At 36.9% G+C, this 144,179-nt stretch overlaps 1 protein-coding gene, 3 non-coding genes and 1 pseudogene across 4 annotated transcripts; 3 read left to right on the forward strand and 2 right to left on the reverse strand.

Annotated features, from left to right (window-relative positions):
* Positions 1–7,340: 7,340 nt before the first annotated feature.
* LOC136236089 (uncharacterized) lies at positions 7,341–116,605 on the reverse strand (annotated as a pseudogene).
* On the forward strand, positions 18,820–18,926 carry LOC136201673 (small nucleolar RNA R71). Its single transcript, XR_010674017.1, has one exon. It is a non-coding gene; the product is annotated as a small nucleolar RNA R71 (small nucleolar RNA).
* On the forward strand, positions 39,007–39,113 carry LOC136201690 (small nucleolar RNA R71). Its single transcript, XR_010674033.1, has one exon. It is a non-coding gene; the product is annotated as a small nucleolar RNA R71 (small nucleolar RNA).
* Positions 83,064–83,170, forward strand: LOC136201642 (small nucleolar RNA R71). The gene has a single exon (XR_010673988.1). It is a non-coding gene; the product is annotated as a small nucleolar RNA R71 (small nucleolar RNA).
* LOC136235627 (U-box domain-containing protein 31-like) lies at positions 95,598–99,311 on the reverse strand. The gene is made up of 2 exons (XM_066025440.1): positions 97,740–99,311; positions 95,598–96,551 (listed from the first exon to the last, which is right to left on the reverse strand). Exon 1 carries the CDS (start codon positions 99,158–99,160, stop codon positions 97,841–97,843), a length of 1,320 nt encoding a protein of 439 aa, XP_065881512.1. The 5' UTR covers positions 99,161–99,311; the 3' UTR covers positions 95,598–96,551; positions 97,740–97,840.
* Positions 116,606–144,179: the final 27,574 nt, after the last annotated feature.

The following is a 144,179-nucleotide window of genomic DNA, read 5'->3' on the forward strand; positions in this document are numbered from 1 at the left end:
GCTTTGGTCAGCTTGGGTGAACTTAGCGTAAGACAACTTTAGTCAGATGCTAACTAAGAATGTTTTACTTGAGAGATGAGAATTGACTCTCTTGTAGTCAGTTTCCAACCTAGCACTTCGATTTACTCCGTGTTTGTTTCAAACAGTTTATATGCTGAGCAAATGCAACAATCAACACAAGCACAGATATATATATATTTGAGAGAGTTAGAAATTACTCAGTATCACTTATCCTGGTTCGGCCTCTCTACCTACGTCCAGTCCCCAGAATCCTCCGGGCTTTTAGAATCCAATACCGAGCTCTTTAAAGGTAGAGCACAAACCGATTACAGGCAGTTGAATATGCAAGAGTACCGTCCTCTATTCTTCTACTCAACTCCTACTAAGCACCATAGCCCGATACTTAGATTCCTCTACCAATGAATGTTTACAACCAAACACTCAGCACAACACTCTCAATATTACAATTGATACAATTTGTTCTCTTTCAGAGGAAGAACACTTTAGATGATTACAAAGAATCACACTAGCATTTACACAGGAATAGAAGATGAGTGTAAGTGTAATATCCCGAATTTTAGGGATGTGTTTGAAAAGAAATCTAATTATTATATATATATATATATATATATATATTTTATATTAGAACTTTTAGTATATGTTTACTACCCTGTTTTCGAAAAAAAAAGAGAATTAAATCAGTACAAGTCTTGGTTTATTAATTATTTAATTAATAATACATTTTCATATAAAATAGAATCCAATAACTTTTACCCTTCTCCTAAATTTAAGCTTTTCCATTTTACTTTAACTACTCTACCTTCTAACAAATTATAAATAAAACAAAATCAACCTTCTCTACGCCAAACCATTGATACTCCTGAACATCAAATTTGAATCAAATTGGAAAAAGGAATTTCTCTAACTCTTCCAAAAGAAAAAGGTAATTTAGCTTTTTTTCTTATAGTTGTTGTTCTTTTATAAAACATATTTTCATATTTTTATATATAGTATTTTTTTTTTTTGAAGGATGTTAGAAAATTATATTTTTTCTTTACGTATCATAGTCTTCACTAAACTCGTATTTTAATATCGTTTGTTATATTAATTCACTTACTTCGATTTTTTCCTAATAGTTTAGTTTGACTCAATTTTATTTGGGTTGTAGATTTTATTAAGTATGATAGAAAATTTTGGAGTAATTTTAGTTGAATATGTTGATAAAATAGGAAATTTGACGGTGTTCGGATGGATTAGGAAGATTGATAGCTAAGATTTGGATTTGGCTATTATTTGGAGTTCGAGGTGAGTGGTAATTATGGTTCATGACACTATTTGTTTGATTTTGAAATCTCTAGCATGAAATCTGTTTGATAAAAATATTTTGTTCAGTCCTTTGGTAATTAATATTAAAAGGTTTGATAAATACAATTCTATCCGATTTTTAAATTTACCTCCTATTTTCGTTCCTTTGAACTTTTCTAAAAATGTTATTTGTTCAAAATAGCCCTTATTCTAGTTAGATGATAAAACATTTTCTTGAGCTTAAACTTATTTGTCAAATATTCTCTGCATTAGAGCGTAGGCTTCTGGGAACAGGCCTTTTATACATTTTTTTATATCATTTATTTTATTTGGAAATGGAAAACTCTTTTGAGGTTATATTTAATTATGATAATCGATTGATTTATCTGTTACTGTTTGGATTGAAAATCTGAAATTTTATTCGAATTCTGCCGTCTGGATATTTAAGTTATTCGAAAAATATTATGAGATATGAATTATACACTTTGAAACCGGTACATGTGCTCAGTATTATCTGTATCTGTTTTCATGTCTCACTGACCTTCATATTAGGCTTGCATTATTTGTCATTGTTTTATCTGTGTATGTGTTTGTCTTTGTGTCAGTTGTATTAGAATCATGCATAAGGTCGGTGAAGACATTCTGTATCTGAATCTGGTAGCGCTACCATCTGTGTTTGTTATCTGGCCTTTGGTGATGTGGAATATCATCACTCTGAATGTTACTGTACCGTGGTTTTTAGAATTTCTGTAATTTATTATTATTATTCAATATTATTTTATTTCTTTACACCATCATGTTTGATAAATTCTGAAAACAAATTTGAAACTTATCTGCATATCTGTCTGTTCCCCGTCTGTTGTGCTATGATTATCACTCACTGAGATTTTCGCTCGCATAGACGGAAATCTCATACCACGTTGATTTTATATTTTTCAGATTAAGATCTCTATAGCTGCGCAGACATTTGGGTTCGATATTGAAGGACGATATTGTTAGCTAGATATTGTTATTGTACTGATTGGAGACTTTTGGATATTTTGTGGTATATATTTCTTTACGGTTTAAGTTGTATCATTATGTTAGAAGACTTTATTAGTTAAATCAGTATTATTTGAAATTAAATTCGAGGCTAGCATAGGTTGAGGAAATCTTAATTTATGTGCCGGTCATGGCCAGGTTCGGGTCGTGATAAAGGTGGTATCAGAGCCAGGTTATAGAATTTTTAGGCCAGTGGTGTAGCTTAAGTTATTATTTGGAGTTTTGTTCAACGATTTTAAATATCATTATTTAGGCTTGCTGTTTATACGGATTGGACAGCTGCATTTAATTAAGGATAAGTTGGAACTATAGGTCTATAAGAGTGTAATTAATGGTTAGGAAAAATTCTAGTTGGTTATAGGGCTTACCTTAATTTTAAGTTTCTTGAATCCAAGTTTTAGTTATTATAAGGTATTTGGTGGTTATAGGTTCTACATGCCTTTACTGTTGATATTATAATTTGGAGTTGGTTGGGTTGTTAAAGCTTTAAGTCAATACCTTATGAATTTTTTTTTTTTTTGATCTTGTTATACGATTTGGAGAAGTAAGAAGTTGATTTTTGAGGTTTAATGCTCTATTGATTCAATAGGTAAGATTGAATAGTAATAGATAAATAGGTTTTGAGAATGGAGTTATTGTTTTGAGTTTGTCTTATTAAGGTTTGAGTTATTGATTTGTTTTAGGTCTTCAACATCGGTCAAGGTAATTAGGAGCTGAAAAAAAAATCAAGTTTAAATATTTGGAACATTGGATAGTCTACCCATGAATTTGAGATGTGAATTTCAAATATATTTAGTGGTTAGTTAATCTATATTTTGGAGAGAATAAATGAGTTTGGTATCGATGGTTTATGATTCTTATATGCCCTTGGATATATTGGGTGTTGGTGGTTAAGTTATTTACTTGGGGTTTGTTTGATAAAAAAAAACATTACGAATTCTAAGAATAAAGTTACAACTTTATTTATGTTGTAGAGACCCAATTAAAAGATTTAAATGGTTATTGAAATTTTTAGCGTGGGTTTAGTGATAATTTGGAGTTGGTCTGATTAGAACTTTAGTTAGCCATTATCATAACAATGGAATTTTTGTGTATCATGGTCTAGAAAATTAAAGTGAATTGATGTTTATATGGAGTTTTAGTGTTTTATAGAGCCTTCATTACCAGGTTATAAATTATTAAGATATTAGTAAGGTTTAAGTTACTTTTATTTGAAGATTATTTGATCAAGTTCATATTTGCTTAAGGCTTATAACGAAAGTGGCTTATAGATATTTGGAGGATCGAATTGAAAGTTTTTTTATTTAGTTAATTTATTTTAAGGCTTTAATGATTGAGGATATATGTATACACTATATAATTGATATATGGTTTTTGATGGTGAAATTATGGTGAATATAGGGCTATATTGATATTTGAAACACTTAGAGTTAAGCAGGCAAGAAGAGTTAGCGAATGTAGTTTGAGCAGTGCCTTGAAGGGGTAGATGCAATAATTAATTTGAATGCGAAATCAGAATGTAAATATTATTCATTCATTATATTGAAAGTAAATAGTATGGGTAAAATCTTATGGTAAATAGTTATTATATCTAGAATTTGATATTAGCAAAAATGTGTTTAACTCATTTTACCGGAAAAAAAAACCTCTTGTTGGTTTTCTAGGTTGATTGGGATAATCAAGAGGATATATGTTTTAAGAACATGTGGAGTTAGTTTAGATGTAACTATTGAAAGATCGTAGGGTACCAATATTGACAGTCTATAGGATTAAGATCAACAGACGTGCAGTGTAGTGCTGATTTAAAATAAGGTAGTATCCAATCTTTTGTTAGACGTTTGTATTGGAAATTTCGAGGACGAAATTTTTTTAAGGGGAAGATAATGTAATATCCCGAATTTTAGGGATGTGTTTGAAAAGAAATCTAATTATCATATATATATTTTATATTAGAACTTTTAGTATATGTTTACTACCCTGTTTTCGAAAAAAAAAAGAGAATTAAATCAGTACAAGTCTTGGTTTATTAATTATTTAATTAATAATACATTTTCATATAAAATAGAATCCAATAACTTTTACCCTTCTCCTAAATTTAAGCTTTTCCATTTTACTTTAACTACTCTACCTTCTAACAAATTATAAATAAAACAAAATCAACCTTCTCTACGCCAAACCATTGATACTCCTGAACATCAAATTTGAATCAAATTGGAAAAAGGAATTTCTCTAACTCTTCCAAAAGAAAAAGGTAATTTAGCTTTTTTTCTTATAGTTGTTGTTCTTTTATAAAACATATTTTCATATTTTTATATATAGTATTTTTTTTTTGAAGGATGTTAGAAAATTATATTTTTTCTTTACGTATCATAGTCTTCACTAAACTCGTATTTTAATATCGTTTGTTATATTAATTCACTTACTTCGATTTTTCCCTAATAGTTTAGTTTGACTCAATTTTATTTGGGTTGTAGATTTTATTAAGTATGATAGAAAATTTTGGAGTAATTTTAGTTGAATATGTTGATCAAATAGGAAATTTGACGGTGTTCGGATGGATTAGGAAGATTGATAGCTAAGATTTGGATTTGGCTATTATTTGGAGTTCGAGGTGAGTGGTAATTATGGTTCATGACACTATTTGTTTGATTTTGAAATCTCTAGCATGAAATCTGTTTGATAAAAATATTTTGTTCGGTCCTTTGGTAATTAATATTAAAAGGTTTGATAAATACAATTCTATCCGATTTTTAAATTTACCTCCTATTTTCGTTCCTTTGAGATAGTTGTGATGAACTTTTCTAAAAATGTTATTTGTTCAAAATAGCCCTTATTCTAGTTAGATGATAAAACATTTTCTTGAGTTTAAACTTATTTGTCAAATATTCTCTGCATTAGAGCGTAGGCTTCTGGGAACATGCCTTTTATACATTTTTTTATATCATTTATTTTATTTGGAAATGGAAAACTCTTTTGAGGTTATATTTAATTATGATAATCGATTGATTTATCTGTTACTGTTTGGATTGAAAATCTGAAATTTTATTCGAATTCTGTCGTCTGGATATTTAAGTTATTCGAAAAATATTATGAGATATGAATTATACACTTTGAAACCGGTACATGTGCTCAGTATTATCTGTATCTGTTTTCATGTCTCACTGACCTTCATATTAGGCTTGCATTATTTGTCATTGTTTTATCTGTGTATGTGTTTGTCTTTGTGTCAGTTGTATTAGAATCATGCATAAGGTCGGTGAAGACATTCTGTATCTGAATCTGGTAGCGCTACCATCTGTGTTTGTTATCTGGCCTTTGGTGATGTGGAATATCATCACTCTGAATGTTACTGTACCGTGGTTTTTAGAATTTCTGTAATTTATTATTATTATTCAATATTATTTTATTTCTTTATACCATCATGTTTGATAAATTCTGAAAACAAATTTGAAACTTATCTGCATATCTGTCTGTTCCCCGTCTATTGTGCTATGATTATCACTCACTGAGATTTTTGCTCGCATAGACGGAAATCTCATACCACGTTGATTTTATATTTTTCAGATTAAGATCTCTATAGCTGCGCAGACATTTGGGTTTGATATTGAAGGACGATATTGTTAGCTAGATATTGTTATTGTACTGATTGGAGACTTTTGGATATTTTGTGGTATATATTTCTTTACGGTTTAAGTTGTATCATTATGTTAGAAGACTTTATTAGTTAAATCAGTATTATTTGAAATTAAATTCGAGGCTAGCATAGGTTGAGGAAATCTTAATTTATGCGCCGGTCATGGCCAGATTCGGGTCGTGACAGTAAGATCTTTTTCTTGTTTTGAAGTGCTTTGTACTTGTATTTTTCTCTCTTGTGTTTTTTTTTTGGCAAATGATCCAAGAGGTTTGATTGTCTTTATATAGATGAAGACCTGTAGGAGGATCATATGAATTTGATTTAGCCGTTGATTCCAAAACGGCTCTTTTAGGAGACAGATTATGGTCAGCTTCAGATGTTGCAGGCTAATCCTATCCTCTGAAATCTTCAGACGTCAGGTTTGTCTTGTTCCTGCAGTCTTCGTCTTTTTGTGGCAGTTGTCTTTTAGCAATAATCCATTGACCCATACATCTCGGAATGTGTCTATTACGTATTTCCGAGGATTCAATTATTGGTTCAGACGGTTCGCAACATTTGTCTTCTAGTGAACGGATCTCTCATGCTGTCCTGAGGATTTACTTGTCCTCTACTTTATACATTGTCTTCGTTTATTGTTAACTCTTATGCTGAGTTCCCTTTTTGGTCAGTTTTGTTTTGCACGACAACTAGTAAGAGAGCTTTTGAAGCTGAGTTCCATTCCACTTAGCTTTGTTGAACTTCAGGCTTCTATTCTTTGGTACTGAGTTCAATTCTACACGCCTTGTCCTTTGATCTCATGCTGACTTTGTCCTGTCTTTCTTTTTATATCTTTTTGTTTTTAAGTTTATACTCAACATTGAACAAACAGATTAGTACAATTAAAACCAAAGCACTTAAATTTAATTGTTCTTTAATCATGGATGATTTTGTCAAATCAAAATCTTATGGAACGGTGTTTCAACAGCTATCACCTCAAATAATAAAACAAAGCTATCACCTCAAATTTGCAATCACAAAAGCACAATCAATTGCGAAAAGGAACAGAAAGTGAAATGACTACATAAACACATTATGCGATTTGCTTAACGAGGACGTCAAAATTTTATCAGAGGGAAATTTTCTTAAACTCATCATACTACATCAACAACATGCTTCATCTTTTTATCATGTTAAGCTCAAGTAGTTTTGTAGTAGTTTAAACGCATGTAATCCACCCCCAAATAAAAATTAACATTGTCCTCAATGTTACTCTAACAACAGGATAAAAGAATCATAACATGATAACATGGGAGTGTAACAATAAAAACAAAGAAGGGTTATAAGTGTTACCGGATGCTTGGATAGCGACAAGTTTGAGGTTTTAGACAAGTGGGGAACGAGAGGAATCAACCTCTCGATCCTTAGCAGGAGCAGCACCATCCCCTTTCGAGGAGGTAGCGTCATTTGTTTCAGGGACAGCAGATTTCGCTCTTACCGGACTTTTAATCGAGGCACTCGAAGGACTTTCCCGCCCATGCTCTTCTACACAGAGGTGCTTCAGCATATCTACCTCACTTCGTAGAATAGCAATTTTATGCTCCAGGGCATGGATTTGGTCGCAGTTAGCCACATTCTGTGCAAACAGGGCATCGAACTTACAAATAATATCATCATTGGTGAGCTTTGCACATTTCTTGTAAAAAGCGAGGTCTTTTTCGGGCGCAATCTGCTCGGACTCAGAGGAAACAGACACAGTAGGCTCACTCTTTCTCTTACGGCTTTCAACTCTCCTTGATTCAACAAAGCCTTCCATCCAGACCCACTTCCCATTCACCATTTTCCCAAAACACATGCTCTGTAAACTCCTTAAATCAATCTGGTCAGGGTGGTTTACAACAGTGAGCCGGGTGCGGTCCTCTGGCTTAACGACCCCAATTTCTGCTGCAATCTGAGTCACGATGCTCCCACAGCAGATGACTGAGGAATTCTTCTTCCCGAAGTTGGCAATGTACTCCCCAAACCAATAGCCTAGATTCATTTTGGGCCCAGTTGTCATACTCCACAAAGCCGTAAGGTCGGCATGGGGAATAGTGGCCTGGTTTTCGCGGGCAAAGATGGTGCCAGAGACCAGTTTATGGAGGTACCGGACGGCGTAGTCATCAATATTTGAAGCCTTGGAAACACTACCATCATACTGTTGAGCGATTTCCGCAAGTGCACGGTATACGCTTGTAGTAATAAAAGATATCGATCCCACAGGGAACGTTTTTTAAACAAAACTTATTTAGAATCGGTTAAATTTACTTTTAAGGTTTATAATATGGAAAATCATTTAATCGGTTTTGGTTTTGAAATTGCTAGAATGAGAATCAGATTAGAGTATGAAGATGTTAGAAAATACTCTGATTTAAGAATGAATTTGCAAGATAGGAACGTTTAGTACTTTTTAGAAAAGTAAACAAATGTATTTGTTTGCATTAAGCAAAGAAAACAACTTTAAACTTTGTATGAATTATAAAGATGAAATAAATGACGGAACCTCTAATTATTTGGCTTTGAACATGACAAAACCCTATCCGGGATAATTGCCCTTAATCAAATTAAAACTCTTTCGAGATAATAATTTGCCTAAGTGTTCAACAAAGTTTCCTTGTAAAGATTTTGAATTAAATACGTTTTAATGAAAACACCAGCATCCACTTCGGATCCTTCACCAAAGTGCTGCATAAAAATCTATCGAATAGAACAGACTTTATTAGATGAAATATAAATTGATACAAGTTTACAGAGAACATGGAGCATGGAAACATTCGACGACTTGCATGTGAATGGGTTGTCAATCCTTTCCTTGGGTTTCGTTAGAGTTTGTCAGGCTCAGGGGCGGATCCTCTACTCAATCTTCTCATTGAATCTTCGTAATAGAGACTGGGTCGGTCTACTACCAAAATGAAAACTAAATTGGAACAATGTCTAAACGCTACTGAACTTGTTATTATTGAATAAACAATGTGTGTACATCATATTGCTTTTTACAGAATCGAAATCTAACTTCTGAATCACTTGACTCGGAATTTCTGCATAAATTCTATACTAATCTCTTTCTTCTACATATCTTCAACTCTCCATCAACTCTTTATTTATAGATGTTGAAGAGCCTTGATTGAAGTGTCGTGTCCGTTGTGAAGAATCGTATCCGTTGTGAAAGGACGTCTTTATCCACCCGAACGATCGTATTTCGTCGAAAACGAAAGTGTGCAACTAGGCTTTTACAGACTCCTGCTCGTACCGAGAATATTAAATTCTCTACCGAGAATGGGGGAGCATCAATTGGTCTTCGAACGAAGGGAATGAGAAGCTGAAGAACGCGTGTCGCGACCGAGAATTTGGGGGCCGCGGCCGCGGCACGGAACGTTTTTCACTTCTTCAGCTTTTGTTCTCGTCCTCGATTTGGCGTTATTAATTTCTGTCGTCTTCGACTCCTTTTGTAGGGTTTTTCTTCTGTTTTTGAGCTCTTTTCGTTCCTATTTAGATTTTACCAAATATTTATGTACCTTACAAGAAAGAAACATATTCGAGAGTAAAAGCTTTCTAAACAGTTATAAATAGCATAAATTTGTAGCAATATTGATGTAATTATTGATGATATTTTAGGTATATTTTGGGCTTAACAAATCTCCACACTTAATCTTTTGCTAGTCCCGAGCAAAATTTCTCTGAATTTATTCTTTAACTAATCTCTTTATAAAAATAAAACATATATCTCTGTATCACATCCTAAATTAGTTAAGCCGAAAAGACTAACTTCGCATGGCAAATTTATACGCAAAACATCAAACTAACTTAATATAATATACGATATATCACTCGTCTTGTATTTCCAATTTGGAATTGAAGCATTCGGGACGATATAAGCAAGCATGTTTTTGAGTCTTTCGTCTCAAGGCATTTCAAAGCACAAAATTTCCTTTCCCAAACCTAAACTAATATATGAGATATATTAAATTAAAATAAGTACTTAGGTTAATTATTGCTTAGTTATGCCCGAGATAAGGGTGGTCTTGATCGTAACTTTATACGTATTTTATTGCTTGGTGTTCGCTTAAGAGGTACCGACCATGCCATAGGTGGACGCAATCGTTACTTTAAACTTAAACACGCTTATATTTTTTTAACGTTCCTTCCATACCTCGATTGTGATAAGGGTGGTCGCAATCGTGGCCAAAAGTAAACGGTACTTAATTTTCTTCCCTTTCATACCTCGATTGTGATAAGGTTGGTCTCAATCGTGGCCAAAAGTTAAGAATTCAACTAATTGATTAATTAATATGAATTATAAAATTAAAATTGTAACTTGGAAAAAAGAAAGATAGCACATTCATCCTATATTGACTTAAAATTCAACATGTATTATGGCTAAAGTTTCCTTAAAAACTTCAATTGGTGTTAATGTAAGACGAAATCAAACCGAGCTAAAATTGTTTAGTTCAATTTAATGCCTATAAACCTAATTGAAAATTTAAAATAAGATTTATTGTATCATGAATTGCATGATATAAAATAGAGATTGAAAATAAAAAATTTATTTAATTAAAATACATTCACTCGAGACAATTTTACTTAAAATCGTATCGGAGATTTTGTAAAAAAAAATTGAAAAATATTACCCGTATACGTATAGAAATATTTTTTCTAACGATAATGATAACCTAAACAAATAATCATATTAACTTATGGTTAATTTATGAACATATGAAAAAAAAATGTGTTGCAATATATTAGTGTTGCATTTGCATAAAAAAATTATTCGTTGCATTTTTTTTTTCGTTTTGCAAAATAATATTTTCGTGTTGCATTTATTCGTATATGTGTAAATGATATATGTATATCTCCTCCCACACTTAAATTGGACCATGTCCTCATTGGTGCAAAAAGTGAGAAAACATAAAAAGTAAATACGAAATAAGGCATACGATAATAAAGATAGAAATTGTAGCAAATGAAATATTCAACATAAAAAAAATGGAAAATTGTACCAAACATAGGAAAATTAAAAGTGTACCAAATTATAACAAGATAAAAATAAAATTAAAAGAAAACAACCTATGCTTGAGGCGGGGAATCCGGAGGTGTAGGTGAAGTCTCCACATTTCGGCGTCGGAAAAAGGAAAGCATCTGATGCCGAGTCGATCTATGCTCACGCCTCAAAAGGTTGAGGTTGTCATTCATCACCATGTTGTTTTCTACCAAATCATCAATTCTTAAGTTCATTTGACGATTGTTGGAATTGATTTGGTTCAAAATCATCCGCAAATCCACCGGATCATCCGCCTGAGGTGCTTGGGGTTGTGGTTGAGCTTGTGGTTCATCCTCCTCGCCGTCCGCCTCTCCGCCGCCTTCGGTACCTAATGGAAGTCTAGGAAGTGCATATCTACAAATTGGCGGTCGGTTTGTGAAAAATGTTTGAAACGAGCGGCTTCCTCCTCCGAAGCGATGTCGAAATAAGCTCCACATTGAACCCGAAGGCGATTAGCTTCCATAATAACGGGATTGTTACCAACACGTTTAGTCTTTACCATGGTAATGGTGTGTAGGGTTTGAGAAGAAGAAGAAGAAGAAAAAGGAATTGAGAGAAAGAGCAAAGCTTGAAGATGAGTTTGGGAGTTGTAATTGGAAGTGATTGAATGGAAAAGAGGATAGAAATTGGAGTGAATAAATTGGGAAGAGTAAAAGTAGGTTTTTGGGGAAGAGTTTGGAGTAAGGTATTGGGTAAAAATAGAGGTGATGTGAGGTTTGTGTTAGAGGTAGGGTTATATAGGGTGATTAGGTAGATGTATAGGTAGAATAGGAATAGGAATAGGCAAAAATTGTGTCAAAATCGGAATCAAAAGGGCATATAACACGCGTGTCGCGACCGCGAATAGCAAAGCCACGGCCGTGGCATGTGACTTTCAGGGAATTTTTGCCCTGAAATCCGTCCGTTTTTGCTGCTCATACCGAGAATTATTAATTCTCGGTAGAGAATTAGTCAAAACTGGCTATTTGGATGCCTAATAACTTGGTTTGTGCAATTTTGTTGATGGATTGGTTCCTGAATGTAATATAAAGTGTCCCCGCACTTAAAAACTAAAATAAATGACATTAATGGCAAGGAAAACCAAAGGTTTAACCTTAATAATTTGAATTAAAGTGTAATAAATTGGTTATGAAGAATTAATGAAACTTAAATGTTCATTTATGCATATAAGTTAAAAGAATCATATTAAGTGCATAATAAGTGCATATAAATATATATTAATTATATGAATTTAAGTAAGTGAATAAATTAATGTTTTAAACTCAATGAATGAAATTTGTGAAATTGGATTAAGTGTGAATATATGTGTTAATTAAGAAAACCATGATTGTTCAATATTATAGATTATATATAGATTTAACCATGATTATATAAGAAATAGAACAAACATATATCTAACCATTGTAAAATTAATAAATGAACTGAAATGAAATAAAAAATTTATTGAATAAAACAAAACAAAGAAAACAAAGAATGAAACTAAATAACATAAAATACACAAATATTTACAAAAATAAAACATATAAACCTAAACTATTCTATATACTCATCCCTATCAAGCGGGATATTTCTAGCCTTAATACGATCAATTTGAAACTGCACGAAAGTTTCACGTTCCGGTGCAGACAGAAAGTGAGGCCCTGCGCGAAAGACACATTTCACAAGTCCTTCGTGCTCGAGAAATTCATAGTCTATCGTCGGGAAGAATTCATCATCACTCCAGGGAACATCAATGGTACCCTTGGTACCAAGAATTATTCCACAGATTATATTGCCGAACCCAATCTTCTAATCCTTGGATCGAGAAGCGGCGACAAGACCCTCCATTAGAATTTTTGAAGAATCTACTACATTTCCCTGGAATATATCTCCAAAAACATAAAGATCTGTGTCACGGACCACACTACTGAATGTGCGACCGAATAAACTGTGACACAGGAATTTGTGCAAATACAACATGGAGTTGGAGCGAAACGAGTGATTATAGGCGAGTTTTGAATTGAATCGCCAGAATCCAGTGAGCATTCTCCAAATATCCGTGGATGTCATGTCTTTTCCTAGATGACATTTGATTGTATCCCTCGGGGGAAAACCAAACCAAGCATGCAACTCGGGATAGCCGAAAGTGAAGATTTCGCCATCTCGACGAAAACTGAGACGTACCCGTCGTTTGTTAGTGAAATGAACGGTACAAAAGAATTCGAGTATCCAGTCGCCTATTATTGGAAATCGCATTTTGGCGAATTTTGTCCACCCTAGGCGTTCCATATAGCGGCTTATGTCATCACTAATGCCAAGTTGGGTGTTAAGAAATTCATCCATATACAACATTCCAGTGAAGAATTTGTAACGGAGATTCCAGTAACGCCTACCTTCATCGTGATTGAAGATATGAAAAGGCGCCCCATATTGCTTGGATAAGTCTGGGCGTTTGTTGCTTGAGGCAGCATTGTGCCTTGAAGGTTTGTATTTGGTAGGCATGGTGTAGAATGTAAAGAAACAAGGTTTCTGTTACTTAATGAAAAATGGTGTTTTGAAGAAATCGGAAATCTGACAAAGATAAAAAAAAAAATTTGTAACAGAACTTGAATCCTCTAGGACTAATTTATAAGATTGTAGGATGAAGAGAGGTGTTGTTTTAATCATGAAAAGGTATAAAATTACACCTTTCGGAAATGAAAAAACTTAAGGTTTCGTTTGTCAAAGGGTTCGTCTAAAGGTTTAGGATGATTCAGACCTGATTGTGCAGGAAAAACGCGTGTTGCGACCGAGAATTCCAAATTCTCGGTCGCGACACGCTGATTTCCTTGCGGAAATCAGGCATCGTAACCCATTTCCTGATTCACGGTAGAGAATTTATTATTCTCGGTAAGTTCAGAGAAAACCTAACCTATTTGGACAAATCTGAAAAATAGAATTCTCGGTAGAGAATTCCAAATTCTCGGCAGAGAATTGCCTGAAACTTCAATTTCATTCTAATTTCCTAAAATTAAATCTAAAATCATGAAATAAACATATTTTATGCATTTAAATCATAACATAAAGTCATCTAATCACAAAAATGGCATTTGGAAAAAAAAATGAGCAAAAATATATAAAAAGAAACAAAACAAAATAAACTGCGATCGAAAAACTGAGTGATTTATACGTCAGATAATCTCGTTACGAACGGAATTCCTATTTGTGAAATATTTTCGTAATAGATTTTACATCGATTACCATTAACTTTGAAACGAATTCCATTAGGACCTTCCAGTTCTAAAGAACCATAGTCGAATGTTTTGATGACTAAATATGGTCCTATCCATCTGGACTTAAGTTTTCCTGGAAATAAACGAAGTCGTGAATTAAATAACAGCACTTTATCCCCAACATTAAAGTGTTTGACTTTAATTTTGGCATCGTGCCATTTTTTCACTTTTTCTTTATAAATCTTTGCATTTTCGTAAGATAGATGGCGTAACTCATCTAACTCATTTAAATCGAGCAAACGTTTCTTACCTGCTTGTCGTAAATCAAAGTTAAGTTCCCTAATAGCCCAATAGGCTTTATGTTCTAATTCGACTGGCAAATGACATGCCTTCCCATACACTAAGCGGTATGGAGTCATTCCTATTGGTGTTTTAAATGCAGTACGGTATGCCCATAACGCATTATTTAGTTTACAAGACCAATCTTTTCTTGAGGATGAAACTGTTTTTTCTAGAATCCATTTGAGTTCTCTATTTGATATCTCTGCCTGACCATTTGACTGAGGATGGTATGGCGTAGACACGCGGTGGCGTACTCTGTATTTTTTCATAAGCGTTTCAAAACTTCGGTTTATAAAATGAGTACCGCCATCACTAACGATGACTCTTGGACAACCAAATCTACAAAATATATCGTCAAGAAAATTAACGACAACTTTAGAATCGTTCGTCGGGGTTGCAATTGCTTCAACCCACTTTGAAACATAATCAACGGCAACTAATATGTAAGTTTTACCAAAAGAAGGGGGAAAAGGTCCAATGAAATCTATTCCCCACATATCGAAGACTTCAACTTCTAATATGGTTGTGAGGGGCATCTCATCTTTCCTTCCTAGATTTCATGTTCTTTGGCACTTATCACATCGAGTAATAAATGAACGGACGTCTTTAAACATCGTAGGCCAAAAGAAACCACATTCAAATATTCTAGCTGCTGTCTTGTTAGCTCCATTATGTCCTCCATAAGAGCTAGAATGGTATTCCGACATTATGGATTCATAATCATTTTCACCAACACATCTCCTAATTATCCCGTCACCACAAGTCTTGAACAAAAAAGGATCTTCCCAAAAATACTGTTTAATGTCGAAGAAAAATTTCTCCTTTTGTTGGAAATTTAATCCTTCCGGAACAATATTGGCTGCAAGATAATTAGCAATATCTGCATACCATGGTGACATGACGCTTTTCATTTGATAGAGATGTTCATCAGGGAAATCATCTCGTATACCGTTAGTTTCACCTATGGGACCGTTCTCATCTTCAAGTCTCGATAGATGATCGGCGACAAGGTTTTCTACTCCCTTTTTGTCTTTTATTTCTATATCAAATTCTTGTAACAATAAAACCCATCTAATTAGATGCGGTTTTGCATCCTTTTTAGCAATTAAATATCTTAATGTTGCATGATCAGTATAAATAATAACTTTCGAACCTAACAAGTATGACCTAAACTTATCACATGCAAAAACTACAGCTAACATTTCTTTCTCAGTTGTGGTGTAGTTTAATTGTGCACCGGACAGTGTGTGACTTGCATAATAAATGACATGAAGTTTCTTATCCTTCCTTTGACCTAAAACACATCCGACAGCTAAATCACTTGCATCACACATAATTTCGAATGGTAAATCCCAATCGGGTTTAGCAATAATAGGTGCACTGACTAAAGCTGTTTTTAATGTTTCGAAAGCTTTAACGCAATCTTCATTAAAATCAAAGGTGGAATCTTTCATGAGTAGATTAGTGAGTGGTTTGGAAATTACAGAAAAATTCTTAATAAATCTTCTGTAAAAACCGGCATGTCCTAAAAATGATCTTACTCCCTTAACAGTAGTTGGAGGGGGGTAATTTTTCTATTACTGAAGTTTTTGCTCTATCCACTTCTAATCCTTTTTCAGATATTTTGTGACCTAAAACAATTCCTTCGTCAACCATGAAATGACATTTTTCCCAGTTTAATACCAAATTTGTTTCTTCACACCTAGACAAAACTTTATCCAAGTTTTTTAGGCACGAATCAAAAGAATCTCCATAAACTGAAAAATCGTCCATAAAAACTTCCATGATATCTTCAATGAAATCATTAAAAATCGCAGTCATACAACGTTGAAATGTTGCAGGTGCGTTACATAGACCAAAAGGCATTCTCCTATATGCAAATGTTCCGTAAGGACATGTGAAGGTTGTTTTATCTTGGTCATCCGGGTAAATGTATATTTGAAAGAATCCGGAGTAACCATCTAGAAAACAGTAGAAAGCATGACCAGCTATCCTTTCGATCATTTGATCAATGAAAGGAAGAGGAAAATGATCTTTCCTAGTTGCTTTATTTAGATTTCTATAATCTATACAAACCCTCCAACCAGTGGTGGTTCGTGTAGGTATTAATTCACCTTCTTCATTCCTTACAACTGTTATGCCTCCCTTTTTAGGTACACAATGGATTGGACTAACCCATTCACTATCCGAGATAGGATAAATGATTCCATTGTCTAAAAGTTTAGTAATCTCATTTTTTACTACTTCCTTCATATTGGGATTTAGGCGTCTTTGCCTATCCGCTTTAGGTGGCTTATCTTCTTCTAAGTGAATTCTGTGCATTACAATACTCGGATTAATACCTTTTAAGTCTGAAATTTGCCAACCCATACTTCCTATCCTATTTCTAACAACTTCTTTCAATTTCTCTTCTTGAACTTGTGTTAATTTGTTAGAGATAATTATAGGTAGAGAATCGCCTTCACCTAAGAAAGCGTACCTCAAATGACTTGGTAATTCTTTAAGTTCTAATTTAGGTGGAACTATAATTGAAGGTGGAACTGGTCCATCTTCTCGAATCAAAGGTTCTGGGTCCTTATCTTCTAGTTCCTCACTCATTATAGGTTCTATTATTTCTTCTTTTTGAACAATGTCATTTACACATTCTTCAATTAAATCAAGTTTCATACAAGTGAAATCCTCCATAGGATATTTCATTGCTTGATTCATATCAAACTCAATCTTATCATCTCCTATTCTTAAAAACTACTTTCCCTTCCGACACATCAACTAGAGCACGTCCCGTGTTCATGAACGGTCTACCAAAGATTAGCGGACAATTTACGTCATAAGCAAAATCTAAAATAACGAAATCGGTAGGAAAAATAAATTTGTCAACTTTAACTAAAACATCCTCAATTATACCGTATGGTCTTTTAGTGGTTTGATCCGCTAATTGCAAAACCATATTGGTACATTTGATGTCTTCTTCTAAGCCTAACTTATTAAAAATAGATAATGGCATCAAGTTAATGCTTGCTCCTAAATCACAGAGACAACTGGGAAATTCAATATCTCCCAATTTACACGGAATGGTAAAACATCCGGGATCTTTGAGTTTAGTAGGCAAATTGCTTGACACAATCGAACTGCAATCTTTAGTTAGTGAAATGGATGAAATTCCTTCCCAACTTATTTTCTTTGAAATTAAATCTTTGAGGAATTTACCATAATTGGGAATTTGCGTAATCGCATCCATAAACGTCAAATTGATATGCAAATTTTTAAGTTTGTCTAAAAATGTTAAAAGTTGTTTGTCATAGTCCTTATTGCGGACTTTGTGTGGAAAATGTGGTTTGGGTACAAAAGTTTTTGTACTAGAGTCAATTGCTGCATCTTTTTGTTTTAATGTATCTTCTTTGGGCTTTGGTAAATCAGTTCCAGGTAAAGTCGAATTTCCGGGCATTTCCGGGCCTAAGTAATTTTTCCGTGAACGAAGAGTGATAGCCTTAACATGCTCTTTCGGATTTTCTTCCGTATGGCTTGGAAGACTTCCCTCTTTGCGGGATGGAATTGATTTAGCGAGTTGTCCAATTTGAATCTCCAAATTATGGATGCTAGATGATTGGTTTTTAATAAGCTGATCGAATTTATTCTCGATCCGTTTAAAACCATCGTCATGATTACTTATTTTTCCGCTCATAGCATCAATGAATTTGTCGATTTTAGAAGATAAAGTGCTAATCGTATCTCTTGATTGATTTTGATAATTAGCAGTACGATTTTGATTAGCATTAGTATTATTATTATTATCTCTCCAGTTAAAGTTAGGATGATTTCTCCATCCAGGATTATATGTATTGGAATAAGGGTTATTATTTTGGTTTTGCCCTTGGACAAAATTTACCTGTTCAATTTCACTCATACCTTTGTAGTCCACATCCGTTTGGATTGGGTTACCATTAGGATCACACAGTGCCATAAACCTATCAATTTTGTGCGATAAGGCAGAAAATTGGACTTGCAACATCGCTACTGGATCAAGATTCACTATACCTTTAACTGATGAAGTTGCTGAGGGTGATGGTTTCACTATTGGTACGTGTCCACGTTCCGCGGGCCACATACAGCTGTTGATTGCCATTTCCTCCAAAAGTTCTCTTGCTTGGGCAGATGTTTTCTTCATGAATAACCCTCCAGACATAGCGTCCAATGAACCTCTAGTTGTAGGATTTAGTCCATTATAAAATGTTTGCATTAAAAGTTCAGCGGGCAATTGGTGGTGTGGGCATAAACGTTGAAGTTCTTTAAAACGTTCCCAAGCCTCATAAAGAGTTTCATTATCATTTTGAGAAAAAGATGTTAAGTCTTTAATGACTCTTGCGGTTTTTGCTAAAGGAAATTTTTTTGATAAAAACGCTTGGGCTAATTGTTCCCAAGTGGCAAAATTTGCGGCTGGCATAGAAGTTAACCATTCTTTAGCCCTATCCTTCAAAGTGAAAGGAAAAAGGCGAAGTTTGATTGCTTCTGCAGTCACATCTGGGATTTTAAAAGTGTCACAAATTTCAAGGAAATTTGTTAAATGGGTGTTAGAATTTTCGTTAGTTAACCCATAAAATGTTACATTATTTTGCAACATATTAAGCAACGCAGGCTAAATTTCAAATTGGTTTGCGGTGATTCTGGGTCTAACGATACTATTGGTTACACCGGCCACACCTGGCCTAGCGTAATCCATAAGTGTTGGTGGGTCTGCCATTATACTAGACTCAGTCTTTGTCTTTACTGGGGTTTTGTTTTTGTTTTTGGTTTTGTTTTTGTTTTTGGTGTTGTTTTTGTTCTTCTTAAGTGTCCTTTCAATTTCTGGGTCTAGTGGTTTTGGTGGTATGCCTGAACTTCGAGAACTGCGCATGAACTTGAAATCTTGCACGAACGGAAACTACCTACAAAACAGAATTTGAAGAATAAATATATTAGTTATTGAAAATTATAAAATAAAAAAGTTAAAATAAGTATGAATAAACCTAGATTCGTAATAAAACACGAAAAATTTAAAATTTTGTCAAAAATTTTGGCGTTCCCCGGCAACGGCGCCAAAAACTTGTTGAGCGATTTCCGCAAGTGCACGGTATACGCTTGTAGTAATAAAAGATATCGATCCCACAGGGAACGTTTTTTAAACAAAACTTATTTAGAATCGGTTAAATTTACTTTTAAGGTTTATAATATGGAAAACCGTTTAATCGGTTTTGGTTTTGAAATTGCTAGAATAAGAATCAGATTAGAGTATGAAGATGTTAGAAAATACTCTGATTTAAGAATGAATTTGCAAGATAGGAACGTTTAGTGCTTTTTAGAAAAGTAAACAAATGTATTTGTTTGCATTAAGCAAAGAAAACAACTTTAAACTTTGTATGAATTATAAAGATGAAATAAATGACGGAACCTCTAATTATTTGGCTTTGAACATGACAAAACCCTATCCGGGATAATTGCCCTTAATCAAATTAAAACTCTTTCGAGATAATAATTTGCCTAAGTGTTCAACAAAGTTTCCTTGTAAAGATTTTGAATTAAATACGTTTTAATGAAAACACCAGCATCCACTTCGGATCCTTCACCAAAGTGCTGCATAAAAATCTATCGAATAAAACAGACTTTATTAGATGAAATATAAATTGATACAAGTTTACAGAGAACATGGAGCATGGAAACATTCGACGACTTGCAAGTGAACGGGTTGTCAATCCTTTCCTTGGGTTTCGTTAGAGTTTGTCAGGCTCAGGGGCGGATCCTCTACTCAATCTTCTTGTTGAATCTTCGTAATAGAGACTGGGTCGGTCTACTACCAAAATGAAAACTAAATTGGAACAATGTCTAAACGCTACTGAACTTGTTATTATTGAATAAACAATGTGTGTACATCATATTGCTTTTTACAGAATCGAAATCTAACTTCTGAATCACTTGACTCGGAATTTCTGCATAAATTCTATACTAATCTCTTTCTTCTACATATCTTCAACTCTCCATCAACTCTTTATTTATAGATGTTGAAGAGCCTTGATTGAAGTGTCGTGTCCGTTGTGAAGAATCGTATCCGTTGTGAAAGGACGTCTTTATCCACCCGAACGATCGTATTTCGTCGAAAACGAAAGTGTGCAACTAGGCTTTTACAGACTCCTGCTCGTACCGAGAATATTAAATTCTCTACCGAGAATGGGGGAGCATCAATTGGTCTTCGAACGAAGGGAAGGAGAAGCTGAAGAACGCGTGTCGCGATCGAGAATTTGGGGGCCGCGGTTGCGGCACGGAACATTTTTCACTTCTTCGGCTTTTGTTCTCGTCCTCGATTTGGCGTTATTAATTTCTGTCGTCTTCGACTCCTTTTGTAGGGGTTTTCTTCTGTTTTTGAGCTCTTTTCGTTCCTATTTGGATTTTACCAAATATTTATGTACCTTACAAGAAAGAAACATATTCGAGAGTAAAAGCTTTCTAAACAGTTATAAATAGCATAAATTCGTAGCAATATTGATGTAATTATTGATGATATTTTAGCTATATTTTGGGCTTAACACATACCTCGGCTGGTTCGAAATAGATTGCCAGAAGGCATGTGGGTCAAATACATCTGGGGTTTGCGTGAACGCCTCCTTGTAACTTTCCGACTCAATGTCATCATCATCCGTGGCACCCAATAGACTGTTGAACATGTTCAATGAAGGCCACTGGGTGTGAGTCATTAGCCTGAAACTAAACTTGCCTTCTTCGTCCGGGTCAATAATCTCAGAATGGTGCTTAAATGTAGCCAGGAATTCCAGCGTGAGTTCTTTGTAGGCCAGCTCAGTCATTTCAAAGAAGCATCCGAAATGGCCTACCTCCATGAGGTTCCGCACCCGTTGATCAAGTTTGATCCTTTTTAAGGTGTCCCAGCAAACTGTCCTCACAGGCCCGAATTCTAGTTGCGCAAGTTCCTCGTAGTATTTCTGCGTGGCCGCATCCTTGAACTGAGTAAGCTTTTTCACCAATTTTTCGTCCGGAATGAAAGCAACTGAGCCTTCCCCCGTCATTTTTCCCTTAGCTTTTTCTTTCTTCGATGAGCCCTCGATTTTGACCTTCTTACCAGAGCCACGAGTTCTCATGATGTGCTCAAGTTTAAATAGGGTTTCCCAATGGTAAAGAGCACAACACATGTGGTGACTAGTGAAAAGAAATATATGAAAAAGAAAACAAATCGAGCAAGGGACCGTAATGAGGTAGGTCTCCTTAAGTAGGGTGAGATGGAACGGTCTGTTGCCAACCCGTCTTTATGAGGGCGGTCCAAAGGATGCCACCTGGACAAATTGGCAAAAGGCGTGTACCTTGGAATAGACCTCTGGGTGACGAACGGTCACGTTTCAAATTTTGAATTTACTACTCCCCTATCCGTTCGATTGCATCGAGAAAAAGAGAGCAAACGAAATAAGAGCCTAGTGACATAGGATTAGACGTTTTTACTTTTCAGGCTTTTATTTCGCCGCCCATCTTCCAATGATAGCCCTGTTTGATGGGTAAATCAACTCCCTATTTGAACAAGTACAATCGTAAAACGTGACCCTTATGAAAAGGTGTAAGTTTTACAATTGTGCTTATTCCAGAGATACGCATTACGGACCACTGCTCGACACAAAATGGATCTAAACTACTTTTGACACTACTTAACAAAATTTGAAATTGAAACTAATTTAAATGCAATGTTACTTGTGCTATAATTGGTGTTTGTAGAGAACACCCTGTTTGTGTTTCTACTGGCTTGGGGGATCCTGGAAGTGAACTGTATCGATCTTCCTTGTGTGATCGTTTTCTAAATAGGGTTTCAATCTTTGCCCATTCACCTTAAAAGGTTCCTGACCCTCCTTGCCAATTTCAACTGCACCATGACCAAACACCTTGTGTACCAGATAAGGTCCTATCCATCTTGATTTCAGCTTCCCAGGAAACAACCTGAGTCTCGAATTGTACAAGAGAACTCTTTGACCTTCGTGGAACATCTTTGTCTGGATTTTTCTATCGTGCCACACCTTTGTTTTATCTTTGTAATTCACGGCATTTTCATACGAGAACAACTTGAACTCTTCCATGTCACAAAGTTGAAGTTTTCACTGATCTCCAACAACCTGTTGCTCAAAATTTAAAAATGTTAATGCCCAGAAGGCCCTGTGTTCCATTTCAACCGGCAGGTGACAAGACTTTCCATATAACAATCTAAACGGAGACATTTCGATTGGTGTTTTATAGGCCGTCCTATATGCCCAAAGAGCATCATCAAGCTTGTTTGCCCAGTCTCTCCTAGAACTGCCAACAGTTTTTTCTAAAATTCTTTTGATTTCACGATTGGAAATCTCCACCTGTCCACTTGTTTGTGGATGGTAAGGTGTGGCAATTCTGTGAGAGACTCCAAGCTTGCCCATCAGCTTCTCAAATTTGGCATTGCAAAAGTGGGTTCCTTGATCACTAATGATTGCTCGTGGGACACCGAATCGGGCAAACAGCCTTTTCAGGAATTTTACAACCACACGGGCGTCATTGGTGGGACTAGCCATTACTTCAACCCACTTGCTCACATAATCTACAGCCACTAAGATATATTTATGCCCAAAATATGTAGGGAATGGACCCATAAAATCTATTCCCCATATATCAAAAATTTCACAAACAACTATGTTGTTGAGGGGCATGACATTTCTAGCTGAGATATTGCATGTTCGTTGGCACTCATTGCAAGTGCGAACGAACAGATTGGCATCTTTAAAAAGTGTTGGCCAGAAAAAAAAACTTGATTGAAGAACCTTGGCTGCAGTTCTGCTAGCGCTATGTGTTGATCCCGTGTGATTAGTTCCAAGGGGGGGGGTTAGGAACTAATGTAACTTTTTTGATTTTAATTAAGTTGACTTAATATATTTTCTTTGAGTTGAATAACTCAGCTTTGGTCAGCACGGCCGATTGTAGCGTAAGATAGCTTTAGCCAGATATTGACTAGAGCTATTTAGCATATGAGTTGGAAATTAACACTTTTGTGGTCAGCTTTCAACTCAGCACTCTTATTTACTCAATATCAATTTAGACAATTTGTATGCTGAGTAAATATAACAAGCAACACATACAGATATATATATATATATATTGAGAGAGGTAGAGATTACTCAACACGACTTATCCTGGTTCGGCCTCTCCGCCTACGTCCAGTCCCCAGAGTCCCTCCGGGCTTTTGAAATCCAATACTGAGCTCCTTAAAGGTAGAGCACAAACCGTTTACAAGGCAGTTGAATATGCAAGAGTACATTCCTCTATTCGTCTACTCAACTCCTACTAAGTGTTATAACCGAACACTTAGGTTTCTCTACCATTGAGTATTTACAACCAAACACTCAGCACAACACTCTCAATTTACAATTGATACAAATTGTTCTTTTCGAATGAAGAACACTTTAGATGATTACAAGATCACTCTAGCTTTTACACAGAATAGAAAAGTTGGTGTAAGATCTCTTTTGTTTTGATGTGCTTTGTGCTTGTATTTTTCTCACTTGTATTTTCTGTAAATCGGCTATGTTCCAAGAGGTTTACTTGTCTCTTTATAGTTGCAATCTGAAGATCAAATCATTTGAATTTGATTTGCCCGTTGAATCCAAAACGGCTCTTTTGGGAGACAAGGCTCTGGTCAGCTTCATGTTTGCAGGCCAATCCTGTCGTCTGATTTCCTCAGGTGTCAGGCTTGTCCTTTTCTAGCAGTTCTGTCTTCTTATACATGTTTCGTCTTTTAGCTAACGGACGTTTGACACATGCATCTCGAAATCATTTTTGTGCGTAATTCCGAGGTTCCTATTATTGGTTCAGACAGTTGTCGAACTTGTCTTTTAGCTAACGGATGTTTGGTGCTGTCCTGAAGATCACTCGGCATGGCTTTGTTATTCGTTGGCTTCTGATTGTTGTTAATCCAGATACTGAGCTTTCTTTTACTCATCTTCCATGGTCAGCTTCATTCTGCAAGAACTTAGTTCGAAGACTCTTCTATTCTTGATACTGAGTTTCACTCCACTCAGCTTCTTGATCTCTAAGCTTCTGTTCCGAAGATGACTTGTCTTCTATTATGCTGAGTTCCACTCTACTCAGCTTGTGTTGTGATCATATGCCAGCTTTGTCCTGTCTTACTTTTTATTTCTATTTATATTTATACTCAACATTGAATAAACATATTAGTATAATTAAATCAAAGCACTTAAATTTAATTGTCCCTTAATCATGGATTAACTTAAATGATTTTGTCAAATCAAAATCGTGTGGAAAGGTGTTTCAACAAACTCCCCCATTTTGATGTTGGCAAAATATTTAATTGATGGAACTCAGCATTAAGATTCCCCATGATTGACATTCTTTTTATTACTTCTGAAATTACTCCCCCGTAAGGGTTGCATCTATTGACTTAACTTAACTCTAAACCTTCTAAGATTCAATTGAGTAAAATTAAGGCATGCTTATACTGACTTAGTTCAATTCTAGACCTTACAAGATCTAATTCAGATGAGCCTAGGTCATCTTTTCAGAAGAGGTCAATGTGTTCTAACTCAGTTTTGATACATGGTTAGTTTTATGAGAAAATCTTTTTCATAGTAGATGTATCAAGTCTAATGTGGATTGAGTTTATTTCTTTTTCTTTTGTTTGTTTGTTCAATTAAGATTAATTAAGACGGATCAACATAAAGCACAAAACGTAAGTGATCATCGCATATAATTAATCAGTTTGGAATAAAAAGATGCATAATATATAGATAGTCAGTAAGACAAAATTCACAATACAAGTCAAGAATAAAAGTTAGCAACCTAGCTAAACTACTTCTTCCTATTGACTTGGACATGGGCAGTATTGATTTTGCCTTTTCCTTTTTGTTGCTGACTACCGGACGCTTCCCCTGCATGCTAAGTTCTATCAGTTTGTTCTTTCTCCCCCGTTTTTCCACCATCCGGCGGAGGAGGAACAAAGGTGTCATTGAGAGCAGCACGAGTTAATCTGACTGAATAAGCCTTAAGCCTCTTCGTGCTTTCCCTTAACCCATCAAAAATAGGTATACCATCGTCTAAGGTATCGCGAGGAATGCGGATGGACGCACTGAACATACTTAGTATATACTCCTGGGATTTTCCAAGCCATGTGATTGTGTCAGTCAGCTGGGCATAGGCTTGATAGTACATTTTAAGCAGACCCGAATCATAAAACTAACATTGAGCGTTTGTGTGATGCACATGTTTGTAAGTTGCCCGAGAGTATTGCAATAGTTCATTGGTCTTGAGTTGATCAGTTTCCATTTCCTCTTTACTCAAGTTGAGTAGACGGACAGCTTCGCTTATTTGTTCGACCGAACATTGAGAAGTTGAGGAGATTAGCTCGTGAGTGCTGGTCAGCTCAGAATTCAACTTGGTAAAATGTTGATTCAACTCAGCAGAGGTAGCATAGCACGTGTTGACCGCAGAAAGAGTATTAATTTGGCCTTGAAGGGAATTCAAGTGATTCACCATCATTAACTGCAGTTCGGCCAGTTTGACGATGGATTCTTGCTTGGGTTGCTGTGTTTGGACCGTTGCCATTACACTTACCAAATCTTTGAGACCCTTGATCTCATTGAGGAGCTGAGTGATAGATGAGATTTGGGGTGACTCAATATTAGCAGACCCAGCAGCATCGGCATGAGAGGTATTCAAATCTTGAAGAATAGTTTGAGCAGAGTCAATAATGCGACGTCCGGACTCAGTAGCGTGAAGATAGGCATATGTTGTTTCAGGAAGTGACTCAGTTGCCGAAAATCTGGTGGAAGCAGAGGGGCCAGCTTGGGTAACAACTGGACTTTGATTGGCAGCAGGAACTGACTGCTCAACATTCTGCGATATTGGATGGGAAGGAGGTGGATCATCACAGATGTTGACCTGCTCATTGTTGGTTTGAGTTGGTGAGGGAGGAGTTAACTCAGGCTGAGCATGGTTTTCCTTAGCATGCTTTGTGCTTGGAGCAGCTTGGACTTCGAGCTCTTGCTCGGCAGGAATTGGATTTTCCGGAGACTTAGCTTGTTCCTCAAGATGAGTAACAAAGGCTTGATTTTTCTGAAGTTCCATTGGAGAAGGCTCAGTGGGATTCGAGAAGAACTGGAACTGCATATCCGATATGTCAATAATAGGATCTCGCAGAGGAGAATCACCCAAAAGGTCAATGATTGGCGACTTCTGAGCCTTTTTCTTAAGCCTTCTCAATTTCTTAGCTTTAGGAGGAGAGGGGTCATCTTGAATGGAATCAATAGAGCCAGAAAGTGAATGTACCCCTAGGTCAGCATGTTCTTGTGATGTGGGCTCAACTTGATCTTCAACCAGCTCAGTATTGACTATCTGTTCATGCTCAGCACCTATTGTTGGCTCAACATCCACTTCCTCATGTTGCTCAACATTTGCTGTCTCAGTTTGCTCAACATGTTCTTGTTCCTCAGTTTGCTCAACATTTTCTTGCTCCTCAGTATCAACCTGTCCCCCGAGATTTTCAAATTCTTCTTCCTCTTGGTCAGTTGGTGGTCTTTCGAGATCAATGCCTTGACTTCTCACAAAATGGGAGTCAGGAGTTACTATCAGGTTAAGAGGAGCTTCAATAGGTTGCAAGCCAGAATTCTTCTTTTTCTTGTGCAGAGGTTGATCTGGAGTCTCTTCACTTTCTTCTTTAGGCTCATCTTGCCTTTTTCTTTTCTCAGCTGACTTAGGTGCTTTCTGACTTCGCTCAGCTTCAGCCTTCTTTCCCATTGACACAATTTTCAGTTTCTTTGGAACTGTGGTAATGTCTTTAGCTGCCTGGTCAGCTTTCCTTTTTTTATCATGCCGAGTGCGGTTAGCAGGTTTCTTTTCTTTTTGCGGATCTTAACCTTCAATTGCGGCTCCTTTTCCTTTCTTAGGCCCTATTGGTTGATCGAAGGCAAGACCAAACAATACAGCAGCTGTGATCTCTGTGCCCCAGACGTTAATTTCCTCCACTAAGCTTACTTGGTGGTCTTTGAGAATTCTGGTGATTAGAGAGCCTAATCTAAGGGTACCCGTACTTTGCTGGAAACCACCGATGAGAAAGATCGGCATGCTGATCGGCTGATAGGTCAGCATGTGCCATATAAAGCATTGCTCGAAGTTGGATGCTAAGGATGCAGCATTGATTTTTTGGAAGAGGAAGTTGGTCAGTATATAGTGGGCCATCTTCTGATTCTGACCCATGGATGTGCTAGAGATTTCCCCGATATGGCCGGCAGGTTTGCAAAAACTAGCGGGATAATCAATTTTGTCATGGTCACCTGATTTTCTAAGTTTGGCTCCTTCGTTTTTTAATTTTAGCAGTGAGGCAAGGTAAGAAGGATTGATGAAGATATATTTTCCTTGAACCTTGGTGGCCATGTAGTCCCGGTTGTCGTCAGCGACTCTTAGATTAGTGTAGAACTCCTTTACTAACTCAGGGTAGGTGGCTTCTCGAATCGAGAACAGCTCGGTCCAGCCATTCTTTGAGATCCATTCACAGAAGGGTTGCCTGGCTTCCACAAATCCCTTCGAGAACAAGCGGGAGTGGTCAACTTTGTATCCCCTTACACTGCTGTAAACCAGGGAGTAGGTACGTTCCATTGGTTTCTTTCCCTTATCCTGCTTTTGTTTCCTTTTCGATGAAGCAACTAAGTCAGCATGGGAGCTTTTGTTCGGAGTTTGGTCATGCTGACCAGGTTCTTGAGAGTTAGGATTTTCATCGGGGTGGTTTTTATCGGGACCAGCACCGGACAGGTTTTGTGAGTTCTTAGACATGATTCTTAGAAATCTTTGAGAGGTTTGGGATTTTGAGAGAGAAAGAGATTGATTTCAAGAAATTCCAAGCGTAAAGAGAGATAAGTGAGAATTTTTCCACTATTTATAGAAGTTCGAATTGATCCTATTCGTTGAACTAGCCGTTTTACCTCGAGATGATCAATCGACAAAGATTCTGGCATTTATGACAGATTCGGCACATGTGTTTTCTCATTATTTCTTACGTCATCCTAGGTGGCTATTTAATTCGCGTGCTAGCATTTAATGTTGCAAGTGGGCTTTACTCAGTTTGTCAGAATACTAAACGTTTGTGGCACTGAGTGCACAGTTTGTTTACATAGAGAGTTTTCATACTGCTTTAGTAACTCAGCCTAACTTAATCACTCAGCATGTATGTCTTACTTAGCATAGGGTGATTTTCTATAACGCATATTAAGCTTAGTATGTAGAAGTTACTAATTTAGCACATATCACTCAGCATGGTAATCACTCAACATTCAAATAAGCACATAGTTCTATTGAAGAGGATTAGTCATACCGATAGCTTCCCTTAGTATGTTGAATTGCTCACGAGCCAAAGGCTTGATAAAGATATCCACAAGCTGTTCATCTGTTGGAATGTAGGTCAGCTTGATCTCACCCTTGAGTACATGATCTCTAATGAAGTGATGCCTTATGCTGACATGCTTCATTCTGCTGTGTTGGATTGGATTTTTAGATAGGTCAATGGCGCTTTTGTTTTCGCATTTGACTTTAATTGTTTCTGTTTTAACTCCATAATCCTCAAGCTGTTGCTTAATCATAGGACTTGTGCAACACAGCTTCCGGCAGCTACGTACTCAGCTTCAGTTGTAGACAGGGCAATTGATGACTGCTTCTTGCTGAACCAAGATACCACACAGCTTCCAAGGAAGTGACATCCTCCCGAAGTACTTTTACGTTCAAGCTTATCTCGTCCATAGTCAGCATCAGTGTATCCAATGAGTGTGAAGTCATTTGAGGTTGGATACCATAAACCTGCATTAACTGAGCTCTGCAAATATCTAAAGATTCTTTTTACATCTACAAGGTGAGATTCCCTAGGGTCAGCTTGATATCTTGCACAATAACATACTGAGTACTGAATGTCAGGTCTACTAGCGGTAAGGTAAAGTAGAGAGCCAATCATACCTCGATACATCTTGCTATCTACAGATTTACCTTTCTCATCTTTGCATAGGACAGTATCAGTACCCATTGGGGTTGATATGGGTTTACAATCTTCCATATCGAATTTCTTTAGCATTTCTTTGGCATACTTGGACTGACTAATGAAAATTTCGTTCTTACCTTGCTTGATTTGAAGTCCAAGGAAGAAGTTGAGTTCACCCATCATGGACATCTCGAACTCAGTTTGCATCTGTTTACTAAACTCTTTGCACAAAGATTCGTCAGTAGCACCAAAGATTATATCGTCTACATAAATTTGTGCTAGCAGGGTATGTTTACCCTTTTTCTTAATGAACAAGGTTGTGTCAGCTTTGCCTCTGACATAATTCCTGGCCAGCAGGAAGTTGGTTAACCTCTCATACCAAGCACGTGGTGCTTGCTTTAGGCCATATAAAGGCCTTCTTGAGTTTATGAACGTGGTTTGGACATTTTGGATCTTCAAACCCTGGAGGCTGACTAACATATACCTCTTCGTTTATAAAGCCATTAAGAAAAGCACTTTTAACATCCATTTGATATAACTTAAAATTCATATAGCTAGCATATGCACACAGTATACGTATAGCCTCTAACCTAGCAACTGGTGCAAAAGTTTCTCCGTAGTCTATGCCCTCATGCTGACTATAGCCTTGGGCTACAAGTTGGGCTTTATTTCTAACTACGTTGCCTTTCTCATCTAGTTTATTTCTAAAGACCCACTTAGTTCCTATGGTCTTTTGATTCCTAGGTTTTGGTACTAAATCCCATACCTCATTTCTTGTGAATTGATCAAGCTCTTCCTGCATAGCATTGATCCAATATTCATCGTGCTCAGCATCGACAAAGTTCTTTGGCTCATGTACAGAGACGAATGCGACATTGCTGAGATATTTTCTAAGCTGATCTCTCGTCATCAGCTTGTTGTCAGCAGCATCAAGAATGGACTTCTCTGAATGTCCTTTTGGGATTTTTATTTCTTTGGGTAATGTTGAGTTGTCTGGAATAGGTGTTTCTACAACGTCTGCAGGAATAGATTGGTCAGCAAAGGTGATTTCGGGTTCGTGTTTACCTTTGGTCAGCCCTTGTACTGGTGACTCAGTAGCTCCTGTTTGGTCAGCGGAAGCTGAGCTTGGTTCATCTTCGGCAGACTGAGTTGTCTTTCCTGCAGGGTTAGTTTCATCGAACTCTATATGGACAGATTCTTCAACAATTTGAGTTCGTTTATTATATACTCTATATGCTTTGCTGTTAGTTGAGTACCCTAAAAAGATCGCTTCGTCGGCTTTAACATCAAATTTTGCGAGGTTATCTTTTGTATTGAGTATAAAACATTTACACCCAAAGGCATGAAAGTAGCCAATGTTAGGCTTTCGTCCTTTCCAAAGTTCGTATGGGGTTTTCTTAAGAATAGGTCTAACTAAAGCCCTATTGAGTATGTAGCATGCTGTGTGGACAGCTTCACCCCAGAAATACTTTGGAAGCCTATTTTCACTCAGCATAGTCCTAGCAATTTCGACAATTGTTCTGTTCTTCCTTTTAACGACCCCATTTTGTTGAGGCGTTCTAGGAGCAGAGAAATTGTGGTCAATACCCCCAGTTTCACAAAATTCGTCAAACTGTTGGTTTTTGAATTCTCCACCATTGTCGCTTCTAATATGAGCTACTTTTAGGTCTTTGTCATTTTCAAGCTTTTTAATCAATGTGGTGAACATCTCAAATGTTTCATCCTTGCTACTCAGCAAGATGATCCAAGTATACCGAGAGAAATCATCTACAATGACTAAGGAGAATTTTTTACCGCCCAAGCTGAGTGGCTGAACAGGTCCGAAAAGGTCCAAGTGTAGTAATTCCAATGGTCTCTTGGTTGAGATAATGTTTTTACTTTGAAAAGACTTTTTCGTTTGTTTCCCTTGCTGACAAGCATTACATAATTGATCTTTTTCAAATTTCAATTTGGGCAATCCCTCAACTAGTTGCTTTCTAGCTAATTTGGCTAGGAGGTCCATGCTTACATGACCAAGTCTCCTATGCCATAGCCAGGAGTTATCCTCTTTAGACATTAAGCATATATTTTTGGAAAATTATTTTTCTAAACTCAACATATACACATTGTCAACACGAGGGGCAATTAAAATCAATTTTTTTGTTTTCCCCTCGAGTATCTGACACTGAGTAGCATCAAATATAACATGTCTACCGCTATCACAAAGCTGAGCTACGCTCAATAGGTTATCTTTGAGACCCTTAACTAAGGAGACTGACTCAATGGTGGGATTACCTCTGATAGTACCTGATCCTACTATCTTACCCTTCTTATTATCTCCAAAGCTGACATTTCCACCTTGTTTAAGCTCAAGGGTGATGAACTGAGTTTCATCACCAGTCATATGCCTCGAGCATGCACTATCAATATACCATAGTTTTGACTTCTCCACGCACCTCAGGCTCACCTACATTTTGAATCATTCATCTTTAGGTACCCAATTCTTTTTGGGTACTCGTTTGTTAGGATAAATAGGTGCAAAGTCATATTTTAACTTGTGACGACATACTTTTATTGTGTGGCCAGCTTTACCACAGAAGTCACAGAATGTTACCCTCTTGGGGTGACTTTGTTTTTGGTCAGAACCATTGTGCTGAGCATGCCAACATACCTTAGTGGTATGTCCTTTCTTTCCGCAGAAGTCACATTGGACAATCCGCTTGTTATACCAACACACATCTCTTGTGTGTCCCCTTTTTCCACAACAGTCACATTGAGTGAACTGTTTATGCTGACTAGTACGTGGGTACTCAGCATGGGATTTATTTTTGTTTGAGCCTTTAGTTTGGCTCTGAAGATTTGTGACATCCTTTCTCAGTTTCTTTGAATCTGATTGGATCCCCGAGATATACTTATGCATAATTTCCATGTTGCTATGCAAGGTTGAGTTGTCTTGGAGAAGATATCGGAGGTCACTAAGTTTGACCTCTTCAATCTCGTCACACCGCCTGTTGAGTGCCTTTATTTTCTTGTTACACTTTTTAGTTAGTGCATATAAATCACTCAGGGTGTTAATCATTTCTTTTCTAAGCAAATGTAAGTATGTTACCTCATTTGAGTATTCCTCATGCTGAGATTCTTCAGAGAGGTCAACATGCTCAGATTGAGTGTGGTCAGCAGCGCCATCGGCCATGAAGCATATGTTTGCCGACTCAGTGGCTTCAGCTTCTGACGATGTTGAGTCGTTGCTGTCACTCCATGTGGCCACCATTGCCTTTTTGCTTCCCTTCTTGTCTTTCTTTAGGTTAGGGCAGCTTGACTTAATGTGCCCAGTTTGATGGAACTCAAAGCATGTGACAGATTTGGAGCTATCCTTTTTGTATTTGTCACTGGACTCAGCTTTGTACCTGTCGCTTCTTCTGAATGGCCTCTTGCTTTTCTTTTCATTTTTTCTGAACAGCTTCTTCATCTTCCTTGTGAACATGGCCATTTCCTCATCGTCCGATGAGTCAGCTTCGGTTGAGTCAGCTTTCATGACAAGTGATTTTTGTTTCTTGTCTTCTGACTTTTCTTTTACTTCGAAATTTTTCATAGAGATCTCATGAGTCAGCAGAGATCTGATCGGCTCGTCATATTTATATGTGGTCAAGTCTTGAGCCTCTTCTACGGCAGTTTTCTTAGCTTGCCAGCTCTTAGGTAAGCTTCTCAGAATTTTCTTCACCTGCTCTTCTTTAGTGAAGTTCTTGCCGAGCCTCTTTAGCTCATTTATGATGTTGGTGAACCTGGCGTTCATTCCTGAGATGTCCTCATCGTCATTCATCTCGAACAGCTCGTATAACCTCATATGTTGGTTCACCTTTGACTCCTTGACCTTGCTTGTACCTTCGTAGGTTACTTCAACCTTCTTCCAAATCTCCTGTGCTGACTCGCAACCTGAAATCTTATTGTATTCTGCAACATCTAACGCACAGTGAAGCATATTGATAGCGGAAGCATTGTTTTGTAATTTTTTAAGGTCATCTTCTGACCACTCAGTTTCACTCTTAACAACTTTCTCATTGTTAACAGTTTTATATGGCACATATGGGCCTTGAACTATTGCAAGCCATGCACTCATGTTTGTGGCTTGAACAAAGTTCTTCATCCTATTCTTCCAGAATGTATAATTGGATCCAAAGAATAGGGGAGGCCGACTAATTGATAATCCCTCTAGGAGTATCTGTGTTGTTTGGTTCCCGGGAAGAAAACGAGTGCTGTTCTCGGCCATTTATCGAGATCAGCTCAAGATTGTTAAATCTTTGAATAGTGAGCTATTTAGCTCCGATACCACTTGTTGGTCCCGTGTGATTAGTTCCAAGGGGGGGGGTTAGGAACTAATGTAACTTTTTCGATTTTAATTAAGCTGACTTAATATATTTTCTTTGAGTTGAATAACTCAGCTTTGGTCAGCACGGACGATTGTAGCGTAAGATAGCTTTAGCCAGATATTGACTAGAGCTATTTAGCATATGAGTTGGGAATTGACACTTTTGTGGTCAGCTTTCAACTCAGTACTCTTATTTACTTAATATCAATTTAGACAATTTGTATGCTGAGTAAATATAACAAGCAACACATACAGATATATATATATATATATTGAGAGAGTTAGAAATTACTCAGCACGACTTATCCTGGTTCGGCCTCTCCGCCTACGTCCAGTCCCCAGAGTCCCTCCGGGCTTTTGAAATCCAATACTGAGCTCTTTAAAGGTAGAGCACAAACCGTTTACAAGGCAGTTGAATATGCAAGAGTACCTTCCTCTATTCGTCTACTCAACTCCTACTAAGTGCTATAACCGAACACTTAGGTTTCTCTACCACTGAGTATTTACAACCAAACACTCAGCACAACACTCTCAATTTACAATTGATACAAATTGTTCTTTTCGAATGAAGAACACTTTAGATGATTACAAGATCACTCTAGCTTTTACACAGAATAGAAAAGTTGGTGTAAGATCTCTTTTGTTTTGATGTGCTTTTTGCTTGTATTTTTCTCACTTGTATTTTCTGTAAAATCGGCTATGTTCCAAGAGGTTTACTTGTCTCTTTATAGTTGCAATCTGAAGATCAAATCATTTGAATTTGATTTGCCCGTTGAATCCAAAACGGCTCTTTTAGGAGACAAGGCTCTAGTCAGCTTCAGGTTTGCAGGCCAATCCTGTCGTCTGATTTCCTCAGGTGTCAGGCTTGTCCTTTTCTCGCAATTCTGTCTTCTTGTACAGGTTTCGTCTTTTATCTAACAGACGTTTGACCCATGCATCTCGAAATCATTTTTGTGCGTAATTCCGAGGTTCCTATTATTGGTTCAGACAGTTGTCGGACTTGTCTTTTAGCTAACGGATGTTTGGTGCTGTCCTGAAGATCACTCGGCATGACTTTGTTATTCGTTGGCTTCTGATTGTTGTTAATCCAGATACTGAGCTATCTTTTACTCATCTTCCATGGTCATCTTCGTTCTGCAAGAACTTAGTTCGAAGACTCTTCTATTCTTGATACTGAGTTTCGCTCCACTCAGCTTCTTGATCTCTAAGCTTCTGTTCCGAAGATGACTTGTCTTCTGTTATGCTGAGTTCCACTCTACTCAGCTTGTGCTGTGATCTTATGCCGGCTTTGTCATGTCTTACATTTTATTTCTATTTATATTTATGCTCAACATTGAACAAACATATTAGTACACTTAAATTTAATTGTCCCTTAATCATGGATTAACTTAAATGATTTTGTCAAATCAAAATCGTATGGAAAGGTGTTTCAACACTATGGTGTCCTCCAGCTTCTCGGTCATGACAATGGCTTTGAACAGCCTGTCCCTCCTCTTGAGATATACATCTTCGAATAATTTGGTCGGCGCATAACCTGAAAAGATAGGGGTCCTCCCAGAAATAATATTTAACTTCAGCATAGAACTTCCTCCTTTGATTAGTGGACAGGTTGTGAGGCTTAAGTGAACTGGCGAGATAATTAGCAATGTCGGTAAACCATGGCGCAGGTTGTGCAGCGTATAGACGCTCGTCTAGAAATCTTTCCAAAATCTCTGGTTGTTCCTGGCTGCTTTGGTGAGAAATTCTTGACAAATGATCAGCCGCGACATTTTCCGTTCCCTTTTTATCCCTAATTTCGAGATCAAACTCTTGAAGCAATAATAACCAGCGGATCAACCTAGGCTTAGCATCCTTTTTCGTGAACAAGTAGCGTAGCGTAGCATGGTCTGTGTGCACAACAACTTTGGACAGCACCAAGTAGGGTCGAAATTTGTCGAAGGCATACACAACTGCAAGAAGCTCCTTCTCTGTAGTGGTGTAGTTCTGCTGGGCCTCGTTTAATGTTTTGCTTGCATAATAGATAGGACGAAATTTCTTCTCAACCCTCTGCCCCAGAACAGCTCCCACACAAGTATTACTTGCGTCACACATTATCTCAAACGGCTGTTCCCAGTCGGGTCCTGCCAGTATAGGCGAGTTGATCAGCTTGCTCTTTAATAGTTCGAACGCCTTTAAACAGCTTGCATTAAAAGAAAATTCCACTTCCTTATGAAGTAATGCTGACAAGGGTAGCGCAATCTTTGAAAAATCTTTGATAAACCTGCGGTAAAACCCTGTATGCCCCAGAAAATTCGCACATCTTTTACATTGGCCGGAACAGCCAGCTTTTCTATCACTTCCACCTTCGCTTTGTCCACTTCCATCCCTTTTTCTGAAATTTTATGCCCGAGAACAACTCCACCCATAACCATGAAGTGGCATTTCTCCCAATTCAAAACCAAGTGGGTCTCCTTGCATCGCACAAGCACGGCTTCGAGGTTGTTTAAACAGCTCTCAAAAGAGTTTCCATAAACAGAGAAGTCATCGATGAATATTTCTACGGTCCGCTCCACCATGTCATGAAAAATGGACATCATACATCTTTGGAAAGTGGCTGGAGCGTTGCACAGTCCGAACGACATTCGTCTGTAGGCATAGGTCCCATAAGGACATGTGAACGTTGTCTTCTCTTGATCCTCACTGTGAATTATGATCTGGTTGTATCCTGAATAACCATCAAGAAAACAATAGAAGGTATATCCCGCTAACCGCTCCAACATCTGATCAATGAAGGGCAAAGGGAAGTGATCCTTCCTTGTGGCTTCGTTGAGCTTTCTGTAATCCACACAAACCCGCCATCTTGTTATTGTTCTCGTGGGCACCAACTCGTCTTTCTCGTTGAGGACTACGGTTGTTCCTCCCTTCTTTGGTACAACGTGAACAGGGCTGGTCCACACACTATCAGAGATTGGGTAAATAATGCCGGCATCAAGAAGCTAGATCACCTCTTTTCGCACAACCTCCTTCATGTGGGGATTCAGTCTGTGTTGCGACTGGACAGATGGCTTGTGCTCCTTCTCCATCAAGATTCTGTGGACACAGACTGCCGGACTGATACCTTTGATATCATCAATTTTCCATGCGATTGCATCCTTGTTTCTTCGCAAAACTTCCATGAGTTGCGCTTTCTGATCAGGAGTTAACTTTGAGGATATAATAACTGGACTCCCGCTGGGTGGTTCCAGGAAGGCATACTCGAGGTGTGCAGGTAACGGTTTCAATTCTGGTTTAGATACTGGCACAGTTGGTATCTCCGGTGGTTCTTGATGAGCAGGAACAGTAGGATCGAAAGGAGGTGTCGGTAAGTTGGATTCAATGGACCAGCCTGTTCCTTCACATAAGTTCACCTCTTCTCCCAATAGAGTTTCCAGAGTGTCCTGTTCCTGCAAAGTAGAGAGACTTTGGAATTCATCCAAAAAACAGCATGTGTCATCATTATTGTTAGCTCGTCTCATTGCTTCGTTCATTTTGAAAATGACTTCCTCCCTATTAATTCTTAAGAACAGTCGTCATTCTCCTACATCTATCAATGCTTTACCCATGGCTAAAAATGGTCTACCTAGGATAATAGGAACATGCAAGTCTTCATCAATGTCCATTATAATGAAATCAACAGGCAATATGAATTTTCCTACTTTGACCAGCACATCTTCCACAACTCCCCTAGGATAGCATACTGAACGATCGGCCAACTGAATTGACATACGAGTAGGTTGGGGTTCTCCTAATCCAAGTTTAGCATATACAGAATAAGGCATTAAGTTTATGCTAGCTCCTAGGTCACATAGTGCATTTTCAATGTTTAGCTTTCCAATTGAGCAAGGAATAGAAAAACTCCCTAGATCTTTTAGCTTTTTAGGTAGCTGCTGTTTGTTTTGGAGTATTGAAGAACAATCTCCGTTGAGTTGGATCATGGATATGTTTTCCAGCTTTTTCTTGTTCGATAGGAGGTCTTTTAAGAATTTTGCATATGACGGAATCTGTGCAAGTGCTTCGACGAACGGAATGTTGATGTGAAACTTCCTTAAGGTGTCTAACACCTTAGAATTTTGTTCTTCCAGCTTTTTGTTAATCAACCGCGTTGGATATGGTACAGGTGGAACATACGACGGAGGTGGCTTATACATTCTTTCGCTTTCCCCCTGATCCTGCTTACTGGTAATGGTTGTCTTCCTGGTTTCTTTTTCACTAGGAACAGCTTGTTCCTGCTCCCCTTCAGCTCCTTTGGATGTTCCTGCGCATTCAGCATTTTCATCAGCAGAAATAATGGGTTGGGTTTGCTTACCAGATCTCAGAGTTATCGCCATGACATCGCCCTTTGGATTCGGCTCTGTGTTGCTTGGCATTATTCCCTTCCCTTTTGACGTAGATGCAGCTAGCTGATGGACTTGTGTTTCCAGCTTTTTAATCGAAGCTTGTGTCTGTTTCATGAACTACATCATCATCGTCTTCATATCTGGCTCCACGTCCTCCTTGGGTGGAACAGGTTGTTTGTAATGCTTCTGAGGTTGTCTCTAGTAATGTCCTCCTTGCTGTTGTTGATACCTCGGTTGTTCCTGCTAGTTCGGCTGGCCTGTCCATCCAAAATTCAGATGGTTTCTTGTGGCAGGGTTATATGTGTTAGAGTATGGGTTAGGTGGGTTCCTTTAGTTTTACCCTGCATAGTCGCATTCTACCTGTGCACCCTTCCCTTGCTTGACTCCTGGGCAGTTTATGTTGAAATGCAGCCCTCCACAAAAATCACAAATGTCATTGAATGGTGGTTCGTTGTGAATTGAAGATACATTTATCTTGCCGAGCTGTCTAGCAAGTTGTTCTACTTGACTTGTCAATTTTGACACAACATCTTCATTTCCCGCTCTTTTTCCCTCACTTCTGACAGAGTGCTAGTTATAACTCGTGCTCACTACTCTCTCAATAAGGTCGTACAAGGCCTGAGGTTCCAGATCTTCGGGATTTCCATTGGCAATAGATTCGATCTGGATCTTATAGATGTTGGTTACCCCATTGTAAAAGTTATGCATCTGCATCCACATAGGAATGCCATGATTGGGTACTCTCCTTAGTAGTTCCTTGTACCTTTCCCATGCTTCGGCTAGTGATTCATCTTCTTCTTGCATGAAATGGGAAACCTCGTTTCTGAGCTTAATGGCTTGTCGTGGTGGGAAATATTTCATTAAGAACGCACCAACCATTTCTTCCAAAGTGGTGATCGTTCCTGGTTGCAAGCAGTTCAGCCAAGATAAAACTATCTTGAGCTGATCCCTGTAATGGCTGAGAACAGCACTCGTTTCCTACTAGGAAATCAAACAACACAGATACTCCCTGATGGATTATCTATTAGTCGGCCTCCACTGTTCTTCAGGTCAAATTATACATTCTGGAAGAACAGGATGAAAAACTTTATCCAGGCAACAAACATGAGTGCATGGCTAGCTATAGTCCAAGGCCCGTTTGTTCAATATGAAACTATTGATGGTGTAAAGTCCATCAAAAGTGAGGATAAATGGTCAGATGATGACCTTAAGAAATTACAAAATAATGCTTCGGCTATCAATATGCTTCACTGTGCGTTAGATGCTGCAGAGTACAACAAAATTTTAGGTTGTGAGTCAGCACAAGAAATCTGAAAGAAGCTGGAGGTTACCTATGAAGGAACTAGTAAGGTCAAAGAGTCCAAAGTGAATCAACACATGCGGCTATATGAGCTATTCGAGATGAATGAAAATGAAAAGATCTCTGAAATGAACTCAAGATTCACCAAAATGATAAATGAGCTTAAGAGACTTGGCAAGAACTTCACAAAAGAAGAGCAGGTGAAGAAAATCTTGAGAAGTCTCCCCAAGAGCTGGCAAGCTAAGAAGACAGCTGTTGTAGAAGCTCAGGACCTGACCATATACAAATACGATGAGCTCATTGGATCTCTGCTGACCCATGAGATCTCCATGAAAAACTTTGAGGCTAAAGAGAAAACTGAGGACAAGAAGCAAAAATCTCTTGTCATGAAAGCCGACTCAACCGAAGCTGACTCATCAGATGATGAGGAGATGGCCATGTTTACCAAGAAGATGAAGAAGCTGTTTAGGAAAAGCGACAAGAACAGCAAAAGGCCATTTAAAAGAAGTGATAAATACAAAGTTGAGTCTAGCGACAGCAGACATAAGAAGGACAGCTCCAAGCCTGTTACTTGTTTCGAATGCCATCAAACTTGGCACATCAAGTCAAGTTGTCCTACTCTGAAGAAAGAAAAGAAGGGTAGTAGAAAGGCAATGGTGGCCACATGGAGTGATAGTGATGAGTCAACCTCATCAGAAGCTGATGCCACTGAGTCAGCAAACATCTATTTTATGGCTAACGAAGCTGTTGACGACTGCCGATCTGAGCAAGCTGACCTCTCCGATGAGTCTGATCATAAAGAACACTCCAATGAGGTAACATCTATATCCTTGCTCAGAAATGAAATGGTTAATGCCCTAAGTGATCTCTATACACTGATAAAAAGTGTAACAAGAAAATAAGAGCACTCAGCAGGCGGTGTGATGAGATTGAAGAGGTCAAACTCAGTGACCTCCGACATCTGCTCCAGGACAACACCAGGAAAGATGAAAATCTAAAAATCATGCATCGGTTTGTCTCGGAAGTCCAATCAGATTCTAAGCAACTGAGAAAGGACATCACTTCAATACAGAACCAGCTGAGTTCATCGGCTAAGAAAAGGTTCTATCCAAATGCTGAGTATTCAGGTACTAGTCAGCAAAGATGGTACACTCAGCAGAACAGTTAGTGTGACTGTTGTGGAAAGAGAGGACACACTGTAAGTGTGTGTTGGTATGCTCAGCACCATTATGCTGACCAAAAATGGAAACACCCTCAAAGGGTGGTTTATTGTGACTATTGTGGGAAAGATGGCCACACTATAAATGTATGTCATCACAAAATCAAGTATGATGCATCACCTGTTAAGTCTAACAAACGAGGACCCAAAAAGAATTGGGTACCTAAAGATAACTAGTTCAATTGCAGGTGAGCCTGAGGTGCACAGAGAAGTCAAAGCTATGGTACATTGACAGCGCATACTCAAGGCATATGACTGGTGATGAAACTTAGTTCATCACACTTGTGCATAAACAATGTGGAAATGTAAGTTTTGGAGACAAAAAAAAGGGTAAGATAGTGGGATCAGCTACTATTGGAGGAAATCCTACTATTGAGTCAGTCTCCCTAGTCAGGGGTCTTAAATATAACCTATTGAGCGTAGCTCAGCTGTGTGACAGCGGTAGAAAGGTTGTATTTGATGCCACTGAGTGTCGGATACTCGAGGGTAAAACAAATGATTTGATTTTAACTGCCCCTCGTGTTGACAATGTTTTCATGCTGAGTTTAGAAAAGAAATTTTCAAAAATGCAACAATCTATCATATTTCAAGCAGGTTTCTTCTGGCCCACCATATACAAGGATGCCCAACTGTTCGTTCAACGATGCAACAACTGCCAACGTACGGCAACATTTCTGTCTGAAACGCCATGCCTCTAAACAACATTGTTATTTGTGAAGTTTTTGATGTATGGGGCATCGACTTCATGGGACCATTCCCCATCTCCTTTGGGAATCAGTATATCCTGGTCGCAGTGGATTATGTGAGTAAATGGGTGGAAGCATGTGCGTATCCTTCAAATGACGCAAAGGTAGTGATTAAATTTTTAAAACAGTTGTTTACCATATTTGAAGTACCAAGGGCAATTATAAGTGATCAAGGTACTCATTTCTCTAACCAATTATTTGAAAAACTACTCCAGAAATATGGTGTCACACATCGTATAGCCACACCATACCACCCCCAAACAAGTGGGTAGGTTGAATTATCCAACAGGGCGCTGAATCGAATTTTAGAGAAAACAGTCAATTCTTCACGAAAGGACTGGTCTCTGAAACTCGATAATGCACTGTGGGCTTACCGAACAACCTATAAAACACCCATAGGGATGTCCCCTTTCCGGCTCCTGTTCGGAAAAGCTTGCCACCTCCCTGTTGAGTTAGAATATAAGGCATACTGGGCACTAACATTTCTAAATTTTGATGATCAAGATATTAAGCAGAACATGTGTGCTCAATTGAACGAGATGGATGAATTCAGACTGTTCGCCTATGAAAACGCACTCAAATACAAGGAACAGACAAAAAAGTGGCATGATCAGCGTATTCAAGCAAAGCACTTTCAAGAAGGCGAACGAGTCCTCCTCTACAATCCATGCCTGCACCTGTTCCCTGGTAAACTTCGCTCGCGATGGTCTGGCCCATTCACGATTCATCGCATATTCTCCCATGGGGCGATCGAAATCTAGAACACCAATGGAGAAATATTCAAAGTTAATGGACATCGCCTGAAGCCTTACTTGGCTTATGAACCTCTCGAAATAGTGGGCGTCACCCATCGCTTGACCAACCCATGACAAATCAAAAGTTGGGAGTAAATAAAATTTTGATTTAATTTTTTAATATAGTTTAATTTTACTTCTTGCAACATAGTTAATTTTCAATTTCTTTTTCTTTATGCTAACCTTTCCTATTTTAGTTCCCTTTTGAATAAACATGTGTCTAAGTACATAGGGAAGTACGAATAATCATTCCTCTCACCAACCCGCACCACACGCGAGACAACCACCGCCCAAGCCGTCTTGTCCTTTAATGCAGATTTATCAGACGGCAGACCCTCAGCCTCAACGGTCACAAGCATTGATGTGGCTACCCCTCTTCCCAAACATGGCTATTTGATTCCCTATTCTCACGGTGGAATAAGAAAAGTGATTGATCCAAACGGTTGCAACCATCCTAGAAGGTTCACTTCTCTTCTCCATTTTGTATAAAGGTCTTCCCTTTTTACTAAACCCACACTTTTCCTAACCTTGAAACCCAGTAACCGCCTGTTGAAAATCCGCCATGGCTCGAAAGAACATAAGGTCCGCCACTGCCACCAAGGGTAAAGAAAAGAAGCCGGATGTAAGCTCTAGTACCCAAACCTCTCTTGTCCTTTCCAAGCAGCTCCTTACTTTCTCCGATGAGGTTGAGCAAACTAATTACGAAACTTTCCAAAACACGGAGCTGTGCGCCACCAGACAAATCTGCTCGGAAAGTTTGCACGAGGTAGGTCTTGACGCAGAGGTCAAGCAAATGATAGAAGGTGCTAATCTGGCTAAATTTCTGGCCATCGAAGAGTTCACATACCACGAACTCACAATGGAGTTCATTTCCACCTTCCAACCCGATGTCAAGTACACAAACCCCAATCATCACAAGCGCTACCAATTTTGGCTCATGGGAAACCACATGAACTGCTCTATCAACAAAATGAACATCTTCCTTGGCCTGGTCGACCAAACCAAACTTGAAGAAGAGCCCTACCTATCGGCGCACAGAGAGATCCCCTAGGAATTCGACGCTAATGCTTTTTGGCATGCAATCACTGGTCACACCGATTATAACCCCAGTTCATCCAAGGCCTCAGGTATCGAGAACTATTCACTGAAATATTTGCATCGTTTACTCGTTGGTTCACTTTTTGGCAGGGTCCATCAAGCAACAATGCCATCCGCTGACCTGTTTGCACTAGCCTGTTTGCGAGACCGGAAGCCGCTGAATGTGGGGTATTATTTTGCTGAGTATATTGCCTCACTCCAACAGAAGAAGAATGTCGATGTCCTGTTCTGTGGACCATTCATCACCACCATTGCTCAGAACTTGGGATTTTTCAATCCTAAAATCACTACACTAACCCTTGGTCCAGTTATGGAACCATTGAACTTGCAGGTGATGAAGCGGATTGAAATTTGTTGCGATATCAAAGGAGTTTGGTACCTATGGCAAGAAGCGGAGCAACTCAAGAAAAAGGACAAAGACGTGCCTGGTCCATCAAAAAGACGAAGGTCTGAAGATTCCATACCAGAACCTATTCATGTCACCCCAATACGCTCCGTCCCAAAACAACCACCAACCGATGATGATGACAAAATTTACCGCATTGCCGCTCGGATGAGCATGGAGACCATCCTTATCAACATGCGTGTGATGGAACAGCGAATCAACTCTTACGAGCAAGAAGTGGAGATATTACGAGCCAGAATAGCCATTCTAGAAGGCAACAACCATTCCGCACTAAAGCCCCATGTCTCGGATGAATCACAGAAGAGCCCCATCAAAAATGAACCAAATGAAGAAGTACCCACACCTTCTGCTACAAAACCAAATGATGATGGGGAGGTCGAGTCCTCCCAGTCCCCAACAGTGTAAATGTCTCACTCTTTTTCTCTTTATCCTTTGTTCGGTTGGCTGCTGCTGTTGTTTTCGCGTGATGTTGTTGGCGTCTTTCTCTTACCCAATTGTCTTACATTGAGGACAATGTTTTTGTTAAGTTGGGGGTAGGTGAACAGCGTCTTAGCAACTGTTTGGCTGTTCAATTTTGCTATGCTATTTTGTCATGCTCTGTTATTTTATTCCCACTTTTAATTTTTGCTTGGTCCTCGTTTCACATCAGCACCACCCCACAAAAAGAAAAACAAAGCACAAACACCATAATCACCATGTGCGCTTCACCCGCCACTCACCATTCATATTCACTTTGGGTTGAATTTACCAAACTTAGAATAGTTAAGTTACCATGCAATTTTTGTTTTCTTTGTGATGATGTGATGATTCGACAATGAGTAGTTTTGGTTGGTTGATTAATTTGTGAAGTCCCTGATCAGGCCAATTGTTGGCTAAGTACAAACAACCAGTGAGGCTTGTGCCTAAATCTTGCATAGTGTTGCAAATAACTTTTAAAGAGTGGGCTTTGCGTATTTTAGGTAAGTTAGATTTTGCCTTGTTTGCCTTTCGGTAGAAAGAAATGAATCTTGGCATAATAGGATGAACATCCAATCATCCAACCATCCACCATCAAACACCCATACGAACATCTATAGCTGGACGCTGGTTAGTAAAAGAAAGAGGCCCTGTTTCCCAAAACATATCAAAGGGGACACAGTCACTAAAGAAGAAAAACAAACAGCGAAACACTTTCCCCCCTTTAAAGCATTGAAAAGGAAAATGAAACATGAAAGCCTAGAAACAAAAACAGACCAGCTCTCCAAGCTAAACTTATCCACTCACCATAAAACACCTGCTCCAATCATAATTTCCAACCAATCCACCATTCAAACCACCCTCCACCCATGTAAGGATTCTGAGGTGCCAAGAGAAATTTTCAGTATCTGTTAGATAAGAAGGCAGATCAAAACTTATTCTTTTTATGCATAGCTGTCGAGTGACTTAAATACCCTACAAACAGAGAGCAAACATTGTGAAAGATGAGCGAATTCCCAGAAGTACTAGGAAAATAATTGATTTTTGATCAGGGGATTCACTAACTAGTTGTGTCAGCTTAATTACTCATCATATGAATATCACAATCATTAGAGAAACTTTAACTGCATTTACTTAGCTGTTCCTTTGTTTGTGATAATTTCTTCATGTTCCTCCATTTAATATTGATGTGTTGCTTGAGGATAGGCAAAAGCTTAAGTTGGGGGTAATTTGATGCAAGTAAAAAGAGCAAATATTTGAGGGAGATCACTCATGGAAAAAAGCTTCAAAGTCTTAGTTTTCAACCAGAAATGGAAAAAACAGGCAGAAATTACTTTCAAGCAGGAATCCTCACGAACAGCCTTTCAGTAGAACAAAACAGCTTAAACAACGGCATTAACGGGTCATTTGGAAGGAAACGGACAAACGTGTGGGTCGAGCACGCTACAGGAGAGAGAAAGAGAGATAAACGTGGAAAGCAAGACAGCTTTCCATCTTGCGCCAAGTGTAGGAGGATTGTTTACTTGTCCTTGTTTTTACCTTTTTGTGACTTTTTACCCTTGTAATTAGGGTTGATGTAAGGGGAGTATAAATAGGAGGAATATTATTGTAATAGGTACCTCGACATTATCACCACCACTAGTTTTCTTCTCTTTTTTTATTTTCTGTTTTGAAGAATGTTTTTGGAAAGAACATGCTGTTCACTCATGACAATGAGTGAGTAGTTCTTCTACAGGCCTAGCCAGCCATTTAGACGGTGACTGTAAGTATCTTTTATCAATGAATGAAGTATTTTTATCCATGATTGAGTGTTATTAGCATGCTTAAAGAATATATTAAGATCGAGTCTATTTTATGGTTACCGAGGATGACACGACGGTGCTCCGACGTAACGGAAACAGTTAATCGACATATGTTGTAGTGGACGGACACGAAAACTGCCACATATTGGGGTTTCTTTATGAATTCTCCCTGTTACTTAATGCTTGTTTGTATGTTAGCACAAGGACACTTGGTTAATATTACTTACTTAGTATCTTTGGAAATGGGACATCGGACCTTAGTGACTGATGAGGGAGAGACCCAACTCAGGAATATAGATCTACTTCACTTAATGATAAAAGGTAGGCACAATTGTTCGTTAGACGTATGGCTAGATCTGTGCTTGTTCATCTTGGATTCATTTATCTTGTTATTCGTTTGTTTTTGTTTATATTAAAAGCTCACACTATTCACCAACTCATTGCATCTAACACTTAAGGTAACTTATTCTTCTCACTAAAGTCCAATCCTTATGTAATACGACACTTGGTCTTACTAAATACTACACACGACCTAGTACACTTACTAGCGTCCACATTTAACACACCAGCCACTAACATTACCAATGAATCAGCAAGTGTAGGTGAAGAATCACCAAGTTTATGTGCTTCAAGGCTCATTAGCTCCATATCCTTGGCGTTTCTCTCGGTAACAACCTTCACCATTGAAGGAAATTAAGACTAAGGTATAGCAGCGGAAATATAAAATTTTAGCCTACTTCCTTTTAACCATAGGATCCGTTAATCGTTATTTCATATAAAGAGGGATAAAAAGAAATACCTTTTGAAGAACAATCTACCGTTGTTAAAGAAGCGCCCACAATTCTTCTCCGAGTTCCCAAGCACGAAGTATAACACGGTGAGGTTAAGTTAGAATCAACCGTATGAGATGCAACCAAAATAGATTGCCTCTAATTAACCAACACAAGATCAAAGAGAAAGAAAGATAGATGAAATTAATCGATCGATGGAAGCCGTATGAATTCTTGTCCACGAACTAGGGGATGCGAATTCACTTTCTCTCTCTAATTGTATGTTTCAAAAATCACAATGAGGGGAGGGGTTAGGCTTAGTCGAAATTCATGTAGTAGGGGGTATATATAATAACTTGTATCTAAACCCTAATTAGATAGGAATATGTTACTTAATAGGAATTCAATTCGGAATAGGATTCCCAATTATTACCTTATAATACATCTAATATATCTAGGATAATAATAAATAACCTAATTGGATAATAATAGGAGTATATTAATCTAATTAAAACTCCTAACTTAATTATCTCTTAATTAATTTAATTCATAAACCTAATCAAATTAGGATTAATGGAATTAAAATAATTCCTTATTTATTATATATAAATTTCGGCCCCCTCTATTTAAATGAGCCTTACTGGGCTCAATTGGGCTTCCATCTATTAATGACATCCATCTCTCTTTTGGTTCCAAGTCTTATGTGTGATCCATTAGGTTCTTACTACTTCTGGCCGTATGGAACTATTAAATTAATTTCTTCAAGAATTATATTTAATCCTTGCATAACGGAATGATGTACTGAGTATGTTATTGGCAAGTCTGTAATCATTCCCCCAGAGTCCGTTAAGAAGACAGGTTGATTCTGTCGTTAACCCTTCCGTATTAGTTACAGTATAATTCGATCCTTTATCAACTACATCCTTGAACTGAATCTTATGACTATGGGTGATGTCAAGTCACATATAGCGGGACGTTCATTTTACTTGTATAGGCCGAGTCAACTCAAATAGATAGGTTAAGTGAAATCTGTATTTCTTACTCTTAAGCTATCACCTTGCAAGGATTTAGAGTCGAGTCTTCCACAAGCGATCCTTGGATGTATCTCCCATTAATCGGGAGTGATAAATGCTCAATCCAATGTATAACTACCCTGACATTACCTCCTGTGACACCCAACCTTTGCAGTTCACACCCCAGAGTCATCTCTGTTAAGGATCGTGGGACCGCAGGATCAAAGTCTCACATTCAGTAATTCAGGATGACCAATTAACATTCCTTTGAGTCTGAGGATTAGTTATACCTATTAATACCAATGAGATGAACAGGTGACAAGGATGAATCTACCCATCCTGTTATCTCAAATCGGATCCCCAATCCTAATGAACGGCGTTTCATCGGATCTATGTAACTGTCCAGATATCTATATATATGAAGCTTGTGAGATCAGCTTTCTGTCGGACAGAAGACATTGTTACATACAAGTCTCAACAGTGATATATCAATCCTAAACATATCACTTGACTTGGGGTGGTTTTAAGTTTATTAGTTTATTATAAAGTTTTGTCTCACTTCATACTTGTATGAACACTTTATAATCACTTTAAACAAACTTACAGATTTCCTTTTATTAGACTTTATTTAGTGCTTAAAAGGGATTGCCTTTATATATAGTTATAAAACATATATCTCATTAAAACAAATGATATAAAGAACAATTCATTTACATTAAGTTTGTATCCTGTAACAATTGTCTATAAGACACTAAACCCCAACATACTCCCACTTGGACTAAAGCCAATTGTTTCTAAAACTTATCCCAGTAGAAGTTAAATGACGATCATGTACTTTCTGGGTTAAAGGCTTTGTCAGATCTGCAATGTTGTCCTCTGTAGGTACTCTTTCTATTCTCACATCTCCTCTAGCCACAATCTCTCTTATGATGTGGTATCGCTTTAGGTAGTGCTTGGATGCATTATGAGACCGTGGTTCCTTTGCTTGCGCAATGGCTCCATTGTTATCACAGTATAGAGTAATGGGATTGACAATGTCAGGCACCACACCTAGTTCTGTAATGAACTTTCTAATCCAAACTGCTTCCGCAGCAGCGATGTACTCTGACTCGGTCGTAGAGAAAGCTACGCTTCCCTGCTTGGAACTTTTCCAACTGACCGCGCCCCCATTCAAGATAAACAGGTATCCTGATTGGGATTTAAAATCATTCTCATCTGTGAGATGACTAGCGTCTGAAAATCCTTCAATTTTCAGATCTCCTTCTCTGTACACTAGGAACATATCTTTAGTCCTTCTCAAGTACTTAAGAATGTTCTTGACGGCAATCCAATGTTCGTCTCCCGGATTCCCTTGGTAACAACTCGTTACAGATAACGCGAACGCTACGTCAGGTCTAGTGCATAGCATAGCATACATAATCGAACCGATCGCGTTGGCGTACGGGACTACAGCCATGCGTCGTTTTTCATCATCAGTTTTAGGACATTGATGATTGTTTAACTTTACTCCATGTAGCATGGGTAAGTTACCTCGTTTCGATTCAAGCATGCTAAACCGATTTAGCACCTTTTCAATGTATGTAGCCTGTGAAAGACCAAGCAGTCTTCTCGATCTATCTCTATAGATCTTTATACCAAGTATATAAGCTGCTTCACCAAGGTCTTTCATTGAGAAGTTACCGGATAACCATACTTTTACCGACTGTAATAGAGCAATGTCATTTTCCATCAACAGTATATCGTCCACATATAGTATGAGAAATGCTATAGATCTCCCACTTGCTTTCTTGTAAATGCAAGCTTCTTCGCAATTTTGTTCGAAACCAAATTGTTTTATGGTTTCGTCAAAATGCTTGTTCCAGCTTCTAGATGCTTGCTTGAGTCCATAAATGGATCTCTGAAGTTTGCAAACTTTATTTGCATCCTTTGATATGAAACCTTCAGGCTGCATCATGTATACATCCTCAAGCAGGTTTCCATTTAGGAAAGCTGTTTTCACATCCATTTGCCAAATCTCATAATCGTAGTGAGCGGCAATAGCAAGCATGATTCTGATTGATTTGGACATAGCAACAGGAGAGAAGGTTTCGTCATAATCAACACCTTGTTTCTGACGATATCCTTTCGCTACCAGCCTAGCCTTGTAGGTGCTAACCTTTCCATCCATGTCAGTCTTCTTTTTGAAGATCCACCTGCACCCAATGGGAATTATCCCTTCGGGTGGATCAACCAAAGTCCACACTTGGTTAGTATACATGGAATCCATTTCAGAATCCATGGCCTCAAGCCATGCTTTAGAATCTGGACTAGTAAGAGCCTCTTCGTAGTTTTCGGGTTCGTCGTCCAACACGAGAACCTCGTTATCATCTCCCACTAGAAAACCATATCTAACTGGGAGTTCACGAACTCTTCGTGATCTACGAATAGGTGCCACTGGAGTCTCATCTAATGGGACTTCTTCGGGTACCTCAACCGCTTCTGTTGTTTCAGTCGGTGTTTCTTCCTCTTGAACTTCGTCGAGTTCAATCATGCTTCCCTTTTGTGTTTCTTCGAGAAACTCTTTCTCTAAGAAGGTTGTGTGCTTAGATACTATTACTTTCTGATCATCTGGATGATAAAAGTAATACCCTACGGTTTCCCTGGGATATCCAATGAAGAAACATTTATCAGATTTAGAATCTAGTTTATCGGACGCTATGCGTTTGACATACGCTGAACAACCCCATACTCTCATAAATGAGAACACGGGTTTCCTACCAACGAACAATTCATATGGTGTGGAACTAGCGGATTTAGTTGGTACTCGGTTCAGGGTGAAGAGGGCAGTTTCTAAGGCATAGCCCCAGAACGTCTTTGGAAGTAAGGCCATGCTCATCATGGATCGTACCATATCTAATAGGGTACGGTTTCTCCTCTCGGATACACCATTGTGTTGTGGTGTATAGGGAGGTGTCCATTGTGAGCATATCCCATATTCAGTTAGATAATTCAGAAAATCATCAGAAAGATATTCGCCACCTCGATCGGATCGAAGCGTCTTTATTTTCTTTCCTAATTGATTTTCTACTTCATTCTTGAAGCATTTGAACTTGTCAAAAGCTTCTGATTTGTGCCTCATCAAGTAGATGTAACCATATCGAGTATGGTCATCTATGAAGCTTATGAAGTATCTGAATCCTCCTCTTGCTTGGACCGACATAGGACCACATACATCTGAATGAATGAGTCCTAGAGTGTCTGATACACGCTCACCTTTATTGCTAAAGGGTGTCTTTGTCATTTTACCTTTTAAACATGATTCGCATGTTTCCAATGATTCGGAATCGATTGGATCTATAAGCCCATCTGAATGTAGCTTTAGCATGCGTCTCTTGTTTATATGGCCTAAACGAAAATGCCACAAGTAAGTTGAATTATCTAGCTTATGTCTTTTGGTATCAATTGCAAAAGCAGGAATTTTGTTATCTAACACATAAATCCCATTTTGTGAAATTCCAGAAAAATAAAAGATCGAATCTTTATAAATATTGCAACTCTTGTCTTTTATTGAAATATGAAAACCGTCGTCAACAAGACGGCTAATAGAAATAATGTTACGAGACATCTCAGGAACGTACAAACAATTCCTTAATTCTATTACAAGCCCAGAGGGCAAAGGTAAAACATAATCTCCAATTGTGAGGGCGGCAACTCTTGCTCCATTTCCAACTCGCAAGTTTATGCTTCCTTTCTTTAGTTCCTTAGTCTGTTTTAGCTCCTGCATATTTGTACAAATATGAGATCCACATCCGGTATCAAGTACCCAAGATTCAGACAGTGAAATTGTATTTATTTCAATATAAAACATACCAGATGTAGAAGCACCGCCTTTTCCCTTCTTGAGGGTGGCTAGATACTCCTTGCAGTTTCTCTTCCAATGCCCGTCTTTACCACAGAAGTGGCACTCTCCTTTGGGCTTCTTCACTTCCTTTCCCTTGGACACAGCTTTCTTACCTTTCTTGGGATGTTTAGGATTGGGAAAATTCCCTTTCCTTTTCTTCGATCCCTCAATTACAAGAGCCTGTATGGTCTTGTCTTTCTTCATATTGGGCTCAACTGACTTGAGCATATTTGCAAGCTCTTCAAGAGAGGTTTGCAAGTCATTCATCTGATAGTTCATGATGAACTGTGAATAACTTTCTGGGAGGGATTGAAGAATTAAGTCAACACTTAATTCGTTATCCATCGCAAATCCAATACTAGAAAGTTTGGTAATGTAGCCAATCATCTTGACACAATGTGCCATGACTGATGTGCCCTCTTGCATCCTACAACGATATAACAGCTTGGATATCTCGTAGCGTTCGCACCTGGTTTGTTTCCCAAACAATTCCTTTAGGTGCATGATGATGGAATTGGCATTCATCTCCTCATGTTGCCTTTATAATTCCGATGTCATCGATGCAAGTATGATGCATCCGGCATGATCGTCATCAGCCTTGTGCTTCTGATAAGCATCAATTTCCTCGATGGGAGCATCATCTTCAGGGACAGGGGGTATCGGTGTATCAAGTACATACCCAATTTTCTCGAACTTCAAAATAATTTTGAGGTTACGAAACCGGTCGGTGAAGTTTGAACCATTCAGTTTGTTATCGGTAAGAATGTTTTGCAGATTGGTTTTAGTCATGATTTTAAGAGTGTGTTTAAACAAAACCTGAGAGTGAGAGAGAGTAAACGTATGTCATTCATTTGCTTTAAAGTATAACAATCTAAAATTATAGGCCTTTTAATTTATTTCAGATTGCTCCCACTATTTTGCCAAATTAATAGCCCTCCATATTAATTCGAAGAATTTCACAAATCCTTTAGTGAGCTAGGATCCTAACTCCTGAGATTTCGCCTTGAGTTTGCTCAACAAGCTAGTCTCATTTGTTAGGTAGATTCATGTAATCAATCACATCTTGAATGTGACTCCTAGGATATTGGGTTACTAACCACATTAGTAACTAATATGATATTCACATTAATCCCAACCATATTGCCCATTAGTTTATGACAACATGAGTTTGCTCATCCAATTATCATAATCTAATTTAAGTATTACCCCATATTCATGAAAGAATGACTTTCGATAATTCAGGTGTTACCATAAGACCCCGAGCTTGAGTTTGCTCAACAACCCAAAGGCCCCCAGTACTGCTGGCTGAATTATAATATTAGGGAGGGGCAACCGATTTTAATAACTTGCTTATTTACTTAACTTTTTAACGAGGGATTTTATTTAGGTCTCATAATCTAACTTAGTCTTGATTTGCTTTAGCATACATCAGACACACATACATTCACATACATTGGCGTTATGGACATATCATCTAAATTATTCCGTCGAGCCAGAGACGGAATAAAAAGGGCAAACCTAAGGAAATACTAACTATTACATATTTCTCTTTAGGTCCTCCGTCTTCTCCATGGCGCCTTGAAATTACATATTAATTTCTATACTACTATAAGAAAACTTCAATTGAATTGAAGGGAATCGGATGAGAGGAGAAATTACAATAGATAGTAGAAAGGCAGGACGCGCAGGCCCTATTTCAAAAATACCAAAAGACTAAAAGAGGGTCCAAATATGTCCATAACTCCAAACATGCATAGACTCAATTAAATAAATTTAATTGGTTGATTACATAATCGGCTTATGTAATATTTAGGTTAATCACATTAACTTGTCAAATTAACTTTCATCCAATTTTACTTCTAATCGTTTTGTATCTTTATATTAATCCTTAGATTAATATAACCATATAAAACGTCGATTATGCATGTCCCAATTATTTTGATTTCAATTCATTTAACACTTTGATTTACAACTTGGTAAAAACAAACTTTTAAACGAATTTTCATTCGATAATCAAAACAGAAAACTATTAATTTCTGAAACATATATATATATATATATATATATACAAATTGTTTTCAAGCCGATTTTAACAATTAAAATCAAGTGGGATTCGGGCCGGGGGCCCGAAACTGGGCTGCTGCCGTTTGGCAGCAGCTGGCGCGACCCTAGTCGTTGTCGTATTTTTTTTTTAAACATATATATATATATCAGATTTTAAAACGGTTTTAAAAACGATTTTCAGAAATAGGAAAAACTACAATAGATTTCCGTTTTATCTTTTAGAATTAATAAAACTAATTTTATTAACCTAACTATAAAACTAATAGATTTTGTTATAATGATTATCAACCGAATTAATTAGGAACATACGCATAATCTATTTTAATTAACAATTAACTAAAATTTATTTATCTTTAGAATTAATTAATCAAACTATTTGTTAATTAATCCTAACCATAAATATTTATTCAATCCTATTGAAAAACTTCTAAATTTTCATATATGAAATAACGGATTTAACGATGGCTCTGATACCACTGAAGGAAATTAAGGCTAAGGTATAGCAGCGGAAATATAAAATTTTAGCCTACTTCCTTTTAACCATAGGATCCGTTAATCGTTATTTCATATAAAGATGGATAAAAAGAAATACCTTTTGAAGAACAATCTACCGTTGTTAAAGAAGCGCCCACAATTCTTCTCCGAGTTCCCAAGCACGAAGTATAACACGATGAGGTTAAGTTAGAATCAACCGTATGAGATGCAACCAAAATAGATTGCCTCTAATTAACCAACACAAGATCAAAGAGAAAGAAAGATAGATGAAATTAATCGATCGATGGAAGCCGTATGAATTCATATCCACGAACTAGGGGATGCGAATTCACTTTCTCTCTCTAATTGTATGTTTCGAAAATCACAATGAGGGGAGGGGTTAGGCTTAGTCGAAATTCATGTAGTAGGGGGGTATATATAATAACTTGTATCTAAACCCTAGTTAGATAGGAATAGGTTACTTAATAGGAATTCAATTCGGAATAGGATTCCCAATTATTATCTTATAATACATCTAATATATCTAGGATAATAATAAATAACCTAATTGGATAATAATAGGAGTATATTAATCTAATTAAAACTCCTAACTTAATTATCTCTTAATTAATTTAATTCATAAACCTAATCAAATTAGGATTAATGGAATTAAAATAATTCCTTATTTATTATATATAAATTTCGGCCCCCTCTATTTAAATGAGCCTTACTGGGCTCAATTGGGCTTCCATCTATTAATGACATCCATCTCTCTTTTGGTTCCAAGTCTTATGTGTGATCCATTAGGTCCTTACTACTTCTGGCCATATGCAACTATTAAATTAATTTCTTCAAGAATTATATTTAATCCTTGCATAACGGAATGATGTACTGAGTATGTTATTGGCAAGTCTGTAATCATTCCCCCAGAATCCGTTAAGAAGACAGGTTGATTCTGTCGTTAACCCTTCCGTATTAGTTACAGTATAATTCGATCCTTTATCAACTACATCCTTGAACTGAATCTTATGACTATGGGTGATGTCAAGTCACATATAGCGAGACGTTCATTTTACTTGTATAGGTCGAGTCAACTCAAATAGATAGGTTAAGTGAAATCTGTATTTCTTACTCTTAAGCTATCACCTTGCAAGGATTTAGAGTCGAGTCTTCCACAAGCGATCCTTGGATGTATCTCCCATTAATCGGGAGTGATAAATGCTCAATCCAATGTATAACTACCCTGACATTACCTCCTGTGACACCCAACCTTTGCAGTTCACACCCCAGAGTCATCTCTGTTAAGGATCGTGGGACCGCAAGATCAAAGTCTCACATTCAGTAATTCAGGATGACCAATTAACATTCCTTTGAGTCTGAGGATTAGTTATACCTATTAATACCAATGAGATGAATAGGTGACAAGGATGAATCTACCCATCCTGTTATCTCAAATCGGATCCCCAATCCTAATGAACGACGTTTCATCGGATCTATGTAACTGTCCAGATATCTATATATATGAAGCTTGTGAGATCAGCTTTCTGTCGGACAGAAGACATTGTTACATACAAGTCTCAACAGTGATATATCAATCCTAAACATATCACTTGACTTGGGGTGGTTTTAAGTTTATTAGTTTATTATAAAGTTTTGTCTCACTTCATGCTTGTATGAACACTTTATAATCACTTTAAACAAACTTACGGATTTCCTTTTATTAGACTTTATTTAGTGCTTAAAAGGGATTGCCTTTATATATAGTTATAAAACATATATCTCATTAAAACAAATGATATAAAGAACAATTCATTTACATTAAGTTTGTATCCTGCAACAATTGTCTATAGGACACTAAACCCCAACAACCATAGCATCTAGTTTTTCCATCAACAATCTAGCTCCTTTCTTTCTTCCAGTTTCTCTCTTACAACTCTTAGAACTCCCTGAAATATCATTCTCATAACTTCTTTTACTTCCACTAATAGCACGTTCAGTTGATTGCATTGAAGGAGAAGGAGAAGGAATTTGGGTATCATTCCAAACTTCCTCCCAATTCCCAGTAGCTTGATTAGTATTAAAACCATCATTCTCACTCATTTCATCATCATACTCATATGTTACAGTGCCAATGGTGATCGAGGGTGGGGTAGGGATGTAAATGGGTGAAGAAAAGACATGAGTTGTTTCTTTTGCATGTTCAGTTGGAGTAAATTTAAGCGCCCCTTGAGCAACTGAAACTCCAAAAAGTTGATCCATCTTACATTCAAGTTCGGGCTCGATACCTTCATCTTGAAAAGCTTTAAATTGTATATTTTCCTATAAAGAAAGATAAATGAAAATCAATTTAAAAGCAATTTAGTTTCTTTAATTTGCTACAACATAAGTAATAAAGTAAGTATTTTTAGTAAATATGCTAACCTCAATTTAGTTTCATCTTGAAAACCTCTAAAACCAGCAGCATGAACAATATACCAAATTTGAAAAAAAACAGCTAAGTAAATTTATAAACAATCAAACTAAAATAGATTTTGTAATGAAATACACACCTCCAATTGCTAAGCCTGTAACACAATCGAGATGCTCTTTCATATCTTTCATTTTGAGTTTCCTTTCGAAAAGCCCCTTAAAAAAATCTTTATTTACTCACATTTCCTCACTTTGAATTACGCTTTCAGCACTTCTTTTATGCGAGGAAGGCTAATGCATATATATATTAAAATCATTTCTCAGTATATATATATATATATATATATTAAAATTACAGTATATAGTAATAAAAAACATTAAAAGTTGAAGGGGGGGGGTGCCAATGTGTGTTAATTTCAAAGAGCAAGATCTTAATCCATAAAATCATTAAACTCGAGGAGCTTAGTTTGAAAAAATAAATGATAAGGGACTCAATTCTTAAAATCTATGAAGTTCAAGTGCTTAATTATGGGTTTAACCTTTATTTAAATAGAATAATACTAAATTAACTAAATACTTCACATAATAAGAAATACTAAATTTAAGGTTACACATTCTTGGAAGTAAAGGTTAAATTCATTCTCTATCGATAATTATAAGGTTAAATGTATAACTTTTACCTAAAATTTATAAATAGTACAAAAAGTTATTCAAAGTATAAGTTAATTGTGTCCGATGGGATTCACGTAAGCAAGAGTTTACTTGATGACAAGAACCAAGTAACAGCCATACATACCATTATAATAAGTAAAAAACTAAAATTCTCTTTTTTAAATGGAAAGGTACTGAGCTGAGGGGCTTCGAGGCAGGTATTTCACAGTATACCTATACCGACGGATCGAAGGCACGAGCCGACATACAGAAAAAAGAAATAAGAACTTCTTATATTATTTATATAGCTGAACCAAACCCATTAACAAATATTTAAATTTAAATCTAATGGAGATACAACTTCATCTCCACCACCTTCATCTCCACCGAGATCTCCACCTCCACCGCTGTCGCCAACTCCACCGCTGCCACCACCTCCACATTCCAATCATCATTTACCTCCACGTCCACCTCCACCATATTTCCAACCACTAAGCCAACTAAGACAAAAAGAAAAAGAAAGGTAAGAGGCTCCATAGTGGTAAATGATGATACAGTTGAAGCTGAATGAATGAATTGATAGTGAAGTGAATAAAAAAAAATGTCTCTCAGAAAAAATTATGAAATGTTTATATAAGCACAATTGGTAAAGAAAACATCGAGCGTACCCCGACTTCTTATTTGTCTGTTTTCCTCTAAAACCAGCAGCATGAACAATATACCAAATTAAAAAAAAAACAGATAAGCAAATTTATAAACAGTCAAACCAAAATAGATTTTATAATGAAATACACACCTCCAATTGCTAACCCTGTAACACAGTCAAGATGGTCTTTCACATCTTTCACTTTGAGTTTCCTTTCGAAAAGCCCCTCAGAAAAATCTTTATTAATTCTCATTTCCTCACTTTAAATATAAGTATACTAAATTAACTAAATACTTCATATAATAAGAAATACTAAATTTAAGATTACACATTTTTGGAAGTAAAGATTAAATTCATTCTCTATCGATAATTATAAGGTTAAATGTATAACTTTTACCTAAAATTTATAAATAGAACTACAAAAAGTTATTCAAAGTCCAAGTTAATTGTGTCCGATGGGTTTCGCGTAAGCAAGAGTTTACTTGATGACAAGAACCAAGTAACAGTCATACATACCATTATAATAAGTAAAAAACTAAAATCTTCTTTTTTAAAAGGAAAGGCACTGAACTGAGGGGCTTCGAGGCAGGTATTTCACGGTATACCTATACCGACGGATCAAAGGCACGAGCCAACATACAGAAAAAAGAAATAAGAACTTCTTATATTATATATATATATAGCTGAACAGAACCCATAAACAAATATTTAAATTTAAATCTAATGGACATACAACTTCATCTCCACCACCTTCATCTCCACCGAGATCTCCACCGCCACCGCTGTCGCCGACTCCACCGCTGCCACCACCTCCACATTCCAATCATCATTTACCTCCACATCCACCTACACCATGTTTCCAACCACTAAGCCAAGTAAGACAAAAAGAAAAAGAAAGGTAAGAGACTCCATAGTGGTAAATGATGATACACTGGAAGATGAATGAATGAATTGATAGTGAAATGAATAAAAAAAATTGTCTCTGAGAAAAAATTATGAAATGTTTATATAAGCACAAATGGTAAAGAAACCATCGAGCCTACCCCGACTTCTTGTTTGTCTGTTTTCCTCTAAAACCTGTAGCATGAACAATATACCAAATTTGAAAAAAACAGCTAAGTAAATTTATAAACAATCAAACTAAAATAGATTTTGTAAAGAAATACACACCTCCAATTTCCAACCCTGTAACACAATCGAGATGTTCTTTCATATCTTTCAATTTGAGTTTCCTTTCGAAAACCCCTTAGAAAAATCGTTATTTACTCCCATTTCCTCACTTTGAATTACGCTTTCACCACTTCTTTTATTCGAGGAAGGCTAATGCATATATATATTAAAATCATTTCTCAGTATATATATATATATATATTAAAATTTATAGTATATAATCATAAAAAACATTAAAGGTTGAAGGGGGTGGGGGTGGGGGTGGGGGTGGGGGGTGGTGACAATGTGTGTTAATATCAAAGAGCAAGATCTTAATCCATAAAATTATTAAACTCGAGGAGCTTAGTTTGAAAAAATAAATGATAAGAGACTCAATTCTTAAAATATATGAAGTTCAAGTGCTTAATTATTGGTTTAACCTTTATTTAAACTAGTCGAAACCCCGTACGATGCACGTGGTATGAAACTTTTATATAATTTAGATAAATAAATAAATTGACATATTTACTTTTAAATAATTTTATATCATGCTATGAAAAAAAATTCTATTATGTATATTTGAAATTAATATATATATTTTAATGATAATTCAAATTAAATTAATTTTAAAAATAATTGACTACTTTTTTTTTATAGAATTTTAACTAAAGATGAATGATTTATTTATTTTTACAAAATTCAATGATTTGTACTTTTTATGAATTTTAATACATTTTTATATTCCAAATATTCTGTGAAACAATAATAATAAAATAGCAGATTAATTAAGAAATATATTAGAATATAATAAAAACCAAAAATTGAATTAAACTATAATTAAAATTAAATATTATATTTACGATACAAAAGAATTACAATAGAGGTTAAACAAAAATTGAATTAAACTACAATTAAAATTAAATATTATATCTACGATACAAAAGAATTACAATCTATGTTAAAATGGAAGCAACATCAATATATTATTCTATAAACTATTACAATCAATACTTTTCTATTGTTGCATATGAAGAAACTTTATCAATTCAATATGTTACATATAAAAAAAATAAAATTCGTAAGAATTAGTCACAAATTCATCTTGATGATAATTATTTTGGTTGATGGAATTTCATGATCACCAAGTATTCGAATTCAATTATTCATTCTGCTACAATAACCCAATATATCTAATTGAATCAGTTTAAGATGATGATTTCTCCTATTTTCATCTCGTAATATCTCATCAAGACATTCGATCAATTTGTTCTTCATTCGTTCACTATATAAAATATCAGCCATACTCGCAGATATCACTTATTTGACTTCATTAATATTTTCTAATAATTATATATTCTTGAATTTTGTAAGTAAAAAAAACAAACAAAAGAATTGAAAAAAAAATGAAGGGACGAAAAAGATAATTAGGAGAGAACCATCTTCCTCTCGGGTTTTTTTTTTGAAAATAAGAGAGAATGTCGAGACATAAGCGTATAAAGAGGAGAGTGAAAATATTTTTTGCCCATTAATTAAACATTTTATTTTTTCTTAATGAAGTATTAAGTCCATAAATTAATTTTAGTTAAATAGAATTAAATCGCAATTGTAACCACTCAGTACAAAAAAAAAGTTTTATAATTAATATGTGAAATTAATTATATTAATTAGAATCATTATGCTCAACATTTGAGAATTTGAAGAGATTTAAATAATAATATTTTCTTAATTAATATTTTTCAATAATTTGTCTTATGATCATATTTCATTTTCATCTGTTAAAAACTCTTGAAACACTAACAATTTTGTACGAACCATAATATAATAGTTAAAAATTATATAAGCCAATGTTGCAAAAACAATTATCTCAATATCCATAATTAATGTACATTTTTAGGATTTTGAGCATCAAAATTTATTTTTATTTACCTCGATTTTGAATTCGTATCTAGCATAATCCACATTCTTCAAGAATAAACATCTTATCAAGCGTATTAGACGCTTACAATCTCCTTGTCTAGAAAATTGGGAAAAAATAACTTTTTGATAATAATAATAATAATATAACATAATTTATATTGAAATAAACTTCATTGTAAGTATAATATTCCAATATCTCTTTAATATTTTATTTAATATGTCTCAAACTTCAATGAACAACTATCGTGTAAAACTTTATATCTATTTGTACCAAAATGCATAAAAATAAAAAATACAATCCATATCAATTAGCTAAACTCAAACTAAAAAAATGAGTGGATTTCAACATGTTCCGAATTAGAAAAATTAATCTAACTTCAATTAAAACTAAAAATTGAGTTCATAAAAAGCCGAAAATCTAAATTTTAGTTAGAGTTAACAATCAAAACGATAACACCTAGGAACATATACTAAAAAAGAATGCAAATATACAAAATCTTTATTTTAGTCATTTTGAAAAATAAATAAATAAAAAAGAAAACATGGATAAGGTAGCAAGAGATATGGAATCTGGATAACGACAACAATGGAATTTCATCTCTGAAAGATGAAACTATAACAACAATTGTTTAATAAAAATAAAACAACAGCACAATTGAGAAAGCCAAAAATTGAGTTCATATAAAGCCGAAAATCTAAATTTTAGTTAAGAGTTAACAATCAAAACGATAACACCTAGCAACATATACTAAAAAAGAATACAAATTTACAAAATCTTTATTTTAGTCATTTTGAAAAAAAAAAGATAAATAAAAAAGAAAACATGGATAAGGGAGCGAGAGGTATGGAACCTAGGTAACGACAGAAATGGAATTTCATCTCTGAAAAATGAAACTATAACAACTATTGTTTAATAAAAAGAAAACAACAACACAATTGAGAACAAAAATAACTACAACATATGAAAAAATATCGAATAATTATTATCTTGAGAAACATAACAATTTCTTGTAATTTTTGATACTTTTGTGTTTTCCGATTTTAGTTGTTCATGCATCTTCTATTTCTGTCGGATTTCTTCAATTGAAGCTATCAGTTTGGAAAAAAAGACAAATAAAAAAGAAAACATGGATAAGATAGCGAGAGGTATAGAACCTGGGTAACAACAGAAATGAATCTGAAAGATGAAACTATAACAACTATTGTTTAATAAAAATAAAACAACAACATATGAAAAAAAATCGAATATTTACCTTCAGAAATATAATACTATCTATCGTGACCAATGAATATAATGGTGGAATATTATCTATCATGCTTTATATAGAAGTTTATTTGTGACTTTTGGATTTTCTTTGCTTTGTGTTTTTTCATCTTCCCATAACTCTTGCTTTCTTTTATTATTTTAATTAATAGGCTAGTAATTATTTAATATATTATAAATATAAATTTGTTATTTTTAATTATTTAAATATTTATTTTTAATTAATTAAATATTTTTAATCTAATTTTTTACTACGTTGACAACTCATCAAAAAGACCTCTAAAACACTTCTTCTTATTTCTCTCTGCTTCCGTAATTATATATAGTATAGATATAATAATACTAAATTAACTAAATACTTCACATAATAAGAAAAAATAAATTTAAGGTTTTACATTTTTGGAAGTAAAGATTAAATTCATTCTCTATCGATAATTATAAGGTTAAATGTATAACTTTTACTTAAAATTTATAAATAGAAGTACAAAAAGTTATTCAAAGTCTAAGTTAATTGTGTCCGATTGGATTCACGCAAGCAAGAGTTTACTTGATGACAAGAACCAAGTAACAGCCATATATACAATTATAATAAGTAAAAAACTAAAATTCTCTGTTTTAAAAGGAAAGGCACTGAACTGAGGGGCTTTGAGGTAGGTATTTCACGGTATACCTATACCGACGGATCGAAAGCACGAGCCGACATACACAAAAAAGAAATAAGAACTTCTTATATTATTTATATAGCTGAACCAAACCCTTAAACAAATATTTAAATTTAAATCTAATGGAGATACAACTTCATCTCCACCACCTTCATCTCCACCGAGATCTCCACCGCCACCGCTGTCGCCAACTCCACCGCTGCCACCACATCCACATTCCAATCATCCTTTACCTCCACGTCCGACTCCACCATGTTTCCAACCACTAAGCCAACTAAGATAAAAAGAAAAAGAAAGGTAAGAGGCTCCATAGTGGTAAATGATGATACACTGGAAGATGAATGAATGAATTGATAGTGAAGTGAATAAAAAAATGTCTCAGAGAAAAAATTATGAAATGTTTATATAAGCACAATTGGTAAAGAAACCATTGAGCGTACCCCGACTTCTTGTTTGTCTATTTTCCTCTAAAACCAGCAGCATGAACAATATACCAAATTTAAAAAAAAAAAACAGCTAAGCAAATTTATAAACAGTCAAATCAAAATAGATTTTGTAATGAAATACACACCTCCAATTGCTAACCCTGTAACACAATCGAGATGGTCTTTCACATCTTTCACTTTGAGTTTCCTTTCGAAAAGCCCCTCAGAAAAATCTTTATTAATTCCCATTTCATCACTTTAAATATAAGTATACTAAATTAACTAAATACTAAATATAATAAGAAATACTAAATTTAAGATTACATATTTTTGGAAGTAAAGATTAAATTCATTCTCTATCGATAATTATAAGGTTAAATGTATAACTTTTACCTAAAATTTATAAATAGAAGTACAAACAGTTATTCAAAGTCTAAGTTAATTATGTCCGATGGGATTCACGCAAGCAAGAGTTTACTTGATGACAAGAACCAAGTAACAGCCATACATACCATTATAATAAGTAAAAAAAACTAAAATTCTCTTTTTTAAAAGGAAAGGCACTGAACTGAGGGGCTTCGAGGTAGGTATTTCACGGTATACCTATACCGACGGATCGAAGGCACGAGCCGGCATAAAGAAAAAAGAAATAAGAACTTCTTATATTATTTATATAGCTGAACCAAACCCATAAACAAATATTTAAATTTAAATCGAATGGAGATACAACTTCATCTCCACACCTTTATCTCCACCGAGATCTCCACTGCCACCGCTGTCACCAACTCCAATGCTGCCACCTCCTCCACATTCCAATCATTATTTACCTCCACGTCCACCTACACCATGTTTCCAACCACTAAGCCAACTAAGACAAAAAGAAAAAGAAAGGTAAGAGGCTCCATAGTGGTAAATGATGATACAGTTGAAGCTGAATGAATGAATTGATAGTGAAGTGAATAAAAAAATATTGTCTCTCATAAAAAAATTATGAAATGTTTATATAAACACAATTGGTAAAGAAACCATCGAGCGTACCCCGACTTCTTGTTTGTCTGTTTTCCTCTAAAACCAGCAGCATGAACAATATACCAAATTTAAAAAAAAAACAGCTAAGCAAATTTATAAACAATCAAACCAAAATAGATTTTGTAATGAAATACACACCTCCAATTGCTAACCCTGTAACACAATCGATATGGTCTTTCACATCTTTCAATTTGAGTTTCCTTTCGAAAAGCCCCTCAGAAAAATCTTTATTAACTCCCATTTCCCCACTTTAAATATAAGTATACTAAATTAACTAAATACTTCATATAATAAGAAATACTAAATTTAAGATTACACATTTTTGGAAGTAAAGATTAAATTCATTCTCTATCGATAATTATAAGGTTAAATGTATAACTTTTACCTAAAATTTATAAATAGAAGTACAAAAAGTTATTCAAAGTCCAAGTTAATTGTGTCCGATGGGATTCGCGCAAGCAAGAGTTTAATTGATGACAAGAACCAAGTAACAGTCACACATACCATTACAATAAGTAAAAAACTAAAATCTTCTTTTTTTAAAGGAAAGGCACTAAACTGAGGGGCTTCGAGGCAGGTATTTCACAGTATACCTATACCGACGGATCTAAGGCACGAGCCGACATACAGAAAAAAGAAATAAGAACTTCTTATATTATTTATATATCTGAACCAAACCCATTAACAAATATTTAATTTTAATCTAATGGAGATGCAACTTCATCTCCACCACGTTCATCTCCACCGAGATCTCCACCGCCACCGCTGTCGCCGACTCCACCTCTGCCACCACCTCCACATTCCAATCATCGTTTACCTCCACGTCCACCTCCACCATGTTTCCAACCACTAAGCCAACTAAGACAAAAAGAAAAAGAAAGGTAAGAGACTCCATAGTGGTAAATGATGATCCACTGGAAGATGAATGAATGAATTGATGGTGAAGTGAATAAAAAAAAATTTGTCTCTGAGAAAAAATTATGAAATGTTTATATAAGCACAATTGGTAAATAAACCATCGGGCATACCCCGACTTCTTGTTTGTCTGTTTTCCTCTAAAACCAGCAGCATAAACAATATACCAAATTTGAAAAAAACAGCTAAGTAAATTTATAAACAATCAAACTAAAATAGATTTTGTAATGAAATACACACCTCCAATTGCTCACCCTGTAACACAATCGAGATGCTCTTTCATATCTTTCAATTTGAGTTTCCTTTCGAAAAGCCCCTTAGAAAAATCTTTATTTACTCCCATTTCCTCACTTTGAATTACGCTTTCACCACTTTTTTTATTCGAGGAAGGCTAATGCATATATATATTAAAATCATTTCTCAGTATATATATATATATATATATATATATATTAAAATTATAATATATAGTCATAAAAAAACATTAAAAGTTGAAGGGGGTGGGGGTTGTGCCAATGTGTGTGAATATCAAAGAGCAAGATCTTAATCCATAAAATTATTAAACTCGAGGAGCTTAGTTTGAAAAAATAAATGATAAGGGACTAAATTCTTAAAATCTATGAAGTTCAAGTGCTTAATTATGAGTTTAACCTTTATTTAAATATAATAATACTAAATTAACTAAATACTTCACATAATAAGAAAGACTAAATTTAAGGTTTCACATTTTTGGAAGTAAAGATTAAATTCATTCTCTATGATATTTATAAGGTTAAATGTATAACTTTTACCTAAAATTTATAAATAGAAGTACAAAAAGTTATTCAAAGTCCAAGTCAATTGTGTCCGATGGGATTCGCGCAAACAAGAGTTTACTTGATGACAAGAACCAAGTAACAGTCATACATACCATTATAATAAGTAAAAAACTAAAATTCTCTTTTTAAAAAGGAAAGGCACTGAACTGAGGGGCTTTGAGGTAGGTATTTCACGGTATACCTGTACCGACGGATCGAAGGCACGAGCCGACATACAGAAAAAAGAAATAAGAACTTCTTATATTATTTACATAGCTGAACCAAACCCATTAACAAATATTTAATTTTAATATAATGGAGATACAACTTCATCTCCACCACCTTCATCTCCACCGAGATCTCCACCGCCACTGCTGTCGCCAACTCCATCGCTGCCACCACCTCCACATTCCAATCATAATTTCCCTCCACATCCACCTCCACCTCCACCATGTTTCAAACCACTAAGCCAACTAAAACAAAAAGAAAAAGAAAGGTAAGAGGCTTAATAGTGGTAAATTATGATACAGTTGAAGCTGAATGAATGAATTGATAATGAAGTGAATAAAAAAAATTGTCTCTCAGAAAAAATTATGAAATGTTTATATAAGCACAATTGGTAAAGAAACCATCGAGCGTACCCCGACTTCTTGTTTGTCTGTTTTCCTCTAAAACCAGCAGCATGAACAATATATACCAAATTTAAAAAAAAACAGCTAAGCAAATTTATAAACAGTCAAACCAAAATAGATTTTGTAATGAAATACACACCTCCAATTGCTAACCCTGTAACAGAATCGAGATGGTATTTCACATCTTTCACTTTGAGTTTCCATTCGAAAAGCCCCTCAGAAAAATCTTTATTAATTCTCATTTCCCCATTTTAAATATAAGTATACTAAATTAAATAAATACTTTATATAATAAGAAATACTAAATTTAAAATTACACATTTTTGGAAGTAAAGATTAAATTCATTCTCTATCGATAATTATAAGGTTAAATGTAAAACTTTTACCTAAAATTTATAAATAGAAGTTCAAAAAGTTATTCAAAGTCCAAGTTGATTGTGTCCGATGGGATTCGCGCAAACAAGAGTTTACTTGATGACAAGAACCAAGTAACAATCATACATACCATTATAATAAGTAAAAAACTAAAATCTTCTTTTTTTAAAAGGAAAGGCACTGAACTGAGGGGCTTCGAGGCAGGTATTTCACGGTATACCTATAGCGACGGATCGAAGGCACGAGCCGACATACAGAAAAAAGAAATAAGAACTTCTTATATTATATATATAGCTGAACCAAACCCATAAACAAATATTTAAATTTAAATCTAATGGAGATACAACGTCATCTCCACCACGTTCATCTCCACCGAGATCTCCACCGCCACCGCTGTCGCCGACTCCACCTCTGCCACCACCCCCACATTCCAATCATCATTTACCTCCACGTCCACCTCCACCATGTTTCCAACCAATAGGCCAACTAAGACAAAAAGAAAAAGAAAGGTAAGAGGCTCCATAGTGGTAAATGATGATACACTGGAAGATGAATGAATGAATTGATAGTGAAATGAATAAAAAAAAATTATCTCTGAGAAAAAATTATGAAATGTTTATATAAGCACAATTTTAAAGAAACCATCGAGCGTACCCCGACTTCTTGTTTGTCTGTTTTCCTCTAAAACCAGCAGCATGAACAATATACCAAATTTGAAAAAAAAAACAGCTAAGTAAATTTATAAACAATCAAACTAAAATAGATTTTGTAATGAAATACACACCTCCAATTGCTAAAGTTGTAACACAATCGAGATGCTCTTTCATATCTTTCAATTTGAGTTTCCTTTCGAAAAGCCCCTTAGAAAAATCTTTATTTACTCCCATTTCCTCACTTTGAATTACGCTTTCACCACTTCTTTTATTCGAGGAAGGCTAATGCATATATATATTAAAATCATTTCTCAGTATATATATATATATATATATATATATATATATATATATTAAAATTTATAGTATATAGTCATAAAAAACATTAAAAGTTGAAGGGGGTGGGGGGTGGTGCCAATGTGTGTTAATATCAAAGAGCAAGATCTTAATCCATAAAATTATTAAACTCGAGAAGCTTAGTTTGAAAAAATAAATGATAAGGGACTCAATTCTTAAAATCTATGAAGTTCAAGTGCTTAATTATGGGTTTAACCTTTATTTAAATATAATAATACTAAATTAACTAAATACTTCACGTAATAAGAAAGACTAAATTTAAGGTTTTACATTTTTGGGAGTAAAGATTAAATTCATTCTCTATCGATAATTATAAGGTTAAATGTATAACTTTTACCTAAAATTTATAAATAGAAGTACAAAAAGTTATTCAAAGTCTAAGTTAATTGTGTCCTATTTAAATTTAAATCTAATGGAGATACAACTTCATCTCCACCGAGATCTCCACCGACACCGCTGTCGCCAACTCCATCGCTGCCACCACCTCCACATTCCAATCATAATTTCCCTCCACGTCCACCTCCACCATGTTTCCAACCACTAAGCCAACTAAGACAAACAGAAAAAGAAAGGTAAGAGGCTTCATAGTGGTAAATTATGATACAGTTGAAGCTGAATGAATGAATTGATTGTGAAGTGAATAAAAAAAATTCTCTCATAGAAAAAATTATGAAATGTTTATATATAAGCACAATTGGTAAAGAAACCATCGACCGTACCCCGACTTCTTGTTTGTCTGTTTTCCTCTAAAACCAGTAGCATGAACAATATATACCAAATTTAAAAAAAACAGCTAAGCAAATTTATAAACAGTCAAACCAAAATAGATTTTGTAATGAAATACACACCTCCAATTGCTAACCCTGTAACAGAATCGAGATGGTCTTTCACATCTTTCACTTTGAGTTTCCTTTCGAAAAGCCCCTCAGAAAAATCTTTATTAATTCTCATTTCCTCACTTTAAATATAAGTATACTAAATTAACTAAATACTTTATATAATAAGAAATACTAAATTTAAGATTACACATTTTTGGAAGTAAAGATTAAATTCATTCTCTATCGATAATTATAAGGTTAAATGTATAACTTTTACCTAAAATTTATAAATAGAAGTACAAAAAGTTATTCAAAGTCCAAGTTAATTATGTCCGATGGGATTCGCGCAAACAAGAGTTTACTTGATGATAAGAACCAAGTAACAATCATACATACCATTATAATAAGTAAAAAACTAAAATCTTCTTTTTTAAAAGGAAAGGCACTGAACTAAGGGGCTTCGAGGCAGGTATTTCACGGTATACCTATACCGACAGATCGAAGGCACGAGCCGACATACAGAAAAAAGAAATAAGAACTTCTTATATTATATATATAGCTGAACCAAACCCATAAACAAATATTTAAATTTAAATCTAATGGAGATACAACATCATCTCCACCACGTTCATCTCCACCGAGATCTCCACCAACACCACTGTCGCCGACTCCACCGCTGCCACTACCTCCACATTCCAATCATCATTTACCTCCACGTCCACCTCCACCATGTTTCCAATCACTAAGCAGACTAAGACAAAAAGAAAAAGAAAGGTAAGAGGCTCCATAGTGGTAAATGATGATACACTGGAAGATGAATGAATGAATTGATAGTGAAATGAATAAAAAAAATTGTCTCTGAGAAAAAATTTTGAAATGTTTATATAAGCACTATTTTAAAGAAACCATCGAGCGTATCCCGACTTCTTGTTTGTCTGTTTTCCTCTACAACCAGCAGCATGAACAATATACCAAATTTGAAAAAAAACAGCTAAGTAAATTTATAAACAATCAAACCAAAATAGATTTTGTAATGAAATACACACCTCCAATTGCTAACCCTGTAACACAATCGAGATGCTCTTTCATATCTTTCAATTTGAGTTTCCTTTCGAAAAGCCCATTAGAAAATTTTTTATTTACTCCCATTTCCTCACTTTGAATTACGCTTTCACCACTTCTTTTATTCGAGGAAGGCTAATGCATATATATATATATATATATATATATATATTAAAATCATTTCTCAATATATATATATATATATATATTAAAATTTATAGTATATAGTAATAAAAAAATATTAAAAGTTGAAGGGGGTGGGGGTGGGGGTGGGGTGTGGTGCCAATGTGTGTTAATATCAAAGAGCAAGATCTTAATCCATAAAATTATAAACTCGAGGAGCTTAGTTTGAAAAAATAAATGATAAAGGACTCTATTCTTAAAATCTATAAAGTTCAAGTGCTTAATTATAGGTTTAATCTTTATTTAAATATAATAATACTAAATTAACTAAATACTTCACGTAATAAGAAAGACTAAATTTAAGGTTTTACATTTTTGGAAGTAAAGATTAAATTCATTCTCTATCGATAATTATAAGGTTAAATGTATAACTTTTACCTAAAATTTATAAATAGAAGTACAAAAAGTTATTCAAAGTCTAAGTTAATTGTGTCCGATGGGATTCACGCAAGCAAGAGTTTACTTGATGACAAGAACCAAGTAACAGTCATACATACCATTATAATAAGTAAAAAACTAAAATTCTCTTTTTTAAAAAGGAAAGGCACTGAACTGAGGGGCTTCGAGGTAGGTATTTCACGGTATACCTATACCGACGGATCAAAGGCACGAGCCGACATACAGAAAAAAGAAATAAGAACTTCTTATATTATTTATATAGCTGAAACAAACCCATTAACAAATATTTAATTTTAATCTAATGGAGATACAACTTCATCTCCACCACCTTCATCTCAACCGAGATCTCCACCGCCACCGCTGTCGCCAACTCCACCGCTGCCACCACCTCCACATTCCAATCATAATTTCCCTCCACGTCCACCTCCACCATGTTTCCAACCACTAAGCCAACTAAGACAAAAAGAAAAAGAAAGGTAAGAGGCTTCATAGTGGTAAATTATGATACAGTTGAAGCTGAATGAATGAATTGATAGTGAAGTGAATAAAAAAAATTGTCTCTCAGAAAAAATTATAAAATGTTTATATAAGCACAATTGGTAAAGAAACCATCGAGCGTACCCCGACTTTTTGTTTGTCTGTTTTCCTCTAAAACCAGCAGCATGAACAATATATACCAAATTTAAAAAAACAGCTAAGCAAATTTATAAACAGTCAAACTAAAATAGATTTTGTAATGAAATACACACCTCCAATTGCTAACCCTGTAACAGGATCGAGATGGTCTTTCACATCTTTCACTTTGAGTTTCCTTTCGAAAAGCCCCTCAGAAAAATCTTTATTAATTCCCATTTCCTCACTTTAAATATAAGTATACTAAATTAACTAAATACTTTATATAATAAGAAATACTAAATTTAAGATTACACATTTTTGGAAGTAAAGATTAAATTCATTCTCTATCGATAATTATAAGGTTAAATGTATAACTTTTACCTAAAATTTATAAATAGAAGTACAAAAAGTTATTCAAAGTCCAAGTTAATTGTGTCCGATGGGATTCACGCAAACAAGAGTTTACTTGATGAAAAGAACCAAGTAACAATCATACATACCATTATAATAAGTAAAAATCTAAAATATTCTTTTTTAAAAGGAAAGGCACTGAACTGAGGGGCTTTGAGGCAGGTATTTCACGGTATACCTATACCGACGGATCGAAGGCACGAGCCGACATACAGAAAAAAGAAATAAGAACTTCTTATATTATATATATAGCTGAACTGAACCCATAAACAAATATTTAAATTTAAATCTAATGGAGATACAACTTCATCTCCACCGAGATCTCCACCGCCACCGCTGTCGCCGACTCCACCGCTGCCACCACCTCCACATTCCAATCATCATTTACCTCCACGTCCACCTCCACCATGTTTCCAACCACTAAGCCAACTAAGACAAAAAGAAAAAGAAAGGTAAGAGGCTCCATAGTGGTAAATGATGATACACTAGAAGATGAATGAATGAATAAAAAAAAATTGTCTCTGAGAAAAAATTGTGAAATGTTTATATAAGCACAATTTTAAAGAAACCATCGAGCGTACCCCGACTTCTTGTTTGTTTGTTTTCCTTTAAAACCAGCAGCATGAACAATATACCAAATTTTAAAAAAAAAAATAGCTAAGTAAATTTATAAACAATCAAACTAAAATAGATTTTGTAATGAAATACACACCTCCAATTGCTAACCCTGTAACACAATCGAGATGCTCTTTCATATCTTTCAATTTGAGTTTGCTTTCGAAAATCCTGTTAGAAAAATCTTTATTTGGTCCCATTTCCTCACTTTGAATTACGCTTTCACCACTTCTTTTATGCGAGGAAGACTAATGCATATATATATTAAAATCATTTCTCAGTATATATATATATATATATATATTAAAATTATAGTATATAGTCATAAAAACATTAAAAGTTGAAGGGGGTGGGGGTGGGGGTGGGGGGTGGTACCAATGTGTGTTAATATCAAAGAGCAAGATCTTAATCCATAAAATTATTAAACTCGAGGAGCTTAGTTTGAAAAAATAAATGATAAGGGACTCAATTCTTAAAATCTATGAAGTTCAAGTGCTTAATTGTGGGTTTAACCTTTATTTAAATATAATAATACTAAATTAACTAAATACTTCACATAATAAGAAAGACTAAATTTAAGGTTTTACATTTTTGGAAGTAAAGATTAAATTCATTCTCTATCGATAATTATAAGGTTAAAGGTCCGTTTGGTTCACCTGTTTGTTGTTGCTGTTTGCTGTTGCGGTTTGCTGTTTGCTGTTGCGGTTTGCTGTTTGCTGTTTGCTATTGCGGTTTGCTGTTTGATTATTAGTGTTTGGCAAAATTATAATTAAGTGTTGCTGTTAATATGTAAAATGACAATTATAGACATGTTTTAAATCAATAATTTATATATGTTTCTAATACATATTTTTAATAATTAAGTTTCCGATGTTTATTCTAATTGAAGAATCAACTTCAATCACAATTTCACTTATATGAAAACAATTTTCTATGAACAATTTGACAATTGAAATGCCAAAACATATGACCCAAAAAAACATTCCAAGACGACATACTAACAATTAAAATGCCAAGGATCTGAGAAATTTTCAATAGATTAATCACCAATGTACTAAGAACAAGCATAAGTCGAACTAGAATATTAGTAAAATGGATTCTAAAACTTAGGTCCCCAATTACAGCTCCTCTTTATTCTTCTTTCATACATATAACAACAAATCTGCAGATCTGCAGAAATTTTAAAAGTGGAACACATCTTTTTTTTTTAGTTGGATACATCATTTTTTAGAAATTACAATGTAACTATAACTTTCATCAACAACTCTAATTAACTTTACAAATTATTCAAACTCAACGTGAATTTTTTCAATCCAAGCAAAATCCTAAAAAAAAAAAATCAGAGAACATTACTCCGACAACGTAACGGCAAAGCAAAAGAAATTCGATCAAGACTGCAACCACACTTTCTGAACACAGTTCAACGAGAAAGAGATGGTCTGATCGGAGACAAAGAAAAAGGGACTGACAGGAGAGGAAGAGAATTGATGTTGTTGGGAATTCTATACGTGCAAGGATCTGAGGAAGAAGAAAATAGATGAAGAAGAAGCTAACTAGGCAATTATGAGAAAATAGATAGTCTACTTTTAATTTTAAAAGGTTATTTAGGGAAGGAAAAGCCCAACCGTAGAATCAGAATGAAAAAGCAGCATTTTGCTGCTGTTGTGAACTGGAGCTATTTCCTTCCCAAAACGCAATCAACAGCTGTTATTGAATTTTAACCAAACACACAAAAATTTACTGTTTTGAATCAAACAGCAAACAACAGTTCAAAAGGGAGGAAACAAACGGGCTCTAAATGTATAACTTTTACCTAAAATTTATAAATAGAAGTACAAAAAGTTATTCAAAGTCTAAGTTAATTGTGTCCGATGGGATTCACGCAAGCAAGAGTTTACTTGATGACAAGAACCAAGTAACAGCCATACATACCATTATAATAAGTAAAAAACTAAAATTCTCTTTTTAAAAAGGAAAGGCACTGAACTGAGGGGCTTCGAGGTACGTATTTCACGGTATACCAATACCGACGGATCGAAGGCACGAGCCGACATACAGAAAAAAGAAATAAGAACTTCTTATATTATTTATATAGCTGAACCAAACCCATTAACAAATATTTAATTTTAATCTACTGAGAAATGATTTTAATATATATATGCATTAGCCTTCCTCACATAAAAGAAGTGGTGAAAGCGTAATTCAAAGTGAGGAAATGTGAGTAAATAAAGATTTTTCTAAGGGGATTTTCGAAAGGAAACACAAAGTGAAAGATATGAAAGAGCATCTCGATTGTGTTACAGGGTTAGCAATTGGAGGTGTGTATTTCATTATAAAATCTATTTTAGTTTGATTGTTTATAAATTTACTTAGCTGTTTCTGGTTTTAGAGGAAAACAAACAAACAAGAAGTCGGGGTACGCTCGATGGTTTCTTTACCAATTGTGCTTATATAAACATTTCATAATTTTTTCTCAGAGACAATTTTTTTTATTCACTTCACTATCAATTCATTCATTCAGCTTCAAGTGTATGATCATTTACCACTATGAAGCCTCTTACCTTTCTTTTTCTTTTTGTCTTAGTTGGCTCAGTGGTTGGAAACATGGTGGAGGTGGAGGTGGAGGTGGAGGTGGAGGTAAATGATGATTGGAATGTGGAGGTGGTGGCAGCAATGGAGTTGGCGACAGCGGTGGCGGTGGAGATCTCGGTGGAGATGAATGTGGTGGAGATGAAGTTGTATCTCCATTAGATTTAAATTTAAATATTTGTTTATGGGTTTGTTTCAGCTATATAAATAATATAAGAAGTTCTTATTTCTTTTTTCTATATGTCGGCTCGTGCCTTCGATCCGTCGGTATTTCTTTTAAGCACTTGAACTTCATAGATTTTAAGAATTGAGTCCCTTATCATTTATTTTTTCAAACTAATATCCTCGAGTTTAATAACTTTATGGATTAATATCTTGCTCTTTGATATCAACACACATTGACACCCCCCCCCCCCTCAACTTTTAATGTTTTTTATGACTTATATATATTTAGGAGAGGGCTCTTGTGATAACCCTTTTTTAGGTGAGGACACTTCCTTATGGTGAGAACACTCAAAACTACGTCGTTTTGAGTATGAAAATTAACAAAAAACACTGTTGTTGCTTGGGTGGTTCAAACCTTGGCCTCCTCATTTCCACTGCACATTGTTTACCACTGAGCAAATTGCTTCTCTTGTGTATGATGTCGCGTGCTGCTGAATATACCACTGCCCTGGTAGCTTCTATTGTTTAATATTTGACGCATGCACTTACTAATATCGATTAAATGCGCATAATAATGAATTATTAATATAAAAAAATAAATGTTCATAATAATTAATTATTAATAGAAAAAAATCCAAGAACATGCTCTAATTTCTTATTTATTTAATTCATCTATATTTTTGTAATTTATGTTTTAAAATGTTAAGGACGATATTCTAAATATTGTTACATATGTTCTAAACTTTATAATTTGTGTTCTAAAAATTAAGTATAATGTTTTAAAAAAAATAGTAAATATATGGACCATTTTTTTGTACAAAAAAAACTCATATTCTAAATAACATAACGTATGTTCTAAAGTTTATAGTTTGTGTTCCAAAAATTAAGTATAATTTTCGAAAAAAATCAGTAGATATCTGGATCGTTTTTTCATTTGTTCTATAATATAATTTGTAACTCATGTTCGAAAAAATATAACACATGTTCTAAACAATATGTCCTACGTTCTAAACTTCATAGTTCGTGTTTTAAAAGTTAAAATATATATTCTAACGTATGTTTTAAAAAATATATAGTTTGTGTTCCAAAAATTAAGTATAATGTTCTAAAAAAAATCAGTAGATATCTGGATCGTTTTTTCATTTGTTCTATATTATAATTTATAACTCATGTTCGAAAAAACATAACACATGTTCTAAAAAATATAACGTATGTTCTAAAAAATATGCCGTACGTTCTAAACTTCATAGTTCGTGTTTTAAAAATTAAAATATATGTTCTAACATATGTTTTAAAAAATATATTTTCTTATATAACATAAATTATAAAAATATAAAGGAATTAAATAAATAAGAAATTGGAGCATGTTTTTGGATTTTTTTCTATTAATAATTCATTATTATGCACATTTTGTTCTATTAATAATTCATTATTATAAACATTTATTTTTTTCTATTAATAATTCATTATTATGCATATTTAATCGATATTAATAAGTGCATGTATCAAATAGGGTAAAGTTCAAATAAAACCCTTGTGCTTTCACTAATTTTCAGATAAAGGACTATGGTTTACTTTTTGTCAAAACGAGGATTGAGGTTTCACACTTTTAATAATGCTATTAAAACTATCTTTAACGACCTGAAAATGAAAATTTTCAAGAATTAAAGTTGTTCAATGACATATTTTCTATGGAACTACATTTTCGAATTTAGAAAATCATCTTTTTTGGAACTTTCTCTCTCTAAACACTAACTTTCTCTCTCTTTACCAAATATCATCTAAATAATCTGGAAATAAAAAAAGTTGAAGAATTAAAGTTGCTTAAAATATTAGTAGTTTTTAAAATATGTCATTTTTGAAGTCGTCAAGTGTGATTTTAATAGTATCAATCGAAAAAGTCCTTATTTTGCTAAATTTGAAAACCTCAGTCCTCGTTTTGACAAAAAGTAAATCACAGTCCTTTATCTGAAAATTAGTGAAACCACATGGGTTTTATTTGAACTTTACCATATCAAATATTAAACAATAGAAGCTACTAGCACAATGGTATATTAAGCAGCACGTGATATAATACACAAGAGAAGTAATTGTGTTAGTGGTAAGTAGGGTGGAGTGTAGATGAGAAGTGCTAGGTTCGACCACCACTAGTAGCATTTAGTGTTTTTTTTATTGATATTTATTGATTTCTATACTCAAAACGACGTAGTTTTGAGTGTTCTCACCATAAGGAAGTGTACTCACCTAAGAGGATGTTCTCACTTGATCCCTCTCCTATATATATCAGTGAGGCTATAGAGAGGGATTCCCTTACTTCTTATTCTAAGGGGAGAATAGAGTTGTTCTAATTAACAAACAAGATTAAAATTATTTAATTAAACAATTAGAATTATTTAATTAAACAAATACAATTAGATTAATATCATATCTCTCTCTTCCTCCGTAAACACAGACCACGGCTCACTCTCTCTTCTTCACTGAATCGATTCTCTCTCTCTCCTTCACTGAATCACAATTACGTCTCTCTCCCTCTGCATAAATCGGTGAGAATTATGTTTATCGGCGAATCAAAATTTATTGCGGATTTTGAATTTTTATTTTGCCGATTCTGAAACGTCACTTTTTTTTGCCGATTCTGGATTCTGATTTTTTTTGCTGCTTCTGAATGTTTTTGCGGATTCCGAATAGCAGATTTTGAATTGTTTATCGACGAATCAAAATTCATTGCAAACTGAATTGTGATTTTTTTTGTTTTGCTGATTCTGAATGTTTTAAGTGAAAAGGCATGAAATCAGACCTCTTTAAAAAGAAGAAACTCAATTTTTTCGTTTCTGAAGAGTTGTGTCTGATGGAAAAAAGAAGGACATAGGTCTGATTTCTGCAGAAATTCAGCGTGTCGCGATCGAGGATTCTGACCCGCGGTCGCGACACGCTGATTTCATTGCGGAAATCAGGCGTCAAAAACCCCTAATCTCTGATCCTCTACCGAGAACCCCTATCCTCGGTAAGTTCAGAAATTTTTCCTGTCTAATTGAAATCTGTTGAAGTCAGAATTCTCAACTGAGAATCCCAAATCCTCTGTAAGTCCAGAAATTTCCTAGCTAACCAGATTTACCCAAATTCTCAACTGAGAATTTTAAATTCTCTATAAGTTCAGAAAATTCCTTATCTTCTTAAGAATTCTAAATATATGAATTCTCAACTGAGAATTTCAAATTCTCAACTGAGAATCAAAAAATTTCTTCTAATTCACATTAAATTCCTAAAAATTAATTAAAAATAATGACTTGAATATATTTTTAACATAAAATGATATAATCTAAAACAAAATAAATAAATAAATAAATAAATACTATGTGTAGAAAAACGAAATGATTTATATGTCAGGAAATCTTGTTACGAAATTAGTTCCTATTGCCTAAATATTTTCGTAATAAATTTTACATCTATTACCATTAACTTTGAAACGATTGCCGTTAGTTTCCTCAAGTTCTAAAGAACCATAGTCAAATGTTTTGACGACTAAATACGGTCCGGTCCATCTGGACTTAAGTTTTCCTGGAAATATACGAAGCCGTGAATTAAATAACAGCACCTTATCTCCAACATTAAAGTGTTTGACTTTGATCTTGGCATCGTGCCATTTTTTCACTTTTTCTTTATAAATCCTCGCATTTTCATACGAAAGATGACGTAACTCATCTAACTCATTTAAATTGAGCAAACGTTTCTTTCCTGCTTGTTGTAAATCAAAATTAAGTTTTCTAATAGCCCAATAGGCTTTATGTTCTAATTCTACTGGTAAATGACATGCTTTTCCATACACTAAACGATATGGAGTCATTCCTATTGGTGACTTAAATGCAGTACGGTATGCCCATAGCGCATTATTGAGTTTTTGTGACCAATCTTTTCTTGATGACGAAACAGTTTTCTCTAGAATCCATTTGAGTTCTCTATTCGAGATCTCCGCCTGACCATTCGATTGAGGATGGTATGGCGTTGACACGCGGTGGCGTACTCCATACCTTTTCATAAGCATATCAAAATTTCGATTTATGAAATGGGTACCGCCATTGCTAACAACTAATCTAGGACAACCAAATCTACAAAATATATCGTCAAGAAAATTAACAACTACTTTAGAATCATTCGTAGGGGTTGCAATTGCTTCAACCCACTTCGAGACATAATCAACGGCTACTAATATGTAAGTTTTACCATTGGAAGGCGGAAAAGGTCCCATGAAATCAATTCCCCACATGTCGAAGATTTCAACTTCCAATATGTTTGTGAGGGGCATCTCATCTTTCCTTCCTAAATTTCCCGTTCTTTGGCATTTATCACAACGAGTAATAAATGAACCAACGTCTTTCAACATCGTAGGCCAAAAGAAACCACATTCCAATATTTTAGCTACCGTTTTATTTACTCCATTATGTCCTCCATATGAGCTGGAATGACATTCCGTTATTATAGATTCATATTCATTTTCTCCAATACATCTCCTAATTATCCCGTCACCACATGATTTGAACAGAAAGGGATCTTCCCAAAAATACTGTTTAATATCGAAGAAAAATTTCCTCCTTTGTTGGGAAGATAATCCTTCCGGAACAATATCGGTTGCAAGATAATTAGCAAAATCTGCATACCATGGTGATATGATACTTTCTACTTGATAGAGATGTTCATCGGGGAAATCATCTCGTATACCGATAGTTTCACCTATAGGACCGTTTTCATCTTCTAGTCTTGATAGATGATCGGCGACAAGGTTTTCTACTCCCTTTTTGTCTTTAATTTCTATATCGAATTCTTGTAACAACAAAACTCATCTAATCAGACGCGGTTTTGCATCTTTCTTAGCAAACAGATAACGTAAAGCTGCGTGATCTGTATAAATAATAACCTTAGATCCTAACAAGTATGACCTAAACTTATCACATGCAAATACTACGGCTAACATCTCTTTTTCTGTTGTTGTGTAATTTAACTGTGCACCGGACAATGTGTGACTTGCATAATAAATAACATGTAATCTTTTATCCTTTCTTTGACCTAAAACACATCCTACAGCTAAGTCACTTGCATCACACATGATTTCAAAAGGTAAATCCCAATCGGGTTTAGCAATTATGGGTGCACTGACTAAGGCTGTTTTCAATGTTTCGAAAGCTTTAATGCAATCTTCATTAAAATCGAAGGTTGAATCCTTCATAAGCAAATTAGTAAGTGGTTTGGAAATCACAGAAAAGTTTTTTATAAATCGTCTGTAAAAACCTGCATGTCCTAGAAATGATCTTACTCCCTTGACAGTTGTTGGTGGGGGTAATTTTTCTATTACTGAAGTTTTTGCTCTATCTACTTCTAATCCTTTTTCAGATATTTTATGACCTAAAACAATTCCTTCGTCAACCATGAAATGACATTTTTCCCAATTTAACACTAAATTCGTTTCTTCGCATCTAGAAAGAACTTTATCTAAGTTTTTTAAACATGCATCAAAAGAATCTCCATAAACTGAAAAATCATCCATAAATACTTCCATGATATCCTCGATGAAATCATTAAAAATTGCAGTCATACAACGTTGAAAAGTTGCTGGTGCATTACATAGACCAAAAGGCATTCTCCTATATGCAAATGTTCCATAAGGACATGTGAAGGTTGTTTTATCTTGGTCATCCGGGTAAATATATATTTGAAAGAATCCGGAATAGCCATCAAGAAAACAATAAAATGCATGACCGGTTATCCTTTCGATCATTTGATCAATGAAAGGTAAAGGAAAATGATCTTTCCTAGTTGCCTTATTTAGGTTCCTATAATCTATACAAACCCTCCAACCAGTGGTGGTTCGCGTAGGTATTAATTCACCTTCGTCATTCCTTACTACAGTTATGCCTCCCTTTTTGGGTACACAATGGATTGGACTAACCCATTCACTATCCGAAATAGGATAAATGATTCCATTGTCTAAAAGTTTAGTAATCTCATTTTTTACTACTTCTTTCATGTTCGGATTTAAACTTCTTTGTCTATCCGCTTTAGGTGGCTTATCTTCTTCTAGGTGAATCCTATGCATTACAATACTAGGATTAATTCCTTTTAAATCTGAAATCTGCCATCCCATACTTCCTATTCTATTTCTAACAACTTCTTTCAATTTTTCTTCTTGATTTTCTGTTAATTTGTTAGAGATGATTATAGGTAGAGTATCACTTCCGCCTAGGAAAGTGTATCTCAGATGGTTTGGTAATTCTTTAAGTTCTAATTTAGGTGGAACTACTACTGAAGGCGGAACTGGTCCATCTTCTCGAAGCAAAGGCTCTGGGTCCTTATCTTCTAATTCTTCACCCATTATAGGTTCTATTATTTCTTCTCTTTGAACAATGTCATTAACACATTCTTCAATTAAATCAAGCTTCATACAGGCGAAATCCTCCATAGGATATTTCATTGCTTGATTCATATCGAACTCGATCTTATCGTCACCTATTCGTAAAACTACTTTTCCTTCCGACACATCAACTAGAGCACGTCCCGTGTTCATGAATGGTCTACCAAAGATTAGCGGACAATTAGCATCATAAGCAAAATCTAAGATAACAAAATCAGTAGGAAAAATAAATTTGTCAACTTTCACCAAAACGTCTTCAATTATACCATATGGTCTTTTAGTGGATTGATCCGCTAATTGCAAAACCATATTGGTACGTTTGATGTCTTTTTCTAAACCTAATTTTTCAAAAATAGATAATGGCATCAAGTTTATACTAGCTCCTAAATCACAAAGACAACTTGGGAATTCTATATTTCCCAATTTACACGGAATGGTAAAGCATCCGGGATCTTTGAGTTTAGTAGGTAATTTGCTTGATACTATCGAACTACAATCTTCAGTAAGTGAAATGGATGAAATTCCTTCCCAACTAATCTTTTTTGAAATTAAATCTTTCAAGAATTTTCCATAGTTAGGAATTTGCGTAATTGCATCCATGAATGTTAAATTTATATGCAAATTTTTAAGTTTATCTAAAAATGATAAAAGTTGTTTATCATGGTCCTTATTTCGGACCCTGTGTGGAAAAGGTGGTTTTGGAACAAAAGGTTTCGTATTAGAGTCAATTGGTGTATCTTTTTGTTTTAATGTATCTTCCTTGGATTTTGGTAAATCATTTCCAGGTAAAGTTGAATTTCCGGGCATTTCCGGATCTGAGTAGTTTTTCCTCGAGCGAAGAGTGATAGCCTTAACATGCTCTTTCGGATTTTCTTCCGTTTGGCTGGGAAGACTTCCCTCTTTGCGGGATGGAATTGATTTAGCAAGTTGTCCAATTTGAACCTCCAAATTATGGATGCTAGATGATTGGTTTTTGATAAGCTGATCGAATTTACTTTCGATCCGTTTAAAACCATCGTCTTGATTACTTACCTTTCCATTCATAGCATCTATAAATTTGTCGATTTTTGAAGATAAAGTGCTAATCGTATCTCTTGTTTGATTTTGATAATTATTTACACGATATTGATTAGCATTTGCATTATTATTATTATTACTATCTTTCCAATTAAAGTTAGGATGATTTCTCCATCCAGGATTATAAGTATTAGAATAAGGATTAGTAGTTTGGTTTTGTCCTTGGACAAAATTTACCTGTTCTATCTCATTCATACCTTCGTAATCAATGTCTGTCTGGATCGGATCATTAGGATCGCACGGTGCCATAAACCTATCAATTTTGTGCGATAAGGCAGAAAATTGGGCTTGTAACATTGCAACTGGATCAAGATTCATTATACCTTTAACCGATGATGTACCTGAGGATGATGGTTTCGCCGTTGGTATATGTCCACGCTCTGCGGGCCACATACTGCTGTTGATTGTCATTTCCTCCAAAAGTTCTCTTGCTTGGGCGGACGTTTTCTTCATAAATAACCCTCCAGACATAGCATCTAATGAACCTCTAGTTGTAGGATTTAATCCATTATAGAATGTCTGCATTAAAAGTGCATCTGGCAGTTGGTGGTGTGGGCATAAACGTTGAAGTTCTTTAAAACGTTCCCAAGCTTCATAAAGAGTTTCATTATCATTTTGTGTAAAAGATGTCAATTCTTTGATGACTCTTGCGGTTTTTGCTAAAGGAAAATATTTTGATAAAAACGCTTGGGCTAATTGGTCCCAAGTTTCAAATGTTGCAGCAGGCATAGAAGTTAACCAAATTTTTGCCTTATCCTTCAAAGTGAAAGGAAAGAGGCGAAGTTTGATTGCTTCAGCTGTTACATCAGTAATTTTAAAAGTATCACAAATTTCTAAGAAATTTGTCAAATGTGCATTAGGGTTTTCGTTAGGTAGTCCATAAAACGTTACGTTGTTTTGCAACATATTAAGCAAAGCAGACTTAATTTCAAATTGATTTGCGTTTATACGGGGTCTAACTACACTATTAGTTACACCGGCCATTCCTGGCCTAGCATAATCCATAAGTGTCGGTGGATCGGCCATATTTTCTGGCTGGATTTTTTTGGTTTTTATGGGTGTTTTGTCTTTGTTTTTCTTGTTTTTCTTGTTTTTCTTAAGTGTTCTTTCAATTTCTGGGTCAAAAGGGTCTGATGGCGTGCCCGAATTTCGCGAACTGCGCATGAACTTGAAATTGTTACACGAGCCAAACTACCTTCAAAACAAAATTGAAAACAAATATGTTATATAAACTGAAAAATAAATAAAATATAAAAGTTGTATAAAAAATAATGTGTAAACCTAGATTCGAAAATAAAATACGAAAAATAAAAAATTTTGTCAAAAATTTTGGCGTATCCCCGGCAACGGCGCCAAAAACTTGTTGAGCGATTTCCGCAAGTGCACGGTTTCGCTTGTAGTAATAAAAATATCGATCCCACAGGGATACGTTTTTTAACGAAAAACTTATTTTTGAATCTGTTAATTTCGAACTTGTTAGATTTACTATTAATTGTAAATGAAAAGTGAAATTTGTCTAATTGAATTTAGGAAAAAAAAATAATTGTTTAATTGAGTTTGAGGACTTTGAGTGTTTGAAAATGCTGGAATAAGATTTTATATTTAGAATAAATCGATTGTTAGAAAGATCTTCTGATTTAGGGATGAATTTTACAAAACAGGAACATTTAGAACTTTTAGAAAAATAATGAATGTATTCATTTGCATTAAGCAAAGAAAACAACTTAAACTTTGTATCAATTATGATGATGAAATAAATGACGGAACCTCTAATTAATTGGCTTTGAACGCGATAAAACCCTTTCGGGATAGTTGCCCTTAATCAAATTAAAACTCTTTCGAGATGATAATTTGCCTAAGTGTTCAACAAAGTTTCCTTGTAATGATTTTGAATTTAACTACGTATTAATGAAAACACCAGCCTCACTTATATTGGATTGGTTACCATAAGTGCTGCATAACGATTTGTCGAATAGAACAGTCTTTATTAGATGAAAAATAAATTGATACAAGTTTACAGAGAACATGGAGCATCGAGTTCTTCGAGGGCGTGCAAGTGAACGGCTGATCAGTCCTTTCCTTGTGTTTCCTTAGAGGTTGTCAGGCTCAGGGGCGAACACTCTACTCAATCTTCTCGCTGTAACTTCGTAATAGGGATTCGGTCGGCCACTACCATGATGCAAACTAAAACTGGAACAATGTCTAAACGCTACTGAGCTGTAATTAAACTATAAACAATATGTGTACCTCATCTTGTTTTGTACAGAATCTAATTTCTAACTCTCGAATTGTTTTTACTTAGAACTTAGACATTAGTTCTACGCTTTGATTCTATATCTATATTACATAACATTACATTGCATTTTTTCTCAACATCAACTCTTTATTTATAGATGTTGAAGGGTTGTGATTGAAGTGATGTATCCTTTGTGAAAAATTGTATCCGTTGGTTAAGAGTCGTGTCCGTTGTGAAAGAACGTCTTTATCCACTTGAACGAACGCGTTTCTTGGATTTCAACATGTGTTAAATGCATTTGGCAAAATTTCCGCACTTACTGAGGATAGGAATCCTCGGCCGTGAATGGGGGAGCATTAAGTTGAACGTTGGACGAAGGGAGGAAATATGAACCACGCGTGTCGCGGCCGCGGGTGGGGGATTCGCTGTCGCGGCACGGTGAGTTTTCCATTTCTTTGCTTTCGTTTGTGTCCTCGACTTGGTGCTTTCGATTTACGTCGTCTTTGACTCCTTTTGTAGGGTTTTTCTTCTGTTTTAGATCCTTTTTCGTTCCTATTTGGATTTTACCAAATATTTAGGTACCTTGCAAGAAAGAAAGATATTGGAAAGTAAAAGTAATCTAAGCAGATATAAACAACACAAATTTGTAATAAAAATGATGTAAATGTTAATGATATTTTAGGTATATTTTGGGCTTAACAGTTGGCCTATAAATGTCAAAAATGCAAGCATAAAAGGCCAAAAATATATATGCTTGATTTATAATATCTATGCTTGATACAAGCAAGCATAATGCAGGAAAAGGAAATGTAAATGCATAAATTCTGTGCTTTTAGATATCTTTCTTACTTCTTTCCTTTACATTTTAAACTACAGAAATTCATCCAATTCTGCATTACACAATAATCATGGAAAAAAGGATAATTAATTTTCCTAAAACAAAGAATCAAATAGAAACTAAACATTAGGTGTAGAAGATGAATGAACAACCTTGTTTTGTCTCCCCACAAGCCAATGCAGTGTTCTTCTAGCAAAAGATGGAGTTTTTCCATTACAACTTTGATTTTCTTCATCAAAACCTCCATTTTCCCATCTCTCAATTCCAATCACAGAACTTGTCTTCCTTCCAACAAAATTTCCATTCTTCATCTTCAAAACATCAGCAGCAGCAGCAGTATCAGTAGTAGCAGACACAACAGCAAAGTTTTTGTTCCTTGGAAATCTGAAGGAAAATGCCCTCCTTGAAGTTCAACAATTCTCTGTTGATTTCTTCTCCTTTTCACCTAATTCTGAATTGTGAATTTTTTTCGGATTCTATAAAATATCTTATTGAAAGTAGAGATGGTGAAGCAAAGTTGATGAAGCAGTTAATGTAATTAAAGTAGAGATGGTGGAGGGAAATTGTTTTCCAAATATACCATCATACAATATATTATTCAAAGGCAATGTAATGTTGGAAATTCAACAGCAGCTCTTGAGTATTTTTTTTAAAGGATATTCAAGAAGGTCAATTGATAGACATTATGAAATATGAAGCAACTATGTGGTTGGAGGAGGTGATTAGCGGAGGTCAATCACCACAACATAATTTATAGAGCTCTCTTGTAGATTCAGTATGTTATGTACCTCCAATTGACTATCATTTTGAGAAATTTAAAGGACTCGGTTAGTTTCTAGTATTTCATGTTCGAGAAGTTGTGCTCGTCTTAATTTTGTGTGACGACTTCAGCAGCTGATGTAAATTGATTGATGAGTAACTTGGAGAGAGTGATGTAGAATGTTGATGATAGATCATTTAAGCGATAGAATAATTGACAGAAAAAATCGAGAGCATCAATATAGTTACGAGGAAATTGTTAATGGCTTAATTTGTGTTTGGGAGTGATTTCCTGGGCATCTAAAATTTCAAAGTTAGAATTTTATGTTTAGTTTATTTTTTGTCATCACATAATTGTGTAACTTATTTAACTAATAGATTATGAATTTATGACGTCTTTGAGCATATGAGAAAATATTTTCAGAAGTAAAATTATGGATTATGAATTTTATGACATCGATATTGAACTTCAGCAACCCAGTTCCTGGCATCTCCCACCCGACCACCATTTTGGTTTCTGCATCAGCCTTGTTCAAGTCGACCCAACACGTAGCAGCGACCTACATTTCGACTCCTTCCAGTCTGCAACATATCATTTAGCAGAAGCCACAACATTATACAATATCTTGTTGAAAGGATAGCAGAGTTGGTGTATTTTTTAGACATGATTTTTTTAACATCAAACTTTGAAAAAACATTTCATACCTGTAAAAAAATCATGTATGACATCTATAGATATACAAGAATCCTTTGGATAATCCCACCTATGTGTATTCCAAACAACAATTGCAGCCATAACAAAACAATATTCTTCGGTTTGAGTTCAACCAGATTTCATGAAGGTTTAATATAGAAAAACATCTAAAACAAGAGTTTGAACTAAAACATCACGTTTACACAATTGACATGGAATGTAATTATTTAAGCACTAAAACAAGACTTTGAACTCCTCATGCTTATCTCTGAATCCTATTATAAAATGACTTTATAGCCATATATTGCCCCAGCAATACTATTTTACTCGCTCTCGACTTCATCTTCATCCTCGCTCGATAAACACCTACATTAGATTAAAAATATACACATCTGTCAAATACTATACACGAAAATAATAAAAGAATGAAAAAGAATATTAAATTTTCTTACTGAAGTGATGATGAGCTTGACCAACTTAACCGCAAGCATTGCACTTTCTAGCTTTTATTTTTTTTTATTTTTTTTTGCTTTCATCATTGCTCTTCTTTTCCTCTTTTCAGTCTTTTTCCACACCCTTTTACTTGCACTTTATGTGGATCATTATAAACATGTTCAAGGCGATTCAAATTGTTTTCACTTGTATCAAGATTCAATAAAGAGCTATTTTTTTCTTTAAAATTTGTCACTCTATTAATTTTCTCGCAAATTGTTTGAAGCCCGTCTTTCAAAAAAAAATTATGCTTCACATGTGAAAGCTTTGTCATTCAAATCTACGCAGCCTTTCACTACTTGATTCCGTTCCAAGATAAATTCTTTGTCATTATTTATAATCAAACCACCATTGTCAATCACGACCCCTACTTTTGCTTCCTTAGTCCATCTCTTTTAGATGTATTTGTCTGGTAACTTCATGAAATCTTGATATTTGACTAGATAACTCAATGTATGCCTACATGGGATGTCAAAGCTCTCTAATTTTCTGCAACTACAAGAAACAAAATTAAGTTCCTTGTTATATAAAACTTTGCGGCCTTTATTATCTACTCCATTTTTTTTAACCGTAAATAGCTACTGATCCTCGGTTTCACTAATAAGCTCAATTTTATACCTCAAACAGACCCACATTTCATCCTCAAAGATATAATAGATTTCATTCGTGTAAATCTCAACCATATGATCCAAAAAGTCATGATTCATTTTTATTTTAGGCCTCTCGTTCATATCTTTGATATCTGCAACCAATTCCCATTGGCGTTGCTTAACGAGTCTCCTACCAAACCTCACCATAAAGTCAAACAAAGAGTTTCTTTTGTTGATATATTTCTTAAAAAATGCATGGTTGGTCTCTGCCCGTTAGCTACTAGACATGTTCGCTAAGAAAACATGATTAACATATGCTGGAATCCACTTGGATCGAATTTTATAGATATTTACCAACCACCCATTATTGTTTAATCCATCTTCCGCCACAAGTTCCGTCCACTTCAGGTCAAACTCTTCAGGACTCTCTAAATTCCATATGTAATCATGGAACTTTTCCTCATGTGTTGCATATTTTCTCGCACCAATTTTTTCAGAAAATTTTGACACAATATGCCAAATACAATACCTATAAATAATGCAACAAGAAATTTATTCATGAAGTTCCTAACTATACACGACATACATTAAATTAAGTTCCTAAATGTACACGGTATAAAACTATAACAGCTATTAATTTTATCTCTCTCTAGCATCTGAATTAATTTCATCAATCAATTATTAAAAACTAATATTCTAATTAAAGAAATAATTTCATACATGAATTTCTTCAAGCGGCAATCAAAGCATTTAACAAAATTTACTCCATTTTGCCATTATTGCTAATCATCGTTATAGATTTTCCATTATGAAAATCTAGTACAAAATGAACTTCTGGGGATTGGGTTGATTCAGCTGTTCTAATTGCAATTATTATTATTGTTAATTGATTTTCTAAATGTCAATATGAAAAAAATCACTGATATATGAAAATCCTATTAAAAGCGTGTTCGATTATATGAATATCCAGAAACGTGTATCACTGATATATGAGAATTCTATCAGAATCCGCAAAAAAAAATCAGAATCCGCTATTTAGAATCCACAAAAACATTCATAATCAGCAAAAAAAATCACTACTCAGAATCAGCAAAAAAAAAATATGCTATTCAGAATTCACAAAAACATTCAGAATCAGCAAAAAAAACATCACAATTCAGAATCTGCAATGAATCTTGAGTCGTCGATAAACAATTCAGAATCTACTATTCGGAATCCGCAAAAACATTCAGAAGCAGCAAAAAAAATCAAAATTCAGAATCGACAAAAAAAGTCACGTTTCAGAATCGGCAAAACAAAAATTCAGAATCCGCAATAAATTTTGATTCGCCGATAAACATAATTCTCACCGATTTATGCAGAGAGAGAGAGTTGTAATTGTGATTCAGTGAAGGGGAGAGAGAGAGCTGTGATATGTGTTTACGGAAGAAGAGAGAGATAGGATATTAATCTAATTGTATTTGTTTAATTAAATAATTCTAATTGTTTAATTAAATAACTTTAATCTTGTTTATTAATTAGAACAACTATATTCTTCCTTTAGAATAAGAAGTAAGGGAATCCCTCTCTATAGCCTCATTGTGTATATATATATATATACTGAGAAATAAGTTTAATATATATATATATGCATTAGCCTTCCTCGCATAACAAGAGTGGTGAAAGCGTAATTCAAAGGGAGGAAATGGGAGTTAATAAATAAAATTCTGAGGGGCTTTTCGAAAGGAAACTCAAAGTGAAAGATATGAAAGACAATCTCGATTGGGTTACAGGGTTAGCAATTGGAGGTGTGTATTTCATTACAAAATCTATTTTGGTTTGACTGTTTATAAATTTACTCAGCTATTTTCTTCAAATTTAGTATATTGTTCATGCTGCTGGTTTTAGAGGAAAACAGACAAACAAGAAGCCGGGGTACGCTCGATGGTTTCTTTACCAATTGTGCTTATATAAACATTTCATAATTTTTTCTGAGAGACAATTTTTTTTTATTCACTTCACTATCAATTCATTCATTCAGCTTCAAGTGTATCATCATTTACCACTATGGAGCCTCTTACCTTTCTTTTTCTTTTTGTCTTAGTTGGCTTAGTGGTTGGAAACATGGTGGAGGTGGACATGGAGGTAAATGATGATTGGAATGTGGAGGTGGTGGCAGCGGTGGAGTTGGCGACAGTGGTGGCGGTGGAGATGAAGGTGGTGGATATGAAGTTGTATCTCCATTAGATTTAAATTTAAATATTTGTTTATGAGTTTGGTTCAGCTATATAAATAATATAAGAAGTTCTTATTTCTTTTTTCTGTATGTCGACTCGTGCCTTCGATCCGTCGGTATAGGTATACCGTGAAATAACTGCCTCGAAGCCCCTCAGTTCAGTGCCTTTCCTTTTAAAAAAAAGAGGATTTTAGTTTTTTATTCATTATAATGGTATGTATGGCTGTTACTTGGTTCTTGTCATTAAGTAAACTCTTGCTTGCGCAAATCCCATCGGACACAATTAACTTGGACTTTGAATAACTTTTTATACTTCTATTTATAAATTTTAGGTAAAAGTTATACATTTAACCTTATAATTATCGATAGATAATGAATTTAATCTTTACTTCAAAAAAATATGTAACCCTAAATCTAGTATTTCATATTATGTGAAGTATTTAGTTAATTTAGTATTTTTATATTTAAATAAAGGTTAAACCCAAAATTAAGCACTTGAACTTCATAAATTTTAAGAATTGAATCCCTTATCATTTAAGATCGGTTGCAGCTCTTACTAAAAAAACAAAATTACCTTCTTCTATCCCAAAATAAACAAAGAATAAGATTTAAAATTATCCACTTACCAACAGATTCTTCGCAGCTGAACAGATCACAAATTGAAACAAACGATAATTTACCAAATAGCCAAATATTTGGGGGAAATGACAAAAGGCACAAGAAGAAGATTATAAGTAAAATCAAATTTAACCGAATCAGTTTGTTGAGTAATGCAATTCAAAAACAAGAACTAAAAAGTAAGAATACTTGCAAAAGAAAGCTCCTTTTAACCCATAAACAAATCATGAGTAACTAGTACTATGGACCCAACTTTAACATCTTATAGAGGAAGTTTTTAATTACTATTCTAATTAGAAAAATCTGAATATTCCTTTTGTATCGCTTAATTTTTTCTTTGGTTCCCTATTTGTGGAAGAAAACTCAACTAATTTTGAGATTTTTTCATTAGTTACATTCTAATTGTCTTGTTTACTGATTCAAAATTGTTTAGAGGAACACAAACAAATGAGAAGCTAGGATGTGCTCGATGATTTGTTCACAAATTGTGCTTATATAAACTGGTTAGCTATGCCTATTTCATAATTTTTTACAATTTTTTTTATTCACCATCAATTCATTCAGCTTCATTTTGAGAATTTTCATTTTTACTTGTCTGTACCATCACTTACCACTATAAATCCTTTTACATTTCTATTTCTATTTGTATTAATTAGACTATAATGCACATTTGAAAAAAAAAATCAAATAATTGGTGCAATTTGTGAGCGAAATTTTAACTATGTCATTTGCCCTTTCGCCAAATAGAAGTGTCATCACATTGTATAGAGTTCGGCCATAAGTAAACCCAATCCAGTCACCACCAACTATAAATCACTACTATTGTATATTATTGCTTTTTCACTTAACGTTTAATAATTCAAAATAGAAATTTTTTTCTTTCTTCGAACCTTAATTTTCAGATTAAGATTACCAAATTTGTGAGTTGTAAATTTTGGAGTATATGTTATGTTACATGTAAATATCCAATTAGTGTTAACTCAAATGGAAAATTAAACATTTGATCCAATTTCAAGAATGTATAATGCTACTCGGTAGTAGAAATCAAATGGTTAACAGAATATGTGTATGATGTATCAATTTCTGTTGGGTCTTGTTTAATAACATTTTTTCAACACTTAAAACTAATACATTAAGTGGTGAGGTTTTTTTTTTTTTTTTTTGCGGTCAATGTTGGTTCTGTTGTTCAAGATAGAGAAATGCAACTCGTCCAGTATATAAGCAAACTGGGAAATTTTTATTTATATAGTTACTATAATTTTCAAATTGATTTTATAGGCTAATTAAAAAAAAATGTCATTCTTTTGTGTACTGACTCACTAATTAGATACACATTAACTGTTACCAAAGAAAAAACAAAAAGATACACATTAACTAGCGATTAAGAATAGAACTTCACCAGAAAGAGAAATTTTGGATGATTTTGTTGATGAATTTCAAATTCCTCCTCTTTTATATTAGAAAGGGAAGATATCTTCTTCATGTCTGAAACTAATAAGTCACCAATATGCAAGTGGTGATCTTCTATTGATCTTAATAGGCCAAAGCTTTCCACCTCGGCTTACGAACTCATTCTCAAAACCTGGAATGAGTGGCTTCAACTAAATTTCAGTTTAAAATGGTGGGATTTGGAGTAGAAGCAACACCAAAATAAATTATTGTGCCTCCCTATTTCTCAGTAGGAAGCAACAAAAAAAATATGCAATTTAAGAAGGAGAAACAAAATAGAAAAAGGATTCCCTAAAATTATACTCCCACAAGACTGACAATCACCACCAGAAGCTCGATTAGAGAACCGATTCACATACCAAGAAAATAGATTGTGGAAATGAGAGAGAGGCGATTTGAAAGGGAGACTGAAAAATGTTCTTCACCTCATATTTCTATCAATTTATTTATTGCTTGTTTTTTTCGTTTACCGCTAAAATATTTGAGGAAAATTAACATCGAGGGGTGTTAAAAAAAATTCCATCAAAACTACTAGTTGTCCACCGGGGATTGACTTACAGACAGATTGTCTGTTTCATGTCACAAACCCGAAATAAACACTAAAATTACAAAAACAACTTACAATTAAAAGAAATAAGCTTTTAAAACCTTTCAGAAGTTACATCTAATGCACTTTTCCAATTTATTGTGTGTGGCAGGTAGGGCTGTAAATGAACAGAGCCGCTCATAAACGGCTCGGTGATCGGGTCGATTTGTAAACGAGCCGCTCGTGAACACGATTTACTGGCTCGGTTCGTAGATGAGTCAAGCTTGAGTAGGCTCGATTAGAACATTTATGAACAAATTTTAGTTTTGTAGAAAACTATATAGTTTTGTGTTAGTTCACAAATATCTAAACTTAATATTATTTCATTTGTTATTAGATGAGTTCGTTCACAAACATAATAAACAAGTAATAAACGAACTATTTGTAAGCATCTTGTTTCTTTATTCACGAACTTTGCTTGTGAGCTTGTTTATGTACACAATTAAAGAGTTATTTGCGAGCAAACTTCACAAATATAATTAACAATTTACTCACAAACAATTCATGGTTAGATAATTTTCTTAATGAACCAAGTCCAAAAGAGGATTTTGGGCTCGAATCTGGGCTCAAGCTCGTTGAGCAAGCCAAAGCTCGGTTCGCGCTCAGGCTCGAGCTGGTTAATTTTATAGCGAGCCGAGCTTGAACAGGCCAAAGCTCGGCTCGGCTCGGCTCAATTACAGCCCTAGTGGCAGGCCGACAAATACGAGATTGAAACTTGAAGCAACAATTCGGACCTGAGCAGCAATGACTTGACAAGATCAGAAAGTTGAATTCTAGCGTACTTGGATCAAAATGCACCAAAAATGGAAGATTGGGAATCCAAAAAGTCAATTCCATAAGTTTAGTGACTTAAGAATTGAAATATAGCGAAAATTGTTGTGAGAAACATAATTTTTGGCTATATGACTCTATAAGGATGTTTGTTTGATTTGGGTGTTGGAACCTTCAAATGTGGTTAATTCGGGTAAGATTTGTAGTAATCTCCCTTCTTTCACTCAATTTCACTTGTTTTCTTTTCTTTTCACTTAATTTCTCTTCTTTTTGTAAAAATTGCCCCTCCCCCTTGATTGTGCCAGTTAATTTCCACTTAAGTAGTGGAAATCAGGCAAAAACCGCCAAAAAAACTGACTGAAAACTGTCAAAGGTCATCGATCGGTGACTAGGGTCCCCGGTCGATGTCCTGGTAGCCGATCGGTGACCGACGTGGCAGGCGTGAATTTTTAAATCCAAAATAATATAATCAAATAGATTTTGATAAAATAAGTCAAAGAATATAGAAAATGGAGTACTGATCTTCACTTGCATCCCCATACAACGTGACGTAAAAGCCCACCTACACAAAACCGTTAGCAAGAATCAGTGGCGAATACATGATTACTCGGTTGGGGGGCCGATTTTACACGTGTGTTTGTAGAAAGATTTATTCTTTTTTTGCTAAATCGAACTTGCTCTTTTTTTTTTTTTTTTTGTATATATGCATATTATAATTTGAATGATCAAGAACCAATTTTTAAGTATTAATGTACAATTTCTCAAAATTAACCTAGATTTCGTTTAATGTACAAGTTTTAAGTATTAATGTATAATTTCTCAAAATTTTTAATTTTTTTTACCTGTTCTGTTCCACCCTCCATAAATCCAATTTTTTTTACATGTTAGAACTATTAAACGAAATCTAGGTTAATTTTGAAAAATTACACATTAATACTTAAAAATTGGTTCTTAATCATTCAAATTATAACACGCATATATATATAAAAAAAATGAGTAAGTTCGATTTAGCAAAAAAAAAAATTCTTTTTGCGAACAAACGTGTAAAATCGGCCCTCCAACCGAGTAATCATGTATTCACCACTGGGCACATGGTTCGGTACGTTAACTATTATCACTAAGTCTATTCTTACCCTTCTATTCGGTCATAAATCGACTTAGCCATCGAAGCGGGTTTACCGGACTCCGGCCCTGTCTGATCTGCATACTGTTTTGTAGACTCGTTATCATAACGGCTTTGACATGTATCATAGTGTCTTTTTAAAAAATATTGCATATGGTTGATAATAATCTTTCAAGGTTTTAATAAGAATTTAACTAAACTAGGTTTTTTTTTTTTTTTTTGAACTAAACTAGGTTTTAGACTAACGAAATTGTGAAAATTATTTTAACTAAAAAAAGGAAAGAATAAAGAGGTAGGGTGTGAAGTGAGAGTTGCGCGAAAAAACAAGCAAAGCAAATGTGCAAGTAATTAAATTAGTCAAACCAAAGAAACGTAGACCACAAAAGTACGTACTACGCATTTTCATCATAACTGGTCAAAAATATGAGCTGGAACTTTCCCTAAGCCACGCTCTCCTTTGGCCCCCACCCCCACTGTTTCCTTCCACCCTTTTCTGAATCATGAAATCTTTTTAATTTTTTTATGTAATAAATAGTTATATACAATTCGATTCAAAAAATAAAAAGTTATACACCATTAATCACGGGTAAATTACGTTCATGGCCACTAAACTTTAACCATTTTAACATTGTGGACATTGAACTTTACACTTTTTTTTTAACACCGATGGTTAATCAACTTTAACTAACTCTTCAAAATAACTGTTAACAATGTCAAAATGAAAATATTCAATAATTAAAGTTGTTTAGAACGACATTTATCATGAAATCGCATTTTTTATCTTCCAAAATCACATTTATTTGAGTTTTCTTTCTATAAAAATTCACCCTCTTAACCAAACAAGACCTAACTGATCTCAAAACAAAGATTTTCAATAATTAAAGAAAATCTGCAGTCCGGAATCCCCAATCTCCTTCCTTCTCAGTCTCTTTCACAAAATGTGGTCTCCACATAATAAAAATGATATGTGCACGAACAGGAGGCTAGAGACATCAGATTTTCATCCGATCCAGAGGAAATCGGATGTCTTCATTTTTTTATTCCCTTACATTGTGTCCCACTTAATTGAACGAAAAACAGGTAAAGAATAGATGAATAGCAACAGCAGATTTAATTCCCAAATATCCATCCAACCCTTTGACAGTTGAGACAAGCAGCATGATTATTTACATGTGGAGGGAGAGTGCCTTCATTCTTTTGAATGGACAAGGAGATTTTTATTTTCTGAATCATCAAAATTGATTACATTGGATTGCCGAATCAGACAAGATGGAGACTCCACTACTACTCATCTTAAGTGAAAACCTCCCTCTTGTAAATGCAGGTAAGCCTGTATGATAGGATATGCTTGATTCTAGAAGATTGTGTATTATAAACAACAAATGAACTTTTGCGACTTCAATTGCCAACTTGGCTATGATGACTGCTTTTCCTCCGTCTACTGCTATGCAGATAAAAGTAGGCAACCTTGGATTGGATAGCTTCCTCCTTCCTACTACATATCTACATCTTACAAACTATTTGAGCTCCAACCATTTGGCATAACTCAAGAGTTAGGACAGTATGCCTCGAGTTTCAACTGACTTAGCATTACTCGTTTGTGGATGAATTCCCATCATTTTGGAAGTGTCCTTCAAGTTGTCATCCAAGTATCCCACCTGTCCATTTTAATTTATAAGTTCATAACCATCTTCACTCCTATCAATAACATCTGACATGAACATTAAGCTACTTATTGCGGGTAAATTCCAATTACCAATTGCAGCTCATAACATGCTAAAAGTAGCCAACCATCTTTTATGACAAAAGGTTGTAAGAATTAAGTCCAGCCAAAAAGAGAGAGAGAGAGAGAGAGACAAAGACTAAATGTAAACAGCAGTCTTTACTAAAGATATGGAGGGTCAAGGTAGAAAAGTGCTAGTTGCAATACTTTATACATTTTCCAGAGATGGGATCAATGGGGCCCTTACAAGAGTAACCTGCTGACCAAAGCATAATCATACAGCTAGATTGATCTTTTATGCAAGAGTACTCTCCTACAGATGAGAGTTGTTGGATTCTACCAGCTAATTTCATTGAGAATATCTGAATGGGACACAAAGGATTTCAGGGGAAGGAAGGGGTAAGCAAAATAACAATAACTAGGCTGTTAAAATTCTTCCCTTCATTCTTTATTTTCTTTTGTTCAACTAAAGAGACTTTTTCATTTTTCCTTTTCCTAACTAAGAAACAGTAGCTGAATCAGCTGATTAAGGGCTAGCTGCTACAACTGTCTTATACCACCAATACCAGGAACATTCTCCATTTTATCCCTCTTCTCTTTCTCCACTCTCAATTCAACTTCCTAGATGTAATTACTGCTTGTCCTTGTAACTCAAATTGAGGACTTGGTCAAGTAGAAGTTAATGGCTAATGATTCATAAGGTTTGTCATTCGCTGAATAATATAAAGTTAATGGCTTATTTTTACTGAAAGTACATCATACAGAAAAAAAGCTCTAAGCTAAGAAGTTCAATTCTGCCCCAGAAAAACATTAGGATAGCAAATCGAGGATCATGGGACAGCACAGAAGTAAAATTCAAACACTACTAAGAATATATCTTTAAGAATTCACTCTCCACATTCTTCCCCAGTACGTTCACATTTCATATCCTCTTTAGGTTCAATGCAACTGCATATAATTCTTATACTTTACTAAATAGTCTGTTACAATAACAGAACTAGGGATCACTAAAAGCTACAGCATGGCTCAGCTTATCGACAATGGATGAATAATTAATATCTAATCAAAAGGCAAATAATGAAACGATAGATTTTATATATGCATTGAAAAGATAAATATGTACCTTATCAGCTCCATTCCATCAATTCAACAAGCTCCGGTGTCTGTGTTTCTGCCTCTTGGCAACAAGATATGTGCATCAACAAATCAAATTGACAGTTTCATTCATTGAATCGTTCTGGTCAGCTTGCACTTGGAAATGAAGATAGCAGCCGTGTAATTTAGACTACACAATTTCAATAGCTCAGAAGACCTTTGCTTCAGAGCAGGATTAAAGTCACTTTGTATTACAAGAAGAAGCTTCGCAGCCAAACCTGCTTCCACAGCAGTTGCAGCACATTCTTCTGGTGCGACTTGACAAATAGCCCATAAGATCGACAAAGCTAGTTGAGTACACCTCTCTGATACTCTCATTAATAACTTCACCATATGTGGTATAGTGTTAGCACAACCCTTCAAAGCCAACCTTCCATCAGATATGGTAGAAAGAAGCTCTAAAATACAAAGTGCTAACTCCAAACATTCATTATTCAAACTGGGCAACAGCTCCATTAATTGGGGAACTGCCCCAATACCCACAACAGAGTTCCTAACAGATTCATTCAAACAAAGAGATTTTAATAAACCAAGTCCAGCCAATGTCCCATTTGGATGCCTTTTATCTTTCACCAACCTCAACAAACCAACCAAAAGACTCAAGCTCGACACATTTACAGACTCAAAATCCTTGCCTTGTATCAACATTTCAATCAATCTCGCACAATTCATTTTTGTCTCGATGGAACCCTCATTTAGGATATCCACCATTAGAGAAATCTTGGCAGGCTGCGTCAAATTTTCCTTGGATGTGAAATCAAGATCCAAATTGACAAGAATCCCAATCGCCTCGGACCCAACAGCATGCGTAGTAAAAGGACCCAGTAAGGAAGAAAGCAAAGCAGGTCCACCATTATCTAGCACAGCCTTCTTAGATGTGGAATGAGCAGTTACAAGCAGCCTAAGATCTTTTAGAGCACGAACCCTAGATTGACCCTTAACCTTCTTTAGAGTCTCCAAAAGCTCGATAGCTCTTCCCTGCACGTCCTCTGATCTCTTCTTCATAGCCAAATACTTCTGAGAGAACCAACTACAAATGAGCTGCTGTAAAGTCGTATTAGGCGTGACAGTATCATCCCAGAGCTCCTGCATTGTAGTTGGGCAAGTATACTGGCCAAGAGAGAGCCATTTTAGGATATTGGATCTCTCGTATGTCTGGCCGGTGCAGAGAGTGACAGGATCTTGCATTGTGTCCAATGAGATTGGACAAATGAAAACCGAGGGTACTTCAATCGATTGAAGCTCTTGAATCATATTGTTGAGATCCAAATTATCGACGCCGGCAGTCGAAATCAAGGCGACGCCGGCAGCAGCGCCATCTAAAATGCCATCTTTAACGGCAGTATCGAGATCTAGGACGTGGCCGCCAGCACCCAAATCTAGCTTCATATCTAAATTAGAGTGGCGGGTGGGCAGTGGAAGGAGGAAAAGGGGGAAATCCAAGGAAGAAGAAGATGAAAGAGGTTTGTGAGCTAACAAAATTCTAAATCCGGAAAAAGGAAAAGGGTAGGTTTGAAGGAAGGGTTGGGGGAAAAAGGAAGCAAAGGTGCAAAAAATAAAAAATAAGAAATAAAAAATGAAAATGAAAATGAAAATGAAAATGGTCAACCAAACGAAACGAAAGAGCAGAAAGGCAAAACTAATATGTAGGCATTTTCAGTTGAAGACTGGTCAAAAAGATGAGCTGGCACTTTCCCAAAGGGACGCTCTCTTTGGGGGCCACCCCACGTGGCTTCCAGTTTTCCTTCCACTTATTTTATTACCCTTTTTAATCATGGAATCTTTTCAAAACTCCTCCTCCTCTCTCTCTCTCTTTTATTTTATTTTAAAAAAGAAAACACTTGAAGCCATTATGTTATTAAGGTTTTTCTTTTTCTCTTTTTGTGAGATTTGGGCGTGGTCAGGTCAGTTGCATGTTTCGGATTAGCTGCCACAACTCATCAGTCCTATGTTTTTAATATAATTATTTCATTTTTACACTAATATCTAAATTTCAAATCTTAAGTACTGTATTATTTTTACTTTTTTTTTTTTACTTATAAAACAGTGTTTGTCCGGGTACTGGAGATATGAGATAATTAATCAATTTCACTCTTTTAAGTTTTTTTTTTTTTTAAGAAAACAATTTCACTCTTTTAAGTTAGTTTACCTATCATTTCTGTTTAAAAAAATCCACACTGAGTAATAGTTCTGCTTGCTTGCTGTTCAAAAATTCTTGTGTAGGCATGTGGGATTCATTTTAGAAGGATCGGTAGCTTTTAAAAATCCACGCAGCGTGTGGGATATGGGATATATTTTTCACATGGATTTTCTTTTCTTCCTTTTGATGTGTCGCTCCTTTGGTTCGGCTTCTCCTACAACTCATTTTCACAGATGCAGTCGATTGGATGCTCGCATCATATCATGTCTTGTTCCTCAGTAGTCCTTTGTTGCAATATAACATTAACAACAACATCATATAATATTTTGGACGCATATATTATTGGCAACACAGGCTAAATTACAGCAGCCATTGACAACATTTAATGTAATGTGAATATAATGAATGATATGATATCATTCGTTCATGACCAAAATAATTCTAAATACCAAAATTGTTATGCAATTGGTTATCTTAAAAGCTATTGGGGTTATATTGCATCACGAATATTAGAAATTACAAGAATTAAGAAAATAGAAGGAAAATGAGGGAATAATAGTTTAGATATTTCTCATTAATAGATATTGCTCAAGGCATGGACAAATTATTAGAAGCATTTGGTTTTCCATGTCAACGGATAACCTTCCATATATATTTTTCTATGTATAACATAGACCCACACATGTTATAAGAGGTATCACTATTTTAATTATTAAGCGGGATCACAATACATGTATCCAAATATGAAATTTGGGGTCCTCCAAATGACATGGAAGAACGAGTACTTAATATAAAAACTTCAATGCATGACCTTATATTAGCTAGTTATAGCTAATGTCACCAATGGTTACATAAAGAATCACATATGTCATAACAAACTCACTAAGAGCCAAAATAGCTAATAACCTAAAGCAAGGTAATAATATCTAGCCTCGGTAGTCTATAAGAATTTGATAGAAATAAGAAAATACATAATAATAAATAAGTAATTGAAATTAACTGATATAGATAAATACCCTTTTTAACCCTTTTACTTCTTACGACGTGTATATGTTACAATACCTCCATTGCAGAACATCCTTAACTCCAATAATAGATGAAATCAAGAAACCAACATAGAATATTCTACCTAAGATGCATTCAAAACTGATAAACATGACCACCGTATCAAAAATAGAGAAACTACATCATCATTCACTAGGGCATTACAAGTATTAAGGACCTTAATAGGTTGAAGAATAATAAGGTCATCTTCAATGGGAGAAAAGATAGTGAGAGGAAAGGAGGAGGCGTCTGACTTATTTTTAAGAAGGGAAACATAGAAAATAAGATGCACCATGCTTGTAGAAGGAAGCTTAAGCTTATATGCAACTTTTCCCATCTTAGCTATGATATTATTAGGACTAAAAAACTTAGTTGAGAGCTTATGAGAACTGCGCTGAGCAAGAGAAGATTGCCTATAGGGATACAGCTATAAAAATATCCAATCAACCATTTTAAACTCCTTATATGTCATGTGTTTATCTGGAAACTGTTTCATTCTATTTTGAGTTTGGGCTAAGCAATCTTGTAGTATCTGATTCATCTGTTGTCTAGTAACTAGGACATCTTCAACTGCAGCTACATTAAAAGTAGCGTTAGGAAGGATAGGTAAAATTAGGGCATGTCCATACAAAGCCTGGAATGTTCTCATCTTCAGAGCATTATGATATGTAGAGTTATACCAGTACTTTGTAAGACTCAGCCAGCTAGCCCACTCTTAGGACAATGGAAGCACATACTACACAAATAACCCTCTAGGCATTGATTGAGATGTTCATACTGTCCATCAGTCTGAGGATGTTAAGCATTGCTTAAAAGAAATTGGGTGCCCATAAACTGCATCAGTTCCTTCCAAAAAAAGGCTAGTGAAGATTCTACCATGATTAAAAAAATCATTGTCTTTAGTGATGAGGGAATCTCTTTGAGAAAACCAACCCAAGAGTGAAGGTGGGCTCACACAGCGTGTCATGGCACATGTGTGATGATAGTGGGCCTATTAACAAGATTACTATATGGTATAAGTTCCCAATACCAAGGCTTAATGACATTCTAGGCCAACTTTGTTAGTTAGAGGTCTCCTTAAAGATCGATTTGCAGAGTGGTTATCACCAAATATGAATCTGAGATTAGTGGAAGATGACCTTCAAGACACGGGATGGATTGTATGAGTGGCTGGTGATGCCATTTGGGATGACAAATACTCCAAACACTTTTATAGGGTTAATGGACCAAGTACTCCGTCTGGTGACCAAAAAGTTTGTAGTAGTGTATTTCGACGATATCCTCATCCATAGTCAAACCTTGGAGGAACATGTGGAGCATTTGAGGGTTGTGTTAGACTCGTTGAGAAAGCACCAATTATATGCTAATTCTAAGAAATGTAATTTTGTTATGGAAAGCTTGATTTTCTTCAGATATGTGGTGAGTGGAGGTGGAATTCGGGTTGATGAAGAGAAAGTTCGAGCCATATGGGATTGACCGACACCTACGAATGTGGGAGACATCTGAAGCTTCCATCGGCTAGCAACATTTTACCAAGGATTCATCTGGAATTTCACCACTATAGTGGCACCCTTGACTGAGTGTTTGAAAAAGGGGAGAGGGTTCAAGTGGGAGGAAGAGCAAAAGAGCAGTTTTGCATTGATCAATGAGAAGTTGAGTACGACATCAGTACTAGCTTTTTCTGACTCTGGGAAGCTCTTTGAAGTGGAGTGTGATGTAAGTGGGGTTGGTGTTGGGGGATTTCTCATGCAAGAAAAGAGGTTGATAGCTTATTTTAGTGAGAAGTTATGCTTATCGAGGAAAAAGTGGGCCACGTACGATAAAGAGTTTTATATCATGGTGAGAGTTTTGAAGGCGTGAGAGCACTATTTAATGGGAAGGAATTTGAACTCTATACCGACCACCAAGCTTTGAAGTATTTGGGAAGCTAAAAACAACTTCGGGTCTCGATGCATGCTAGGTGGTTCGTGATAAGGTATTTTACCCCTATCTTTTAATACGGTTTTCGGGATTATTTCGTATCATTTTGAGTCATTTTGTGCCATTTTTATAGTTTTAATCTTTATTTCGTCAACTTTAAGTTTTTATTTACTTCCATACCACTTCCTTATGTTTATGTTTAATTTATCTAATTTTCAATAAAAGAATGCCAAATTTAATTTGAGCTTATTTTTAGTCCAATTTCCACATAATCAATTTACCAAAAATAAATCAATTTGACTTGGTATTTAATGGTATTTTTGGTAAATTAATTAAATGTATTTTGGTACTCTAATTTAATGGGATTTTCCTTGAGATTTTATGGAGATTTTCAGGATTCTCAACCTACGAGTGTAGTTGACCAGGGATCGCGAAGATCGGCTCTGCATGCAAGTCAACCATGTTTGTTGGTCCCGTGTAACGTGACAAGATTAGTTCCAAGGCAGGGGGGTTAGAAACTATTTATAAATTTTCACGTTAGGCTGACTGTCAATTCTTAACTTAGACTTTCTCGAAGTCTTTTAGCACAGTGACACTGAGTAAGTTTCAGATACAAGCTTAGTCAACAAGTGACTAAGTCTGAATCTGTCCTTGAGTCAGGAAATAGCACTTGAGTTTATTCCTGAACTTAGCTTCTCAGTTCACTCAACTCAGCTGATGTTCTTTTTAGTGTTTAACTAGGCAGTATTATAGCAAGCAATAATTTAAGGAGATAAGGGTTAGAAAGATATTACTCAGTAGACGTATCCTGGTTCGGCCTCTCCGCCTACGTCCAGTCCCCGAAATTCCTTCTGAGCTTTTCAGAATCCTCTACTGAGCTCTTTAAAGGTAGAGCACAAACCTTTTACAATAGAAAGCTGAGTATACAAGAGTACCTTCCTCTATTCCTCTACTCACTCCTCTTTCTACCGCTGAGTACTATGACCGAGTACTCAGCTTCTCCTTTCTATAATTCTAGAAATGATAAGTGTTTGTTTGTCCTAAACAATAATTGCTAAGACACTTTAGATGATTTAGATCACTCTAGACTTTTACACAGGATTGGAATTGATGTAAGATTTGCTTTGCTTTTCTCACAGAACTTCGAATAACAATTTGGTCAGCGTTTCGACTTGATTGAAGATCTGCATCGAATGAAGCGTTTGAGTGGCCTATTTGTAGTGACACTTGATGCACCGGTAATTTCGAATTTCGAAATAACCGTTGGAGGGAAACGGCTTCCTGTCGCTTTCACTCAGTACGTGCTCAGCGTCCCCGGCCAATCAAATTCTTGTGTTTTCTGTCTTCGGCAGTGCTCAACAGCTTTCCGTCAGACAAGACAGAATGTCTCCACATTTATGGTAAAGTCTTCCAGACAGCTTTCTGCGTCTTCTGAACTTTACCCAAAGTAGAAATACTTTGTCTTCAAGTTTATTCAGGTCAGCCGCTAACCTGACTTTCTTGTCGCTCAACTCAGCAGCTTCATCTTGAAGCTTTTGGTCGAAGGCTTCTCGATCCTTCTCATTGTTGGGCTTGCGTTTTACTCAGTACGAGCTGCGTTTTGATCTTGGGTCGTGAGGCTTTCATCCATTGACTTGGGCTTGACTTTCTCTTGTGGGCCTTTAGGCCTTACAACTTAATGTCTTATAGATTAAGTAACTCAACATTGAACAAACACATTAGTATGAATAAATCAAAACATTTAAATTTAATGTGTTAGAATATTTTTATCATGGAGATTTAATTCTTGTTAAATAATTTTGTCAAATCAAAATCATGTGGAAAGGTGTTTCAACAATGTTTGGCAACTGGTTGACTTACCCAAGGGTAGAAGGGCAATTGAGAACAAGTGAGTTCTCAAGATTGAGCGAACGGATGACAGAAATATCGAAAAATATAAGGCTCGCCTAGTCACTAAGGGTTATATGCAGTAGGAAGGAATAGACTCTAGGGAGACTTTTTTTCCTGTTGTGAGATTTAGTTCCATAAAGCTCATACTTGCAATTCTAGCAAGTTTGGACCTGGAGCTACACCAAATGGATGTTAAGACTGCTTTTCTCAATGGAGAAGTGGAAGAAGAAATTTTCATACAACATCATGTAGGTTTCATTCAAGAATGCATCGAACAAAAGGTTTTCAAACTGATCAAATCGATCTATGACCTTAAATAGACTTCAAGGCAATGGTATCTTCATTTTCATAATGAGATGAAATGGAATGGCTTCAAGCAGATTGAAGAAGACCATTGTGTTTGTACCAAGCACTGCGGAAATAAGTTTGTCATTCTATCATTGTATGTTGATGATACCCTAATCGTAGGGAATGACAAAACTTATATAGATCACACCAAAGCTTGGCTTAGTTCAAGTTTTGAGATGAAAGACATGGGAGAAGCAATCTATACCCTTGGTGTCAAGATCACAAGGGATTGCTCTAAGAAATTATTAGCTTTGTCTCAAGAGAATTACATTTACAAAGTTCTTGAGCAATTTAATATGTGAAACTGCAAACCCATTGATAGCCCAATGAGCAAAGATTATAGTCTAAGCTTAAAAATATGCCCAAAGGCACAACAAGAAATCCATAAAATGAAAAATGTGGTTGGTAGCCTTATGTATGCCATGTTATGCACCAGGCCTGATATTTGCCATATTGTCGGGATGCTAAGCAAATATCAATCCAACCTAGGCTAAGCTCATTGGTCTTCTATGAATAGAATACTGAGATATCTCAAAGGAACAATAGACTATTCTCTGTGTTACCAAGGAAATAGTCTTCCATGGAGAGGATACACAAATGCAGATTGGGTTGGAGAGTTGGATGAGAGGAAATCCACATATGGCTACGTATTCTTGCTCGGAAATAAGGCAATATCTTGGAGCAATAAGAAACAGACTTGTATAGCCTTATCCACCATAGAAGCTAAGTACGTGTTGTTAGAGTTTAGTGTCCTATAGACAATTGTTGTAGGATATAAACTATTTGTAAGCGAATTGTTCATTATCGTTTGTTTTATAAGATATAGTAAGTTTAACTATATAAAGGCATTAATCTTTTTATCAAAACTAATTAAGTTAAATAAAAGAAATCCCAAGTTTATTTAAGTGATCATAAAGTGTTCATACAAGCATGAAGTGCGACTAAACTTTATAATAAACCAATAAACTTAAAACAACCCCAAGTCAAGTAATATGTTTATGGGATTAACATAATGCTGTTGAGACTTGCATGTAATAATGTCTTCTGTTGTGAACAGAGAGCTGATCTCACAAGCTTTAGATATGGAGATATCTAGACAGTTACATGGATCCGGTGAAGGATTTCATTAGGATTAGGGACCCGACTTGAGATAACAGGATGGATGGATTTATCCGAATAACACATTTTTCATCTCAAATAGTATTAGTAGGTATAAGTAATCATCAGACTCAACTAAACATTAATTAGTGATTCTGGATTATGGAGTGTGGTGCTTTGACTCTATTCAAACACGATCCACTACAGAGGGGACTCTGGGGTGTGTGAGGCAGACATTGGATATCACATAAAGTAATTGCAGGATAGTTGATAACATCGTGATATTCTCCACGGGATCAAAGAGGATATTTACCAAAACGGCAACGTATTGGGAACGCCAGGGAAGTAGTGGCGTATCGAGCAAGTCATCTCGGTGGCGGATCTCCTAGATTCTACCGCACGTTATCCGTAGTCAAACCAATGTGAGACCCGCCATCACACCTCGACCTGCCCGCCGAACGGTAGAGCCGATTCCCAATAAAGGCAATTAATGAAGCATTAATGAGCTAACCGCCACACTTAAGGGAGACCCGTAACCACCATTAATTGGGCATTAATGGAGACTTTTTGTTTACTGAAAGTTATGATCATATGACTATAAATAGCTTGCACCCCAAGCTATTGAGGTACACATACATTCACTCTCTCAAACCCTACTTTGTCAATACAGTTTATTCTATATTCCATTACTGACTTTGGCATCGGAGCTTCCCCCCGTCGAACCCAACGACGCCCCCCACAGGGAAGGAATCCAATCAGAAGTTCATCACTAGTTATCAATTGGTGCGGTGAACGTGGAAGTTCTAAATTAAAAAGGACTTAGTTCATAAGTTAAACATGACAAACGGGGAATCCAACCCCTCAATAGGTGCTTCGGTACCACCCATACCACCATCAATTAATCCCACTACAGGCGCTGGTCGCGCTAATCCCACCCTAGGCGCTGGACGCGTCGATCCTGATGCGCCAATCATCCATGACGAAGGGAACATGTCGCCAGAAACCCTTTTGGATATTTGCGCAAGTACCGTGGGCCGAGAGCATGGACCTATTATGGAAGGTCGATTAAGAGCATTCTTGACAAACCGAGATGTAGGTGGAGCAACGACCGGGGCTGCCTTCCCACCTAATCACCGTCCGCCCCTATCGCAATGGCAGAGCGCCAATGTTATGTCTAATGCACGTCGTGACTCGTCATTCTTTTCCTCTCAACCCATAGATTCGACAATTGTCAGCCTGGGGCTCGGCAACAATCCGCCATTAAACCAAGCATTATTTCATGATATACGAGAAGGAAGTCGTAGAAATGATCGGCCTCTCTTGGAAAACACGGCAAACCCAGGAATCACTATTGGCGGATCTCGAGCTCCGCCAGCACAAGCGGATCAGGGAAAAAATAACACAGCAACGGATCCCCCAAAAGGCAGACGTGATGGTCACAGACGTAAAAAACGGACCCGATCACATAAGGAGAGACGGTCTAGGTCTCGTTCTCACCGCAGACGCAAAACTAAATCCCCTCGATGAAGAAAGTCACCCTCCGGACATAGAAAAAACTAGCACCGGGCTGGATCGCCTCGCCAGGTCGTACAACACCCCCAGCCAGATGGAGATAATCGGGGACGATCTCCACCACGAGGGCGGTCTCCACCCAGAGGACGAGGAGGCGGTAGTTCGCCATCAAACCCTTCGTCAGAGTCTAGTTCCTCATCTTCGTAGCGAAGCAGGTCCCATAGTAGAAGGCGTTCTAGAAGGGGTCGAGGTTCTATGGCGGATCAGATCAGGGATGAGGTACGTAGACAGAACGAAGAGAATGTCAGGCGTAATCCGTTTGCTAATCGGGAATCGCCCTTCACCGCATGGATCGAGGCCGAGGAGACGGATAGGCATTTTAAAATCCCAAATATACCAGCCTATTCGGGCGAGGATAATCCTGAAGCCCATGCAAGGAAGTACCGCATGTTGCTCGGGCTTAATCATGCAAGTGAAGCTATGCAATGCCGAATGTTCATCACCACACTAAAAGGTCCGGCCTACGGTTGGTTCCAATCTCTCCGCCCAGGATCGATAAATATCTGGGATCAATTGAGTAGAGAATTCTGTTCAAAATTCGCAGGAAGCATCCCTCCAGTGGTTAAATCGCGAAAACTCTTCGAGTTAAAACAAAAAGAAAACGAACCTCTTCGGGAGTATGTCGACAAATTCAATAAGTTGTGCATCCGCATTGTTGATGTGGATCTCTCCATGGCAGTGGAAGCACTCGTAAAAAACACAACATGCAAGAGCTTGCAGGAGGATCTGATCAGAAATAAACCACAGGATATGGCGGAGCTGATAGACAGGTGCAAAGACTTCATGGAAGTCGATGACATTCGCAGAGAGTCGGCATCTCCACCCAGGAAAGGAAGGGGTGAATCTCGGAGACGAGATAAAGAAAAAGAAAGGCTCTCTGACTCATCCTCCCGAAACAGGCGAAGAGGCTCTAAGAACAAATCAACATACACGACATCGTTCACGCCATTGAACGCCTCCAAAAGTGAAGTACTAATATGGATAGAGAACAGCCAGCATAAGCGGAGCATTTCATACCCCGAACCAAAAAGGGGAGAGTACACTAACACGGGGAAAACCCCCAAAAATTATTGCAAATATCACAGGAAGAACGACCATGATACAGATGCATGATGGGAGTTGGCTAGAGAAATCGAGAGGCTTATCGAGAGAGGAAAGCTGGACAAGTTTATCCAAAACGATAGAAAGGGAGATGGTGACAAGCCCAGAGATGAGCCGAATAAGAAGGCTAAAGGGGTCATTAATGTTATTGCTGGTGGACCAGGATATCAGCCTACGGTAAAAAAAGCAAAGACTATTGCTTTAGATAGAGCGTCACTTAACTGTCCCTTCGCAGATGTAGGTCCGGCTATCTCCCCACATGCAGACGCCCTCATCATCACTATGATGGTGGAAGGATGGGAAATGAAGAGAGTGATGGTAGACACTGGCAGTTCTTGTAATGTCATCACTAGGGGTACGTTCGCCAAGCTCAAGGTTGACCCTATTCAAATTGAGACCACCATCGTAGATATCCTGGGAGTGACGGGTCACACAATCCAGACAAAGGGTCAAGTAACACTGGAATGCGAATTGGCAGATGATGACCAAGTATGGATGGGAGATCTGGAGTTCTCCATCATGGATGGTCAATTAGCATACAATATCATCCTAGGGCGACCTTTCCTCTCAGAAGTGGCGGCTCTCATATCAATTCGCCATTTGACGATGTACATCCCTACTGCCAAGGGAGGAGTAATGATCAAAGGGAGCCAGAAAGTTGCCCAGGAGACATATTCGGCATCTCTGTCGATTCGCCCACGGTCTAATGATGATGATGAAGAAGAACTTGTTACGGCTGCCCTTGGAGATACGGAAATGTTTCTCATGGCAAAGGACAAGCAGGTACGAATTGCCAGAGGGATAAAAGAAGAGGTTAAAAGGGACATCACAAAGGTTCTTCTCGAGTTCGAGGGTGTGTTCGCATGGAAAGATGAGATCCTCACAGGAATCAGTCCGAATGTGATCACCCATAAACTCAATATCGCCGAAGATGCGGTCCCTGTAGCGCAAAAGCGGAGGAATCATGGCCCAGAGAGATAAAAAGTGATTGAGGAAGAGGTCTCTAAGCTGAGGAAGGCGAACGCCATCGAAGAAGTTATTTATACACAGTGGCTGGCGAATGTGGTTCTAGTCAGGAAGGCAGGCGGATCATACCGCATGTGTATTGACTTCACAGATCTAAACAAAGCTTGTCCCAAAGACAACTATCCTCTGCCTTGTATTGATATCCTAGTTGATGGAACCGCTGGGCACGCGATGTATTCCTTCACGGATGTGAAATCTAGCTATCACCAGATCCCGATGGAACCATCTGACAAGATCAAGACCTCCTTCGTAACACACCAGGCGACCTACTGTTTTAAGGTTATGCCCTTCGGACTCAAAAACGCTGGAGCTACTTATCAGCGAATGATGAATAAAATATTCGAAGGAAGGAAATGTGACAACTTCTCGGTCTATGTAGACGACATGATCATTAAAAGCGCCACTATAGAGAAGCATGTAGAGGACATAAGGGAGGTCTTGGGAGTCCTTCGTCATCATAACATCAAGCTTAATCCTGAAAAGTGTACTTTCGGGGCAACTTATGGAAAATTCTTGGGATACATGATCAGCCAGAAGGGAGTGGGCCCCAACCCAAATAAAATCAAGGCGGTGCTAGACATGAAAGAGCCACAAAATGTCAGAGAAGTACAACGCCTTAACGGGCGGATCATAGCGCTTGGCCGGTTCATCTCCTGCTCTGCTCGTAGATGCCAACCTTTTTACCAAGTGATCAAAAAGCAGAAAGGCTTCGAATGGAATGAAGATTGCGAACAAGCCTTCGAGGGAATCAAGCGCTTCCTATCAGAACCGCCTCTAATGAGCAGACCTTTGGAAGGTGAGAACTGTTGTCCTCAAATGTGACTCTAGCAAGTGTACTAGATACAAGTAATAAAGTGATAAGTCAAGTATCGTCTCCACAGGGATTGAGATCCAAAATTATATGAGAAAATCGTTGCTGAACAGTGTGTGTGTGTAAAGGTATCTTCTTAGTAGGATTGATTGTTTGAGTTTGGTCAGTTAAGACAAAAGAGTGCTAAAGCTATAAAAGATATGACAAATAGATGACAGTTTAAAGGATAGAATAGGCTAGGCACTGCCGAATAGGTTGTGCAAGGTCATACAACACTCCAACGAATTAGTGACAATACCAATGAAGTCAAAGTATCAGCTTTAATGCCCACTTAAGTCAACTTTCGTGTGTTCTTAAGTTCCTAAGATTTACTAGAACCAATAGCGTCCTAAAGGAACTTTCTTTCTTGCATTAAGATCAAAGCTGCATTTCTGTTAAGAAAACCTTTGACACAACCATCTAACATGTCTGCTTCGATGTTGCGAGATTGATAGAGAAATCAGTGAAGATGCAAGTAGTGTCCTAACATTCATCTATCACATGCATAAATACCGAAGCACAGAAATATAAACCCTCATCAACACATCATTGGTAAAATACTACAAATTCATTGAAAGAGTTATAACACTTACATCACCGGCCCGGACTGGCCGTGCCTATTCAAAATGGATTACTCACTCATATCAAGCAGTGAGTAATCAGAAGTTCTTGTTACATTCAGAAACTCCATTGGAGCGCTTTTCTATCGCCCCTAACAGTGACTTTTCTATTCTAAAACAAATATCTGATGATGCCCCGTCTTTCCTTTGCTACATCTATTTAAAGGAGAAAGACTGGGGCCAAAATTGGTACCCGAAAGTACCCTTTCAAAAGTAGTACAGAAATAAGTCAACACTAACTACAACTAAACAAAATAGAAATGATTATGGATCCTTTTGACCCTTGAACACTCAAGGGTTGAAACTTCTTGTCGTCATGTTACTTTAGGTAATGCCATCGAAACACTTTTCCACCTGCTGCCTCTGCCACGCCCACCTCTGATCTGTCATTGTCCGTCATCAGAATATCCGGCGTTTGACCGCTAGATCATAGAAAGGCTCTACTCCTCTTTGGCAGTTGCGAAACAAGTTATTTCCAGCAAGTTTGGCTTTAATCTTTGCTTATCTGCAAAAAAACATTAATCAGCCCTTTATTCTTGCAATAGAACATAAAAACACCCCAATTCTCGTATGAATATTATGTTAAACTTAGTCAATTTCATGCCTAACAAATACCCCCAAATTGAATCTTTGCTTGTCCTCAAGCAACCAAATGTAAGAAAAAGAATTCAACAGACGAAGAGTTAGGAATGAAATAATACAGAGAAAGATATGGAGAAAAAAAATTGTTTTGTTCAGCAGGGTAGTTAACAGATGCGTGCTATGATTTTATTGAAAAGTTAAAGCCTGTTTTAAACTGTGTGCCTTTAATCGAGAAATTCCTTAAAGCTTAAAATTAGACTTCTACTTTCACAAGGAGCAACTAACTCGCCATACATGCCTCACTAGGGACTGGAATAATTCACTCACTCTCGTATGGCATTTATTTACCATAGGGAAAAGAATGCAATTTCACCTTAGCTCAGTCACCACACCCTTAGGGTGTGAGTTTGCCTTTTGGTCCTGAATCTATGGGTCAAAATTCTTCCAAACATAGTCCAAAGGACTTGACAAAGGTTGTAATGTTAGGCTCAGGTTCTGGTTTGACAGTGAGAGGCTATTTAAGTGTATAAATTCTGTCTTTATGCAAATTATTTAACCTACTCAGCTTTCAACATCTTATCATTTCTTTCCTTACCCGACCCACACAGCCTGATTCTCATAACAAACTACCCTTTCTATTCATATCAATCATTAAATATCTTTCCAACCAAACACATAATTCTCAGGTTCCTTTCTATCTTATCTTTAGCATTATCTGCTCAATTGCCTTTGTTTTCCTGATTTGTGTGTCTTTAAAAACACATGATTTCAAATTAAGCAGTTGGTTTTGAAGGACAAGACAGAATTCAGGTTATTTAGGAATATCAGTGAAAGGAATGGGTTTCTTTGCATAGTTTTCAAAAAGAACAGGTTATGGCTCAAGTTGGTTATCCTAAAATGTGAGTGCAAAGCACAGGTGGCTCTTTGTGTAGTGGAAAGGGAATCTAGTTGCCTTTTTCTTCCTATGATTGTCAAAAAGAATCTCCATTTCAACAGGGCAGACCAAGGCAAATTCTCCCTAAAGATAGTGAGTGTTGGCCCACTCAGAAAAAAATCAATGCATAATTTAGATGCATTTCCAGGCTCGAGTTCTCACTATTTTTGGGGAAATGCAATTAGGCAAGGGTTACTAATTGTGAAAGAAGATTTAAAAATTCAAAATTTTCGGAACTTCCAGACTCGGGGAGACAAAATTCAAACAACTAAAACTAGACAAACCCATCATAAAACGCACAGTCTGTACAGTGATTCCCGTGAACACAAAACAATCGAATAGAGAATGAATAAACAAGGATATGAGAAAGCGAAGAAAAGATTTAATAAACAAGGAGACTAGACAGCAACGAAAAGATTACAAAGGATATTTACATCAAAGATTCTCAAGGGGATATTTGATATACACCAAATCAATTAAATTAACAACCTGAATAAACATTTATCATGTTATGCCTGCATATATTGTGATTTGTAACTCCCCACCCCCAAATTAAAACGGAACATTGTCCTCAATGTTATCAAGATAGCAGCAAATTATAGATAATAAAAGCATAACAATATAGGCAGAGAGCACAACTTGATAGAGTAAGGGTGTTAGATCTTACCAAATGCTAGGACAGCGACAAAGGTGGCAGATCAGGCGGGCTGGGAAAGAGAGGAGTTAACCTCTCTATCCGTGGTGGCAGGAATGCCCTCCCCTTTCGAGGAAGCATCAGCATTAGCATTAGCATTAGCATTAGCAGGTGTTTCAGGTGTTTGTCTTACCGGACTCTTGACGGAAAAACCGGATAGACTCTCCTTGCCATGCTCCTCAATACAGATGGTTTTGAGCATGTCTATCGATCCCTCTTGTGACTCATACTTTTGCTCAAGTGCAAATATTGTTTCTCGGTTGGCTTGGTTTGGAGCAAACAGGGCGTTGAACTTGTCAAGGATGTCCTCGCTCGAAAGCTTTGCACATTTCTTATAGAAATCCAGATCCTTTGGCCGCTCAACTTGTTCAGAATCCGATGATACCGACACGGTTGGTTCACTTTTCCTCTTCCGGCTTTCGACTTTCCTTGATGCAACAAAGTCCGACATCCAAACCCATTTTCCATTCACCATCTTACCAAACAACATTTTCTGCAGACTCCGGAGATCAATCTGGTCTGGGTGGTGCACAATAGTGAGTCGAGAGTGGTCCTCGGGCTTAAAAACTCCGATAGATTCAGCAATTCTAGTGACAATGCTCCCGCAGCAGATGAGTGAAGAGTTCTTCTTACAAAAAGCACTGATGTACTCCCCAAACCAGTAACCTAAATTCATTCTTGGCCCGATTTCCATACTCCACAAAGCTGTAAGGTCTGCATGCGGCATAGTGGCTTGATTTTCTCGAGCAAAGATTGTGCCGGACACCAGCTAGTGCAAGTAACGAACAACATAGTCATCAATATTTGACGCCTTGGAAATGCTCCCGTCATAATATTGCTGACCGGAAATAGAATTCCAGAAGGCAGTATGGTCAAAGACATCAGGGGTCTTGGTGAATGCTTCCTTGTAGCTCTCGGACTCCAGGTCATCATCGTCCGCAGCGCCTAACATTTGGTTAAACAAGTTGAGCGAAGGCCTCTGAGTGTGACCCATGAGCCTAAAACTGAACTTCCCTTCTTCTTCAGGATCAGTGATCTCAACATCATGCTTGAAAGTAGCCAGGAACTCTAACGTCAGTTCCTTGTATGCCGGCTCCTTTATCTCAAAGAAGCAGCCGAAATGGCCTGCCTCCATGAGCGTGCGCACGCGTTCGTCAAGTTTTAGCCGCTTCAGGGTGTCCCAACAAACTGTTCTTATAGGCCCGAAGTCAAGTTTAGCCAGATCTTCGTAGTACGCTTGCACTATTGCATCTTTGAACTGAGAAAGTTTCTTCACTAGCTTTTCATCCGGAACGAAAGCGACCGTGCTGGGTTCCGTCATCTTGCCTTTTGCCTTTTCTTTCTTGGTCGAGCCCTTGACTTTTACGTGCTTTCCTGAACCGCGAGTTCTCATCTGTAAATCAAACTAAATAGGTGCCTCTGCAACCGTGTATGAGAGAAACAAAAATCTTGGTAAAGGGGAGAGAGAATAGTGCGTAAAGACTAATTACGGTACCCAGCAGTCTGCGTCCTTTAAGTAGAAAAGAGGAGACAGATCTCTTGAACTACCGCCCTAAAGACCGTCTCCTAATCTGCCACCTGGACTAAGTCATATTGATAGATGATTACTCCAGGCGAAAAGACGCGAGGGTACCAAAATTCTTGCATTTACGGCACACTATCTACTTTGTATTTTACTGAGGGGACGATTAGGCTAAAATTACCGCCTAATGAAAGTGGATTTGATGCGTCCCTTATCTTCCTGATATGAGTGTTTATTATTTTTATTTTTATTTTTGAATTTATCCCCCCCCCCCAAAATTATTACGACCTAGCTCCTCATCCCTCCAAAGAATACACAAGCAAAACTTAAAACTTCACTCTTATTGACATGGGTGGAAGTTTTATATCTTTCCTTGTGAATATATTGATTTGGCTTGAATGCATGGTTAAAGCAAAAATGAGACAATGTAATTGTTATCAGGATAATGACTTAACCCATGATGAGGGATATTAAAATAAATAATAATAATAATAAAAACTTGTTTGGAGGGGTACTTTCCTGCTGCAATTGGTGTTTGCAGCGAACACCCTGTGTCTCTGGTTATTGGTGCGGAGGGTCCTGGAAGTGAACAGTGTCAATCTTCCTCTTGTGGTCATTCTCAAGGTACGGTTTGAGACGCTGCCCGTTCACTTTGAAAGGGGCATCACCGTTTTTGAAAATTTCACAGCTCCATGCTCGAACACCTTGTGTACAGTGAATGGTCCTGACCATCACGACTTTAGCTTTACTGGAAACAGCCTCAGCCTTGAATTGTATAACAAGACATTTTGTCCTTCGTGAAAGACCTTTTCCTGGATCTTTTTGTCGTGCCACTATTAGGTCTTCTCTTTGTAGTTTATTGCATTCTCGTACGAGAACAGCCTGAACTCTTCCATGTCACAGAGTTGAAGTTTTCACTGATCTCCAACAGCATGTTGCTCAAAATTTAAAAATGTTAATGCCCAAAAAGCCATGTGTTCCATCTCAACCGGCAGGTGATAAGATTTTCCGTATAACAATCTAAACGGAGACATTCCAATTGGTGTTTTATAGGCCGTCCTATATGCCCAAAGAGCATCGTCAAGCTTGTTTGCCCAGTCTCTCCTAGAACTGCCAACAGTTTTTTCTAAAATTCTTTTGATTTCACGATTGGAAATCTCCACCTGTCCACTTGTTTGTGGATGGTAAGGTGTGGCAATTCTGTGAGAGACTCCAAGCTTGCCCATCAGTTTTTCAAATTTAGCATTGCAAAAGTGGGTTCCTTGATCACTAATGATCGCTCGTGGGACACCGAATCTGGCAAACAGCCTTTTCAGGAATTTTACAACCACACGGGCATCATTGGTGGGACTAGCCATTGCTTCAACCCACTTGCTCACATAATCAACAGCCACTAAGATATATTTATTCCCGAAAGACGTAGGGAATAGACCCATAAAATCTATTCCCCAGATATCAAAAATTTCACAAACAACTATGTTGTTGAGGGGCATGGCATTTCTAGCCGAGATATTGCCTGTTCGTTGGCACTCATTGCAAGTGCTAACAAATAGATGGGCATCTTTAAAAAGTGTTGGCCAGAAAAAACCTGATTGAAGAACCTTGGCTGCAGTTCTGCTAGCGCTATGGTGTCCTCCAGCTTCTCAGTCATGACAATGGCTTAGAACATCCTGTTGCTCCTCCTGAGATATACATCTTCGAATAATTTGATCAGCGCACAACCTGAAAAGATAGGGGTTTTTCCAAAAATAATATTTAATTTCAGCAAAAAAACTTCCTCCTCTGATTAGTGGACAGGTTGTGCGGCTTAAGCGAACTTGCTAGGTAATTAGCAATATCGACAAACCATGGCGCAGACTGTGCGGCATATAGATGCTCGTCTGGAAATTTTTCCAAAATCTCTGGTTGTTCCTGGCTGCCTTGGTGAGAAATCCTTGACAAATGATCATCAGCGACATTTTCCGTTCCCTTTTTACCTTAATTTCGAGATCAAACTCTTGAAGCAATAATAGCCAGCGGATTAACCTAGGCTTAGCATCCTTTTTTGCGAACAAGTAGCGCAACGCAGCGTGGTCTGTGTGCACAACTACTTTGGATATCACTAAGTAGGGCCGAAATTTGTCGAAGGCATACACAACTGCAAGAAGTTCCTTCTCTGTAGTGGTGTAGTTCTGCTGGGCCTCGTTTAACGTCTTGCTTGCATAGTAAATTGGCCTAAACTTTTTCTCTATCCTTTATCCAAGAACGGCTCCCACACAAGTATCGCTTGCGTCGCACATCATCTCAAAAGGTTGCTCCCAGTTGGGTCTTGTCAGTATAGGCGAGTTGATCAGCTTGCTCTTTAAGAGTTCAAACGCTTTTAAACAGCTTGCGTCAAACGAAAATTCCGCTTCCTTATGAAGTAAGGCTGACAAGGGTAGCGCAATCTTTGAAAAATCTTTGATAAACTTGCGGGAAAACCCTGCGTGCCCCATAAAACTTCGCACATCTTTTACATTGACCGGAACAGCCAGCTTTTCTATCACTTCCACCTTCGCTTTGTCCACTTCCATCCCTTTTTTTCTGAAATTTTATGCCCGAGAACAATTCCGCCCGTAACCATGAAGTGACATTTCTCCCAATTCAAGACCTAGTGGGTCTCCTTACATCGCACAAGCACGGCTTTGAGGTTGTTAAGACAGCTATCAAAAGAGTTTCCGTACACAGAGAAGTCATCCATGAATATTTCTACGGTCCGCTCCACCATGTCATGAAAAATGGACATCATACATCTTTGGAACGTGGCTGGAGCGTTGCACAGTCCGAACGACATTCGTCTGTAAGCATAAGTCCCATACGGACATGTGAACATTGTCTTCTCTTGATCCTCACTATGAATTACGATCTGGTTATATCCTGAATAACCGTCGAGAAAATAATAGAAGGCATATCTCGCTAACCGCTCTAACATCTGATCAATGAAGGGCAAAGGGAAATGATCCTTCCTCGTGGCTTCGTTGAGCTTTCTGTAATCAACACAAACTCGCCATCCAGTTATTGTTCTTGTGGGTACCAACTCGTCTTTCTCGTTGAGGACTACGGTTGTTCCTCCCTTCTTTGGTACAACGTGAACAGGGCTGGTCCACACACTGTTAGAGATCGGGTAAATAATACCAGCATCAAGAAGCTTGATCACCTCTTTTCGCACAACCTCCTTCATGTGGGGATTCAGTATGCATTGCGGCTGGACAAATGGCTTGTTCTCCTTTTCCATCAAGATTCTATGGACACAGACTGTTGGACTGATACCTTTTATGTCATCTATTTTCCATGCGATTGCATCCTTGTTCCTTCGTAAAACGGCCATGAGTTGCGCCTTCTGATCCGAAGTTAACTTCGAGGATATGATGACTGGACTTCCGCTGGGTGGTTCAAAGAAAGCATACTCGAGGTGTGCAGGCAATGGTTTCAATTCTGGTTTAGACACCGGCACAGTTGGTATCTCTGGTGGTTCTTGATGAGTAGGAACAGTCGGATCGAAAGGAGGTGTTGGTAGGTTGGATTCAATGGAACAGCCTATTCCTTCACATATGTTCACCTCTTCTCCCAATAAAGTCTCCAGAGTGTCCTGTTCCTACAAAGTAGAAAGACTTTGAAAATCATCCAAGAAACAGCATGTGTCATCATTATTGTTTGCACATCTCATTGCCTCGTTCATTTTGAAGATGACTTCTTCCCCATTAATCCTCAAGAATAATTGTCCCTCTCCTACGTCTATCAATGCTCTACCCGTGGCTAAAAATGGTCTACCTAGGATAATAGGAACATGCAAGTCTTCATCAATGTCCACTATAATGAAATCAACGGGCAATATGAATTTTCCTACTTTGACTAGCACGTCTTCCACTACTCCCCTAGGATAACATACTGAACGATCGGCCAACTGAATGGACATATGAGTAGGTTGGGGTTCTCCTAATCCAAGTTTAGCATACACAGAATAAGGCATCAGGTTTATGCTTGCTCCTAGGTCACATAGTGCATTTTCAATATTTAGCTTTCCAATTGAGCAAGGAATAGAAAAACTCCCTGGGATCTTTTAGCTTATTGGGTAGCTGCTGCTTGTTTTGGATTATTGACGAACAATATCTGTTGAGTTGGATCATGGAAATGTTTTCCAACTTCTTTTTGTTCGATAGGATGTCTTTGAGGAATTTGGCGTATGTAGGCATTTGTGCCAACGCTTCTACGAAAGGAATGTTGATGTGCAACTTCCTTAAGGTGTCCAATACTTTAGAATTCTGTTCTTCCAGCTTTTTGTTGATCAATCGCGTTGGATATGGCACAGGTGGAACATACGATGCTGGTGGCTTATACATCTTTTCGCTTTCCCTTTGATCCTGCTTACTGGTACAGGTTGTCTTCCTGGTTTCTTCTTCACTGGGAACAGCCTGTTCCTGCTCCCCTTCAGCTTCTTTGGACATTCCTGTGCATTCAGCATTTTCATCAGTCGATATAATGTGTTGAGTTTGCTTACCAGATCTCAAGGTGATTGCCATGACATCACCCTTTGGATTTGGCTCTGTGTTGCTCGGCATTATTCCCTTTCCTTTTGACGCAGATGCAGCCAACTGGTGAACTTGTGTTTCCAGACTTTTAATTGATGCTTGTGTCTGTTTCATGAATTGCACCATTATTGTCTTCATATCTGGCTCTACATCTTCCTTTGGTGGCACAGGTTGTTTATAATGCTGCTGAGATTGCCTTTGGTAGTGTCCTCCTTGCTGTTGTTGATATCTCGGTTGTTCCTGCTGGTTCGGCTGGCCTATCCATCCAAAATTTGGATGGTTTCTTGTGGCAGGATTATACATGTTGGAGTACGGGTTAGGTGGATTCCTCTGATTATATCCTGTGTAATCACATTCTGCCTGTGCGCCCTTTCCCTGCTTAACTCTGGGACAGTTGATGCTAAAATGAAGACCTCCACAAAAATCACAAATGTCATTGAATGGTGGTTCGTTGTGGATCGAAGATACATTTATCTTGCCCAGCTGTCTAGCAAGCTGTTCTACCTGACTTGTCAATTTTGACACAACATCTTCATTTCCCATCTTTTTTCCTTCACGTCTGGCGGAGTGCCAGTTGTAACTTGTGCTTACTACCTTCTCAATAAGGTCATACAAAGCCTGTGGCTCAAGATCTTTTGGGTTACCATTGGCAATGGATTCAATCTGGATTTTGTAGATGTTTGTTACACCATTATAGAAATTCTGCACTTGCATCCACATAGGGATACCATGATTTGGTACCCTTCTCAACAGTTCTTTGTATCTTTCCCAAGCTTCTGCTAGCGACTCATCCGCTTCTTGCACAAACCGAGACACTTCATTTCTCAGTTTTATGGCTTGTCGAGGTGGGAAATATTTTATCAGAAAAGCTCGTGCCATTTCTTCCCAACTTGTGATTGTCCCTGGATGTAAATTTCTTAGCCAGTTTTTTGCTTTATCCCTTAGGGAAAAAGGAAACAACTTTAGTCTGATTACGTCGTCAGAAACGCCTCTATTTGATCTGAACGTGTTGCACAACGTGATGAATTCTTGAAAATGCCCATTTGGATCTTCAGATTGAAACCCATTGAATTGTACTGAGACCTGGATCATCTATATCATGGACCCTTTCACCTCGAACATGTTGTTCCCCTCGTTAGGCAACACGATACATGATGAATGTCCCTCTCTGGTTGGTCTTGAATAATCTCTGATTCGCATAATAGGAGGGTTGTTATTCTCTCCTTCTTCTTCTTGGTTTGGTGGAACTGGTTGTTCGGGTGGTACCCTTCCAGCCATTCTTCTCTCTCTTTGTCGTTCTATTTGTCTTGCACGTCGAGCTCCTGCTCTGTTTCATCTACACGTTCTCTCTACTTCGAGATCGATAGGAAAAACAGGAGGTCCAGCTCTGCGCATAAACTGGTAAATAACTTCTTTTTCCTGCACGCCTTAGCAAACAGATTAAAAGCACCCTGTTTCACAGAAATTTCAGATAAATTTTGTTGCTTTCAATCCCCGGCAACGGCGCCAAAAACTTGTTGTCCTCGGATGTGACTCTAGCAAGTGTACTAGATACAAGTAATAAAGTGATAAGTCAAGTATCGTCTCCACAGGGATTGAGATCCAAAATTATATGAGAAAATCGTTGCTGAACATTGTGTGTGTGTGTGTGTGTAAAGGTATCTTCTTAGTAGGATTGATTGTTTGAGTTTGGTCAGTTAAGACAAAAGAGTGCTAAAGCTATAAAAGATATGACAAATAGATGACAGTTTAAAGGATAGAACAGACTAGGCACTGCCGAACAGGTTGTGCAAGGTCATACAACACTCCAACGAATTAGTGACAATACCAATGAAGTCAAAGTATCAGCTTTAATGCCCACTTAAGTCAACTTTCGTGTGTTCTTAAGTTCCTAAGATTTACTAGAACCAATAGCGTCCTAAAGGAACTTTCTTTCTTGCATTAAGATCAAAGCTGCATTTCTGTTAAGAAAACCTTTGACACAACCATCTAACATGTCTGCTTCGATGTTGCGAGATTGATAGAGAAATCAATGAAGATGCAAGTAGTGTCCTAACATTCATCTATCACATGCATAAATGCCGAAGCACAGAAATATAAACCCTCATCAACACATCATTGGTAAAATACTACAAATTCATTGAAAGAGTTATAAGACTTACATCACCGGCCCGGAATGGCCGTGCCTATTCAAAATGGATTACTCACTCATATCGAGCAGTGAGTAATCAGAAGTTCTTGTTACATTCAGAAACTCCATTGGAGCTCTTTTCTATCGCCCCTAACAGTGACTTTTCTATTCTAAAACAAATATCTGATGATGCCCCGTCTTTCCTTTGCTACATCTATTTAAAGGAGAAAGACCGACCCAAACTCAAAGTGACTTCGAGTAAGTGCAAAGGAGAGTGCAAAAACACCGACCCACCAAAATTTGAGTGTAAGAGTGAAATCCCTTGGTGAGGTACTATCGGGTTCTCAAACGATAATCGACCCCCGTTAATATTGCCTATTAAATTTGATCATGGAGGTTTCAAACAAGTTTTGGTCACTCATTTGTTTGCGTAGGTACTTGCCGAAAACTTTGCATAAAACTTTAGCTTTGGAATCATGCACTTGGTAAAACCAACCGACAGTTTGTTTCTTAATAATCTCAATCCCTTGTCTTTCGATTTCTTTTACTTGAGGACAAGTAAAACTTTAAAGTCCGATGAGGTTTGATAGGGGCGTTTCGTCCCTATCTTTTAGCGTGAATTACAGTTTAATTTTGGATTAAATAAATAAGTTTAATTGCAAAAATAGAATGTTTTAATAAAATAATGAAATAAAAATAAATTCCGTACTTTCGGTTAATTTTTCTTATTTTTGATTAATTTAGAAAATAAAACGTCAAGCTAACTCGGCTCTCGAGAATTGTATTTCAGGTACGAGCAAGGAGCAAAAATCCTCCGACATACGCGGGGCGTATCACCCTCCACGCAGGGCGTGGAACACATTGTCAAAAATCATTGCTCAATCCGCAGGCACCACGTGGAACTTACCCACTGCCACGCGGGGCGTCCTACCTTCCACGTGGGGCGTATGAGCAATGATAAGCAATAATGTCTCAATCATGAATGTCAGACTACAAGATCTTCTAAGTCAACTGACAATACGCGGGGCGTACAACCATACACGCGGGGCGTGTATGGGAAGTTCTTCAGTCCAAAAAACCAGAAACTCATATACGTGAGGCGTGCTTCAGACTACGTGTGGCGTAAAAGACCCAATTCAAGCAATAAAATCTCAGAAGCTCAACCACGCGAGGCGTACCCCAGTCTACGCGGGGTGTGGTTGAGACAACAAGATCTGGATTTGGTCCACATGCAGGAGATTTCTGACGGAATGGGCAAATACGCGGGGCGTCCTCCACCATACGCGAGGCGTGTCATGGGAAATCTGCAGAAAATCATGTTCCTCCATGCTTGCACCTTGTAAACTTACAATTTTACCCCTAGCTTGATGTGTATAAATAAGAGTGACTAGCACTCATTTAGATAGCTTTTGACATACAACTCTTGTTATAGATTAAGCTCTTGCTACTGAGTTTTAGATTTTATTTTTATATAGCAAATCTCTATCACCTTGAGAGCTTGTTCGTTGATTCCGGCATTCCGTCAAAGTTTCGTTCCATCTCTGTTCACCAAGCTCGAAAGCTCCACCTCCAAGTCCTAAGAGACGGCCTTGAGTCCGGTTAGCTAGTTCCGAGGGTGGACTCTTCCCTTTTCACTTGCTAATTAGCTTGTACTCTTCCTATGTACTAGGCTTGGTTGTATTCCATATTTACATTCTCCATATTTATAATTTATGATTCATAATCTCTTTTTCTATATATGTGTTGATGTTTATTACTTGTTTTGATATTCATAATTGATTATTGTGTAGGAGAACGCGATTTCCGACGCCATTCGGGCTATCTTTAGGGATTCATATAGGTGTTGCCTTATCGGAAGTGACGCTCCGGAAACCGTAGGAATTGACAAGCCACGAAACTTACGGGCCCTAATTTCTGATCCCAAGCATTAGACACGCCTTGACTAGGAACCACGTAGTCTAAGTACTTCACGGGTCGGTCACACTACACGTAGTCGTCATTGCAAGAGTAAATCATTAACCGTATATATATTGGGAGTCATTGTTTATCAGATTTATAACTTAACACCATCCATATCATTTCGTAGAGTTTTTGTTATATAAATTTGTCTCACCCGTAGTTAGGAGTAGTTTGTAGTTGTTCCCTAAATCAACTCAAAGTATTCACCGCTTAGATAACGTATAAAACCGAGTCGTTTAATACTTGTAGTTATCAATCCCGTGTATTCGATACCCGGTCTTAACCTGATTATTACTTGATACGATGGGGTACACTTGCCCCTAAGTAGTAGCGTCTAGTAGAGATAGAGCATTTAGGAAGATTACATCCATAGTCGTAACGCACTTATCATAATATATATTTCATAAGCTCTACCTAGCCGTCTACGCCCATCAAGTTTTTGGCGCCACATGCCAACCCGAAAGCGTGCCAAACTTGGGCTCGGTCATCTTGTCACTATTTTTGCCACTACCGCCCTTGGCGGTGCCGCCCTTGACTGCCTTCGCCATCTAGAACCCCGCCCCTTGGAGAAAAATGCTTTCAAATCCCTCAAACTCCGTGCTTCCGGCCCGGGTGAGAGTTCGGGGGCGGGCGAGCAACAAGCGGAAGAAGGTTTTTCGACCTTGGACTCAACTTTATCCACCCCCCAACCACGACTTCAACTCCATCTACGCCCGGTTGGATATTTTGGAGGACAACCAATGACATGATCGGGCCCACTTCGACTCACGCTTCGACGCCCTCAATGCTCGCCTCCGAGGCTCAAAGGCAAGCGGATAGGGCCAGCTTCGACGCCTTCACCAACACCTTCTTCACCCACTTCAATATCCATGGGAATCCTCCTCTGCCTCCGCCCTAGTTTCCCTCTCTTTTTTTTATGTTTTCCTTTGTTTTATGTTTTTCCTTTTCGTGTTTATGTTTTTCGTTCGTGTTTTTATGTTTATTATCCTTCATGTTTTCTTGTACTTTCGCTCTCCTTTAATTAATATATCCATCTCTTTTTCCCTTCTTATAATTTCTCTTTGTGTTTGTTTTTGTTTCGTGTGTTCGTTTTCTGTTTATGCTTGGGTAATAATAAACGCGCAGGGCGTACCCCATTCTACGCCCCGCGTGCCCCGTTTTTTTCCCCTTCTAACTAGCCCAGAGCTCAGAACACGCGGGGCATCCCTCTTAGTGCGCCCCGCGTATTTGAGTCTCTGGCCAAAATAAACTTAAAACGCACCTCCTACGCGGGGCGCCCCCCTGGGCACGCCACGCGTAAGACCTGACCTTCTAGGTCCCTTTTTAAATTCCATCTTTATTTTTGTCTTTGTTTTTCTTTTCTTTTGCGACGTCCTTGGAATAGACGTCATTTTAATAACGCGGAGGGTCGTGCAACCCCGCACTCACCGTTTGTTTTGCACTAAGAAAAACAAAAATAAAAATCAAATAAACAACAAAATAATTAAACTAATTTATTGATTCTTAAATTTTTTCCGACACACTACCCCTCTCGGAAATTAATTAAAAGTTCCGTTATTTGTGCTTAAATGTAAAGACGTTAACACAAAGGATCGGTTTAAGTAAGAAATTTTAGTCTTGATTCTGAAGTTATAGAATTTATGCAAAGCCTAGATTCGTACTAAACAAAAGCATTGAGTCCTAACCCACAAGTCATCTCTATAATGAAATTTAAAAAGGTAATAAAAACGGGATAGTTGAAAATTTGACGAGAACTTGAACGTACACAATTTAACCCGAATTTTTTGTGAGGTATTTTTTAGCCTAAAATAGTTCGTACGAGAACTCTATTTCTTTCACAATTTTCGAGAGCTTTGACTTCACTCGACTCATAGAGTTTGCACCTAATACCGGGTTAAGTACACTTATTTTGATAAAAATGGCAATAGATGATAAAACGAACCCACTTAGGCTAATTATTTTCTTAACTTATTTTTCTCATTTTCATTAACCTCTAGAAAACCCCCTCGAGCCTATTAACCAACTTTTTGTTGTTAATACCCTTTTAACATTTAACCCTTTTTCCTCTTGTTTAAATACCAACAAAATCAAAACGCACCAAAACTACCCGAAATAAGCCAAGGCCTTGATAAGTAAGCACCATAAGCTTTCGAAATCGTTTTTGTGCTGCTCTCAAAACAAAAAGAAAAAGAAAAACACAATAAAGAGCAAAGGCATTCTCAAGCTCCACCAGAGCAATTTCGAGTTATATTTTACGAACTCGCCAAGGCCAAAATAAAAACACGGTGCGATCATCAAAATGGTATTTGAACTCGAGTTTCTAAAAATTAACCAATGAAAAGCCACCCACATTACAACCCCCTCCGGGTTCATTTTTAATATTGCCTAGACCATAACATAGGAGGAAAACCCCGGATAAAAATGCAAACTCAAAGTGACTTCGAGTAAGTGCAAAGGAGAGTGCAAAAACACCGACCCACCAAAATTTGAGCGTAAGAGTGAAATCCGTTGGTAAGGTACTATCGGGTTCTCAAAAGATAATCGACCCCCGTTAATATTGCCTATTAAATTTGATCATGGAGGTTTCAAACAAGTTTTGGTCACTCATTTGTTTGCGTAGGTACTTGCCGAAAACTTTGCATAAAACTTTAGCTTTGGAATCACGCACTTGGTAAAACCAACCGACAGTTTGTTTCTTAATAATCTCAATCTCTTGTCTTTCGATTTCTTTTACTTGAAGACAAGTAAAACTTTAAAGTCCGAGGAGGTTTGATAGGGGCTTTTCGTCCCTATCTTTTAGCGTGATTTACGGTTTAATTTTGGATTAAATAAATAAGTTTAATTGCAAAAATAGAATGTTTTAATAAAATAATGAAATAAAAATAAATTCCGTACTTTCGGTTAATTTTTCTTATTTTTGATTAATTTAGAAAATAAAATGTCAAGCTAACTCGGCTCTCGAGAATTGTATTTCAGGTACGAGCAAGGAGAAAAAATCCTCCGACATACGCGGGGCGTATCACCCTCCACGCAGGGCGTGGAACACATTGTCAGAAATAATTGCTCAATCCGCAGGCACCATGTGGAACTTACCCACTGCCACGCGGGGCGTCCTACCTTCCACGCGGGGCGTATGAGCAATGATAAGCAATAATGTCTCAATCATGAATGTCAGACTACAAGATCTTCTAAGTCAACTGACAATACGCGGGGCGTACAACCATACACGCGGGGCGTGTATGGGAAGTTCTTCAATCCAAAAAACCAGAGACTCACATACGCGAGGCGTTCTTCAGACTACGCGTGGCGTAAAAGACCCAATTCAAGCAATAAAATCTCAGAAGCTCAACCACGCGAGGCGTACCCCAGTCTACGTGGGGCGTGGTTGAGACAACAAGATCTGGATTTGGTCCACATGCAGGAGATTTCTGACGGAATGGGCAAATACGCGGGGCGTCCTCCACCATATGCGAGGCGTGTCATGGGAAATCTACAGAAAATCATGTTCCTCCACGCTTGCACCTTATAAACTTACAATTTTACCCCTAGCTTGATGTGTATAAATAAGAGTGACTAGCACTCATTTAGATAGCTTTTGACATACAACTCTTGTTATAGATTAAGCTCTTGCTACTTAGTTTTAGATTTTATTTTTATATAGCAAATCTCTATCACCTTGAGAGCTTGTTCGTTGATTCCGGAATTCCGTCAAAGTTCTGTTCCATCTCCATTCACCAAGCTCGAAAGCTCCACCTCCAAGTCCTAAGATATGGCCTTGAGTCCGGTTAGCTAGTTCCGAGGGTGGACTCTTCCCTTTTCACTTGCTAATTAGCTTGTACTCTTCCTATGTACTAGGCTTGGTTGTATTCCATATTTACATTCTCCATATTTATAATTTATGATTCATAATCTCTTTTTCTATATTTGTGTTGATGTTTGTTACTTGTTTTGATATTCATAATTGATTATTGTGTAGGAGAACGTGATTTCCGATGCCATTCGGGCTATCTTTAGGGATTCATATAGGTGTTTCCTTACCGGAAGTGACGCTCCGGAAACCGTAGGAATTGACAAGCCATGGAACTTACGGGCCCTAATTTCTGATCCCAAGCATTAGAAACGCCTTGACTAGGAACCACGTAGTCTAAGTACTTCACGGGTCGGTCACACTACATGTAGTCGTCATTGCAAGAGTAAATCATTAACCGTATATATATTGGGAGTCATTGTTTATCATATTTATAACTTAACGCCATCCATATCATTTCGTAGAGTTTTTGTTATATAAATTTGTCTCACCCGTAGTTAGGAGTAGTTTGTAGTTGTTCCCCGAATCAACTCAAAGTATTCACCGCTTAGATAACGTATAAAACCGAGTCATTTAATACTTGTAGTTATAAATCCCGTGAATTCGATACCCGGTCTTAACCGAATTATTACTTGATACGACGGGGTACACTTGCCCCTAAGTAGTAGCGTCTAGTAGAGATAGAGCATTTAGGAAGATCACATCACATCCATAGTCGTAACGCACTTATCATAATATATATTTCGTAAGCTCTACCTAGCCATCTACGCCCATCAGCCAACAATACCCGATATATTATGTGAGCAAGGTCTTAAAAGATGCAGAAACCCGGTATTCAAGGTTGGACAAGATGGCCTTAGCAGTGGTAACCACTTCAATCCGCCTAAGACCTTATTTCCAGGCCCACACGGTCATCGTTCGTACCAACATACCTATGAGGAAGGTATTACAAAAGCCGGAAACTTCGGGGAGGCTAATGGAGTGGGCGATTTGCCTGGGCGAGTTTGATGTTTGATATGAAGGCAGGTCCGCCTTGAAGAGTCAAGTCTTAGCAGACTTTGTGAACGAATTCACCGAAGAGGGCATAAACCTTCCAAAGCCAAAAGTGGAAGAATGGACCGAAGGTTCGGGAATCGGCGTGGTGATCAAGGGACCTCACTACATCAAGTTGCATTATGCTGCGAAGTTAGAATTCCCTGCAATGAATAACGCCGCAGAATATGAAGCATTGATATTGGGACTGCGCCTGCTGAAGGAGATCATGCCTGAGCGAGTTATGATCTATAACGATTCTAAGCTCATGGTCAATCAGGTGATCAAAAACTTTGACGTGAAAGATGAAACTTTGGTCAAGTACGTTGAGGAGGCCAAAAAGCTATTAAACCATCTGGAGTCTAAAGAAACCAAGTGGGAGTTGATTCACGTTTTGCGAGGATCAAACACACAAACGGATCACCTGGCTAAACTAGCCTCAAGCAAGGATCAGTGGGCGGACCTTCAATGCCCATTCGAGATAAAAGACAAACCGGCATTTGCCCCAGAAGTGATAGCTCTTCTCTCATCTACCGTAGGAGATTAGAGATCGTCGATCCAGCAGTATCTCTCCACAGGGTCTTTGCCTCAAGACAAAGAAGAGGCTAAACGGACGGTGAGAAAGGCCTCATACTTTTCCTTAATGAATGACCAACTGTATAGAAAAACTTTTGGTCACCCCTGGTTGAAGTGTGTAACGACGGAAGAAGGACAACAGATCCTCAAGGAATTGTACGAAGGTACTTGCGGGGCTCATGAAGCATCCGCCTCCATCTTGAAAAAGTCCAGATTGGCAAGATTTTATTGGCCCATGGCGGAACTTGATGCTCAAAAACTGGTGGAATCCTGTCACAATTGCCATGTCCATGCAAACGAATCTCACACGGCTAAGCACCTGCAAAAGCCCATTGTTGAAGGGCGACCCTTTGCCATCTGGGGGATTGATATTGTTGGTCCATTTCCTCCTACCAAGAGACAAAGGAAATATGTTGTAGTAGCCGTAGACCACTTTACGAAGTGGGTTGAGGCCGAAGCAGTCTCTTCCATAAACGCAGAGCGAATGGTTGAGTTTGTCAGAGACAACATAGTTGGAAGATTTGGAGTTCCCCACACGATTATTACCGACAACGAGACGCAATTCAATTGCGGAGAATTCAGAGCATTCTGTGAAAGCCAAGGCATTCAAAATAGGTTCGCCTCTGTTTACTACCCCCAATCCAATGGGATGACTGAGGTAACAAATCGGACGATTGTCAAAGGCATAAAAAAGAGACTGGGTGAGCATAACAAAAAGTGGGCGGATCACCTCATGAACGTCCTATGGGCATACAAAACCACTCCTCGAACTGCGACTGGCGAATCACCGTTTGCCCTCACCTACGGCGTAGAAGCTGTGATTCCTATTGAGATCCATGTCCCTAGTGACAGAGTTTTATTCTACTACGAAGACAGAAACGACCAAAGATTAAGGGGAAGTCTTGACCAATTGGAGACAAAAAAAGGAGAAGGCGTATATACGGATGGCTGCCTATAAACAAAGGATCGCAGCCTATGACAACAAACATGCCAGACTCGTGGACTTAAACCCAGGAGACCTTGTACTCCGCAAGGCGGACAAGATTCAATCTTTGGAAGGCAAAAGAAAGTTGGGGATCACCTGGACGGGGCCATATAAAATTATCACCAAAATTGGACCTACCACTTTCAAGATACAAGATATGGAGGGAAATACATTGCCACGGACGTGGAACATTCAGAACCTTTAGTAAGTTTTTATCCCATGTGGTTTTTCTTATTAAAGGTTTTAACGAGGCTCACACATAAGACCTATTCGTTGTAATAAGGCGCATCGCCATCTAATAAAAAGCAATGTTCATCTTGCAAATTATTTCTTTGAGTACTTTTCTTGCAGTAATATAAATATTCCAGATTCAAAAAAGGGGAGGCAACAAACGCATTCCCACAAGTAGAATAATGCTATCATGGCATAACTACTTTCTCCTCAAAGATAGGAGAACAAATCTCGATGGCGGATCAATTCACCTCAAAGATAGGAAACAATTGATCCCCATCACAGATAGAGTTAAAACATTTCTCAGACGTGGGATCTTTACACTCACTCACTCTTTCCAAAGAAGAGTTCAAAGTCCTAGTGGCAGATCGATTCACCTCAAAGATAGGAAGCAAATCGATCGCCTAAGGCAGTTTAACTTCCTCCAAAGGAATAAAAGCTCTAAAGCCTTCACAAAGGCTCACACTCCAGGGTATGGCTGGCCACTTGCCTCGAACCAACGAAACAAATCCTAAAGCCTATAAATTTACTTGCTGAAAGATATAAAGCGTAAAGGAAAGATAAATGGTTACAAAAGGGATTAAAATAAAATTGTACTCGGTTACATTTACAAAAACTAAACATTTATAGGAGTGTCCTCCTTAGCATCCTTCTCACTAGATGATCCCTCCAGAGGGACCTCCTTCTCTACAGTAATGGTTCCTTCCTGAGGAACCGTACAATCAAATATCAGCTCATTATTCTTATCACCCGCCCCCTGGGATGCTTCGCCGAGGTCCTCTAATTCGAGGTCGACAAGAGGTTTGCTCTCTTCGGCGGATCCATTCATCACTTTGCGAATATGATCACGGATGGAGTCTTTAACGTTTGGGATCTTGCGGTACTTAAGGCAATCCTCCACCTCAGGGACCACATACTCAGGGTCCACAAAATCAATCTCAGGATAAGCGAGCTTAACATACGCCATGATCCATTCGCCATAGTAGTAAGCTCGTTCCCCTGCCAGAATCTCCGCACTTGATAAGGCAGCCTTGTGATCCTCAGCATCCGCATCCATCTTCTCCTTAAGGCTGCAGATCTCAGCATCCTTACTCTCATTTAGGGCAATAGCGGAGGCAGCGTTCGCATTGGCAACAACGACCTCTTTCTCTAATCTTTTTATGGTCGCCTTATCCGCCACCCCTTGGAGAAGATCCGCTTCTATAGCACGCATGTGCATGTAAGCCTATCAAAACAAAGGATAAGGTAAGGAACGAAAAATCTCCTCAAGGAAGATCACTCTTTCATCCAAAAATATAAAATAAAAAGAAAACTCACCAGTAGGAGATCCCTTTTACCCATCTTGACATGGGCTGACCCGGATAACTTATCCTGGTTCACTTGCACTTCTCCAAGCTGACCAAGGGCCTCATCAAGGTCGTTGATAACAGACTCATTCCTAACAGACCCCTTATCACCATACTTGGCGAGCCAATACCCACCTAAGTCAGGCTTCACCACCTGCGCAAGAATTAAAAGGCCAAAATTAAGATTCATGGTAAGAAAAGGAAAGACGGTACATTGAACGTACCTGCTCAAGCTCAGTTATTGGCTTCTCAGCTCTCATGGCATCCGCCATTAATTTTCCTCCACCGGAAGCTACAGATCTCTTCTTCTGCAAGGGAAGATCCGCGACTTCTTCAGCAGGAAATTTTCCAGCGCTCTTTTGGGGATTTGCCACCTGCGTATCCTTTTGGTCCTCTAACTCCTTCTGCTTCTTACACATCTCTACAAGGGCGCGATTGGCCTCAGACAAACCCCTGACAAGGGAACAATAAAATAATTAAAGTTCAAGGAAGAAACAAGGTTACCTCCATCTAGTTGTGTAAACTTCACGTAAGTAATCTTGTCCCCATCGCGGTGGATCAGTGGAATGTCATTCATCATGAATTCCAAAGCGTCAGCCTATGTCCAAGCATCTACCTGGATGCTTTTCATGAGATCCGCCACTTTCTCATCACTGTCCGTCAGTATACGCAAGTCTCCAGCCATGTGCAGAGGTTTGGCATTCCAAACCGATGGAAATCCCAGAGGTTCGTCCTCTTTTATCTTAAGAAAGAAAAATCTTTCATCCCAGAGATGGACATTCGACATCTTACCGCAGAAGGGCGAATAAGTTTTGAATTTACCAAAGGTGAAAAAAGACTCGGACTTTCGCTTCGTGGGTTTGTGAAGAGACCGGAAAACTCGAGGGTTACAGACTACCCCCAGGTTCGAAGCTAAATAACAGTCCAGGGCCAAATCTAACCAGCCATTTGGATGCAGCTGGCAGACAGTGATCCCAAAGTACTCCAGGATGTCCGCCATCATTTTAGGAAGAGGAAGATGGAATCCCCTCTCCACATGATAGCTATAAACAGATAAGTACCCTATGGGCGGACAGGCGGGTTGCTGATGAGCAACCGGCAACTCAACCTCGTAATCCTTGATCCAAGGATAACGATCCACCAAATTGGCTAGATCTGAAGCACTCATACGAGACGAAGTAGACTCCACCCTCGGCAACTTTTTCCTAAACGGGGTCGAAGGAGAGGCCTCCATTTCGGAAAATCTCTTAGAATCTATCACCGAAACAATATGGGTCGTGGCAACGGGATAATTTTGAGTCCTAACTAAACGAGTTCGATAACTTCTACTCACCGAGTTTCCCAACTCGGTTAAATCACAACTAGCAATACTTTCGGAAGAATTGGAACTCTCAGAAGAAGTGGTCCAACTAATTACGGTTTCAGACGAAGTGGTCAAATTAAAGAGTTCGAGGGTAGACTCAGAGGAAGAACTCATAAACATCCAGAAAACAAGGCGAAAAGATTCACTTACATGAGAGTTGGGGGCTTTGAAGATTCTTGGCTCCGAAAAAAGCTCTGGAAAAACTCGAAGCAAACTGAGAGAGGAAGACGCAAATGAATCGGAGAGAGAAGGGAGAGATGGAAGAAGGTATTCACTCTTACCTCGAACAGTGCGCCTGTGACACCTGTCGCCCGATGAATGGCCTTAAACAGAGTGACCATAAATGCGGTTCATCATGACGGCGTGCGAAGAAGCTCAAAAGCCCTAAAGGACTTTAATGGAACTTAGGGGGGGCTTCTAATAACATCGTGATATTCTCCACGGGATCAAAGAGGATATTTACCAAAATGGCAACGTATTGGGAATGCCAGGGAAGCAGTGGCGTATCGAGCAAGTCATCTCAGTGGCGGATCCCCTAGATTCCGCCGTACGTTATCCGTAGTCAAACCAATGTGAGACCCGCCATCACACCTCGATCCGCCCGTCGAACGGTAGAGCCGATTCCCAATAAAGGCAAGTAATGAAGCATTAATGAGCTAACCGCCACACTTAAGGGAGACCCGTAACCACCATTAATTGGGCATTAATGGAGACTTTTTGGTTACTGGAAGTTATGATCATATGACTATAAATAGCCTGCACCCCAAGCTATTGAGGTACACATACATTCACTCTCTCAAACCCTACTTTGTCAATACAGTTTATTCTATATTCCATTACTGACTTTGGCATCGGAGCTTCCCCCCATCGAACCCAACGATGCCCCCCGCAGGGAAGGAATCCGATCAGAAGTTCATCACTAGTTATCAATAGTTAATGTTAAATTGAGCATTCGTCAATCCTGATAGATAGGAGATATATCCATGGCCTCTTCTAGAGAATTAACTGGAAATCTTTGCAAGGTGATACGGTTAAGAGTGGAAATGGAGATTTCACTTAACCTATCTATTCAGAGTTATTTCTACATGGACAAGTAAAATAGATGTCTCATTATATGTAACTTGACATATTCCATAGTTACAGATTTATCGAATGATATAGCTGATGAAGGATCGAATTATACTAGACCTAATACGGAAAAGTAAACGTCAATATCAATCCGACTTCTTATCATTTTGGGGGAATGTCGACGGTTCTGCTAGTAACAGTCATTGAATTCATTCCGTTATATATTTAGTTGAAATTAATCAGGTTGAATTAATTGCAATAAATATATACGACTAACAGCGGTAAGAACCTATTGGGTCGCACATGAGACTTGGAATTGGAGGACGGAGTGGTAATTAAGAGAGAGGAAGTATATGGACTAAAATTTGTGTGTATTATGGATAAGATAATTTAATTGATAATTATAATTAGATTATAGTTATAGTTGAATTATCTAATTATGTGATAATATTAACTGGAAGGTTTAATGTAATTATATCTCTAATTAATTAAATTCCTAATATAAATAAATATGTAATTGGATTAGGATTATTATTTATTTATTTATTTATATTAAGATATAGATAAAGATAATGATTATATTTATTTATTTATTAATAAACTTTCGGAATAGGATTTTAATTAAGCGATTAAACCTAATGTGATTAGGGTTAATATTTGGAAGACTATAAATAGTCCCCCACCCCTATGATTTTCGGCCAAGCATGCATTGGAGGCTAAGAAATTATTCCGACTTCCACTCGTCTTAATTACTCTTCCAATTACTCTCTCTTTGATCTCGTGTCGGTTCGTTTAGAGGCAGTTAATCTAGATTGTTATTCATTTGTTGATTACTAACCGTTTTCTTTTCTATTGGTCTCATTGTTCATGAAATATGGATGAGAAGTTGTGGACATTTCGTCTGCAACGGTAGATTGATCTTCAGAAAATAAACACTTGTTTAATCCCTTTTTATATGAAATAATGATTAACGGATCTTGGAAAAGGGAAATAGATAAAATAGATGAATTTTTATATTTTCGTTGCGCGTAGGTTTATCTATTTCCTTCATGTGTCTTACTCATCTGCAGCCCAGGAGGCCATTTGGTTGAATAGATTTCTGAATCACTTAAACATTGTTATTGTAAGTTCTCCAGTAATAATTAGTAGTGATAGTCAGTATGCTATTGCTTTTGTTAAGGATCAAAGATTTCATAGCAAGGTAAAGTATGTTGAGATTAAGTATCACTTTGTTAGAGATTTATTTGCACACAAAGAAGTTAATATGAAGTATATTTCAACTCATGATATGGTTGTTGACCCTCTAACGAAACCTGTCAAGAGATATGTTTTTGCGAAACATATTAGGCCCCAAGGATTGTTAAGGATCTGATCATAACATGTATTTCTAATTCAATAAAGTGCTTTTGAATTTATTATAATACGTGTATATAAATGTTGTATGTGAAGGTTTGTCGTTGAGCATGTCAGACAGATAAGTAGCTCACTCATACGAGTGTTTACCCTTATTTTGTTATTGTGGTGACAAAGATAATGATGATGTTAATTTTTGAGTAAACGAGAACTTGCTTAATAATTAAGGTTGTCTCGCTGTAACAATGAATCTAAGATTTCAATCAAAGTCATTTAATGAAATTTTCTATCTTAGACATCCGAATGTAGTCCTATAATGAGAGAGACTAAGGTTGGATGTTATGGTACATCAAAACTGAAACCTTCATATGGTGTTGCTTTGAGCACATACATGCTTCTTTCAGATGTAAGGAATTGAACACCATAACGCATGTTTTTCATACCATGTGTACTTAGCGATAAAGAGATGGAAAAAAAGACTATCTCACTGTTTCCTAGTGTGGGATTTGAAATCATGTTTTTTCTCGAAAAGTTATCCTTGATACCTTTAGCTAGTTTTAGAAGTGTAATTCACTTTGGCTACCTTAGAAGGATGCTCTCAAGAGCTAGGTGCTAATTCAGCTCGAAAAGGAGCCAACTAGGCAAGCAAATTGAATTATTATGGAAAGAACGTAGTAAGAGAGAAAGACTCTATTAAGTTCACATCTTTAGGTTCCATGTTTCATGAATTTGGATAGTTGTGCATTTGTCCACGATTGTGAAAATAGACAACTGTTGAGATAATAATGATTACAGTGGATGTGATATGAAGTCTAGAATAAAGCATACCCTTTTCTTATTTACACATGTAATGAAAGAGGTTGTATATCTCCAATGACTATACAACGTTTGAGTTCTCGAATGTATATCAGTCGCATGAATTGTTTACGAGTATGAACGAGATAGGGTAATGGAATATGTTTCCATCACGAGCAAGTGGGAGATGTAGGAATTAATGGACTAAACAGGCTTTGGCCTAGTACCAATCTATTAAGTCCGCTCGTAACCTAATGAGTTAGGGATTAGAGCTTAGCCTAGCTATATATAGATCGCTATGGGAGGCTAAACCTAATAGATAACGTAACTGCGAATACAGAGAATACTGCAAAAGGCAATTCCTCTCCTCTTTCTCTCCCTCAAGTCGCAGCCCCTCTCACTGGTCTCAGTGTGTGTTCTTAGTTCGTGAACCTATGACGATTGCTCATCTGGTGTAGCGTTCATCTAGATCGATGATATGGAGCCACGATTGATTTCTTCCGCTACGAATTAACGGATCTGCACTATAAGAGGTAAATCTATATTCGTTATATATTAATTTATAGATCTAGGTTTATTACACATTCTCAGAGCTTAAAGATTATTTATCAATAAGATCTAATAAATAATTCTCGTTCATAATTTCACTTGAATATATAACACAATTGATATTAGGATTGCGAAAAAATTACTATTATTGATACTTAATCCAAAAAAATCTATAATTTTTAATGTATTTTTATTAATTTACCTTTTTTTTTTAATGTTCCTCCACTATTTTCATCCCTTCATTCCAAAATACATCCTCCTAACTATGAATTATTTTGAGTTGGTGGACCCAAATTCAAAAACTATGAATTGCTTTTAGGCTAATGAAGTAGTATGATTAGGGCATGATACCCTTGACTTCAAAGACTTGCAATATTAGGTTGAAGGATAAAAAGCTTTTATGCTCAAAATTTGTTGTTGCTTTAAAGATGATTCCACCAAGTCGTGCACATTACCCGCCCATCCCCCTGCCCTGCCCTGCCCACCAACAAGAATATGGACTATAATTGTTTATTACCTATTCATGATGCAATGTGACCTTTCAACTTTGACTATTTTTATTCTTTAATATAAATTGCTTACAATTAACTCAAGGTTAATTAAAAATTTCAATTGTTAATGCAACTTATGAAATTACTTTAAGAGAGATAAAATAATACAATCTTACGTTTCATTTTAAACATCATGATAAGTTTAGTTTTTTTCATTTACAAAAAGTTGTATAATATGAAACCTTATTGAAAGGCCAAAATTTTATAGGTTATAGAATGACCGTAACATAAAACTACATATGAAAAAAACTCATATCTATTGTTATGTCGTCCGTGAATTAGAACAATAATATAATGTTATGTGATAATATTGGTGAAAATCTCATAAGATGAATATGATATTATTTTAGGATGATATGAGAAAAATAGAGATGAGTCGAGATTCGACGGAGGACTCTTTAACGCTCAAGTCATTAAAGGCTTTGAGAGAATAGTTAATCCACAAAACAACAATACTCTAAGTTATGGAATAAAATCTATATCTTACAAGCGTGAAGCTGTTTATATCGACTTATACGAATCATATTTAGAATATGAGTAAACTTTCTTTGCTCATCGTTTATGAAGAAACTCAGTTTGAACATGAGTCCATCTTTCATTCAATTAGAAAATAATCCTAAGAAAGTTCAATTCCTTTAAAATAAGAATAACCATTGTTGGCATCAGATTCTTAAAAAGAATATGATTCATTTATCCAAATCAATATAGATGCATTGTATAAGCAATTTATGGGTGTATGGTCCATCCCAGAGGATCCGACCAATCTCTCTCTAAATCGAGTCCAAAATATATTTAGTTGTTAATAGAAGCCCCCTATAGTCCCGATATGGTCATTTAAGCCTATTAGTGACCTTTATATTCTTTAAGAAAATAATGTCCCGGAGAATGTTTTTCACCCTATGTATGCATATCATGTGCCATATCACTTATTTATGTAGGTGTAACCATTTCTCTCTCCCTATTTACAGTGAATCTTTAGCAGAAGATGGAATGTTTGATAGACCTTTGTGATTCTCAAAAGAAAATGCCATTTCTTGAACACCGTTGATCTCGCTACACGACGCCATATTCCCTTCACTCGGGTAAGAGATACAAACTATTTTTTATCTTCTTTAAAACACAAATGACTATTTTACATTCTAGATAAACTTTTATTATTCATTTTCTTTCCTTCACTTTCGGCGCTGGTCGTTTGATTATCGTAAGTTGTTCTTTTTCACATTTCCTTTTATATTTCTTACAAAGATTTATGACGATGATGTATAATTTTTAATCATCTGAGAACACTAGTTGATACAGATCGGTTTCGGGACGTGTTAGTTTTAATCGTAAACTAACAAAGATGTTCTTCTCTAGCTAAACTAGAAGGAGTGAATCCCGAGTTTTACGGACTAATCCGTAGGAAATCAATGATTCCCCATTGTTGAAGGTTTCAAACCTTAACAAGCTTCAATGAAGAAGAAGAAGATATATTTTGTATTGATCAAAAGTTAAGGATTACAATAGAAAGAGATGTATTTATATCATCTCAAAAACCTAATTGCCAAATTACATAAAAGAGCAAATTACATAACTAATTAAAATATAAAGATAAGGGGTAAGTGGGTTAAATATAAAGGGTGACATGGATGGTAAATAGGGAGTGGCATGGGTTGTAAATAAGGAGTGGCAAGATTGTAATTAAGGAGGAAGCTAGAGTAAGGAGCAAGTTCCTTAAAATGAAGGTACGCGGAGCGTGCCCAATCCAAGCCCCGCGTATGTGACCTCCTGGACTTATCTCCGGATCAGTACTCATTCTACGCGAGGCGTGCCCAAATCTACGCGGAGCGTAGTTTGGCTACTGAACTCTTCTCCGGGTCAAACCTTCCTTTACGCGGAGCGTGCTTTAATCCACGCGGAGCGTGTCTGAGCTGTTGGTTTGTTGTGTGGCACTGTTTTGGCCTCTTTACTCGCTTGTTGCTCGTGCTGTGTTCTTCCTCTGACTTTCTTCGTACGGACCCGACCCCAGAAGGAGATGCCCCACATCATACACTCTCTCTTAAAAAGAACTTGACCCCAAGTTGCTTGCCACGCATTGATGAGACGTGTTCGTTTTGAGCGGAACCAAGCCCTCAAATCGAACCAAGATGTTGTTCGAGATGAATTCAAGAAGTCCACTCCACATATTACCAGACTCACCTTCTCCTCAGGAGCTTTTTCCCATATCTCAACAAGTGCCTCACCTCGGACTTCATCTTTCGTGGTACTCATCTCCTAATCTCCACCAATATCGAATGCTCTACCAACATCGAATGGTATGTCTTGGCGAAGCTTGTCAAACCACTTCCCAATAAATGCTTGGATGGTCTTACAACGCCCCTCACTTTGTGGAACAGACCACCATTGGATCCTCTTCCTCTTGTTGAAACACCTTTCCACATGATTTTGATTTGACAAAATTATTTAAGTTAATCCATGATTAAGACAATTAAATTTAAGTGCTTTGATTTAATTGTACTAATGTGTTTGTTCAATGTTGAGTATAATTATAAATGAGAACAGAAATAAAAAGTAAGACAGAATGAAGTCAGCATGAGCCACAGAAGCTGAGTAGAACACAACTCAGCATCATCGAAGAAAAGTCTTCTTCAGAACAAACGCTTGAAGACGAAGCTGACCGAAGAAGCTGATTAGAACGTGCCTCAGCCTCGCCAGAAAAAAAGATCGAAGGCAACATCTATTAAAGTCAAGCTGAGTGTTCATCAGGACAGCGCCAATGATCCGTTAACTAAAAGACAAGATCCGACAGAGATCTGCGCCAATTCAGAAGCTTTGGAATTACGCAAGGAGACAGTTTCGAGATGCATGGGTCAACCGGCCTTTGGCTAAAAGACGAAACTGGCGCTAGAAGACGAACCTGGCGGAAGAAGACAAGCCTGACGCCTGCTAAATTCAGACGACAAGATTGGCCTGCAAAACTGTATGCTGACCAGTGAATGACGCAAGAAGACCGTTTGAATTCAACGAATACATCCGAATTCAAATGATTGCAGCCTTAGAATTCACTATAAAAGGACAAGTTCTTCACTTGGATCCTTGGCCGAAATACAAAAGAGAAAAGCATACATACAAGCACATAAAAACAAGAAAAAGCCAATACTTACACCCAATTCCTATTTCTGTGTAAAAGTCTAGATTGAAATTGTATTCATCTAAAGTGTTCTTTATCTAGAAAGAACAAATCTGTATCAATTGTAAAAGATTGAGAGAGTGGTGCTGAGTACTCGGTTTTAGTACTCAGCGGTAGAGAAAAATCTGAGTGTTTGGTTATAGCACTTAGTAGGGTTGAGTAGACGAATAGAGGAAGGTACTCTTGCATACTCAACTGCTTGTAAACTGTTTGTGCTCTACATTAGATAAGTTTGCTGAGTAATTTCTAACTCTTTCTGTCAATATATATATATGTATGTGTTGCTTGCCTAAATTACTCAGGATATAAATTGTATAAGCTGACACTGAGTAATCAGAGTGCTGAGTTGGAAGCTGACCTAAGTGTTAATTCCCAACTCACAAGTGAAACGGTTCTAGTCAGCCTCTGACTAAAGCTGTCTTACATCTCGCTCGGCCTTGCTGACCAAAACTGAGTAAAGTAATTTATAGAATTAAATTAAGTCAGCACAACAAAGCGAAAAAGTTACATTAGTTCCTAACCCCCCCCTTGGAACTAATTACACGGGACCAACACCTCTCCCCATCACGAACTTGAGGAATCAACACACTCTTCTTCCGCTCTTGGCCTACTTCGAATGGAATGTCTCGACGACACGTATCAACCCAACTAGGATCAATCCCATAAGCACTCTTCAAAACCCCAATATGGCCTTGAGTCGAATATGCCTGGACCTCAATATACCTCACGCCATCAACCCGAATGCTAGGCTCAACCTCCACTCGCTCATAGCCAACCTCAAATGACATGTCCTGGCGCCATATATCACCCCAAATTGGAGCGATCCCTTGAGTACTCTTCATAACCCAAACATGATTTTGACTTGAATATGCCCGGACTTTGCTAGCAGTCATTCCACTAACCCAGCTACAATGCTCAATCTCTCATTGCCCATGGCCCACATCAAACGGAATATCCCGAAGACATTTGTCAACCCACTTCACAGTGAACTCAAGCACACTTAGATTAGCTCCTCCCTCACCTTGGGTTAATGTTAGGCATGAATTTGACTACAAATTAACATGTTATTAAGGGTGTTTTTATAGCTAAATTACAAGAAAGAAGGTCTTATAAGTGTTTTTATGCAGATATGTAAAGATTAAGTCGAACAGACTGGAAGCAGCCTGTTTCACGCATACCATGAGGAGTTGAGCCATTCTTTGATCCAGCGGTCTAACGCTGGGATTTCTGATGACGGACAGCGACATGACGGAAGGCAGGTGCGGCAGGAGCAGCAGGCAGAAAGGCGGATAAAAGCAGAAAAGTAGCATGATGAAATGAAAGTTCGACCCTTGAGTGTTCAAGGGACAAAAGGATCTTAACCACTAATAGCAATCTAGGATTTGTGAAAACAATTTGGTTGATTTTGTAATATTTTACGCGGATACTTTAGGTACCGTATTGACCTTGCCTTTCCCCTTAAATAGACGTAGTGGGGAAAGGAGTATCTATCTTTTGATCATTTTTATCTTTTGTTGAACTAAAGAAACTGACTTTTGTGGTCGAGAGGAGAGCTCTCAAGGAAGAAAACTCCATTGATGGAGTTTTATAGCTTTGTAACAGCAGATTGCTCACTCGCCACTATGAGTGAGTAGTCATTTTGAATAGGTTCGGCCAGTTACAGCCGGTTATGTAAGTTTCCTAATCCTTATTTATGAATGAATGTAGTTAATTTACGAAGTGTTTGATAAAGCTTTATATTACATGGCTCATGCATGAACGTTATGTTGAAACACCTTTCCACATGATTTTGATTTGACAAAATTATTTAATTGATAAAAAATATTCTAACACATTAAAATTTAAATGCTTTGATTTATTTACACTAATGTGTTTGTTCAATGTTGAGTTTATTGATTTATAAGACATTAAGATATAAAGCCCATAAATGGAAGTCAAGCCCAAGTCAACACATCAAGACCTCACGGCCCAAGATTTCAAAACGCGGTCGTTTTGTACAAAGCACAAGCTCAGCATGAAGAAGGATCGAGAAGCCTTCTCTCAATTGCTTCAAGATGAAGCTGCTGAGTGTATCGACAAGAAGTACAAGACAGCGGCAGACAAGAACCAACTTCTAGACAAAGTATTTCTACTTTGGGTAAAGTTCAGAAGGCGCAGGAAGCTGTCTGGAAGACTTTGCCAAAAATGTCGAAACATTCTGTTTACTGGACGAAAAGCTGCCGAGCACTGCCGTGGACAAAAGATGCAAGAATCTCATTGGCCAACGACACTGAGCACGTATTGAGTGACAACGACAGGAATCCATTTCCCTCCAACGGTTATTTCGAAATTCGAAATTACCGGTGCCTCAAGTGTCACTATATAAAGGCCTCTCATTTGCTTCATTCGATGCAGATCTTCAATTAGTCGAAACGCTAACCAAATTCATACACGAAGTTCTATGAGAAAAGCAAAGAAAAAATCTTACACCAATTTCCAATTATTGTGTAAAAGTCTAGAGTGATTTCAATCATCTAAAGTGTCTTAGCAATTGTTGTTTAGGACAAACACTTTATCATTTCTAGAAGAATAGAAAGGAGAGGTTGAGTACTTGGTTATAGTACTCAGCGGTAGATATAGGAGTGAGTAGAGGTATATAGGAAGGTACTCTTGTATACTCAGCTTCTATTGTAAAAGGTTTCATGCTCTACCTTTAAAGAGCTCAGTAGAGAATTCAAAAAGCTCGGAACGAGTTCCGGGGACTGGATGTAGGCGGAGAGGCCGAACCAGGATACGTCTGCTGAGTAACATATTTCTAACCCTTAAACTCCTTTATATATTGCTTGCTATAAAACTGACTAAGTAACGAACTCACGCTGAGTTGAGTGCACTAAGAAGCTGAGTTCAGGAATAGACTCTAAGTGCTATCTCCTGACTCAAGTAAAGAAACAGACTTAGTCACAAGTTGACTAAGCTTGTGTCTTAGAATTACTTAGCGTTGCTGTGTAAACCTTTTCTTAAGAAAAGAAGTCAGCCTTAATGGACAAAATTTTAAATAGTTCCTATCCCCCCCTTGGAACTAACCTTGTCACGTTATAAGGGACCAATAAGTAGTATCAGAGCTTAAAAGCTCACTGAGCAAGATATAACTATCTTGAGCTGATCCCCATAATGGCTGAGAACAGCACTCGTTTCCTCCCAGGAAATCAGACAACTCAGATTTTACCTGAGGGACTGTCCATTATTCGGCCTCCTCTGTTCTTCGGGTCTAACTATACCTTTTGGAAGAACAGAATGAAAATTTTCATTCAGGCAACAAATATGAGTGCATGGCTTTCTATAGTCCAAGGCCCATTTGTTCCTGTTGAAACTATTGACGGCCAAACGGTTGTTAAAGCTGAGACTAAATGGACAGAAGATGATCTCAAGAAGCTACAAAATCATGCTTCGGCTATAAACTTGCTTCACTGTGCATTAGATGCTGCAGAGTACAACAAAATTTCAGGTTGTGAGTCAGCGCAGGAGATCTGGAAGAAGCTGGAGGTCACCTACGAAGGAACCAACAAAGTTAAGGAGTCCAAGGTGAACCATCACATGAGGTTGTACGAGCTCTTTGAAATGAATG

The sequence above is a fragment of the Euphorbia lathyris genome, chromosome 7 (assembly GCF_963576675.1).
Source record: "Euphorbia lathyris chromosome 7, ddEupLath1.1, whole genome shotgun sequence".
Taxonomy (NCBI): Eukaryota; Viridiplantae; Streptophyta; class Magnoliopsida; order Malpighiales; family Euphorbiaceae; genus Euphorbia; species Euphorbia lathyris.

Coding starts and splice junctions, on each gene's coding strand:
- LOC136235627 (XM_066025440.1), bottom strand. CDS start 99,160: ATGAAGCTAGATTTGGGTGCTGGCGGCCACGTCCTAGATCTCGATACT.